Genomic DNA, 128,119 nt, shown 5'->3' with positions numbered 1-128,119 from the left:
ACAAACTGGAGTCTATTAGATAGATATGATACAAACCACTGCAGTGCAGTACCTGTAATACCTACAGCATGTTCTAATTGCTCTAATAGGATATCATGTACACTTTCTACAGAGGCACCATCGAGAACATCCTGTCGAGCTGCATCACTGTGTGGTTTGGAGCCTGCAATGCGTCCTGTCATAGAACCCTCCAACGCATAGTGAGGGCTGCAGAGAGGATCATTGGTGTCTCTCTCCCCTCCCTCCAGGACATTTACAGCACCCGTCTCACTAAAAAAGCCCTTTGCATAGCGGCTGATCCCACGCACCCAATGCAAAGCTTCTTCAAGCTGCTGCCGTCAGGGAGGAGACTGCGGAGTCTCCAGGCCAGGACCAGCAGACTGAAGGACAGCTTCATCCATCGGGCTGTCAGGAAGCTTAACTCCCTCCCGATTCTGCCCCCTCTCCCCTCTTCTCCTCCATGGTCTCACTGAACTCTGTCACACACACACACACACACACACACACACACACACACACACACACACACACACACACACACACACACACACACACTCTGACTCACTCACTGGCCTGCACCAGTTACCAGTCACTTTGTGGAGCATTGGACTGCCATTACCTCATAAGACTTTGTTGTTACACTATCTCTTACCGTACACTACTAAATCTCCATTTGCACTATTTGCCTATTTGCACTACTCTGCCTGGTTTACACTCAGTGTCATTTACCCTTACCTGAATATTGTATATTGTATATTGCATAGCTTTCTTGTTAAATTGTATTGTATTTATTTAAATTTTTACTTTTTAATTTATTTTATTTGCATTTTTTAATCACTCTCTTATATTTAAATGTTCATTTGCTATTTCATCTAGGGTTTGAGAGTAACGAAATTTCTATTCTCTGTATGTCCTGTACATGTGGCAGAATTGACAAATAAAGTTGACTTTGACTTTGACTTTGATATTATGGTCGACAGTATCGAACGCTGCACTAAGGTCTAGCAGGACAAGCACAGAGATGAGTCCACTGTCAGAGGCCATAAGAAGATCATTTGTAACCTTCACTAAAGCTGTTTCTGTGCTGTGATGAGCTCTGAAACCTGACTGAAACTCTTCAAATAAGCCTCTGCAGATGATCTGTTAGCTGTTTGACAACTACTCTTTCAAGGATGTTTGAGAGATTGTCACGGTCTGCGGAGGCAGACCGGGCGGAAATGTGTGTGGTGGACCCAGGAGCGAACACAAGCGAGGATGCAGGAGTGGAGTTAAACAAAAGCGAGCCTTTTATTCTGGCTGATGAAAGGAACAAAACAGAGTGAGGGCAGCATAAGAGTAATAGTTCAAACAGAAACCTAAACTGGACATAAACTAAGGAAAAGCTATGGCTGGAGATACGGAACACAGGGGGTGGTAACACAGACGACGCGACACAGACTACATGAAACACAGAGACTAAATACACAAGAGGGATGATCAGGGGAAGTGGCCACACATGGGAACACAGCTGACACAGATAAACATAACAAGACATGGCAGGAGTAAACAACACTGACGGGAGACTGTCAAAGTAAAACAGGAAGTACACAGGTGCAAACAGGAGGAGAGAGAGAGCGCGGGCATAGTGGGCTGGGGAAACATGGAATGAAACAAGGAGGGGAGATGAGGGCTCACAGATACATAGCGGGGCACACAGGGGATAAAAGTCACAAGGGGAAGTCAAATAAGGAACAACACAACAGGACAACTTAGGAAACATGGCCTAAATAAGGAACGAAATACAAAAATATAAGAAACTAAGAATACTGGGCCCACATGGCCCAGGACCATGACAGAGATATGTTGAGAGGTTGATCATAATTAAGATTGAAGCATTAACTAATGGTAGCCCTCCTTTGAGCAGTCTTGTTGGGATCTAAAAGACACATGATGATGATTAATCCATGCACAAACAGGGACTTAGAAGAGACACACCTCACAGTGGGAAGAAAAATAATTAGACAAATGAACAGGTTCGTGTAGCCAACCACTTCATGGTTTAGTTCCTGTCATTCCCTATTGTTTCCACTTTGTTATAATACCACTGCCAACAGTTGACAGTGGAATATTAAGGAATGTGGAAATTTCAAGACTGGACTTGCACAGGTGGCATCCTATCCTGGTACCACTCTGAGAACGACCCATTCCTTCACAATTGTTTGTAGAAGCAGTCTGCATCCGTAGGTTGTTGATTTTACACATCTGTGGCTAAAGAAGAGATTGGAACACCTGAATCCCACAATTTGGATGGTTGGGTAAACCATGTAATTTACCTCCAGTTCACTGCCTTTGTCTACTCTTCATTGTTGTACTGTCTAAAGAACAATCTTAAAAAAATCTAATTAATAGAATGTAGCAACCTAAGCTTATTTAATAGAGAATTTAATTGTTTTTGCCATTAATTCGATTGACAGAAACTCTGCTTTAAGGTTCCCTAACTTAACCATTTCTAATCTGATCCAACATCAGTTTTCACTGATAAGTAATTGGTTTCCTACATCTTTTACTCAGTTACTGTTAACCCTCTCAGGCTCAAATTAAGTTTTTTGTTGCTAATGCACAACCAAGTCCTGCAGTGGTACTTCTGAGTAAAAAAAACCCTCATAAAATATGTACGTGGGGTAATCAGGGTGTTAGTTTTTAACTGTTGCAAATCAGCATTGGATCTTGCCCTGATCTGGTCTGAATCCATGATGTATCTGTCCCATCAGACATGGTTTCCTGATTCCTTACAGAGCCTTTGATTCCTTTGGACAGATTCAACTCTGGCTGACCCACCGAGACCAATTTTGATCATTTAAGTAGAAAATATGATTAATATTTTCATACCTATGAATTTGTCAGACACATGTTGTCTGTCTGAACTACAGTGTTTAAGATATATAAATAAATGTATCCATCCTGCTGCACTGACATCCGAACAGAATATCTTCTTGGTGCCTCCTGGGTGAGGTGTTCTGGGCTTGTCCTGCGCACCTCCAGCACAGGTGGCCTTTGATGGTATTTATATTTATTTATGGTTCAGAACTACAACTTACTAAGTAGTACTAATGTAGTCTTTGTCTTGGTAGTAATGCAAGGGGTTTATTATTCAAAGTGTGAAACACAATTTTTATAAACTTACACAAACACCTATAAAGTGTTTATATAGTTTTATACAAAAAAGTTACCAAGGGCAATTGAAATATAGTTTTCTGTGAAAAACAGTTGTTCTCATACTTTAAACAACTACAAATCTTTCTTCTCCTTACTGTTTCCTCACTTATGCTGTGCTGCTCTGTCAATATTTCATAAACCTGTTATGCAAGTACTGGAGGCGTGTCAGCTATGGAGCTATAAGTATTGAGTTCAACAGAAACATTGACATTCATCGCTCTCACCTCTGCCGGGGCAATACTTCAATAAAATATGGCTTTATTTCCACAAGGTAAGCTCTACCTGTGTATAGTTAATATCCCAAACTGAGATTCTGAGATGTTGAGCTATTGATTTCTGGCATGGTATATTGTTTTGGTGCAATCTGTGTTGCAGAGGCTGACTTGAGGATTGTGCTGATTGGAAAAACTGGCGTGGGAAAAAGTGCTGTTGGAAACACCATCTTGGGAGAAAAATATTTCTTTTCTTCTCCCAGTTCAGAGTCAGTGACTGAATCTTGTGAACAACACGTGAAGACGTTTAGTAACAGGGTAGTTAGTGTGGTAGACACACCTGGCATTCTGGACACGGGAAAATCCGCAGAAATCATCAAAAAAGAAATTGTGAGATGTGTTGAAATCTCCTGTCCAGGTCCTCACGTGTTCCTGCTGGTCCTTCAAGTCGGTCGATTCACCAAAGAAGAAAAAAACTCTGTGGAAGCCCTGCAGGAGCTGTTTGGGCCACAGGCTAATCATTACATGATTGTGTTGTTCACCCGTGGTGGTGATCTTGGAGACATGACAATAGAAGAGTATGTAAATAAAGGCCACCAAGGTCTCAAAGACATTATCCTAAGATGTGGAAAAAGGTTCCATGTCTTTGATAACCTAAGCAGTGACAGAAAGCAAGTGGTGGAGCTAATTGGAAAGATTGATCGCATGGTGGCTGAGAACAGGTGCACGTACTACACAGATGAGATGTTTAAAGAGGTGGAAGCTGCACGGAAAATGGGAATGCGAGTCGCTCAGTACAGGTTCCTTGCTCCACTGCACCAGAGCATTTTACGTTTTCATTCCATTCTTGCAAGAGATTAAATCAATGTGATAAACTGTCTAAACACAATCAGCATAATGGAAACAAGACAGCCTGTGTACCCATATGTGAACATATGAAATATATTAAAAATCTCTGATGCACACTTTGTGTAGATAATTGTGTAGCATTAATTTGCTTTAATTTATCAGAACAAATATAAAATAAAAACACATCTTTCAGTGTGTCCTTGGATGTCAGTAGGGTTTAATAATAAAAGTTTAATAATACAAGTTTTGGACCTAACACTAATTATTAGATAAAAGTACTTCTTGTATCCATTCTAAATGTAGTCTATATGTCCGAACTCAAATCTATTGTGTATATTATCTATCTATCTATCTATCTATCTATCTATCTATCTATCTATCTATCTATCTATCTATCTATCTATCTATCTATCTATCTATCTATCTATCTATCTATCTATCTATCTATCTATCTATCTATCTATCTATCTATCTATCTATATAGATATGATGTATGTATCATATAATTTTTTCATAGAATGTTCATCCCAATGTGGCTTTAAAAAGTTGTTCAGTGTTCTTTTTGTCTAGTAAATGAAAGTCAAATTAAATAAATATCTATACCTAACAGTCTAATTTGTTGTGTTTTTGTTATTATTGAAAAATAGACTCTGCACAGGTCAATTTTATGTGTTCTCTTTAAAAAAAAAGTGTTTTTTTTTTCATTTTTTATGTATTTCAAATATTAAGTTACTCGTGTTGAATTAAAACCAACCTGAGCTATTATAAATCTCATACATGTTCATGTAATGCTACTGTTTTCTACAAAAACTCGTACAATAAATGTTATTCTCTTGATGAGTGCTAAGAAGTTACTCTTTGGATTGCTGACCAAAGTACAAAATAAATTTTCTGTCTGACCTTATGCAACACAAGATTGAAAAACAAATGGTAGGGATGGGACACTCGATACTGACATTTTGATGCCGTGTCGAGCTTCTGTAGTGTAGAATTTTCTAAACACTGCTGTGGTTAGAAACACCAGGGAAATTATTATGACATTCTAAAGGTTTTCGTGCACTTAACCTCAGTTTTAACAGGTGGTGTATCTGCTGCCATTATCCGCTGGGAGGCACCAGGATTCCCTTTTTTTTTTTTTTGACACTACGGCTTCTATTAATTACACATGCATTTGTAAAAGAAAATACCCCATCTCTAACTATTCTTTTGTGGATTTGGGAGACCAACATAGACAGTCCTATCACATAAGATAAAGTAAACCTTTATTAGTCCCATAAAGACTGGAATCCAAAGGGTAATTTAAAAAATATGGTGTGATGGCCCACTCCACCCTGCCTTCCTTTTGTCCTGTTTGTGTGTTTTGTCTGCAGTCATTAGAGGGGTGGAGTTCCCATTTACAATAAATGAAACTGACATTACCTGGGCCAGTGTTTTTTAAAAGCCTTCAGAGCTCAGTTGCTGGTGGGCACTGTCCCATGAGACACCCTGTTGGACTTTGGTTGCCTTTAGCAACATAATGCATACACCATTCTTACGCACGCACTCCCCTAAACCACTGACTGTACAGACTACACACCATGGTTGGTGTAAGGTTTCTTTTCTTTTTGTTTTATTTACATAAGATGAAATAGTTTTTGAACACCATTCCTATGCATCTCTGAGGTTTTGTCATGGCCGTGTGGACCGATTTGTGATAATGGTCGTATTTGAATGATTACTGTCATACTGATGAGAGAAAGCGTGAGACAGAGACTGCTGGAATTAACTCTATCAGCAGAGAGAGAGAGCGGTACACTCACTGTAAATTCATTAAAATATTTCATAAAAGCTGCCTCTGCTTCAATGAGAAAGCAAAACAGAACAAGTTTTCAGGTCTGCCTCTACTCTACTTTTTTCTACTTTCAACAGAAAATCAAGTGACTTTATCCTCACTCTAACCCTGAGTCACACACTGTCCTGCCATAAGGAATATATTCACACTGCCAAATGCATGTTTTTCTATCCATCCATCCATTCGCTACCACTTATCCTTTTCAGGGTCGCGGGGGGAGCTGGAGCCTATCCCAGCTGTCATAGGGCGAGAGGCAGGGTACACCCTGGACAGGTCGCCAGTCTGTCGCAGGGCCAACACACAGGGACAGACAACCATTCACACTCACATTCATTCGCACATTCACACCTAGTGGCAATTTGAATTATCCAATTAACCTATCCCCACAAGCTGCATGTCTTTGGACGGTGGTTCCGGAGTACCCGGAGGGAACCCACGCAAACACGGGGAGAACATGCAAACTCCACACAGAAAGACCCCGGCCTGATGGTGGAATTGAACTCAGGACCTTCTTGCTGTGCGGCAACAGTGCTAACCACCGTGCCACCGTGCTGCCCGCATGTTTTTCTAGAAGTAGATCACCTGTAATTAATAAAAGCATGTTTTTCTAGCTTTTATTAATTACAGGTGATCTACTTCTTATGACAGAGGAATTTTTTCTATTCCTTTTTTATTACCACTGATGTTTCTGGTGACAATATCTCAAAACAGCTGTGTAGTTAATACAGTAAACACAGCAGTCTTGTTCAAAGAGGGATCATTTTGCTGAATAACACTGTTATTCTTTACCAACACAGTTTTTCTGTGAAAAAGGTGTGTTCACCCAGAGGCAGGAACCCGTGATCAATGTTGGTCAAGTTATTTGAAAAAAGTAATCAGTAACTAATTACTGATTACTTCCCTAAAAAAGTAATCCAGTTACTTTACTGATTACTTATTTTCAAAAGTAATTATTTACTTAGTTACTTAGTTACTTTTTAAAAACACGATTTACAGCCTGAATAGGTAATAAAGTGATAGATCTTTCAGCCCAATTCTACTTTTTCTGCATAATCCATCATACAAAATGTAATCAAATGGAAAAGTCTCTTTTTAAAATGTGTTTTATTAGTTTTAGTCTTTTAACTTTATGCATCAAGAAAAAAATTTAATTATATGCAACATTCTCTGACTGGAAGAAATTTGTTTAATATTTAAACCTATTTTCTGCACATTCCAGCACATAAAATATTTTTTTTTTGTGTTTACACTCAGTCTTTCAAATAGATGCAAGTAAAACACAGCAGAAAATAAATAAAGTCAAAGACTAGCGGTCCTTTTGCTCTATTTTCACCTGTAAAGCAGGAGTAGGATAGGCGGAAGTTTACACTGGTGAAGGTGTGCCGCAGCGGTAGTGGAAGAATCCGCGAGTTTCTCTGTGAATTTCCCATTACGTCACAGCGTTCCTACGGGAAAGTAACGGTAATCTAATTACTGTTTTTGCAATAGTAATCCCTTACTTTACTCATTACTTGGATAAGTCCTATCCATGAATATAAACACAAACAAAAGAGTAAAAGAGACAAGAGAGGAGAGAGGAAAACAGAAAAAATCAAAACCTGGAGCAGACAGCCAAGAAGTACTGAGGGACTATTAGTTTGTCAGTTAGTCAGAGTAGTTTTTGGTAATAACATCAATGAATAAAAATAAATGTGGATTGTAGTATTTCTTAGAGAACAGGTTTGCTTGTTTTTATTTCTTTTTGTTCCCTGTCTGTTTGTATGAAGTTGTTCTCTGGGCTGATGGTCAGTTATTCAGAGAATTTTATTTCATTACAAATAATGTATTTACATCAATGTCATTCCAATCCAGAACCCCAATTTCTAAGTTTCTCATTGGCTTGACAGCATAGCTATCTGCTGGATGAGGCCATCTAAACTTCACCAAGGTTTAGGTTAAAGGTGAGGACAGATGTTACTCAGGAGAAATTGCTATTCAGTCAAAGTCTTATTGTCTTGGAAAGAAAACTGTTCAGCCTTAGAGTGACAACTACTGGACTAGAGAACCCAATAACAGCACCTGCCCCACTGAAATAAATCACTGAGGTGCTTTTTAAACGGTTAACCTCTTAGCATTTCATTTTATATTAGCTAATATGCTGGTAGGTAATGTGCTCTAAGCTAACTTTGCTCAAAGCAATCTCAATTTCTAAATAAAAATGCAAAAAAGGCAGTTACTCACATCATTTCATATAAGTATGATTTTTGCTGAAATTGTAACTCCACGAATGAAGAAAATTTGGAAAGAAAGTTTACAGTACCTACAAAGCAAACCCAGTGCAATGGTTTCTGTGTGAGAACAGATAGTGAAATTTGAGAATTTAAAGAAAAACAACAACAACAAAAACACGTTCTCGTTGTTCCTGTTGTTTGATGATGCCTTCTCCATAAGCGGATGGATCCTGTTTGGATGGCCAGAAAGTGGGGCGGATCTGCTGATCAGATCTGTCCTGGAGTGTGTTGCTTTCTGGATAGTATCTAAGAGTTACTGGGGCTCAAACTCCAGAAAAATTTGAAATTTGAGCCCAAGTCTCGTCAGGCAGTTATCAATATCATTTTTTATTTCTATAGCACATATACTAACATAAAAACAAAACAAAATAAACAAAACAAACATAAAACAAGTCTGATGGGAATCAAACTGAACTTGAATTAAAAGCCAACATAAAAAAGTGAGTTTTAATACTCAGTTTGAAAGACTGAATGGACTCTGAAGTACAAATATCAACTGGCAAGTTATTCCAGAGTCTAGGCGCTTTATCTGTGAAGGCCCCATCTCTTCTATGCTTCAATCAAGACCTTCAATCTAGACCTAAAAAGCATCTGGCTAGACGATCTCAGTGCTCTTTTGCGGTTGTGTTGAGGAGTTTGCTTAAATAACTGTGTGCTATACCATTTAAAACTTTGAAAGTAAGTAAAAGAAGCCCCACGTCCCCGGTACCGGGGGCAAAAAGGAGGAGATCACGTTTAATCGGTTATAACATGGGGTGAGAAATATAAGTCCAGACATATGTGGTATCCACAGAAACCTCTGAATCTTAGCTAAAATGTCATATAAACCATTTCTACAACCACCAAACACATCGAAAACAAGCCATGATTAAACGAGCAGTTATGTAAATGCGCAGAAGACCGCCAAACAAACAAAACCGAACCGGAAATTCTCCAGACTTCATGTAACCGGCTAAAGATAGGCTTGTTAGCTTCCAGAGCTATCACTGACTCCACACACCAAGTTTCACCACGATCAGACCAAAATTCACTGAATGAGCCGCAAAAGAAGACCACAAAAACACATAGCGGCGCAAATGCGCTAAGACAGAGATTGGCTTACCGTCCCGATTTCCTCCATTATTTTTTCCGGTAGCCTGTAGCCACATGATTATCAGAAGTTACCACGCCTACCTAGCTGCATCAGAGCTGTTTTCCATCAACAACCTCCATTTTAGACCCACCTACAGACTTGTGACTGGACAGACGCCACATGCAGCAAATTTGGGCCACCATGGATTTTGGCATTGCAACGTCTGATTGGTTGAAGTGACGTGAACGTGGCATCATTATTTTAATTCTATTGTCTCCAAAATGTTGATTCTGTTCATCTGGACGTGGCGTTTTGTGGGAGAAACGTTTCGTCACTCATCCAAGTGACTTCTTCAGTCTCAGCTGACTGCAGGTTTCCCCAAGATTGAGGACTGTGAAGCTGAATTAGAGGCAGTGATGCAGCGGAGGGTGGCTTCCAGTTCCTGGTTGAGCCTCTCAGTTTGTCCATTTGTTTGCGGGTGATAATCTGAGTTTAGGCAAGGTTTTGCTCCAAGAGCTGTATAAAAAACATTTTCCACACCTGCGACGTGAATTGGGGAACCCTGTCAGACACAATCTTGGGAGGTATTTGGCTGGGCGGCGTGGGTTTGATTTATTACGGGCGCAGATTGAGCATGCGGCCACATACTCCTTGACAACTTTATCTATTGAGTACCACCAGAAATACCTTTTAATGAGAGAGCTGGTCCTCCAAACTCCTGGATGACAAGCAAATCTGCCTTTGTGAGCCCAATCAATCACCTTAGATCATAGGTGTCAAACTCTGGCCCGCGGGCCAAATTTGGCAGTCTAATTACATTTGGCCCACGAAGCCATGCCAAATTACTATTACAGCTGGCCTACTGGTATTATACAGCTAATGTATATATCGTTTAGTATTAAGCTTTGCTTGTTCCATATTCAGTTTTTCAGCAAAACTTGTTTGAGTCCATAAGAAAAGATTTATTCTTATATCTGGAGGAAGATTTTTTTTTTCAATAAATATTAATGTTAGCCCGCGACTTTGTTCCAGTTTTGAATTTTGGCCCGCTGTGTATTTGAGTTTGACACCCCTGCCTTAGATCGAGCAACTCCCAAGCCCCAACGTTATAATTTCTCTCTTCTGGGCAGAAGCGGCGCGAAAAAAAAAGGCGCAGGGTTGAAGCTTTCCGGCCGGGTCAGAGCGCTGGGACAACACCGCCCCCACCCCAACATCTGATGCATCCACCTCAACTACGAACTGTTTACTGAGATCAGGATGGATTAACACTGGCGCAGACGTGAATAGTTCTTTCAGCTTAGAAAAGGCAGCATCAGTCTCCTGACTCCAGATGAAGGGAAGTTTAGAAGATGTAAGGCAGGTAAGGGGAGTGGCTTTTTGACTCTAATTTCTTATAAAGTGGCGATAGAAATTGGCAAAGCCCAGAAAACGTTGTAAGAGTTTTCGCGATGTTGGAACGGGCCACTCGACAACTGCTTTAACCTTAGCTAGGTCAGTCCTGGGTCACCTGTCCCCTTGCGAGGATGTAACCCAGGAACGACACGGAAGGAGAGCTCACATTTCTCAGCTTTGACGAATAATTTGTTCTACAGCAGCCACTGGACCACAGCCTGGACATGTACTCTGTGTTCCTCAAGATTCTTAGAGAAAACCAGGATGTCATCGAGATATACAAAGACAAAATGGTCCAAAAAATCTCAGGTCCTCCAAGGTATGGAGTCCAGGTACACACCGGCTCACTTCTAGTGGCTGCTTGTGCTGCTGTTATATTCATTCAGATTAGATAGGAACTGGGTATAGAAATATCGGAATCAATGTGGGACAAGTGCTTTTCAGAAATTCATTCCTGCTCTGTTAACATCAATGTCAGACATCAATTAATATAATTTAAAGTTTTCCATTGGCTACATCACTCCAAGTCTCAACTACACAGAATTTATCCATCGACTTCCTCCATATGTGACAGATGTAAAATCTCAGATAGCATTCTGGCTCATGCTTTTTGGCATTGTCCCTCATTGACTAATTTCTCATCCAGAATATTTGATTAATACTCTAAAGCTTATAGAATCTTCTTCCCACCCAATCCAGAAATAGTAGTTTTTGGCTGCGTATGTTCCAGAACTATTTCTGCAACTACGAGGGTGCCAGTTGATCTCGGAATGATGGTTGCGAAAAGACTTATTCTAAAGGAATGGAAGTCCACTGTTCCTCCCTCCTTCAATGTCTGGCTCAACAACATGCAATCAGTCATACAAACTGAAAATATTCGATACCTAGAAACTTCTGCAGCAAATGTTTTCTCAAAATCCTAGACCCCATTTTTTAATTACCTTGGGAAAGGTTGATTCTGGATACTGGTAGTTCTTATTATTACTGTGCTACTTCCTATCTTCTTAAGACTTAAGATGATCTTAAGTGATCGATTGCTACCTTTAAGGTGGAAAAAGTTAAAGGCTCAAACTGTTTTTCAACAGTAGGGCAGATCTAGGTCTAACACTGCCGGTGAATGTGGAGGCTTTAAAGAGGAGATTTTTTTCAATTAAGTGTTTCAAAACATTTTCAGAAAGTGTAGAAGAAGCCTCCATAGGAACAGTGGAACAGGGGTTGATCACAGAGTTAAAAATAAACATTTAAAAAGAACTTGTGACTGTTGGTAGAAATTACACTGGACAGAAAATCAGATTTTGAGAGTTTTCTGTCTCAGCACCTCCAAATCTGAGGCCATGGTCCTCAGTCGGAAAAAGGTGGCGTGCCCACTACATGACCCTGCCCCAAGTGGAGGAGTTTAAGTATCTCGGGTTCTTGTTCACGAGTGATGGGAGAAGGGAGCGGGAGATCGACAGACGGATTGGTGCACCGGCTGCAGTGATGCAGACTGAGGATAAATTAACACGAGTCACCAGCCTCAGAAATCACAAGTTGACAGCACCTCAGATTAGACCCCCAATAATTAGCACACATAATAACAGCAGCAGACACAGCTCTGCAATAATTGTTCAGAGGAGACTGCAAGAAGCCTTTATGATCAGATAGCTGCTAAGAAACCACTACTAAGGAAAAGCAACAAGCTGAAGGGATTTGTTTGGGTCAAGAAACAACAAGAAGGAAAGTGATGGAGTTCTCTACCAGATGGCCTGGCCTTCACAGTCGCCCATGGTTTGGGATGAGATGGACTGCAGAGTGCAGGCGAAAAGGACCAACAATTGCTCAGCATCTTTGGGAATTCCTTCAAGACTGTTGGAAAACCTTTTCAGGTGATTGCCTCATGAAGCTCATCAAGAGTTATTTCACACTTTAATGTTTACTATATAATTCCATATGTTTTCATTCATAGTTTTGATGCCTTCAGTAAGAATTTACAATGTAAATAGACATGAAGATAAAGAAAAGACATTAACTGAGAAGCTGTGTCCAAACTTTTGACCCATAACATATATACATAAACTAATTCCCCCGTCAACACTGAGATCTTGTTCCTGGGATCTACTGGAGCCACTCGCCAAGCTTGGGACTCACTGCACTGAGTGCTTCGATTATCTCTGGAACCTCAGTTAACTTCAACTTCCACATTTTCTTGAGTTCTTCTTTCAGCTCTTCTTTCAGCCCTTGGTACTTCCTGAAGTTGCTGTCATTTGGTACAGCTACATCTATCACTACTACCATCTTCCTCAGCTTGTCTACCACTACTATGTCAGGTTGGTAAGCCATCACTAGTTTGTCTGTTTGTATCTCACAGAATTTTGGCTTGATTATTCTCGACCACCCTAGGGGACGTGTCCTAATTTTGCTTCAGGACTTCCATGCCAGATGCTCCTGGAACAGATGTTCCTGTATGGTATGCCAGCAACTTGGTTATGGCGTCCCAAGTATTACCTGCCTGCTAGCATCTTGCACCCTGCTATTATGTGTTGGATTATCTCAGGGGCATCACAACCTGCACCTGAGGGTCTTGCATAGTGTGGTAGACCCCTGTATCTATGTATCTTGTACTTAGAGCTTGTTGCTGTGCTACCTATCCATCCAGCTTCATCCATCCACTGGTAGGATTTCTGGATGTAAGCCACTTCCTCTGTCTGCGGGTGGTATATACCATGCAGGAGCATATCCTTCCATTACGCTTCCTCCTCTTGTTCTTGTTCTTGAAAACTTCTTCTATGAAACTTAGCTGCACAGCTGTGGAATGTTCATTAGTTTCCAAGAGACGTGAGGAGTGAGGGGTACTTCACCAAAGTCTGACCTGCAAACAACTATATTAAACTGTAACTTGTCCATCCCGAAAACTTGATTCTGTTCATCTGGACGTAGCGTTTTCAGTGGTAGAAATGTTTCATTACCAACCTTATAAACAGTACATTTGCATAATAACTGAAACCAGCACACTGAATGAACAATGGGCTGGGAGGTCAGTTCCTTGATCATTAATATGCAAATTGATATGAACATTGATCAACGACCACTGATCAAAGACCACTGATCAATGGCCATGAGTACTGTTCTCACAGCATTTTACGTAAATGTAACTTCTCTACTCTGATAGTACAAAATAATAAAATATTACTTATTAATTCTGTTATCTATGAAAAGAGGGGAAACATCCCTCTGATATATTTGTAAAGTCCCTTCACTGAATCAGAGATTCTCCTCACAAGATTTGGTAAAACATATTCAAAGTAAAAAACAAAACAAAACAAAGCAACTCTGAAGTGAAACAGTGGCAATAACACATGAACATCAGCTGAAATCAAACAATTAGTTTTGCTGATTAAAACATTCACACAGAACTTTGTGCTTTTCTCCCACATCTACTCTGATCAATGTATTAAATAATCAAATATTAGTTTTAGTTTTTATTATTAAATATTAGTTATTTATTTAGAAATTACTAATATTAGGGTTTTTATTATTAGTTTTTATCTATTAAAATAAGGTGATTTTGATATGTTATTAAAGTCTCTTTTTTTAAATCAGAGACTACCCTCACAAGATTTGGTGAAACATATTTAAAGTAAAAAAACCAAACAAACCCACAACCAACTCTGAATCGAAACAGTGGATTCTGGAACAAAGAACAACATGAGCATCGTCTGAAATCAAAAAGTTAGTTTTGCTGATTTAAACATTCACACAGAACTTTGTGCTTTTCTCCATCACAAGATTTGAATGACTGAATGAAAACATTTAGGGTGTAACCCACAGGTGTTACAGGTATTTTCACATCACTGTCCAACTTTCTGTTATATGTGTTTCAGTCCCATGAGAACATGTTTTTTATGATGTGGGTGATAGGAGAGCAGGGTTGGGTCAAATGTTAATCTGAATAATCAGAGATCACTGTCTAGTAACAGGGTCATTATGTCCAACAAAAACAAAGAAATTCTTCTCCAATGAAAAGCGAAAGCTGCTGTCCCAGATTCTTTTCTGCATAGTGATCTAACTGGATTGGCAGGTTTTCTGAATCTCTACAAGATTAACTCACATAATCTGAACCAAACAAAACAATAATTCACATGAAACATACAATGCACATAAAATATTTACTTGATCTTTTGTAATATTAAACTTTCTTGTTTGAATGTAGAAGGAGAACGTGGACAGTTTCAGCAGTGTCTCTGTAATCTTTACCTCAATACGTCACTTTGAAAAGAGCAAAGGGCTAGAGGTTGTAAACTCTGCGTTTTGGGTATTCTGATGCTGTTCCCAGTGTTGTGTTGTGTGTGTGTGTCTGTTTTTTAAAAATATATGTTGTAATTTGTTATGAGAAGTGAGTTATGTTTCTAGTTCTTAGTCTTTTGGTAATTTAGTCAGTTCCTTTTTGTGTGCAGGTTGTTGTCGTCTCACCCATGTGTGTCCTTCCCAGTGTCACCAGTCTAACATGTCTCCCTATGGATGTCAAGTTCAGTTTTGCTGTTTCTGACTGTCTCTGCATTTGTCACTGTTTCCATTCCTCAGTGTTGGTGATTTACTGTGTTTTGTGACAGTCATTGTTTTATGTGATTTGTGTTCAGTGTTGCTGTCTCTGTCTCGTTATGTCTACTTTACTCCTGCTGTGTTCCATGTGTCTACACCCTCGAGTGTATATCTTGTGCCTGTCTCCCTTTGTGCTTTTTCAGAGTGTATTGTTCTTTTCCAGTCTTTGTTTATCTGCTGATGTCTAGTTGATTGATGAGCCATTAAAGGTTAAACCTCCTGCTGCCAATGTGTCTGCAATTGTGGGTCCTCCTTCACCACACCCTGACAGATGGAGTGTACACTGAAAGCTCAGTAGTGTTGTCATTTTCAGTTTTTGTGTGTGACCTGACAGCACTGATGTTGTTTTGAAGTTTGTTGAACTTCATTTGCATATTTGGTTTGGTTTGGAAATTTGAGAATATGATGACGTGATTCCAGAAATGTTTTTTCTTGAAAAGAGAAAACTATAGGTCAAGTTCTCTGGCTTGCATCAAAAGTATTAGAACAAATTCTTCTGGATAGACTTTAACAGGACATGAAAACTACTGACAAAAATAAACAACAAAGATTTCTGCACATATATTCTGAATGACCTTGTTTCCACGTCTGACAAAGAAAATGTGACTTTGTTCATCCGAGTTTCAAAAAGGTGAGATATTGTCACCTGTTCCGTTTCAGTTTGTACATGGATGATCTTTCTAAGTCACGAGTACTGGTTATATGATAGACGAGAGTCTTATTGATATTTTGATAGATGCTGAAATTTCAGTTATTCGATTGCGTCATAGTGCTGGCTCACAACAGCTGTTCACAGAGTAAGTGCTTCAGTTGAGGATTTTTTCTCTTCTTCTGTGTGGGAGATGAAGAGGTAAATTTTGTGAATGCAGGTGGATATTGAGGACATGCGATCTCTGTGGTGATGATGTTGAGAATGTGCAGAGTTTGTGTTGTAAGTACAACCAGATATCCTTGCCTGTAATTTTACATCTGCTCAGATTATGTTAAAATAGCTGTTTTTAGAGACTACTGTACTCCATTATTTACTGCACACCCGTGGTGTATATTTAGTAAAGCAAAAAAAGAACACTTCAGGGTGCATGTCACCCTGACCTTGATCAAGCCTCCAAGGTGGAAAAGGACATGCCAAATGTTTGTGATGCATAAAGTTCCTACCTTCCACTCTCTGCTGATAAGATTTTAATCAATGAATGGATTCAGATGGAGTCATAATGGCCTTGATTGGACCAACTTTAAGTGACACAAGATATTTCACCTGCTTCTGGAAACAGTGGAATAAAAGCTCATTTAATTGTTGCGTTTTGGTTTATTTTGTGTTATTACAGAGGTGATGATGTTGTGGGTGTTATTGTTCTTATGTTTTTAGAATTTAGATTAAAATAAAAGCATGTCTCTTAACATTTATAAATAACTGCATTAAACTTTCCCACATCTACTCTGATTAACATACTAAATAATCAAATATTAGTTTTAGATTTTATTAGTAATTATTAGTTATTTATTTAGCAATTACCAATATTAGGGTTTTTATTATTAGTTTTTTTTTTATTAGTTATCTTTCAAAATAGGGTGACATCACTTCCAAAACAAAACAAAGCAACTCTGAAGTGAAACAGTGGCAGTAACACATGAACATCAGCTGAAATCAAACAATTAGTTTTGCTGATTAAAACATTCACACAGAACTTTGTGCTTTTCTCCCACATCTACTCTGATCAATGTATTAAATAATCAAATATTAGTTTTAGTTTTTATTATTAAATATTAGTTATTTATTTAGAAATTACTAATATTAGGGTTTTTATTATTAGTTTTTATCTATTAAAATAAGGTGATTTTGATATGTTATTAAAGTCTCTTTTTTTTTAAATCAGAGACTACCCTCACAAGATTTGGTGAAACATATTTAAAGTAAAAAAACCAAACAAACCCACAACCAACTCTGAATCAAACAGTGGATTCTGGAACAAAGAACAACATGAGCATCATGTGAAATCAAAAAGTTAGTTTTACAGAAAAAATTATTCACACATAACTTTGTGCTTTTCTCCATCACAACAGTTGACTGACATAATATTTCTTGACAGCAGCCCTTCCTCAGTGCTTGTGGTTCATTGTTAGCTCATTAACACGAGTGAATGAAAACATTTTGGGTGTAACCCACAGGTCTTACAGGTATTTTCACATCACTGTCAAACTTTCTGTTATATTTGTTTGAATTTCATGCAGGCATGTTTGTTTCTCTCTAAGAAGCTGACGACTCTCACGAGATAGTTTATGATGTGGTGATAGAAGAGCAGGGCTGGGTCAACTGTTAAAATAGCAGAGCAGACCTGACTGAGGTCAATTGCACACAATAAGTTGGTTGTTTTAGTAGCCTCTTGTGTCTAACAAAAACATTAAAATTCTTCTGTAATGAAAAGGGAATGTAATAAAAAGTGAAAGCTGTCTCAGTTTTCTTCCAGTGATCTAACCACTATCGAACCTTGTTATTATTTATTAATATTTATATTTATTCATATCTTAAAATTCTCAATTGAACAAAACCACAAAAATGGATAAACGAGAACATCGGCACTCACAGGTGTATATAAAATACTTTAACTCTTCCTGGAAAAGCAAATGGACGCTGACACATTTCAGCATGTGGCTTCCCTCCATGTTTCTGATACACATGTGAGAGTAACTGCTGAGAAAGCACCACCATGACCTAGTTTATTGTGAACACAGGTGATTGCAATCATCAGTCTATCAACAATAATCAAAGTACATGATGCCTAGTTTTGTGCACTTAAGTACATGCATCCAACAACAGCTGCACATAAATATATCTAAATCAAGAGAAAAGAAGGAGAGAAAACAGGTAGACATGAAATAAAAAAAAGTCAACACATATGGGAGACACCGGTGGCAAACTGTATCTTGGAGTATTAAATTATGAATTATTGTCTTTTTTTTTCACTGATTATCCTTATGTGCTGCAGCGAACCAATAACTCTTGTTGCTATGTGTCTTCAACTATTGAACATTTAGATTTTTACACGTTTAGCTTTTTGGAAATATGACATGCTGTATTTCATGTTTGGTATTATTCATATTCCTCTCTTTGAATGAGTTTCAGCAGTCAGTAACCACCTGTCTTCTATAGTGTTATTTTTGTGCCTCTATTCTGAGCGCATATAAAAAAAATTGCAAGTGCAAATATACACACACTATAACAGCCCAGAATGTGGCTAAATCCAGCGGAGTGGTTTAGTTTAAACTATATAAAAAACAACAATGGTCTTGAAAAACTATATATTTAAAATAAAAAAATTAAACATACTAAGCCAAAGAAGATATAGCTATATTCTGGACCATGTTTCTGGAATGCAGTAGCTAGCAAGCTGATTGAAGACTGTAACAGCCAATCAGAGTTTTTGCATCCAGGTCTGTGATTGGTTGGTTTTGTGGCACACTTATAACCGTACAAGAGTTGAGCATGCGCGGTGCAGAGATGTTGAGAGCAAGAGCGAGAGCGACACACTCAAACTCAAACACTGTGTCACACTACCCAGTATTGTGACAGTATATGGATAATAGCAAACACTCAAATACATTTCTTGCATGCAGCAATGAATTTTGTTTGCTCAAAATAATTTTCTTCTCAACATGCAACATTTGCACTTGCAAAATTTTTTGGCGTGCGCTTAGAATACAGGCACAAAAATAATGCCATAGTCTTGAATGCTCAATAAACGTCTTGTACACCTGATAAAAAATGTCTGACTATAGGGGACTGCTTGTAATAACTTCTAATGCTACTCTTGTGATCAGAAAGCCTAGTTCTTGCTCACTTTGTATGATGATTGCTCTTCGGTCTCCTTTAGTAATAATGACACTTAAAATAATAGTATTATTTTAATAAATGAATTTGCCTGTTCTATAACTCTGGAGGCCAGGATCACTGAATTGGAGACCCAGCACTGTACCCTTGAAAAACTCGTAGCTAGCCAGGTTCCTGTAGTCAGTGTATCAAAGGTAGCGTAGTCCCCTGGGAGGTTGTGCTGAGAAGCTGGAAAAGCAGGATTGCTGGGTGACAGTAGGAGGGGGTGTTTTTCCCCACTCTGCGACACACCGAGTGGGGAATTTGAGGTCACAAAAATTAATATTGAATAGGTGTGTAACTTTGCCAAAACAATGTTGGAGTTTTCTCTGGTTCCTCCCCAATCAGACCAGGAGTGACATGTTTTGCTAAATGTTCTCATTTCTCTTCTTCTTAAATATCTGGCTGTCTGAGTGGTGTCCCAAAAAGACTTTAAAGATAGTTGGGACACTTTCTGTTAGGAGAGAATGCATCCATTACACTTTAGATGGACCAGCTGTCATTACAAGAAATTTGTTCAATTTTATTACAACTCTCCAAACATGACTATCCAGACATGAGAACTGTTTGGACTGAATGTACACATGTACTTTTGTTTTACTGTAATTGCTTTGGAAAACACTAACACGATTAAAAAGGCGGTTAAGGTTAGGCATAAGGTTATGGTTGATTGGGATTAAGGTTAGGATTAGGGCTGTAATACAGGGCTGGAACATGTGTTACCACCGGGAGCGTCAATCTATTGGATTCCATCCACAACCCGCGATGTCTCATACTGAAAGCGGGAACGCGGAAGGTTACCTTTTGCGTTACTGAGGAAGGCCTCGGGACTTATCAAATCGTCAGTATATTAGACTGTAACTGTAACAGCCAATCAGAGTTTTTGCATCCAGGTCTGTGATTGGTTGGTTTTGTGGTACACTTATAACGGTACAAGAGTTGAGCATACATCGGAATGAGAACGGGCTCAAATAAAATTCAATTGGATTGAATCCTGGACCAAAGAACAATGAGACACTTTGTTTCTTAGTTTATTGAAGTAGTTTGTTCCAGTTTACAAAGGTTAATAAGCTTTCAGTACCTCATTTAACAGAAGTTCATAATAAACCATAAAAGATCATTTATCTTGTCTCGTCTGTCTGTTAATTCTTATCTAGTCTATTAAAGAAAAAAAACTGTATTGCATCATCTACCTCTTCATGATACTCACTCACTCAATGGTCTATCTTTACGTAAAAGAAAAAAACAATTTCTGAGCACTCATAGCTATAAGTTCTTCTGTATTGTGTTTACCACCTTCATTAGTTTTTCAACCTGATCAGGACCTGATTTGTTGTTCTCAAAGAGAACACACCTGTTTCCACACTTTTCAACCATTTTCTTCAGATCAGGTTGGCAAGAATGAAGAAAATCCTCCAAGCCCATTCCCGCCTGCCGCAAGTCGTTTCCTCGGGTGAACAGGATGATTGTTCGTCCTCTAACTTCCCTCCCAAAAGCTTTTTCTAACTTTTCCATGATGTCTCTCTCATCATCTGTAAATCTGCTCACATGCATCACAAGTACATACACACATGGTCCTGACTCACAGAGTTGTTTGCACCTTTTCACATGTTTGCCCCTAACTGATGGAGCAATGTCATCATCAAACATATCTGGGGTATCAATCACATTTAGGTCTACACCACTGATCTCAGTTTGTACATTCTGGCAATTTGTGGTGACGGCCGTTGAACTGGGTCTAGAAACAAAGTGTTTCTGTCCAAGGATGGTGTTCCCACTGGCACTCTTTCCAGTCCCAGCCATTCCCAAAAGAACAAGGTTCACTGTGGTGCCAGTGTGTCGTCCTGCATAAATGTATACCAATAATAATGTAAGTGAAAGTGAAAAAAAGAATGTGGTTAAAATGAGTGAATCTTTGTTGCTGTGTTTTTCATTAAGTGCTCTTTGCTTCAACCATCATGAGAAAAATGCTGATTGACTGAATAACCCGTTAGTATGTTCTTTATATAGTACTTAAAAGTGATTGTGGTTTACCTGTCTTTGCCTCGTCAGTGTGCGGTCTTGTTATACATTGTAATCCACGGTCCCAACTACAAGTTAGTAATAGAAGAAATACGAATTAATCAATAAGCTGCTTGTTGTTCCATTAAAAATTATTACTATAATAGTTTGCAAACATTTCAGAGTTTTTTCTATAAGCTACATTTATAAAATATTTCATAGCATACATGTACCCATATAAAGACATTACGTTCACAACTTGATTTACATGCTAAAGCTAAATCAAAAGTGCTCAACTTTAGCTTTACCTCAGTGCCGCCGGTTGTCTGTCTTTAGTGTCGTTGCTTCTGAATATGCTGAAAAAGCTTCCCATGATGCAGGATTTGAACGAATAACCTGTGGGTTCAAATGTCAGTGCCAGCACAACTCTGAACTCTTCCTTTTTGTTTAAGTATCCTTATTTAACAACTTAGTATATCTCAGTTGTTTTCAGATGATTCACATAAATCTTAAATAAAAGTTAACAAATGTCTATTAAGAAATTTATCATGACAGATGTAAAAATAGCCTTTCTCTGATACTCTTTAAGAAATCAGAGCCCTTTTTTCTCATTACTTAGATTTTTTTTATTGCTACAAAGCAAATACATGTACAAGCACAACTTACATTAAGTGGAAGTTGTTCGGTCTGTTGAAGCAAAACTCTGTGTGACTCTGTCTAAAGCCTGCAGACTGCTGTTCTCCGACTGTATAATACTGGAGGAGGCGTGTCATCTGTTGAGCTATAAAAAGCAAGTTGTGGCAGAGCAGTTTTAGCATTCATCTCTCACCTGTGCAGTGACAACAGTGAAAAAAATGGCTTTAATTCCAGCAGGTAAGACTTATTATTAATCATTGTTTTTTTAATTATTTTCCTAAAGTGTGAAAACTTCTCAGTTTCACTTTGGTTCTTGTAAAACTCCTGTGTACCTGGGTTAAATCAAATTAGTCAATTGTGTTTCAGGTCCTGATTTGAGGATTGTGATGATTGGAAAAACTGGTGTGGGCAAGAGTGCTGTTGGGAACACCATCCTGGGATGTGAGCATTTCAGATCTTGTCCTTTATCTGCATCAGTGACTGAGTTCTGTCAAAAAGCTTGGACACAGTGGGGGAAAAGAATAGTTAGTGTTGTAGACACACCAGGGATCCTGGACACTTCAAAATCAGATGAGTTCATCAAAAGAGAAATTGTGAAATGTGTTGAAATCTCCTCTCCCGGTCCTCACGTGTTCCTGTTGGTCATCCAAATCGGCCGATTCACAAGAGAAGAAAAAAACTCAGTGGAAGCCCTGCAGGAGCTGTTTGGCCCCGAGGCAAACAAGTACATGATTGTGCTCTTCACCCGAGGTGGTGATCTTGGAGGCATAACCATAGAGCAGTATGTACGTGATGCTGAGCCAGGGCTTAAACGCATCATCCAAAGCTGTGGAAACAGGTACCACGTCTTTGACAACACCAGCAGCGACAGAAGGCAGGTGGTGGAGCTCATCAAGAAGATCGACAAAATGATGGAAGTAAATAGAAACACGCACTACACAGATGCCATGTTTAAAGAGGTGGAGGAAGCACGCAAAAAGGGAGTAACACTGCAGCAGTATAGGTTCACTGAGTCGTTGTGTAAACGTATCAAACTCTTTCGCATCATTCTGGGGAAAGATTAAAGTGTTGTGGTTAATTGTAATTATTCTATTCTGAATAGGACAGCTTTTGTTTTACCTACACGAAATATACAGTTTGTTCATGATCACACACAGAGTATAGATAGCTGTGTAGGATCAATATACGTTGATTTCCCATAAAGAAATAACACAATAAAATATTATTGATTATGTGAGTTTATCTTTTGATGTTAAAGAAGAAAGTATTTATAAGTGAAATAATGATCATGTAAGCTGTCTATCAAAGCATTTATTTTCTCTCTTGCATCTATTCTGATTTGTATATGTGAATGAAATTATGGTGGTTATGTGTGAGTTTAATTGTACACTAATTTAATCTATTGAACAATTTAGGGGACAACGGTTAAATTTAGTCAAGTACATATTTTATATAACTGGGAACTGTGGATAGTTTTGTCTTTTAAAGAATGATGACTTCGGTTTATAAGGAGTCTTTATGTTGGGTCTGTTCTGCTCTGGCTGTTTGTATTAAAACATATTGTGAAAATTTCCCTTTATGCTCATTATTGTTTGACAATTATTCGTGTAAAGCTTCTAGCCTAATAAAAACTAATAATCACACCACGTTCACCAGTTATTTGTGATTCTAAGATGACAATGTCAGAACCAAACGTTCAAGCACTTCATTCATTATTATTTTTGCCTGTTTGAATGAGAGAAAATTAGATGACATGTATCAACAGGTTTCTAGGTATCCATCTATAAAGATTATTGGTTCTCACTTATTATGATTTAACTGGTTTGATATTAATCATAGTGACTTACAATTATATATATTACCTTTTTCTTTTACTGTTCTACTGACATATTTAGTTAATTTCCTTTAAATTATTTTGACTATTTAGTTGATTTGCTTTATTACTTCAGGTTTGACTTCAGATTTCCACGTCTGTCCTTACAAGAGTGGGAAAACATGTTCATATTAAAAGAACATGTAAATAATATTTAAACACTTCTGTTGTGAAACAGCAGACTCAAACACTTAAATACTGAACCATGTTTTGCAGAAAGACAGATGCATCAGCTGAACAACAACAGTTTTAATACCTTTAATACGTTCAACCATCTTTAATATTTCTGGTTATCAGCACAAGCAGGTTAAAATATTCTCTATGGAAACAGGTATTACCGGTATTTCAACATCACTATACAACTTCCGGTCATGACAGCAGAGGTGTTCCCTCTGAGAATCCTGGCTCTGCGAAGACATTCCTTTGTTCTTTTAAGAGTTTAAGAGTTGGATGCACAAGGTTACATTTATTTAGGATTATTTCTAATCTGCACAGGGTCAAAGTGTGAGGGTTCCCCAGTCCTCCCTAGGGATGGGTATCGTTTAGGTTTTATCCGATACCGGTGCCAAATCGGTACTTTTGAAACGGTGCCGGTGCTCAAACGGTGCTCAAACCGGTGCTTAAAGAATGGAGAACGCAAAATTGGTCCAAAAACCTCTCATATTCAGCTGGTTTTTGTAAAAAGATAACAATGTTAGCCTTTTCTGCAGCTATGGGGCATATATGGTATCACTCTTGGCTGGAAGCAGTGCTTAATCAATGGAAAAAACACAAACTTTGTCCTAAACCTCTCATGTTTAGCTGTTTTCCACTTTTTCTTTGGTCATTTTAGCCTTTTTGGCCAGGGTGAAGGGAGTATCTGCCATCAAACAAGAAGACAGCTGCATGTAGCTATGATGATGTTTGCTAGTTCACCTTACATGCATTAATGTAATAGCGTGGTTAGCCTACTCAACGTAAATTACACGCGAACAACATTAAGCTACTCACGCAGAGAAGAACGGCTGCTGCTGCATCATCATTTCTGCTACACTGGCAGGGCTAGGGGCCAGGACTCTCCTCTTCGTGTTTTTGGGGGATGTTGCTAACTCCGGGTCTGATAACAGGCAACCCACCCGCAGTAGATGTGCTCGGTGTGAGGTCTCGCAGCAAGCTATCAAATACGGCGCATTTCTCGGCTTTTAAAAAAAACGCTATGCGTCGCCAGGTGTTTCATCAGATTCGAGGTGTTACCTCCTTTGACAGTATCACAGTATCAGCTTAAAGCACTTGTTGCAGGCTGCTGAGTTTGCATATTTTGCTGTGAAGTACAGCCAGACTTTTGACCGCTTCGCCTTGGACATTTTTAATCTGTAGCTCTGCTCTAAAAAAACGTACGTACCTGGACCCGCCTACTATCCTCGGAAACGTAAAATGATTGGCTAGAAGTGTATCACAGCTCAGGGAAAAAAAGCACCGAAATAAAGCACCGAAATGTGCGCTGCTTTTCGGTCTGGTTACTACCGTTTATGTCAGAACCGGTGCCATCATGGCACCGGACACCGGTACCCATCCCTAGTCCTCCCTGTGTGCTGTCAGCGCCTCTCTCCCTCGCTCTGTCATTCTTTGGTTGTTTTGATGTCTACTTCATAGGCAGGGCTAATTCCAGCTCCCTACAAATCACTCCCTTGAGTGATCGCTACCACTTCTTGGCAGTCACTCCTCACTGGATCGTCGACCTACCACGTTAGTTAAGCCCCAGCCCCTCGGGTATTTACTGCTTACCATGTTTCCCTGTGTGATGGTGTTCTCCGGTGTTCCATCCTAGGTGTTTGGTGAAAGTGTGTCCACAGGTTTATATTGTGATGTGGATGTGTGGACCTCCCCGTTTGTTTCCTAATCAGGCCCCCTCCTGTTAGGTGTACATTCCCCTAAGTCTTGTGTTTGGTGTTAGGAAATTTGAATAAACCTGTTGAACTTTTGGAAAAGTCCCGCTTCCGAATCTTGCTAGCTTGCATTGGATGTGACAGAACAACCCAGCCACACATCAAGGACTCAGGCTCTGACCCTGTACGCCTCTCCACCTAGGAGGCGCAGCTCAGCAGGCATGAACAATTATTCTGCCTCTTCTCTGGCAAACAGGACTCCATGGTTCTAAAAATTGCAGATATGCTCAAGCAATCTCTAACTCCATCTAATGCCAACATTTCACCTCAACAGCTACCAGCAGAACCCTGACCATCCTGCACTGAGAGAGGACTGTGCCAACTCCTGATGAGTTAGAGAAAAGTACAGGTTTTGTCACTCAGTGCTCACTAGTTTTTCAACAACAACCCTGGACGTATAAAACAGATGGCTCCAAAATAGCCATTTTGTTCAGTTGCTCCAGGGCCAGACGCTAAAGTGGGTCAATGCTTTTTTGAGATCAAACTTTGAGGTCAATGAACAGGTTCGATGGTGCTGCTCAGTCGTCAATGTTCGATGACTGAGCAGGTGAAAAACAGTCTTTAAAATCTGGAGAGCTGGAAATAATAGGCTCAGAAATGATAACAGTCTGGGATTGAGACTCCACAGAAACCTTAACAGTCTCTGTGCACAAAGTCTCATGAGTCTTTGGGGGCAGCTTACTAAACTCAGCAGTCCAGCAAACTCAGGAGGTGCCAAAACATAATATTCTCTCCCGGAGTTAGCTGACTGGACAGCATGAGCAACAGTCTCAGCATTTGAACAGGAAAAGTGCTCTCGTGATTCACCACTGTGTGCTGCTCTGTAATCTTGGGAACGGGCTGTGAAGAGGAGTGGCGGCGGCGAGGGTGCTGTTTCCTCCTGGATGAAGGAATTGGAAATGGTGGAGAAATGGAGACCTGCTTCACATCCTCTGATCACATAGCCGTCAGGAAGGAGGCCGGCGAATGGGCAGGTGAACGAGGTCCCAGCGGGTGTGTGGAGGGAGAGGAATTCTGAGACACCGGCGCAGAAACTCTGTCCTGTTGTAGCGACCGCTGATTAAGCTGCTTCTGTTGCATCGGCGTGGAGAGAGAGAGAGACCAAGTAAAATTGCCCTGACGTGCTCCCCCCCACGCAGCTATGGTCCTGACAAGAATGGTGTTTGTGGCAAATTGCTGAATCTGGGGGTTGATTTTCACTATTGCTTCCAACGCTCTCAGTTCCTCAGACATAACCTGCAAGCTATCAGACTGGGGGATGCCATCCAGCAATTTAACCAACCTCTCCATCTCAGCCTCAAACTCCAAAGCGGAGCAGTCTGCGGGGTCCATCTTCTGGTCGTGACCTTCTGTCATGTGTTATGTGCAGGCAGGAACCAAAGTGCAGACACTCGGAGGCAAAACGTGAACTCAAAAGATCTTTATTGCTGAACATAAAATAACTAAGTGAAAATATCAATAAACTAAACAGGCAGGCTGGCAAACGGAACACACAGTGTGGGATGAGAGCAAACATGAGGGTAGATCACAGCACAGACAAAGGAAAACACAGGGCTTAAATACACAGAGGGAGCAATCAGGGAATAGGAGACAGGAGGGAAACATGTGGAACAAGGGCTAACAAGACAAGAGAAGCAAAACCAGTTACATTAACATGAGACACAGAATTTCAAAGTAAAACAGGAAACATAACACAGAGACGTGGACTTGACAAGGGGATAGAGCTGACAGTGGAGACGGAATAACCAGAGAACAAAGAGACCGAAACCAGAAGACAGAATTCTAAGAAACCCAAAGACTAGAAAGGATAAATAATGGCAAAATCAAAGTTCGATAATAATGTAAACTCACTTGCATCTTACATAGGTGCGCTTATTCTTTGCTACGGTACTTTACTGTTCCAGTGAAACAAGAAGATTTCTTTTTAAAGTACATTTTTGTCCATCTTGTGATCTCATTTGCCATATTCTCTTAATACCTTAGAGCTATTTCAAGGGGGAAGAATGCTAGATACAATTTTTAAATCAGGTTGTGATCTTAAAGTCAATCTCACAGCACTGATTTTAGAGCAATGTGCACCAGTCGTAATGTCAGTTAGAATTCCAAACTGTCCTTTCTCCAGTATTGGTTATGGTGAAATGTAAGTTGTTCTTTTGTGTGGTTGCACACTGCCCATGACAGCGTCGCTTAGTAAACTGTACAGCAGAAGTTTCAATTCACTTTTATCTATACATCACCAAATTACAACAACAGCCAGCTGGTAGTGAGACTGTTAGTCACACACGGTGGACAGAAAGTAATTTTTGAATTTAGAAAAAATAAAATGACTCAATTATCATTTATGGTTTTATTTATTATTACACCTTTTTTCCAGTCTTCTTACAACTATGACAAAGTGTGTATGGACTGTATGGGGGACCGTATCTTAACTATTAAGCTCACCATTTTAACATGATGTGTACATTACTTCGATAATATAAGCATGACAAGGAGTTTATGAGTTATCTTATATAACACCTGTTTTTCTTTTCTCAAAAAAAAAAGACAGAAAACTTCACAATATGTTCTTTTCGTTATATATGTTATATTTTTCTAAATAATGTTGAGGCAATTGGATTGCTCAAATGAAAACATTTGATCTCTTATGTGTTTTTGTCATGTTGTTCAAAATTCAGATGATGACAGAACAGGAAGCCACAAAGCAACCATATTTTTCTCAAGTTTAACTCAACTTAATATTATTTGTATGGCCGTATTGCAACAACAATCTGCTACTTAATGTTTCTATATGTATTGTGCATTTCATAGGAATTATTGTTTCATGATTTGGTTTACTCTGCATTTGGTTCAGATGATGTGAGTTAAAGTTGTAGACATCCAGAAAAACTCTACTATGGTCAGGTGACTATAAAGGAAGTTGTCACGGTTCTGGGTCTTTGAGACCCAGTATTTTGAGTTCTTGTAAGTTTAGATTATGGTTTATGTTCTAAGTCCTTGGTTGTACTGTTTTAATTATTGTCATTTCCCTAAACAACTTATTCAGATCGGCTCTGCTATTTTAACAGTTGACCCAACCCTGCTCTCCTATCACCATATGAGAAGATTATCTCGTGAGTCTTCTTAGAGAGAAACAAACATGCTGGCATGAGACTGAAACAAATATAACAGAAAGTTGGACAGTGATGTGATGATTCTAATGTTTGGACAGTAGACGTTATCTCGTGAGAGTCAAACAACCAACTCAATGTGTGCATTTGATCTCAGTCAGGTCGGCTCTTATCTTTCTACAGCTGACCCAACCCTGGTCTCCTATCACCAACATCTCGTCTCATGTTGCCATGAGACTGAAAGAAATATCACAAAAGGTTGGATAGTGTTGTGAAAATACCTGTAAGACCTGTGGGTTACACCCAAAATGTTTTCATTCACTCGTGTTAATGAGCTAACAATGAACCACAATTACTGAGGAAGGGCTGCTGTCAAGAAATATTTCTGTCAGTCAAATGTTCGGTCAAACCAATGTTGTGATGGAGAAAAGCACAAAGTTCTGTGTGAATGTTTTAATCAGCAAAACTAATTGTTTGATTTCAGCTGATGCGCATGTGTTGCTGCCACTGTTTCACTTCAGAGTTGGCTGTGGAAGGTTTTTTTTTGGGTTTTTTTAACTTAGGACAACCTGGGACAACAGCTTTCACTTTTCATTAGAAAAGCATTTCTTTGTTTTTGTTGGACATAATAAGCCTGTCACTAAACAACTTATTCAGATCGGCTCTGCTATTTTAACAGTTGACCCAACCCTGCTCTCCTATCACCATATGAGAAGATTATCTCGTGAGTCTTCTTAGAGAGAAACAAACATGCTGGCATGAGACTGAAACAAATATAACAGAAAGTTGGACAGTGATGTGATCATTCTGTTTGGACAGAAGACGTTATCTCGTGAGAGTCAAACAACCAACTCAATGTGTGCATTTGATCTCAGTCAGGTCGGCTCTTATCTTTCTACAGCTGACCCAACCCTGGTCTCCTATCACCAACATCTCGTCTCATGTTGCCATGAGACTGAAAGAAATATCACAAAAGGTTGGATAGTGTTGTGAAAATACCTGTAAGACCTGTGGGTTACACTCAAAATGTTTTCATTCACTCTTGTGTTGAGAAGCTAACAATGAACTGCAAATATTCAGGACGGTCTGTAAAGTAACACTTTTGTCAATGAAATGCTTTGATGGAGAAAAGCAAAAAGTTCTGTTCAGTTGATGTTCACGCTGTCCTTTGTTTCACTTTTCTGTGTTTCTAAGACAGTTTTCTCTTAATGTTTGTTATGTTTGTTCTTCATTGTTGTGTTTATGTGTTTTTACCCACCTCCATGTGGACAGAAATACAACTCAAAGTAAGGAATTGGTGCTACAAACTCATTGTGCTCCTCCACCTAATAAGACACAGATTTAACTCACTAATATGGTTGTTATGAAATGACTTCCAACTTTCCTCTTTGGCAGCTTTTGCAGAATTATGATGTGAAAGCACTTTAGGTTTAAAGGTGATACATACATGAATGAACTTGATGAAATTAAATTCAGCTGACATTTTTCTTTTATTCTTTAAGTCAACAGTTTCTTCTGATGGGAGGCCGTGCTGTCATGCCCCAGGTTAAGAAGTGTGATATTCTGATGTTATTATAGTCTAAAAGTATTTTCTCTGACATAGAAATAAACCTAAACAGTGTGTTTTCCCTGAAGATTCATAGATTTGGTTTTCCTTGTCTTCTGATTGGAGTTATTTTTGTAACTCCAATCAGAAGTTAAATAAAACCGCCTTTAGTTCACCTCTCTTGTTTCTTCAGTCCACCTCTGCCTGTCAAACAGCTGGCATTCACACCCAGCAACACTGTGAAGAATCTTTGAGTCATTATTGACCACAATATGTTCTTCAGTTCACATATGAGTTAATGCTCCATTTGAACAATATCTCTAATATTAGAAACATCCTGAAAAACTAGCTCATCCAGCTAAGCCCCAAATGGCTTTCTGAGCTTCCTGCTTGAAAATTACATGCTCAAAATGAATGGAGTGTTTCTCTGCAATTACAAACTCTGTGTAAACAATCCTGAAATCAAAATAAAGATAACACTTGAGATTTCATCAGTGGTGTAAAGATTTCAGCAGATGTTACTGTGTCAAAGTTACTGAGTCTAGAACACAGAAAAACTAAGTAGATTTTTTTCATCGCCTAATATATTTATTTATTTAGCATATAACCCTTTTAAAAACATGCTTTAGTTCACCTTTTAATCAAAAATTCTGTAATCAACACATAAACATCATCTGTGCAAAGATTTATGTTTCTAAAGTCAAACAGTCAAATTACAGCACATTTAATAAATAAATATTTAGGCATTGTCCAGCCATGTACAATTTCAGCACACTGGGCATCATATATGAGTTGCATTTTTTTAGGTGTTAAACAGCAGAAATTATTTAACTTCATTAACATGTCTAAAAAAGCTTGTTTTTTGAATATAAGAATTAGCCACAGCTGGCCCTTTCTGCCCTGCGCACGGAGCCTTTAAATGGCCTCTGGAGCTTTAAACTCTGAGGGGCTGTAACTTTGGCTACAATTTGCATGATTGACACCTCTTTTTAATCATTTGAGCCAATAGAATCACAGTTTATAAGGCTGCGGAAACAAGCAATCGGCTGAGACTGAAGAAGTCACTTAGATGAGTGATGAAACATTTCTCCCACCGAAAACACTACGTCCAGATGAACAGAATCAACTTTTTGGAGCTACACTATGTTCTTTCCTTTTGATTTTTTTTGTTTTTATATTTAAAGATTTTTTGGCGATTTTTGGCTTCTGTTTTTGTTGGTTTGGGAGCAGATACAGGGGTTAGGGCTAACAGCAGCTGCTGTGCTGTTAGAAAAATTCAGGAAGAATCTCATTTTAAGTCCTCTTAGTACAAGTCAAGTAAAGCAAAACATCTTTTACATTATAAATCACTCCTTGTACTTTAGTGTTCACTTTTATTATTGAGTACTGTGTGGTAATACATAGAAAACTTCGCTTCAACCATTAAGTTCACTTCAGAAAAAAACAATCAGGAGCATTAATCCAGTTTCATTTAGAGACCACACAAACATTTTACTTTGGAAGTAAACCATCTTGAAGTTGATGGACCTCTTATAATATAAAACTACATGAATTATATATAAAGCCAGATATAATATGTTACCAGGACATGTACAGGGGATGTTTTTGATAGAGAGGGAAAGTTAAAGCTGAAGACTGTTAATGCACAAACAATAGTTAAACATTTTATCTTATTTGTGGAGTAAAACTTTTGAACAGTTTTACAGTGAACCTACATAAATGTTCAGGAATTATTCAGTATAAAAAACATTTCTGAAACTCCTTTTGGAAGCATATGTTAATGACTTCCAGGATTCCAGGGGACCAGCTCCACTCGCTCCTCACAGCGAATTCCTTCCTCGCACACACATCCAAGCCAAACAGCCAACACTCTATAAAAACTAAAACTGATTTTTACACCTAAAAATATTGAGTAGATTGGAAACCAGTCAAATCTGTTCAATATACTTGATCAATTGAATAACTAAAGCTTAAACATATAAAGTTGAAATGAATAATAGTTGTTACACCAACATGAAAAAACTGAGTAAATAACACTGACATGCTTGGTCATTGTAACTGAAATATAGATGGTCTGTTAATCCAAAATCATTTTCCATTTACGTAATATGACCATCACCAGTAGGCCACCGAGACTGTCGGTGCTGGGGCTGGAACCGGCAACCTTCTGATTACAAGACGAACTGCCAACTCTTGAGCCACAATCGCCCCCTAACATTGAAGGATAAATGGCAAACCAGGAGAGCAAACACAAAAGCTCAGAGTATTTAAAAAAACAAAATGAACAAAACAATGAAAAAGGCTCATGGTACAATAAATAATATTTGAATAATTAATGATTTTAGTACAAGATACTGATGAGTATAGATACATATTTCTCAAATATTTTGATTCAATCTTAAACAAAAATATTAAGTACACGCAAAGAAGGTATTCTGTGAACCACATACTGAATTTCCTGTCTGAGATAAATGTAAATACATACCTTAATTTAACAAAAACACATACGTTAACATTTTAGACATTTATTTCAACTTCTCACACTCAAATAATTACTAAAAGGACATTCATAGATTTTTATCACGCTCATCTAACTTATATTTATAGTGATATTTACTAAGCCTCTGAATTATTTTTTAGAGTGAATACACACGCTCAGGGGTCCAGGGATCAGGATATAAAACTGGTCCGGGGAATCTATACACAGAAACGAATGTTACTTCAAGGCAAAGGCGGGAGCTCAACATGAGGTTCGCCCAGGCAGTGTGACAGGAGAAAGAGTGAGCAAGAGAGAGAAACCAATATGAGAACCAATATAACATATGAGATCACATGTACACCTGACTTTGACATATTCTGTGATGACATACAGGAACTATTTTGTAAGAATGGATTTTCACCAGAAAATGTGGGAAAGCAAATAGAAGATTTGAGCAAGAAAACTGGAAAACCAAGAGAAGAGTTCACAGTCGTGCTGCCACTGACACATGAACCCTCAGATTACTGTTTCAAGTCCTGCACCATCCAGCAGCTTTTCAGTGAACTGGACAAACTGGCTAAACACAGACGACCTGAGTCAACAGATAACAGGTTAAACTGAAAGTAGAGACTGACTGATTGTCAGAGTTAACTTCATGGAAACCAGATTTAAAGCACATTCTTTTTAACAGTTTATAATGTTACTCTGGAATATTTTGGAAATGTATTTTATAAGAAAAGTCTGACTTGTTTACTCAATTCTAGCAGCGGCCATGGATTACAAACTATGTCAAACATGCCAAAGACAGGTAAACCCCATCTTACACAGTATCAGTATCTTACTAATATATTAAAAGGTGAAGTGTTCAGTGAAGGTGGATTGTTTAACTGAAGTAGTAAGTTTTATATGACCTTTAATTCAGGTGGCAGTCATGGCAAAGATTCCTTCACTGACCCCAAGAAGTGTTTAAAAAGTAAGACCAGTGCTTTGCTGATGTGTTTGAACTTACAGAAAGCAAAATATTTTTTTTTTTTTTTTTTTTTTTTTTTTTTTTTTTAAATGACATCAGAAACAGCAGTATGCGACATTACGTGATGGCAGAGCTTCAGTTCATCCTTTGTCATTTTTTTTTTTTTTTTTTTTTTTTTCCTTTTTTTTTAATAAATAGGACAGGGGGAATGAATGAGAGAGAGAGGGGGAGAGAAAGAAAGAAAACCCAAGGGGAGAAGAGACGGTGAGAAGGGGGGGGAAGAGAGACAAAAAAAAAAAAAAAAAAAAAAAAAAAAAACACCTCCTGGGTCACCTGTATGGAGAAAAAACAAACAAACAAACAAACAAACAAACAAACAAACAGAGGAGACAGCAAACAACAAAGAGCAACATAATAATAGAGAAAACAAAGCACCATCACAATAAACTAGCTAGTCATAGATATCAGTATTTACTAAGTAATAAACGATATTGTGCAGCACGCAAGATAGACAGCGCACAGTGTGCTTTGAGGCAGCAGCCAAGAAAGCTTTAGTCCGCGTCTGTGAATACCCATGTGTGCATACCTGTGTGGATCAGCATGCTTGCATTCCAAAGGTTTCTCCATGTAATGATCTGCTAGGGAGTGTGGGGGGGCCACAGCCCCGTCCTCCAGGGTGTGAAGCGGGTATGGAGGAGATCAAAACTCCAGACATCCAGAGGCCCCCAGAACACAAGAGACCATGGAAGACCAACAGAGGGGCAGCCGCGCCACTGTTCCAGTAAGAGCTGAGGAGAGTCCCAGATGAGGGCTCACTCAGCAGCCGCGGAGCAGAAGCCAGGGGGGGTTGCAGTGACGCGCCCGTGAGCTCCGCCGGCCCCCAGCTGCGCCTGAGTGACCGAGCCCTAGGCCGAGAGGCCGGGGGCACCCCACCTCCAAAGGGGCCCGAGCGAGCCCCAGGCCCCAGGCCCCGACAAGCGGCCGCCAAGGAGTGAGCCGGTGTGTACCCGGACGCCCACCCCCAGACACAAAGAACCACCAACGCACCGATGTCTGAGGGGGTCCGCCACCGGCAGGGGAAGTGGTGGTGGGTGGAGATAGGCCTCCAAACCTTGGAGGGCCTGAGGTGTCCTCAGAGAGGTGGCGTCTGATACCCAACCTGACATATAGACACAGACATACAGGCACACACAGACACAAACATCCATTCCCACCCTCATGCTCTCATATGCACTCACTCCACACTCAACCAACGTGGAGACAGACATAAAGAGACGCTGTACACACAATCACACTCCCCAAGCGTACTCTACAAACCGGGTCTAGGTACCCTTGCCCCTGGAGGGGGGAATTGCACCCAGACCCAGGTGGTGTTACCCTTTTCCCTGCGGTGGGGAGAGGCAGACCACCCCGACTCCGCAGCAGCAGGGAGGCCCCACACCCCAGACCGCAGTCGGACGGCCAACTCCTCCTACTAGCCCTCCCGCTCCAGCAGGCCGCAGAGAATGGGGGTGGGAGAAGACTCCAAACCTCCCTCCACCCGCTCATTGTAGTGTTGATGCATATGTGTTCTAAGGTGCAATTAAAACCCAGGAGGGCATGGAGCTACCTGCCAAGGAGCAGCAGGTAAGCGCATAGTCCCTCCTGCTAACCCTCAATGACTAAGTGTATTTAAAATTGAGAGGTGGGCAACAACGTCAGGGGTGAAAGCAAAATATTGCAAGAAAGGTCTACTGATGCTAGCCAAGTTACTGTGGTTAAATGCAGCTTCACATTTATTTATTGTATAGCATAACAACTGATTACTATGTGGCGAGACGAGGTTGGGATATAAAGTAAATACTCTTCAGTTTTAAAGAACGACAACGCCACCCTGGGAATTTCACCCAGAGAATACTGGAAATGACACTAAATCACCAAAAAGGCACTTAGGTTCGCTATACTCAATCCAGAGACGAGGTTCAATAATAAACAAATTGACAATTTATTGGTAATTATTTAAAACACCGAATAAAAACATAATCATAAATATTCAAATACAAATATGCTTAAAAAGGTATTCAGAGCTGAGGCTTACCAGTGGAGGGGCAGGGATGCCACACACAACTAAAGAAAGAAAACACACCAAAACACAAGTGCAACACACTATCACACACTCACACTAATAAACTAGACAAGGCAGGTGTGTACACTCAAGGGATCCCACCACCAAGGCACCCTAGTCTCCTCCACGTCGGCACTCCGCATCTGAATAAAAGAAACAAAGAAAATGTTAATATATTACAACAAACTAATGTGTAGCACCGGGGGATAACCCAACTGCAGGACCACACTGGTGATCTACAGCTAGAAAAAGGGCCTCCCACCAGTGGTGTAACAAAAATCCAAACTACAAATCAAAAAGCAATAAAACAACATACAATCTGAATAAAACTCTAAAATCTGGAGCAAACGGAATCGCCGTACTGCTCCAACTTGCCGTCCACACGACGATAAGTTAACAGTCAATCAATATGCACGCCAGCTGACTCCGATAACCGGCATGCATATGGCCGTTGTCCACGCCGACGTCCACTGTAAAAGCTGACAGCAGCAGGGAAAGAAATCTCACAACGGGAACAGACGGTAAAAGCACAGCAAGGCAAAACAGCAGCACTTCAGTTCGCGTAGCTTGGCGCAAAACTAAGGTCCACACTTCCTGCGAAACATAATAAATAATTACTATAAAAGAACAATAGAAGGCAGAGAGCGTAACAAAAGTTAATTACGTACCAAGTAAGCCGTGTCATAGAACGTAAGCAGAATAGCTCAGGAGGCTTCTATAGCTACGACCAGCCACGATGGAGACTTCAGAGGAGTAACCCACAAATGATCTCTACCACACCGAGAGGAAGTCAGGTGACCAAAAAGGAGATCACAGGCAAGGGACCCAGAGACACTCAAATGGCCACTATTTATACCAGCGCCCCCTAATGGGCCAGGCTGAAAGTGGGTTGGACCGAGGGATAACATTCATCCTGCCACACTATCAAATCATTATTGCCATACATCAATACAGGAAACACACTGGTACCACAGTAAACCTCGTTCTACTGGGAATGGCTGGAACTGGAAAGAGTGCCAGTGGAAACACCATCCTCGGAGAGAAGAGCTTCATGTCTAAACCCAGTTCAAAGCCGGTCACCACAGGTGGCAGAAACTGAGATGAATGACTTACGTGTACGTGTGATTGATAGCCCTGACATCTTTGATGATGACATTGAAGCATCAGTTCGGGACAAACATGTAAAAAAGTGTAAACAGCTCTGTGAGTCAGAACCCTGTGTGTATGTACTCGTGATGCATGTGAGCAGATTTACAGATGGTGAGAGAGACATCATGGAAAAGTTAGAAAAAGCTTTTGGGAGAGAAGTTAAAGAAAAAACGATCGTTCTGTTCACAAGGGGAGACGACCTGCAGCAGGCAGGAGCTTGAAGGATTTCCTGCATTCCTGCCAACCTGGTCTGAGGGAAATAGTTGAAAAGTGTGGAAACAGGTGTGTTCTCTTTGAGAACAGCAGGTCAAGTTCACAGGAAGTGGAAAAGCTGATTGACACTGTGATCGGGCTGTTAGAATAACAGGCAATATAACCTCAGGTGTCAGAGTTATGTCTTATGGTTTGTCTCTGTGTAATCCTTAGTTGCTGTCTCCCTGGTCTGCTATATCCCCGTGTCCAGTCAGTGTCTGTCTGCCCTGGTCCCACATCTCTGTTCCCTCTGTTGCAGTGCCTGCATGTGAGTCTGTGTCTTTAGTTCAGTCTGTGTCATATTTCCTGTTTTATTTTGAAGGTCCTTGTCTGATGTTAATGTATCTGGTTTTGCTTCCCCTTGTCTCGTTAGGCCTGATTTGCCCCAGCTGTGTTTCCCTCCTGTTACCCATTCCCTGATTGTTCCCTCTGTGTATTTAAGCCCTGTGTTTCTTTGTGTCCGTGTCACAATCTACTCTCATCTTGCTGTGTAAATTTATTTTTGTACTTTTGGGTTTGTTACGTTTTTGCCATCCAGCAATAAAGCTGAGTTTTGGAAGTACACTTTTGCCTCAGAGCGTCTGCACTTTGGGTCCTCCTTACCACCACTCCTGTCTGCACACAGCCCTAACCTGACAAAATAAGCATTAACAATATATATTTAAATCTCAAAACTAGCTATGACAAAGAAACCTGGGTGCGCAGTCTGCACCTTGTTGATAGCATGAGACTGTTCTGCTAGTTCCAAGTTAACATTAGCATTTGGTGGAAGATATACTGCTATTACAAGTAGCGAGGAAAACTCTCTTGGTAGGTAGAAAGGGCGACACTTCACAATTAAAAAAAATCCACCTGGAGTTGAGCAGTGGCGACTCACTTCAGCAGAGTTCATGCACGATAGTTTGTTGAAACCACCACCCCGGCTCCTACCAGATAAGGAGCCTTTCTGTCGGCTTGATAGCATGCTAGCCCGGTTAGCTGGATAGCCGAGTCAGCAATGTCCGCATTCAGCCATGTTTCCGTGAGGATGTAAACACAATTCTTAAACTCACTCTGGGTCGAGTGCTGGAGCCACAGATAATCCATTTTACTGTCCAAGGAGCGAACGTTAGAGAGCAGGATGGATGGGAGTGCTGGTTGGAAAGGGTTAGCCTTTAGCCTAGTGCTAGCACCGGCATGCTTTACTCGCTTTTTTTACATGCGCAGCGCCAGCTGTGCCTCGGTGGGGGGTGGAGTTATTATATAACTCAGCAGCCGGCTGATGAAAAGTCCGGGAATCCGGCTGCGGTGAGGAGCGTCGCTTCTTTGACGATGCCAGGGCCGGCGCGTCAGGCTGAGGTTCCACCAGCTGGTTGGGCTGGAAAGCACCCTGGTTAGGAGAATAGAGGTGGAGAGTGTTAAGCAGAAAATCCGCCACAATCGGAAAAAGATGTCCGACACCCAGGGAAAACAAGTTAGCGTTCCCTGCAACCGCTTCTCCACAGCATGACATAAATCCTCCGCATGTGCTTCCAGCCACAGGTCACACAGACGATTTACTTTGTCTGTCACCTCCCTCCTGAACCTCTCCGAAAGTCTGCTCGGTCCATCTGGCGGGATCATTCTGCCACGGTCGGCGATGGCCAACCAGGGGGAAGTGAGGAATGAGGACCCAGGCGCGGAGCTCTGTGTGCTTAGCAGTGCGTTTATTTACAGTGGCATGGAAAAATAACAATAAATCCTCAGTGCGTTCCCGACTCCCGTTACGTGTCTTCTTCCCAGTGTCAGTGTCCCTTCTCCCCGCTCCTTGTGAAGTCTGAGCACCCTGTGCTGGCTGTCCTCTCGTCTCCCCACTTCTCCTGGGGAGATAACAAACAGGCAGCCGTAAGACACACACACAATGCGGAAGACCAATCATACTGACTGGCCGAGAGCCTAACGTGAAATCACACAATGATCCCACATCGGAGAGAGCTCCACCACACTCTCAAGTAGCTCCTCTGACGAGGCCTGATCAGCTGCAGGTGTGTCACAGACTTCAGGTGTGGCCAATCACCTGCCAGGGCCACACACACACCTACATACACACATATATCTACAAGCAGGGAGAACGAGGGACAGCAATAACAAAATACATATATTATCATATATGCATATTATCAAGTCCATAACTGCTCAGAGTCCCTGGGTCGCTTAGACCCAGGACCCTGACAAATCCCACTTAAAACCCACTTTTTAGCCTATGTGGTACCCACATGGTACCCACAAAAAACTTGAAAGATGGGGCCCGGGTGGGTTTCTGTGTACTTTGCCCAGTTGGGGCCCATTTAGTTCCCAGATTTTACCAATATTTAGCAAAAAAGTTTGGGAACCACTGCCTTACAATATAAATAAAACTGAATTGGATTGAATCCTGGAAAAGAACAACGGGACAAAAAAATCTTAGCTTTATTGAATTTGTTTTTCCAGTTTACAAAGGTTAACAAGCTTTCATTGCCTCATTTGACAAAACTCCATAGAAAACCATAAAAGGTCATTCTTCTCTTCTTGTCTGTATGGTAATTCATATGATTCAGTAAAAGGACTAGATGTTACAATCCCTGACAATGCATTGCTTTAAATGGAGAAAATTAAAAAACAACAACAAAAAACATCTTTTCCAAGCACTTTAAGTTATACATTATTCTGGTCTTTGAGTATTGTGTTTACCACCTTCATTAGTTTTTCAACCTGATCAGGACCTGATTTGTTGTTCTCAAAGAGAACACACCTGTTTCCACACTTTTCAACTATTTTCTTCAGATCAGGTTGGCAAGAATGAAGAAAATCCTCCAAGCCCATTCCCGCCTGCTGCAAGTCGTTTCCTCGGGTGAACAGGATGATTGTTCGTCCTCTAACTTCCCTCCCAAAAGCTTTTTCTAACTTTTCCATGATGTCTCTCTCATCATCTGTAAATCTGCTCACATGCATCACAAGTACATACACACATGGTCCTGATTCACAGAGTTGTTTGCACCTTTGCACATGTTTGCCCCTAACTGATGGAGCAATGTCATCATCAAACATATCTGGGGTATCAATCACATTTACGTCTACACCACTGATCTCAGTTTGTACATTCTGGCAATTTGTGGTGACCGGCTTTGAACTGGGTCTAGAAACAAAGTGTTTCTGTCCAAGGATGGTGTTCCCACTGGCACTCTTTCCAGTCCCAGCCATTCCCAAAAGAACAAGGTTCACTGTGGTGCCAGTGTGTCGTCCTGCATAGATGTATACCAATAGTAATGTAAGTGAAAACTTATTATGCTACATTAAAAAAGTAATCAATGTAATCTTGTACAGTACTATTAAAATACAAAAAGAATGCGGTTATCATTAGTGAATCTTTATTGCTGTGTTTTTCATTAAGTGCTCTTTGTTTGAGAAATCATCTAAACAATGCTGATTGACTGAGTAACCCACTAATATGTGCTTTATATAGTACTTAAAAGAGATTGTGGTTTACCTGTCTTTGCCTCATTAGTGTGCGGTCTTGATATACATTGTGATCCACGGTCCCAACTACAAGTTAGATATAGAAGAAATACAACTTCATCAGGAAGCTGCTTGTTGTTTCATTAAAAATTATTACTATAATAGTATGCAAACATTTCAGAGTGTCTCTATAAGCTACATTTATAAAATATTTCATAGTATACATTTACCCATGTAAAGACATTACGTTCACAACTTGATTTACATGCTAAAGCTAAATCAAAAGTGCTCAACTTTAGCTTTACCTCAGTGCCGCCGGTTGTCTGTCTTTAGTGTCGTTGCTTCTGAATATGCTGAAAAAGCTTCCCATGATGCAGGATTTGAACGAAAAACCTGTGGGTTCAAATGTCAGTGCCAGCACAACTCTGAACTCTTCCTTTTTGTTTAAGTATCCTTATTTAACAACTTAGTATATCTCAGTTGTTTTCAGATGATTCACATAAATCTTAAACCTGTTGTTAACAAAGGTCTCTTAAGATATTTATCATTACAAATGTTAAAATAACTTTTGTCTGAAATCAGAAAAATCAGAATCATTTTCTCTAAATACTGATTTTAAATTGTTTTTTTTTTATTGCTACAAAGCAAATACATGTAGAAGCACAACTTACATTAAGTGGAAGTTGTTCGGTCTGTTGAAGCATAACTCTGTGTGACACTGTCTAAAGCCTGCAGACTGCTGTTCTCTGACTGTATAATACTGGAGGAGGCGTGTCATCTGTTGAGCTATAAAAAGCAACTTGTGGCAGAGCAGTTTTAGCATTCATCTCTCACCTGTGCAGTGACAACAGTGAAGAGAAAACATGGCTTTAGTTCCAGCAGGTAAGACTTATTATTAATCATTGTGTCTTTAATTACTTTCCTTTGAAAAATGTCAAAACTTCTCAGTTTCACTTTGGTTCTTGTAAAACTCTTGTGTACATGGGTTAAATCGAGTTAGTGAATTGTGTTTCAGGTCCTGATTTGAGGATTGTGATGATTGGAAAAACTGGTGTGGGCAAGAGTGCTGTTGGGAACACCATCCTGGGATATGAGCGTTTCAGATCTTGTCCTTTATCTGCATCAGTGACTGAGTTCTGTCAAAAAGCTTGGGTACAGTGGGGGAAGAGAGTAATTAGTGTTGTAGACACACCAGGGATCCTGGACACTTCAAAATCAGATGAGTTCATCAAAAGTGAAATCGTCAAATGTGTTGAAGTTTCCTGTCCCGGTCCTCACGTGTTCCTGTTGGTCATCCAAATCGGCCGATTCACGAGAGAAGAAAAAAACTCAGTGGAAGCCCTGCAGGAGCTGTTTGGCCCCGAGGCAAACAAGTACATGATTGTGCTCTTCACCCGAGGTGGTGATCTTGGAAGCATAACCATAGAGCAGTATGTACGTGACGCTGAGCCAGGGCTTAAACGCATCATCCAAAGCTGTGGAAACAGGTACCACGTCTTTGACAACACCAGCAGAGACAGAAAGCAGTTGGTGGAGCTCATCAAAAAGATCGACAAAATGGTGTCAGTAAATAAGGGCACCCACTACACAGACGCCATGTTCAAAGAGGTGGAGGAAGCACGCAAAAAGGGAGTAACACTGCAGCAGTATAGGTTCACTGAGTCGTTGTGTAAACGTATCAAACTTTTTCGCATCATTCTGGGGAAAGATTAAAGTGTTGTGGTTAATTGTAATTATTTTATTCTGAATAGGACAGCTTTTGTTTTACCTACACGAAATATACAGTTTGTTCATGATGACACACGGTGTGTAGATAGTTTGTGTTGATTTCCCATGAAAAAAATAATAAAATAAAATATTATTGATTAAGTGAATTTGTCTTTTAAATTTGAAGAATAAAGTATGTGAAAGTTAAATAATGATCATATGATCATCATTGTTATATAATAATCATAATATAAGCGGTGCTCTTATAAGTATTGATTGTCTCTGTATCTATTCTAATTTGTATGTGAGCATCAAATCGTGGTGGTTATGTTTGAGCTGAAGTTTACAGTGTTTAAATTTTGTTGTAAATTTGGTAGAAACAAGATAAATTTAGTCAATTAAATATTTTATGCAAATGGGACTGTGAATCATTTTCTGATTTAAAGAATGGGGACTTCGGTTTCTAATGAGAAGTCTTTATTTTGGGTCTGTTCTGCTCTGGCTGTTTGTATTAAAACATAACAAAAATTTCCCTTTAGGCTCATTATTGTTTGACAATTATTCTTGTAATGCTTTTGGCCTAATAAAAACTAGCAATCACAGAACTTTCATCAGTTATTTGTTATCCTAAGATGACAATGTCAGAACCAAATGTTCAACCTCTTCATTCATTATTATTTTTTGCCTGTTTGAATGAGAGAATATTAGATGACATGTATCAACAGGTTTCTAGGTATCCATCTATGTACATAAAACCCCTCTAATATACTGCTTCCCAATCATTAGGATCAAGCTTTTTTTTTTTAATATTAATCGTAATGGCTTAATATTATTCATATTACTTTTTTCTTTTACTCTTCTACTAATAGTTTCTCAAACATTTACTGAACTTTCTTTAAGTTATTTTGGCTATTTAATTGATTTGCTTCATTACTTTTTCTTTGGATTTCAAAGTCTGTCCTCACAGGACTGGGAAAACATATTTAAAGACATATTAAAAGAACATGTAAATAATAGTTAAACACTTCTGTAGTGAAAATAGCAGACTCAAACACTTAACTACTGAACCATGTTTTGAAGAAAATGCAAAACATCAGCTGAAACGCAATAGCTTTAATACATTTAACCTTTAATCATCTTTAATATTTCTGGTTATCACAATAATGAGGTGAAAACATTCTCTGTAGAAACCCACCCAAGGTGTTACAGGTATTTCAACATCACTATCCAACTTTCTGTCATGATAACACGTGTTTCCTCTAGGAATCATCACTCTGGGAAGACATTCCTTTTATTTCTTTAAGAGTTGGATGCACAACTTAAAATGTATTTAGGATTATCTCTCATTTACACAGGGCACAAAGTGTAATGGTCCCTAAGTCCTTTGTGTACTCTCTCAGTGCCTCTCGCTCTGTCTCTCTCTGTCATTCTTTGTTTGTTTTGGTGTCTACATCATGGCCCGGACTCATCCCAGCTCCCTGCCCAGCACACCTAAGGATCATTGCCCACCTGTTACTAATGAATGATAGCTACCACTTCTTGGCAGTGGCTGACGGTCAGTCCTTGCTGGATTGTTGACCTGCCTCGTTAGTAAAGCCCCAGCCTCTTGGGTATTTGATTCCCTTCTTGTTTCTGGCTACTTACCGTTTTCCCCTGTGTGCCAGTCTTCCCGGTGTTCCATCGTAGGTGTGTTGTGAGAGAGTATCCAAATCTTTCCCAAGTGATTTTGATGTGTGGCCCTCCCCTTTCTTCCCGTCCTCCAGCCCCCTCCTGTTAGGTGTAACCCCTAAGTCTTGTGTTTGGTTATCAAACCGTGGCTTCTTCAGGTTTCACCTGCAGTGAGTTTAAGAGCACTCTTATTAAGCAAATGCCTCCCCCTGCTGGCTGATGAAGGTACAAACAGTTTAAAGGAAATTATCTTGTAACACACTTTCAAGTAAATTTAATTAATTTGATACCTCGTTAAAGGCCGTCTTGAAGCTAAAAATTGTTTCACTTTACTTTAAACAAGTTAAATAACCATGGGGACAAGTTATTATAGTTAATAAAGCAAACTAGAAACTGAAAATCTAAAAATAAAAGTGAGAATATAATAAGAGCAGACTAAAATCTAACTCACATTATTGCATAATTTCAAAACAAAGCAGGAACAGTAAATGTGTTTAGCTGTTTGGTTTCTGTCAGATTTGTTGAAACAGATTCAAACACAGATTAAAGACACTTTAATGTTTGTTTCCCTTTATTTAAACTCAGGCTAGGATGTTGAAATCACTGTCATCATTCAGCTGTCTTTACAAATGTGACGTTTGTGGATTTTTTAATCAGAAACATACAGGGAAATGTGTGCTTCCTGCCATAAATAACATGTGAGATCTGCAGTAAAAAAACAGTTTACAAATATTTTTAATTTTATATAACTGTTATGAATCAAATACAATTTGAATTTAATGCAAAATTTTTTTCAAAGAATTATATTCACCTGTCAGATTTGGTTCATTCCACACAGTCACAACAACTTAACAGAAGAACAAAGTGCAAAGTTTAAAAGCAAGAAGTCACTGTAAAATAACATAAGAAAGCATACAAAAGCATCACGGAATTTTAAAACAGCACTCATAAAACACACAGAATAAAAAAATAAAATAAAAATAAAAATATGCAGCTGCAATATTTCATGAAACGTTGAAACTGTATGATTTCAGAATCACAGGAAAATGTGTTCTTCACTCATCAAAGAAAGATAAAAAAAAAAAATAGACTTTAGCACCATTAAAGAATCACATTTTACAGACTTTTAAAGATACTTGCAAATATTTGAGGGGAGAAGTCTGAATGGGAAAGATAAAATACAGTCATGTCTCCTTTTTCATTGTCCTCTTACAGGAAGCGTGCTAATGCAATTTGTCTTTACGAACATTTTATAATGGAAAATCAACAAGGATGAGGTCCTTGAAATCATGCACTTGGAAAACCATTGTTTAAAATTTTAAGTATCTTCTATGAATTAATGTACAAGTGACAGGGTTAAACTCTGAAACTGGTCGTAATGTGCATTGTTTTTATTTACTTTTCCTATTCATTTTATTATATTCTTAGAAAACAAAACATAACTAAAAATAGATGCATCGCACAAAAGCATGTTTAAAATTCTAATTGAAGTAGTGACCACACATTTGTTTTTTTAAATCAATGTTAATGCCCAGTACTGTGTTCACACTGGCCAATTTGCCCTTTTTTATGTTATAGAAAAAGCCCTTTAACTTGCACAGCTACACTGTCAGTCAAAAGTCCTCACCTTCTCATTTCATGGTTTTTCTTTATTTTCATGATAAATTACATTGTAGAGTCTCACTGAAGGCATCAAAACTATGAATGAGCACATATGGAATTATGTAGTAAACACACAAAAGTTCCACAAACGAATCCTGACAAGACACCTGTGAAGTGAAACCATTTTAGGTGACTACATTATGAAGCTCATAGAAAGAAGGCCAAGGGTTTGCAGCAGTATCAACAAAGCAAAAGGTGGCTACTTTCAGGAATCTGAAATATTAGACACATTTAGAGAATTTTTTTCTTTGCTTTGCTACATGATTCTGTATATTTTGCTTAAAAATATCAGATGTCTTCAGTTTGTACCCACAATGTAGAAAGTAGTAAAACTAAAGAAACACCATTAAATGAGACTGTCAAAACTATTGACTGACAGTATATATTTAAAGTGTTTTATCAGATACTTTTAAGACCAACATACTGTTTTTGGATTTTTCCCAGCCCTTTCCCTGCTGACCCTATATATACACAAACATACAGGTAATTGCTTCACTTTCTCCCCACGAGTTCTGCAAAAACAAAGTCACAGAATATCTGTTCAGTTTAAACCGAGATGCCCGCAAAAAATTTTGTCAAGCTCACGGAGAAAGTTAATAAACTCTGAACTGGCAGCATCACCTTTATTCCTCACAGTGTCGATAACAAAACGAGCCTTTTCCCTTTTGTCTTGCTTCGCATCTGCTGCCTCCCTCTCTGCATCAGTTATCACCTTTTTCTCCAGCAGTTTGTCGATCAGGCTGCTGAGATTAGGTTCTGATATCCCTTCAATGAAGCAGCTTCGTGTGTTTAAAAGCCTCTCAGAAGGAGGATGATTCAAAGTTCCCACTGTAGGGGAGAAAAGACACAATTTTCTTTCCCAAACACAGGTGGAGCTGCTCTCATCTTTCAGACTGAGGTTAACATCTGTGAGGATTCTTCCTAAAGACACAAGGAATGTCGTAAAGTAACTGTCGTAGTACTCATCATCAAAATCAGCTTCTTTTGGTTGAACTTTAATCAGATCATCCTCAGGAACAGTGGACAGAGTGTAAACCTGCTTTGGATGCAGTTTGCAGTGAGGAGATGTATCTATGTACCTCTCATCTCCATTTAGTTTCCTCCTGGTGCGCTGTACATCACGGATCACGATGTTCCTTGGAAGCAACAACACACTGAGGATGGATCTGGGATCAGGATCAACTGGGGGTTTGTAGAAGAGCAGAACCAAAGCTTGGACTGGGTCGGGAGGAGAGTCTTTATCACTGACAATACCGTAACCAGAAAACCCTGTGAGGTTTATAACAACGTGACTTTCTGTTATCTTGTGAGGGGTAATAAACTCGATGCCCTCCTCCTTCACATGAGCGACCTGCAAGAACTGACCTCCACCTGTGGAGATGAGCTCACAGTGTGGGAGACAAAGCTGACACACAGACTGCTGCTGACATTTGATGTCAAACAGGGGTCCTGCAGGCTTCTTGTGGTGTTGGGCCAGCAGCCTCCTGTTCCAAGGGACAGTCCTGTAAACCACGTCTCCTTCTGCCTTCATTAAAAACACCAGGCCGGTCACACTGCACTGGTACAGGCCTGGACAGGAGCACTGGAACGTGTAGTTTTCATCATCAAAATCATCAGTGATAACTGGTGTAAACTCATTTAACAGCATATCAGGTGAGCTGTTTACTTGTGTAAAGTTGTTCTTTGCACGGGGTATTTTGCTCAGTGAGACCATGCTGTGAGAACAAGGCAAGAGGCAGGATCTGCTGGACAGCCCACTAGATCCAGATGTTCCTCGAAGTTTATAATCGTCTGGCATGGTTTCAGACTTCATAATACTGTGTGTCACGATTTCTTCACTCTCAGGACTTGCAGTGCTGCTACCTGCTGCTGATTCGTCAACAAAAGAGGTCACAGAGAGGGAGCAGGAAGGAGGATATTTAGAGTGGCTTGATTTTGTAACTCTTCTGATGTGATTAAATTTCAGCCTATCACATGGAGTGTTAGAAAGGAAGCTTCCTGTTATTTCTGTCTGTGTTTGCTTGTGTTTAACACGAGGAATTGACTGATCTTGATCAAACATCGGTTCTGAAAGTAAGTGTTTTGCCTTTTTTGTTTCACTTTCCTTGTGTTTACCATGAGGGAGTAAATCAGAGCCTGTTTTTTTTGTCTTTTTTCTTTTCTTTCCCTTCATTTCATACTGTTGTGGAACATCGTTTCTTGACAAATTAGTTAGTTCAGCCATTTCTCTTCTATTCCATGCTGGATTGTTAGACTGGTTGCTGTCATGTATCAGGGCCTTACAAGACTCACAAATGGCCAAACTGTTTTCTTTTCCTTTAGTGCTCTCACTCCCAGCCCAAGTTTTCCTCCTTACATTTGTGTTTAATGGTATATCCATTTTTCCTGTACCACTGTGTTTCATCTTGTCTCGGTTTTCACTGACTACTGTCAGAATTTCTCTCATGACCTTTTTGGCTCTTGTAGTTTTCACCTGCTGGAAACAGAATAAAAAACAAAAACAAAAAAATTACAATTAAAACCCTTATAAAATAATCAGTGCTCCATGATTTCAAATAGTCCCTTAGCGTGCATCTTAATATTACAATGGTAAATGTTTCATTAACTGTAATCTTAAAAGAAATACACATCAATCTAAATCTGACACAATACTACAACAATGTGACAGTTACAGCTGAAAGTCTGAATGGCATGTGCTGTCTTTACACTGCTTAAACTGCAAGCCTCATATGCATTCTTCAAAGAAAACTATGTACAGTGGGGCAAAAAAGTATTTAGTCAGCCACCGATTGTGCAAGTTCCCCCACCTAAAATGATGACAGAGGTCAGTAATTTGCACCAGAGGTACACTTCAACTGTGAGAGACAGAATGTGAAAAAAAAATCCATGAATTCACATGGTAGGATTTGTAAAGAATTTATCCGTAAATCAGGGTGGAAAATAAGTATTTGGTCACCTCAAACAAGGAAAATCTCTGGCTCTCACAGACCTGTAACGTCTTCTGTAAGAAGCTTTTCTGTCCCCCACTCGTTACCTGTATGAATGGCACCTGTTTGAACTCATCATCTGTATAAAAGACACCTGTCCACAGCCTCAAACAGTCAGACTCCAAACTCCGCCATGGCCAAGACCAAAGAGCTTTCGAAGGACTTTTTGAAAAGGAAGCTGCTGTAGATTTAAAGAAACACCTTAATTGAAGCAAAGGCAAAAAAATTGGAATGAATTTTATGTGACTGTAAAGCCAACAATAAGTGAAAATCCAAAAACGCCTCCAATCCTAATGATCTTCCCCCTCTCTCTGTGTGTGTGTGTGTGTGTCCTCACAGAAGGAAGGTCACGACAGGAGCTTTTTTCAATCAGTTTTTACAAGAAGTGTATCTCATACAATGGTATAAATGTATTATTTGCGATACTTTATAAATATGAACCTCTAAAGATTTTGAGTTCGTGCACATTGTGAATCAAGAATCTAAATATTTGTATCACAATGATTTCTATAAAAGCAATTTTGTTTATGGGGATAATGTGACAAATCTTTTGTGACCCTATTAATGATCAATGGTAATTAAAGAGGAACCCTGGCTCTGGACATTTTCATGACAAGTGACAGCGCAGACAACTACTAACGAGAGAACATGTTTTATCATCATAAACACGGTGATAAGACGCATCGTTAAAGCGTCACTTCAGTAATGTTGACTCATGTTTTTAATAATGACTTTAAAACACTAAACTCTAATTTCTGTGGTTATTTTAAGTTTACTGAATATAACATGTGGTAAGACGACGAGTTTTACTTCTCATGTTATGTGTATCTATTTATCATGTATGCTACTTTGCTCTGTGGACTGTAAAATGTTTCATTGTGTTCATGAAATAAACCAGACTTTCACTGTCTGCATCTTTTACTGTTTTTCTGCTTTTGTTCACTCCAAGTTTGACAAAACCTACAGATATCCAGAGTTAACTCACTAACAATGGGGAGCAGTCTCAGTGTATTTAGCTGCTTTTTCCCTGAACACAACCAACCGAGAGAAACGCCTGTAGGCCTCACTTTGGTAATTTTGAACGCTGAAGGAGATTTGTTCAATAGACACCTTATACTAGTGTTTCCTGCACTTAATCCATCACTACTATGTTCTATATAAATCCAGATTCCTTTTATAGTTTGCAGTGAAATTTGTTAAACCGTTGCTTAATGGGACAGAAGTACAAGTCACTCTTTACTAACACATTTGTAGATGAGTTTAATGCTGAACAACACAGCTAGCAGTCTCACACACTCTTTAGGTTATTCAAGTTTTGTGTGTGTAATGGTTTAGTCTATCAAACCTTACCCTTTTCTCCTCAGTATCACAACAGTATGACTCCCAAAGTACGGCTCAGTAAACAACCTATGACTCTAAAGCCAGAACAGAAAGATACAGTTGGAAGATGAATGATTGCGTTTTTATGATGTGTAGTAAAACGACCCCCTCTTCTTCTTCTCTGTGTTGTTCTTGTGTGTGTGTGTGTGTGTGTGTGTGTGTGTGTGTGTGTGTGTGTGTGTGTGTGTGTGTGTGTGTGTGTGCCTTAGAAGTCAAATAATACATTAGCCATACTTAAAAAAACATCTGAATTTCATTTAGAACTGAGATTCTAAGTTGTAAGGAGGAATCTTATGCACAGCCAGAAACATGTTTCCCCACTTTCACAATGCTGAGGTGCCAAATCCACAACCCCCAACAAATGGTTTATTACACGCAGGTGTGAAGGGCAAGCTTTACTTACACAGCCTCACACACAGTAGATTTTTAAAGTTTTTTTGGGTACAGTGGTTTAGCCACAGATGCAACATCCACTTTTGATAAAGATCACTCCACCTGTTTATTTCTTAAGAAATTAAGCATCTTTATTAAGCTCTTATTTATACATGTCTACACATTAATAGACACCGTGTGCTCTGAGACATTATAGTCTTCTACTTCTGCTTCCATCGGTTTGCATTTTAAACTCCCGGCCTTTCAGTTTGTTATGAACGACTTTATATCACAAAATGTTAGAAATATAAAGTGAACCATGCGACTTTTTTTTTTTTCTGTTTGATGGAAGGACTTAAGACACGAGTTATTTAAACAATTCTAAATGACAGTGTGATGGCCATAGTACTTTATGTGGGCCAAATGTGTTAAGGATAATGTTTATCAATGTAAAATTGCAAAGAACCTTTGAATAGATTATAACATTTTGTAAACAGTTACCTCAGAAGCTGTACTGTCAGCCTTATGTATGTAAGGTAAAACTATCCACAGTACTTCCACTTAAGTAACTAAACACATAAAGTCACCCTTACCAATAATCCACTGCTCCTTGAAAAAAAGTAGCACAAACAGACAACTGACTGAGCAATGATAAGTAGAGCTACCCGAGGCCGAGACTCAAGCAGAAGAAAATTAAAAGTTGTTGTTTTTGTGGCTCGAAAAATTAAAGAAAGTATGTTTAATAATTCAACAAGACCCGCACCTTCAACACATGTACATTCAAATTTTGGAACAGGCTCAACATTGCTGCTGTTCAATAGTTTTTATCCGTTTGAAAAAGTCATTTTACGGCTTTAATGTTTCCAGCTGATAAGGAGAATGAGTGCGTTTCAAATGTGCGTCCAAAGGCTTTAAACATCTGCTTAGTCTGTAACGACAGTATCAAACTACAGAGCATTGTTTTTACTAAAATTCAACATTTTCCAATGAAAATTTGGCTACTTTTTTTTTTTCTTTACTGTAACACGCACCTCAATGCCATTTTTAGGATATTCTTGGTGATCACATTATTTTTCATATTTATGCTTTTGGCACTGAGGGTATCTAATACGCATGTTGTCACTGTGTTTGTACTACCAGCTGTGAGGGCTCTGCTTTTGCTTTGAGCAGTCTGTTTTTATTTTGTCTCGTGAGTGTGTGTGTTTTTCAAACGAGATCCTCGTCAGTTTGATTTTGTTACCACAAACTTTGTGTGAAGTTCACAACAGAGGTAAAGAGATTTAAACACCCCAGTTTAAGGAGGCAGGCAGGGGTTGGACCACCTGCACAGGACAGGTGAAGCAGAGAGTGTCGGGGGGAGATGTGCAACAGAAGCAGAGGGAACATTTTACAAGATGATAAATGGCAGATTTAGGTGATTAAGGATTTGTTGACAAGATTAAAAGACACGTCCGTCAGAGTTCAACAACATTACAGTTTGATTAAATAAAAAAGTTTTTAGACTACACAAGGTTCATTTTCTCCTCTGATAGTAATCATATTAAACATGTCAAGAAAGAAAGAGTATAAAGAAAAATAGTAAATGTGTGTCTAATTAAACTCTTCCTGTGAGCCTTACATCATCCTTTAATATGTTTGGTGTTACAAACTTGAAGAAGCACGGAAAAGATCATCAGACATTAATCTAATCAGTTTGCAGCCTTCATTCATATTGAAAAGTTGAAATCTTCCCTGCTAGACCCAAGTGCAGCGTTTAACACCGTCGGCCAGAACATTTTATTACAGCTATTATTAAATGGAGAGTCCTCTTCACACACTGAGGTTAATTATGAAGCTCCACAGGCTTCTGTGCAAAGACCAGTTCTGTTTACATTATACGTGCTTTAGAAGACATAGCATACCACAGGTCAGCTCAGCAACATTTCGACTTTGGCTTGTTTTTTCTGGTTAACGTTAATTACGTAATTTAGAATTAAAGTTTAGTGTTTTTAGCATTTAGGATGGCCGTGGCGAGTAACTCAAGTGCTGGAAACATTTCATGAAACCTCATCAAAAGTTATCTGAGTTGGAAGGGTGGCTGTTAATAAGCCATTCTTAAGGAAGGAGAACAGAGAAAAATAAGGCTGAGGTGTGCCAAATTACACAAGAAATTGACTGGAAAAAGAAATCAGCTGTAATATGTCTTATGGAGTAATGAATCCAAATTTGAAATATGCATGGAAGAGGTCCGAAGAGAGATACAACAGTGAATGTCTATAGCCGTCTTTAACACAGCGTGGATACTCTACCGTGCTTTGAGGCTGGATTTCAGCCAGTGTTGTTGGAGCTCTTATCCAAATTAATCAAATTATGAATGTAGAAAAGTTCCACCAGATTTTGATCGACCATGTAATACCACGTAGTGTCTGATTGGCTTCAACTTCATTTTTCAGTACGACAATGATCACAAACATACTGCCAATGTAGTCAAAGTATGCCTGGATGAAACAACGCATCAGTCATGGATTGATCTCTCCAGGGTTCGAACCTCAAGATAATCGAAGCGGTGTGGGATCATCTTGACAGAAAACAAAACAAAAGGCAGCCAGCATCCAAAGAAGAGTCTCGGATGTCTTTCAAGAAGCCTGCAGAACTAAGAAATTACAAGAAAGCTTACCTATTAGAGTTTAAGCTGTGTTGAAGAATGAAAGGCAGCTTTAACTGGACAAAAGGGGAGAAAAAAATCCCACATTGACAGCTATCTCTGAGTGACGTGTCCCTGGCAGGCTGACTGTAATTTTCTGAACCATGGGTACAGTGGAGAATTATTAACAGGTAGGGATCTAGTTCTAAGGAAACTAATTATTGTAGACACAAAAGTCTTAAGATAGTAAGTTACATAAACAGCTGAAGTCCCACTACTATATTCAGAGTTTATCTATGCAAGCGTGTGTGTGTGTGTGTGCGTGTGTGTGTGTGTGTGTGTGTGTGTGTGTGTGCGTGAAACAAGATCGCCTGTCACGGCAATTATGGTTTGTTTTTTCAGTCTCTTGTAAAAAGGACTCTCAAAAGGAAAAGTAGTATTCACTAAGGGATATTTATTCAATTTTTTACACATACGGGGTAGGCAGCCTGTAGGTTACAAGTGGATAGAAAGTTCTTCTTTTCATCATAAGCTATGGTGTATCTTAAAGGTTTTTTTACTGCGTCTGTATTATAGGAAAATAAAATTACTATTGAAAGAAACGGTTCTCTACAGGAAGTCATCTCACTCCTCTTTGACCCGCGGTGTGTGTGTGTGTGTGTGTGTGAAACAAGATCGCCTGTCACGGCAATTATGGTTTGTTTTTCAGTCTCTCAAAAGGAAAAGTAGTATTCACTAAGGGATATTTATTCGTTTTTTACACGTAGGCAGCCTGTAGGTTACAAGCGGATAGAAAGTTCTTCTTTTCATCACAAGCTATGGTGTATCTTAAAGGTTTTTTACAGCGTCTGTATTATAGGAAAATAAAATACTATTGAAATCTCTACAGGAAGTCACTCTTTATTTCCATTACAAACGCCGGTGCAGCTTAAGAAAGTAAAATTACATCCGCTATTGTAAAAAAAAACAGAGAAAATTGTCATAATATTGAAACAGAATTCAGACTATGAGTTTGCGGAAAACTAGCTGCCGCTCTGTCTCTCTATACAGCACAGAATCAGCTGCTGCATCACCGCTGTGCTTAGGGAACATGACGCATCAGGTCTGAAAATGACTAGACACTTCCGGAGTATTTCCGGTAGGGTCATAAGGTCCGGATCGAGGCCTTCCATAGTAAATATGCTGTATTTGAATATGTCATATTCAAAGCCTTCTTCTTTGGGAGAGCAGATCTCATCGGACACAGGACCGCTGCTGGGCTGCAGAAGGACATCCATCTTGCGTCTGTGCCTTAGAAATTGTGACGGACTCCACCTCTCTGCTTTTTTATTCTCCTCCCCCGCTGCACTCCCTCCCTCTAAAAACTTTTTTTCCCAACAACAGATGGCGCTCTTCCGGAGGTTTCCCCCCTCCCTTCTCAGGATGCAATTCGACACGCTTTAGCAACAGATGGCGCGCTTCCGGGGTTCACCCCCCCTTCTCCGGATGCGATTCGTCACGCTCATTACACACTTCCGGGGGGGAGGGGGGGGAGGTCAAAAGGTCGTGATTAGGGCCATCAATCACTTCGGATTAAATTTTGTCATAAGCTGTATGGTATTAACTCTCTAATGTTGTATTATTGCTGCAAAAAAATCAAGTTTTAAACAAACAAGAGATGAATTCTGATTAATAGAAATCGAGCAATTGTTTCACAGTACTGTAAGTTATTTCTTTTAAGATCCAAAAGAATATTACAGAAAATAACACACATGCTTAAATTTTGTCCAAGCAGGAATGCATGATCAGCTTTTTTAAAATCAGAACTATGCAAGTTACTGAATTTGATTATTATTAATAAATTTCCATATTTTGTCACACTTAAACCATATCAACCACAACTGTCCATGGTCTTACCCGTCTGAGATCCTCACTGTTGACATAATTCAGGGTTATCACGACTGTGTCATCACCATCTGCTCTGACAAGCTCCTCTTCAGGATTCCATACAACCGTATCCGCTTCGTCTATGTGTGGAAAACGGAATTCCAAATCTTCTGGAAGTTTGTCCCGGGACTCTAGTTTGAAGGATTTGTTAGGAACTATACTGGTCAGATCAATAATTTCAGAGCAGTGGTCAGGGAAATCATGATCACTTGAGTCAGTCTGCTGCCGCTGTCCCACGACAGTGTTTTTAATGTCTGTTGGAGTTGAATGCATATGATGGGATTTTCCTGGACTTTGTGTTGTCACTGCCTCACAGAGTGATTTCAGTTTTTTTGGATTGTGTTCCATCTGGAAATTGTGAATCTGTGAACCAGAAAACAAACACAAGACACAAACGAAAATAATTCAATTATTTTTTCAGCAGCCAGTCATTTTGTACATGTTAATGAATACAAAGCTGTAAGTCTTTCACAGATGTATTAAATGTACCTTACCACACAAGTCAACAACAAATTCCTGGAATAATTTCATCCTACAGAAGTGCAAATATTCGTAGATGTACATAAAGCACTTGAATAAGACAACTCTTTATTGCAGTTACAGTCATACCTAGTACAATAGTACAACAAAATTAGAAAATGTCGCATGTCACCGAGCACTACTAAACACAACAAAATACAGTAACTTTAAAGTGATCATTATTTGTAATAATAACTTTCTTATTTTAACAAACCTGTTTGCCAGTGTCACTGTCAGATGAATCCCCATGTTCAAGTAGGTCTGGGACAAAATCATCTGTCTCACTGTCAAATCCAAGTAATGTCACCGGTGAATCTTCTTCAGTTATGCTGACAGAAAAATCCTCTTCAGACGAGGACTGAACTGTTAACGGTGTTTCATCTTTCGTGCAAATGTAAAATCTCAGGAGCTTCAATTTGGTTTGTTCATAAAGTTTGCCAACAGTGTCATCTAAAGCAATCGGATTTCTTTTAAAATCACAGACATCAATGACAAAGTCTTCAACTCTCCCTTTTGGCGAGTACCCATCTGGAAAAAACAGGTCCTTTCCCATTTCCAAAATCTTAGCTACAGTTGTAGTTTTTTCCACAGTTGCATGTCTTGTTCCTCCACCATTTCTGGTTCTCACTTGACGGTATTCATTACTGCTTAAATGAAGCCATCCGATTTCTATTTTTCTGCAGGTCTTCTCTCCTGCAGTATTTCTCTGTCTTGCCATCCCTTCACTTTGCTTGTGGAACACACCTGATGAACCACACAGCACTCCTTTGGTTTTTGATCTTACTTTCCGTGCCGCAATTTTATCTCTTAGGTTCTGCAGAAGAGTCTCTTTATCTGTGCTGTACTTAGTTTGTTGACAGAAGGACTGGACAGCTACTCTGTCACCATATGTCCTTATGTATTTTGCCATTTGTCCATCAGTCATGACGGACAGCACCGCCTTATCCACCTGCAGACATAAAACATTAGAGAAATGCTATTAATATACTTTTATTCTAGGAAGCCACACTAGCACACATGGAACACTAACTGTATTAGAATAGAGTTCTTAATCACTGTTCATGATCATTATCAAAAGTTACTCTGTCAACTTCTGTCTTATTACTTTACTGTTGCTGTGTTAGTATTAGTATAGTAATAGTAGTAGATATATATATACTACGTTACTAAAAAATATTTTGCTAGTAAGGTATAAGTAAGGTAAGTTCCACCAAGTATTTTGTGCCATGGTGTCCATGTTACCATGGTAATGGCACAGCCAGATAACAACATCCAAATTCATGGGCTGCAACCTCTTTTTTTAAAACTTTATTTATCACATTGTCCAAATTCATGGGCTGCATCCTCCTGAGGACGCTTTTGTAGACCGATTATGTCACAGCGATGCGCCGAAGGCTGTTCAAATTCGTAGACTCCTTTTTTTTAATTTGCACAGAAATGTACAACAATTATGGCAATCTCTACAAAGATTCTATTTTAAATTCGTAAACTCCTCCGAATGCAGCGGACAAATGCGTCCTCCTTTTCACATTTTTTTTTTTTTTAAATTATTGAACTTTATTAAGAAACAGTATACAGAACATGTATACAACCAGAACAAAATTAACATATGCCAGGGGGTGTAATACAAAGAATTACAAACATTCACTTTTCACCGAATTTGAAGGATGGGTCGGGTGTGTGCTTCGTGGCCCACCATATCCCAGAATTCAAAGTGCGGCCCAGCCAAACTCCAGTTTCCGGTAATGGCGGCCATTAATAAGTTTTAAAATGACCGTTATTAATCTTTCTGGGTCACAAAATAAACTTTTAGCACATTTCAGGGGAGAACGTGGGTGTATAAACTTGAAATATCTGCTCGGTTTATCAAGATATCGCATATTTGCAAAAGTGCTTCGACGTTTTCCTTGATGTCTGTTACCCACCGCTCGATAGGTAGCCGAGAGCTCAAGGGTCACTAAAGCCGCCGAGAACGGCGGCTTTTATTATTTTCAGATCACCACGGACTTTTGCTACTCAGGCTAAACGTAATATATAAAACACTTAGACAACCTAAAAATGTTAATGTTTGGCTTTTTTCAGTGTTTCATTTGTTCGTGAGTAAAACGGTTTGGCTGAGATTAAAGTTATTAGATTAAATTCGATAAAATAAAACTTTATTAATCCCCCGGGTGGGTTCCACCTTGGTTTTACACCGCTTAATCAACGTCAAACAGAAAACTGATTAAACAGAAGTGTGAGATGGTCGAGAATTTACTCCAGTGTCGTCTTATATTTTAGATAGAAAGGAGCAGACGGACAAGTTTATTAAACTCCACCGAGACAGCGGTGACACTAATCAGAAGGCTAGACCGTCCAATTTCCCCAGCCGTTTACTTCCGGCCTACCCAACCTTCTGAGGACCCGGCCCACGTAGACCACGAAGCCCGAGTCCTCGGGAGGATGCAGCCCATGAATTTGGACACGATTTGAAATTTCAAAACATATGTGCACTTAACGAGTTATGTTTAATGAACCTGAACATATTTACAAGAATTAACATTAAAGGCCTGCATATACGACCTCGGTTTTTCAACAAGTTACTCGCCTTTTGAACCGCGGTGTTTAATGCTTTGTTGTTTATACGTACTTTGTCTTGTTGCATGTGCATGATGTCATCGTGTGGGACCTCTCTTGACCGCAAGAAATGTTCTAAATCCTCCTCCATGTCCGCACCGTATGGAGCCCCGTACCGTAGCACCGCACCCTTCAACTGAAACGCTATCAAAAAGGAGCGGGATCTTTTGCGAGATCTCGCAAAAAAACTCGGGATCTCGCAAAAGTTTTGCGAGATCCCGAGTTTGTTTTGCGAGATCTCACAAAAGTCCGTCTTAATTTTTTTTTCTCCCATGTCCCCTGCGGGGCTCCGTAGAAGCATGATTCTCTCTTCAAATAAGAAACTGTTAAAAGTACGGAGCTTGTTCATTGATAAGATATCAGAACCTGTTGTCAGCAGTCTGATCGACAAACTGCTGGAGGTTTCTTCCTTTTAAAAGAGAGTTTTTCTTTGTCATTGTCGCCAAAGTGTTTGGGTCATTTGGTTGTTTTCACTGTATTATTGTAGAGTCTACAAAGCACATTGAGACAACTGCTGTTGTGATTTGGTGCTACGTAAATAAAAGTGAAATAAATTGAATACTTATCATAATGAATTAAATTTAATAGAAGACTCGCTTGAACTTTGTGTTGAATCCTTTGTTATCTTGGGAAGTCTCCTGTTTATTGAAGACATTGACTAACGTCCCAAACATATTCTACCAGTAGCGATCAGTGGCTGTTGATCAATGGTCGTGAGAATTTGCATCATTATGATAAGGGAACTGACCTCCCAGCCCTTTGTTCCTTCAGTGGGCTGGTTTCAGTCATTATGCAAATGTACTGTTTATAAGATTGGGGAAACCTGCAGTCAGCTGAGACTGAGGAAGTCACTTGGATGAGTGACAAAACGTTTCTCCCAATTAAAACTCTACATGCAGATAAACAGAATCAACTTTAGCGAGACTCAGATTTGGAGGCCCTGATTCTCATTTACGCTGCTTCACACTTAACTGCTAACTTGGCCTGGAACGCCTGGAAATTCTGTCCATAAAAGTTATGAACAGGATCGGTGACAAAGGGCGGAGACCATCACCTACCAGGAACAAGCGCCCTCCACAGGACCCCCTGTGGGACACGGTCGAATGCTTTCTCCAAGTCCACAAAACACATGTAGACTGGTTGGGCAAACTCCCATGCACCTTTAAGTATCCTTGAAAGGGTAAAGTGCTGGTCCAGTGTTCCTCCGGTATCCACGGTTCAATTAAGAGACACACTCTCCTTTTCGGCACATAGACTTTCCAAGGGAGGCTGAGGAGGGATATTCCTCTGTAGTTGGAAGGTTTGTGTAAAAATCAGAGTACAGCACTCTCTGATCTCACGTTGAGATGTTATCCTGGTTCTCAGCTTGTCCGTCTGTTTTTTGAGAGAGTGGACATTAGCTAACAAAAGGCTAGGCAGAGGTGGTCGTGTGGCTCTAGCCTTTAGTTTAGCATGTAGCCCGCTCCGCTTACCACTGTGGTGGCAGATTTCTTTTCTCATGTATTGAGCACATATTTTAACCATATCACTTTAGTATAGTAAGAGCAATCCTCATTCAAGGAACATGTTGGATCTATCTTGCAACAAAGTCAAAAAGTTGTACTTCCTCAGTTATCACAGTTTATGTGTCTACTTTGGATGAACCTTAGAATGAGGAGTTTGAGTGTATCAAGCAAAGCATGCACTGACACCACTTTCATCTTGAAAGACACAGCTCAGTCACAAAAAGAAAGAATGTTTGAATTATGCAGGTAAAATAATAAAATTGAGTTAGTTTATCCCAGCTTGGAGAGATTGTAAGTTTATTCTAGGTTGCACCGAAAGTCCAGGAGCTTGTCAGTTTATCCAAACTGGGCATGGTGTCTACATACATTTTACTCATCTCTGGGATCCTGAATCCTGGAAGACCGTGTCCCTGGTAGTTGGTGCATTTGTAAGTTGGACTTTAATTCTGATTTTCCTTTTTCAGATTAAACAAACACAAATAAAATAATAATAAAGCTTTCCATTTGGGCATGCAGCCTCTAACTCTCCCCATGCTGACTGTTGCAAAAGCACCAGTTTAACTAAGAATTTTATTTTGGTTTAACACATTTTTACACACACACATAAATGCACACACGCACAGACCTTGAAAAACAGTTGTCTAAAAAGTGGCATTTTTTGTCAAAAAAGTTGTTTTGTCCAAAAAACAAAACTCAACTGTAAGGTTAATTCAGCTGCTCAGTGGTTAGTGCTTCTATTGTGGTCAGAAGAGACATTATGTCTGTGGAGAACGGTAATAATGCTGGAGGTCAAGATCAGTAATGTCTTCTTTCCTTGAGTCATGTGCCTGGCTAAATTAATTCTTAATACTCATACTCACCCTTGTCATAGTTTAATTGACTCAGGAACAGAAAAGCATTGTATAGATCAGAGAACTTGACCTTCCCTTAATTTCTCTGAGAGAGCCATTGGAAGTCCACCTTAAACGGCACCAGACTCTCTGACATAACCCACTGTATGAAACCCATTTCATTCTCATTATCAGGCAACCATAGTGAAAAATTTGGTCCTTAATTTTCTGTGTGGGTCAGAGTGTGACCCCATAAACGACTTCCCTAAACCTGCTGGTCTGGAAGTCCAGCAGTTCATCTAAACAAAAGGCACTTAGACTTAAACAGATATAGATGTGTTTATCCTACCATGAAACAATAAGAGAAGGTACGACCTCTCCCATGCTCCCAGGATGTGGGTGTGAATGCCAGAACACTCTGGAATGCACACAAAGTCTTTCCAGACTATTAAGGATCAAACCTCTACCAACATGACATTGATTATAAAACTCTAAGGATATATGAGTAGATATTTCTAAGCATAAATGACAATCCAATAATATAAATCTAACAACACTCAGAGCTCAATCCATTTTAACTTGCAAGGGCAGCCAGTCAGGTCAGCATCTTGGAGATACAAACTCCCCACCTGACCCCAGCCAACATCAAATTCCAGCCTTCCTGCGCAGTCTTTTGTTCAGTGAACACACAAGCACCCCATTGTAAAACCCCTATGGTGTGTCATAAAAGTTAAAGGCACTGTGTATGCAACTGTGAGTGTATCTGTGCTTGTATACGTGACTTCCTGGTTACAACCGTTTAACAACGTCTCTAGTCATACTTTGGTAAATGATGATTTGTGGTGTATTTTTTTATTGATCACTCTCACACAAATATTTTACAGCAGTTCACAATAAGAAATAATAAAAGACAAAATCCAGCCACCAATTTCAGAAAAAAAGTTCAATTACAACTATAACCATCTCTGATTTAACGCTGAAAAAAGGATTAAAAAAGATTTGAAAACACAAAAGCAGCGCTAACTTTAAATGTATGCCCAATGAGATAAAATTATCTCAAGGTCTTGTTTATTCATATTTATATTCAAAAGAAATGATCCATTTTTTTGGTACGATTTTCAATGATACGTTCTACTGTTTTGACAAAGCGATTGCTAGGTTCATTAATTTTTCCACTTGACATGAATCTGACATGTTCTCAAAGAGGACACACCTGTTGCCACACTTTTGAATTATTTCCTTCAGAGCAGGTTGGCAGCGATGCAGAAAATCCTCCAGGCTCATTCGTGCGCGCTGCAAGTCATCACCTCGGGTGAACAGTATAACAGTTTTTTCTCTAACTTTGCTCCCAAAAGCTCTTTCTAATTTTTTTAGTATGTCTCTCTCACCATCTGTAAATCTGCTCGCATGCATCACAAGTACAAACACACAAGGTTTTGACTCGCAAAGCTGTTTGCACCTTTTTACATGTTTTTCTCTAACTGATGATGGCATTTCATCATCAAAGATGTCTGGAGTATCAATCACACGTACATGTACGCCATTTATTTCTCTTTGTTCCACCTGACATTCTCTGGTGACTGAAGATGAACTGGATGTGGACAGGAAAGCTTCCTTCCTAAGAATAGAGTTTGCACTTGCACTCTTTCCAGTGCCTGCCATTCCCACCAGAACAAGGTTCACATTGGTGATGGTGCACTTTCCTGCATTGTTGAAGAAGAAAAAGAACATATTATATACTGAAAATGAAAAATGTTATTCTTTTAATTGGTTTAAAAACATGCATGCACTGCTATGATCAGAATGTTCACAAAAACTTTAGCACAGATTTTTGTAATTAATACTTGTGCAAGTTTGAAAACATTTCCCACTTTTTGAAGTCATCATAGGGTCCTCGTAGGTGGTGTTGCTAAATCTGCCACCTGAATAGAAAGGCCAAATAAGAGAATTTGTAAGTATCCATTAAATCTTTCAGTTCTTTCTTAATTAATTAAACACCCTTGAGTGAACATTGGTTCTGTGTTGTCATACCGAGGAAAGATTGTGCCTTACCTTTCATATCCGTTTGATGTTGTGACCCAGGGTTGTAAGCAGGTCTGTAGTTTAGTAATAACAAGTGAATATGTATTACTTTACAAACCAAAACCTACCATTTGTACTAATGTACACTGTAAAATCACCTTAATGTTCTTATTATGAGAATATCAAATCCCAAATAATCAGTCAGTATACATTTCTGGTTTTTGAACCTTACCTCATATTTGTCTCATCTTTCATTTTCACCAGATCGTTCAGCTGAGTGAAAAACTGCAGCATGGTGTAGCATTTGAATGGGTAATCTGGAGTAGTTCTGTTCCCAGGCAGCACAACTATGAACTCATCTTTAGGTTTTCCAGTGACCTCCTTCAGATTTCCTATCTGCTGCCACACATGATCTAGTGAAAACTCATTCTCCACCATCAACACACACATGTCAGGGACCGGATTCTCCAGAAACAACTCTTTTATGGCATTATTTGTGTCTGATATACATGTGAACACAAACTTGTCATCTTGATAAATCTCTCGGTTTTTAAGAGCCCCTGTTTCAGAGAGCTTAATCGCGTCTTTCCCCAGGATGATGGTAATCAGGGATTTTTTCAGATAATCCACATTTCCCAGAAGAACAACTGAAATCTTGTCTGTGAACAAAAAAATAGAAAGAAATATTTTTCCTCTGATACTGTCATAAACCACAAACTTATGTAAACACATTTCTTAAACATTGACAGTGTGTGTGAGACACAAAATAAAAAAAATTAAAAAAAGATTATAAGAAAGACTTACTGTGAGACATGGCCCTCAATACAATGCAGAAATCTGGAAGAGACAAGCTGTGTGTATCTGCTGGCTGTGCTGCTCTCTGTCTGCATTATATAGAACTAAACCTGCCACGCCTCCCGTATGCAATATGCAAATGCTGCAGGTGTGTCAGCTTTGGATCTATAAATAAACACTAAGTTTCTCTTCATTTTTCCATTTCTCACCTGTGAAGAAACAACAGTTAGAGAAAGTATGGCTTCATTTTCACAAGGTAAGCAACAGATTTAATTTGTTCGGTATATAGTTAATTTCCTATTAAGTGAAAACTGATTTATTTACACACTGAGCTATTTAGATACTCTGACCAAAAAAAAGAAACTATATGTCTCACAATTTCTGTTGCAGGTCCTGATTTGAGAATTGTGATGATTGGAAAAACTGGTGTGGGCAAGAGTGCTGTCGGAAACACCATCCTGGGAGGAGAATATTTCAGATCTGAACCCAGTGCAGAGTCAGTTACTGCGACTTGTACAAAAGAAGTGATGCGGTGGGGTAATAGAGTAATTAGTGTAGTAGACACACCAGGGATCCTGGACACAGCAAAATCTCCAGAATTCATAAAAAGAGAAATTGTGAGATGTGTTGAAGTCTCCTGCCCAGGCCCCCATGTGTTCCTGCTGGTCATCCAAGTCGGTCGATTCACCAAAGAGGAGAAAAATGCTGTGGAAGCCCTGCAGGAGCTGTTTGGTCCACAGGCTAACCACTACATGATTGTGTTGTTCACACGTGGTCGTGAACTTGGAACCAAGACCATACAGCAGTATGTACGTGAATCCACACCAGATCTACAGCGAGTCATCCAAAGATGTGGAAACAGGTTTCACCGTTTCGAAAACCATAGCAGTGACAGACAGCAGGTGGTGGAGCTCATCAGGAAGATTGATAACATGGTGGAAGCAAACGGGGGCACATGCTACACAAATGAAATGTACAGAGAGGTCGAGGCTGCACAGACCAGTGGACATGGAGTATTTAATTATATATTCCTCGCTCTACTGCAGCAACGTATCATGGAGTTTCTTTACATTCTTGGGAGAGATTAGATTACTGTAGTAAATCATATAAACATTAGAATGCGTGTAGTTAAAACAGGACAGCATCTTTGCATCAAAATGTAACATCTGACAGAAAACATTTTATGTGTAGACAGCTGTGTAGCATTAATTCTCTTTGATTTTCCAGAAAAAAATCTAATGAAATGTCCTTGGGTGCTGATGAAGAAAAAAATGGTTTTAAAAATTGTAATAATGATCATAAGAAAGGTGTCGGTGCCATTAAGAAAATGTTTCTTGTACCTGCTTTAAATGCTGTAGTCGGCTTTTATTCATGGTGGTGTGATTCGTGTGAACAAAATTTTGTGGCCTTTAAGTTTCTTTGTTAATGAAATGTGTTTGCCTTAATGCTTGATTTTATCTCAAACATGAATATGAAATAAAAAACAATATATAGCTAATCATCAAATGTGAAAAGTTTTTTATTGCAAATTAAACAAAATAGCAAATAAAGATCTTGAAGATCTTGAAAATTATATCAGTATATTTCTAAATCCACGTTTTTAGATTCCACCAAATAATAAGAAAGAAAGAAAATATCACCCCAATACACTAGCAAAATTGTATAAATGGATAAAGCATAACAAACTGATCAGAAAGGATGTCACTTGTTATTTAATAAAAGATTGTCCCAGCAAATTTCACACACACACACACACACACACACACACACACACACACACACACACACACACACACACACACACACACACACACACACACACACCTCTATATATGTATATACACAGAGAAAAAACATTAAATCTGAAGATGTGGCCCAATGTTTGACTAGTACTGCTTGTATACAGTGTTGGGAAGGTTACTTTTAAAATGTACTGAATACATGATTACACACAAGCCATTACGTTACTCAATGAGAGAAATGTATTCTCAATACTTTGGATTACATAATATATTGTCATGGTTTTTACAACTGCATGAATGTACTATCACTTTGTAATTTATTACTACTGCTGAAGATTATTCGCCATAGCGAACAGAACTGTAAACACAACTCACTGCTTTACACCCAATTTCCAAATGATCAACACAATCCTAGAAAAACTATACACATTTATGGCTATTTTGCCAACTGTCTGGCACACTGTCACATGTGAAAACTTTTTTAGATAATTAGTTCACTTTGCAATCAGCCTGCACTGTACAATGGAGGGAGCAGGAAGAGTGAGAAGTAGAGGAGGCCGAGGAAGAGGACGTGGAGGTGAAGAAGTAGGACGAAGAGGACGACAAGGACAAGGACGAGCAAGAGGAGGACGAGGAGGGGGAGAAGAAGGGTAAGAAGAGTAAGAAATAGAATTGCTGATGACATCAGAGCTACAATAGTGGACCATGTAATCAACCATGGAGTGACCCTGAGGGAAGCTGGCCAACGGGTTCAGCCTAACTCGAGCCGCTACACTGTAGCAACCATCATAAGGACATTTGGAAATGAGAATCCGTTAGTACAGTCACTTTGCACTAAGATTTGTAGCACTGCTGTATGCCAATGAGAAACACAACAATACCATAGATGTAAAATTCCAGAAGATATTTTCCCCAGTGCCTTCGACTAGAGGACATTGTATGTGATGTAGAAAAAATTTGGTGGCTAGATCCAGAGAGACGACACGATGTAGACTGATTTCTTTTTTTTCCTCAGTGAAATTACTATTTCGTTTTGACTTGGAAATAAACACTTGTGTTTGTTTTGACGTTTTCATTACAAAATAGTGTAAATAATGGCCATAAATGTTTTGCTAGGAGTGTGTTGATCATTTGGGAATTGGGTGTAAAGCAGTGAGTTGTGTTTACAGTTCTGCAAAGAGAGTGCTGTGCAGTGGATTGTAGCTACAGGTTTGCAAAGTGTGTGTTACAAAATGGCAAACTGAGTGCAAAGCAGTGTTTGTGCTTTTAGTTTTGCAAACTCAGTGAGTGGTTTTGCTATAAGTATCAATAGTTTTAGAAATTGTGCTGTAAGAATCACAGTTAGGGTTTAAGCATTCAGAAAAAACTGTAATGTGATGGCTTGTGTTAACTGTTGGATACCAAAATACCATTTTTACAAAGGTGTGGAGAGTTAAGCAGGGTTATTCGCTTTTACAAGAAAACTACAATGTTTTGTTGATTGGGAGAAGAGTTTTCTTATTTGTGTGTAGAGTTTTGCAAAAATAGCCAATAGTTACAAAAAATGTGCTTAAGCCATCAGAAAAAAACTGTAATAAATAATGTGGGGTACAGGGACCATACAAATGCACTCTTTGTCAAAATGCAAGCTATTAAATTCCAAGACTTGGTGAAGCTTAAAACAGCGCAAATAATGTATAAAGTAAGAAATAAATTGCTTCCAAAAGAAATCTGTAAATTGTTCATAGAAAGAGACGGTGGGTATAACTTAAGAGGGAAATGGAATTTAAAAATACAAAGTGCTAGAACAACTTTAAGAACTATGTCAATCTCAATTGCAGGAGTTAAATTATGGAACAGTCTAACAGAAGAAATAAAAGACAGTCAAAACATAAAACAGTTTAAAGTAAAATATAAAAACCTAATTTTAAATAAGTATAAGAATGAAGAAAACGGGGTTAACCCAGGATGGTAATGTTGCTGGTAATGGTGTTGCGGTTCTTTTTTGGTTGGTTTTTTTGTTTTGTTTTGGTTTGGTTTGTTGTTTTTCCATAACTTGTGTATCTGCAAATATACACATTCTGTATTTTTCATATGAAAGAAACTATACTGTGGTGGGGCTTGCTAATTTCTTGTTTTTGATTTATGTATGTTATGTTTTGTTTTACTTCATATGTTTATATGTTTCATATGTTGTTAGTTTAATTTAAGACAAAAAAAAAATTAAATGAATGAGAGGTAAAACTTGAGGGGGTAGGGACAAATAAGTAAATACTTCTGCCTACTCCTTTTCAAACAAATAATGGAATGATATTTTGTAATGATTGTGAAGGCACATGTTTGAAATGTTTGAAATAAAAATGAACTGAACTGAACTGAACTGAACGTTGTGCCTCAGCACTGCAGCCAACATGTTGCAAAGACACAACTATTACTTTGAAGGTAAACTCTTCATTTCTGGTTTGTGTCACACTTTGCACAGTTTGACTGCAGCCCAGAGAGCAGTGTTTGTGGGCAGGTGCATGACGTCCATTCCAACTACAACTGCAGCAACATACTGGTGGTCAAAGCAATCACAAGGAGGACGGGCAATTAGGGGTGGGCGATATAAACGATATACGATAGAAACAATATAAATTTGGCCAACGATAGAGATTTTGACTATATCGCTCTATCGCGATAGCGCATGTTGATGATGTCATCAAGCGGCGCCTGTTTTGGTCGAAAGCATCGCAGTGGCTAAAACCATTATCATCTGCAAATTATGGCCGGCGACAGTCACAGCAAAGAGATGAAGCCCTTTTGAAATATGGGGAAAGCCAAAAACTGCGCTTCCTCCACTTCCGTAACATTGATTCATTAATGTTGAATTCTCTCACAGCTGCTCTATTCCCATGTTGTTGCAGTATATTAATAACTAACCTCGTATTGTGGATGAATAATCTCAGTTGTTCTCCTGACTGAAGTTTGGCCCGTGTACAGCATCCTGCTATGCGATTGCATTTGTCCCTGACCACCAGAATCCCTCACGTTAACTTTTAATGAGTGGAAAAAAAGTTGGCGTTCATCCTCCAGCTTCACTGTGCTAATGTTATGCTAACATAGCTGTGTCGCTAGCGATCACGTAGCACAACATTATATGTCAGGTAGTCAAACTTCAGTAACCCCTAAAACGTCACTGCTGTTTAGTTTCTGTCTTCATTTATGTTGGAAGTGATAGCAGAGCTGTACGTTTGAATTGTTTCAGAAATCTCTCAGTCAGAACATGGTATGAAATGTTTAGGTGTAAACTAGCGAGCTAACTTCCTGTTAACTTCTGTCTCTGTTAAATTTAATAAATTCTGTTTTCATGGATGCATCGATGTAAAACTTAATTGTTACACCTGATAAAGCAGCAACGCTGATGATTTAATTAAAGATGAAAGAATTTAGACCGTTTTTAACTCTCAGTGTTTGTTTGACTTTGGGACCTGAAGTTGACGGAGTTTTGGACCCAGATTACTTCGCGAAGCTCCTCACTACGGCAGCCATAATGCTCTGACAATCCATCAAGCTGTGCGGCTTACCAAAGTTGTACTAAAACATTTTTTTTAACAGATTTCTGCACGCAGAAATCGGTTTGAGGTCAGTAAGCACAACCAGAATTCATACATAAGGCACACTCTCGATTTTTGAGAAAATTAAAGGATTTTTAGTGTGGAAAATACGTTATACAGAAGAAAAGAATATATCGTGATATATATTATTACCGCACGTGCTTCAAATTATATCATATCATTATATGAATTTTAGGCCATATCGCCCAGCCCTACGGGGAATACACCTTTTTCCCTAGCAACCACTCATTGGTCACTGACTGGTCTCTAGGCCTGTGTGGTTGGGACCTTATTCATCTGATCCTATGGTCACATGTCAAGAATAATTAACATCACATGATGGGTGTCTGTAAAACTTCAATACAGGATTTCTGAGGAGAGTTTGGTGTGGCCTGTCATGGTTAATATGCTCGGCAGTTCCGCAGTAACCAAGCGCCTAGCCTCCATTTTTATTAGGATGATAGCCAAGTTGCCTCGTGTTCATCTGCTAAATTTCATCAGCTTTGCCTGAAATGTCATGTTTGTCTGAAGTAAATGGTGTAAATGTCTCTAAGATTGAGAGATATTTGGATCTTTAACAAGTCTGACAAAACAAACAGAAATTTAAATCGAAGATTTGAGGAAAATTGCTGATTTTATTTATTTGAAGTTCATTTGACGATCGTGTCTGAAGCTGCATACTCATATTGCCACAGATGGGGCTTTGTGTCGTTTTTGGACTCACAGGTGTTTTTTTACTTCTCTCTTTATTTTCAATAAATCAACCGAAAGAGAGAGGAAGACTCAAAGACAATGAAAGCATGAAACAAAATTAAGGTCAGCATCAGAGAGAGAGGAGAGAAAGAAAAAAAACAGTATTCAAAATTACAGAGCACGGCTGAGAAAACAGAGGAACAAAAGAGAAACAGAACAGAGGAAGAAAAAACAAAGAAACCAGGCCGACGCAGAAGAAAGGCTCAAACATCAGAGTGGCTTTATTAGTGTGTGCGAGTCTGTGTGTGTGAGTGTGTTTGCCTCTGGTAGAACCTGACAATACCCAGAGTGACACTTAGAAAGATCGACGCAGACTGATGAAGACAGCCTGCGAGGATCTGTGTGTGTCTGTGTGTGTGTGTGTGTGTGTGTGTCTGTGTGTGTGTCAGTGTGTGTCTGTGTGTGCGTCTGTGTGTGTCTGTGTGTGTGTCTGTGTGTGCGTCTGTGTGTGTGTGTGTGTGTGTGTCTGTGTGTGTGTCAGTGTGTGTCTGTGTGTGTGTCTGTGTGTGCGTCTGTGTGTGTCTGTGTGTGTGTGTGTGTGTCTGTCAGTGTGTGTGTCTGTGTGTGCGTCTGTGTGTGTCTGTGTGTGTGTCAGTGTGTGCGTCTGTGTGTGTGTGTCTGTGTGTGCGTCTGTGTGTGTGTCAGTGTGTGTCTGTGTGTGTGTCTGTGTGTGCGTCTGTGTGTGTCTGTGTGTGTGTCTGTGTGTGCGTCTGTGTGTGTGTGTGTGTGTGTCTGTGTGTGTCAGTGTGTGTCTGTGTGTGTGTCTGTGTGTGCGTCTGTGTGTGTCTGTGTGTGTGTGTGTGTGTCTGTCAGTGTGTGTGTCTGTGTGTGCGTCTGTGTGTGTCTGTGTGTGTGTCAGTGTGTGCGTCTGTGTGTGTGTGTCTGTGTGTGCGTCTGTGTGTGTCTGTGTGTGTGTCAGTGTGTGCGTCTGTGTGTGTGTGTCTGTGTGTGTGTCAGTGTGTGCGTCTGTGTGTGTGTGTGTGTCTGTGTGTGTGTCAGTGTGTGTGTCTGTGTGTGTGTCAGTGTGTGCGTCTGTGTGTGTCTGTGTGTGTGTCAGTGTGTGCGTCTGTGTGTGTGTGTGTCTGTGTGTGTGTCAGTGTGTGCGTCTGTGTGTGTGTGTGTCTGTGTGTGTGTGTGTGTGTGTCTGTGTGTGTGTGTGTCTGTGTGTGTGTCAGTGTGTGTGTCTGTGTGTGTGTCTGTGTGTGCGTCTGTGTGTGTGTGCGTCTGTGTGTGTCAGTGTGTGTGTCTGTGTGTGTGTCAGTGTGTGCGTCTGTGTGTGTCTGTGTGTGTGTCAGTGTGTGCGTCTGTGTGTGTGTGTGTCTGTGTGTGTGTCAGTGTGTGCGTCTGTGTGTGTGTGTGTCTGTGTGTGTGTGTGTGTGTGTCTGTGTGTGTGTGTGTCTGTGTGTGTGTCAGTGTGTGTGTCAGTGTGTGTGTCTGTGTGTGCGTCTGTGTGTGTGTGCGTCTGTGTGTGTCTGTGTGTGCGTCTGTGTGTGTCTGTGTGTGTCTGTGTGTGTGTGACCACTACTGTCCTCATCTTGTTTTCCTTGTTTGCCGGTGAAGCAAAATTGGACACAGTGGAACTTATATTTTGAGTGACACCGCTCATTATCAGCCAATCATCACGTCCTCTGCGAGGTGCGAAACATCCCGCTGAACACTGCCGTCTCATTGGGCCTTCAGCTGCCCATCAGCTGAGTTTCCAGCTTAATTATTATCTCCCGACTATGAATATACTGCGATGTCCACTTTAATAATTCCTAATGAAACAGAGAGCGGATGTAGCTGTTCTTGTGTTTGTACATTGGAATGTGCTTTCTAATGTCAGACTGCCTGTACGAGGGTAATGTGACACCATGTGACTTTCTATCAACATGTTTTAGAAACTATTTCTCCTGCTAAGATCTGACAAAATGTAACAAGTGCATTTCTTTGTTTCTTGTAAAAACTGACTTGTTAGCCATTTACTCTAATGTACCTACCTTTAAGTATTTGTAGATAAATAAAATTAGATTTTTATTCAAAATAAAATACATTGAAATTTAATTTAATTACTCAGGAATCACATCCTTAGTTGGGTTTCAGGATTTTTAGTCCTTCCAAATCAATCAGAAATCAGCTGGCTGATGAACTACGTGTTGTAATGATCAACAACATTTTAATTCAAGCCACCCCTTTGTTGAATTTGGTGGTAAATGTGGGACAATCGGTGTGATTTACCAGCCTGAAGGAGCGCAACACGCTGAGCCCCTCCACATCGGACAGGCCGAGCTCCATGAGGCTGAGGCAGACAATGATGCTGTCGAAGATGTTCCAGCCCGTCTGGAAGTAGTAGTATGGATCCAGAGCGATGATCTTCAACACCATCTCTGCTGTGAAGATGCCGGAGAACACCTGAAAGAGACACAGCAAGGAATGTAAGCTAGGTTTGGGACGTGGGGAGAGCGCTGCAACGCTGTTTTATGTTAGCATTCTTTAAACACACACATAATTTTCCGAGACTGTTTTTACAGCAGCACGCTCTGAATCACAAAACGGTATTCCTGTAAATGTTTATGTTAGCAGCAGATCGTAAATGCAGCAGCAAAGCCCTGTGTGTCCATATTATTTTGATTAAAGATGATTAAAAGGACCTAGAAGTGTTTCTGAAATATCACAGCCTCTGCCTGTGTCTGCAGGAAGTGAAAACATATTTAACATGGAGAACGATGACAGCGGCAGCAGCATGTGCTCATGCTGAAGCAGACGTCGAGACGAGAAGGTTTTTATATTTTGTCTTTCACTTTGCTGCCCCAGGATGAGAGAAATCGGGCTTATTTTGAACTGTCAATCATGCAAAGCTACTCTAACCAGTCCAAGAGGGAAAATATAAAGCTGGAAATGACCGGCTTAGACAGTCAGCCACCACCCATGGGAAAAATGCTTTTCACACAATTAGACGATACAAGAGCTACAAAGTAACAACACAATGTTCTTGTATTGAGAGTACACAAAAACTGAAACTAATTGTAACACTTCAAAGCGTTGGGGTTAGTAGTACTGAGAATACAAAGGAAGCTGAGTCACAAAAGTACACACAACACAAAGGAAAGAACGTGGACATGTGCAGGTAGAGACAGAGACAGTCAGGTGAGGACACACAACCACACAGAGATACAAGAACTAAATGAAGGGCAGAGTTAGCCAAAGGGTAGGACATTTCAGACCGGGTTAGGTTCACACACACACACACACACACACACACACACACACACACACACGCGCACACACACACACACGCACACACGCACACACACACACGCGCACACACACACACACACACACACACACACACACACACACACACACACACACACACGTCACCTCGTATAACTGCTGCTGAAGTACACAAGTTCTTTAAACACCAGCAGGATTTCAGCTGCTCCAGAATAAAAGGACGTTCCAGCACACTGACCTGCTATGCTAACTTTAGCATGTGTGTCAGTTAGCATGAAGTGTAGCATCTTTCAAACAGCTGAAAGATGAAGCTAGCACAGAACGTACCACGAATTGCAGTTCCTCTAATGTCCACTCGAGGCTGTCTCCAGCACTGAGTCAGTCCCCATACACTCCCAGGTTCAAATCTCGGCTTTACAGCAGAAGGAAGCACGTTTAGAGCCTGATACAAGTAACAGTGTCGGACTTTAAAGCTAATTCCCCTCTTTGCAACATCGCTGAGTGGTGTGAGTTTTTAGGCAGCAGTGATCTGAGGACTTGGTGACAGACCTGTGTGACAGACAGAGTCTCTCAGTGTTGATTTGGTGATTTTAGAAAGTCTAATAAGACTTTTTCTCAGCTGGCTGCTCCTCTGGTTTGATCTCTTAAGCCTCTCTGTCTGCCTCTCAGTGCAGACCTCAGCTCATCCAGGGTCTGCCTCGCTCTGCTGTACATCACACGTGTGTCTGTGTGTTTGCTACATTTAAAGTGTGGGTTTATTCCACTCTGTGTGTGTGTGTTCGTGTTTTGCAGCAGCTCCTCTCCCTGCTTGTTGTTCCAGACTGAGGGGATCCTCGATGTGACACAAGCTACGTGACACACGTGTGTATGTGTGCGTGCATGTGTGTTTTTCAGCCTGTGTGTGTTTCACAACCAGTTTGTATGAAAAATGTGTGCATGTACGTCTCCTAAAAAGTGAGTTTTCACTTCAGTTTTATTTCTGTGTTTGGGTGCTACAGAAAATCAGAGGCTCTGGGGTTACCTCTCTCTAAAATACTCACACACACACACACACACACACACCTCGATCCTCTTATATGGGCTCATTAACTCTGTAGTGCGTTGATTAGCTACTCAACAATCATGCTGTTATTATTACTGGCATCAGGAGAGCCTCTCTCTTGCTCTCGCTCGCTCGCTCGCTCGCACGCACGCACACACACACACACACACACACACACACACACACACACACACACACACAGGTAAAGTGTGTGTGTGTTTGATGTAATGATGAAGGAGGCTCTTTCAGAACCAAAGGGTGAAGAAATACATAGAATCAAAGATTAAGAGGAAATGAATCAGTCTGAAAAAAAGGTAAATTTAAACAAATTTAACAGAAGGAGAACAAGAAGAGGAGAAGGTGAGGAAGAGAAGAATAAGAAGGAGGCTAAAGAGGAGAAGTGAAAGAAAAAGGAAGAGAAGTGAAGAAGAAGACGAGAAATGGGGTAACGGAGAAGGAGAGGAAGAATAAAAGAAGAATGATGAGGAAGATAAAACTAAGAATAAAGGAAAAGAGAAAGGAGGAGGAGGGTCAGGATGTGGAGGACAAAGGACAAAGAGGCGGTTGCTGGTTTGAATCCTGCCTGAGTTTGCATGTTCTGTGGGTTCAGCAGTCACATTTATCAGCGCTCTGTTTTTAAAGAGTGTGTGTTACTGATCGGTGCACAGAGTGTAACGGTGTGCTGACATCAGGCGGAGTGACATTAATCAAGTTAGACACAGTTCAGCTGTCAAATGTCAGCAGCTGCCTTTGGGCTCCAGCTAAAAATCACATCACTTCTCAGAACGCTTTATTTTATTATGCAAGAAATATTTGGTAAACTCTCTGAACGCTGAGGCTCAGCGAACATCACTCGGATTTATTTTTATTATAAAAACACATGGACTGATTTTTTTCCCCCTGTTTTATTTCTAAAGTTTTTAAATGCAAGACAAAATGAACAGGAACACCATATGGAGTGCACCAACCACAGCAATACTTCATACAACTTTCAGAAATCATGGCAAAGTTCAAGCATGAAAAAAAAAACCTAAATTAAACCAGTAAACATATTACATTACATTGTACAAGTACATTTCTCCCATAAATCAGTCTATTGCACAGCCTCTTCACCTCACTGTGCAATACCTTTTGTGCAATACTTTTGTAAATAGTCAACAGTGCAATAGACCTCAATACTTGAAATGTGCAATTCACTTGTATTTTTATTTTTTAGTCCTATTTATTCTATTTATCCCCTTCGTATATTTTATTTATATTGTCTCTGTATTTATATATATGTGTGTGTAATATTCTGTAACTCTGTAACTTCTGTCGGTGCTGTGCTTTTTTGGAAATCGAATTTCCCAGAGGAACCCACCCGAGGGATTAATAAAGTTCTATCTATCTATCTATTAAAAAGAAATCAACAGATCACAGTTTTCCTTCCTTTCTATTATTTTAAGAGATACATATATGCATAGATTTGCTCTGAAAATTAGGACAATATTAATTTGCATATATTAGTTTTCATTTGTATCTCATTTGCTTCATTAGCATTTTGTTATTAAATTAATCATTGTACAATTTATTTAGGTTTTGGGGTGGGGAGTGGAGGGTTGTATTGAATACTGAAAATAGGCCAATGAGAATAAATATCAATAATACAGTTTAAAATTTAGGTTACTTTACAAACAGCTGTCCTGACATTGGCTGTGAACAAAACTCGCCAGTCAGGTAGCGAGTAATCCCGCCACAATAAAGTGCAGCGTAATAATGCTTTAGGTCTCCATAAAATATGAAGATTAGACAAATAAAACAAGTGGAAACCAACACAGAAATGATAAAGCTGCAGTTCCTCTGTTGTCCACTTGAGGCTCACTTCCACCTCACAGGCAGCTGGAGCTGTTTGCTAGGCTTCACCTCAGCTGAGTGGCCTTTTGGAGCATTTTTAATGACATCATGTGACCAATAATATGGCTCCTGCCAAACAGTCTGAGCTCCTGTACTTTGAATGATTGAGTGTCTGTGCATTTGAACTCTATAGTTTACTGATACGAACCACTAACCAAGCTTGGTAGCATTGCAGCAGCCAAATCACTAATTTGAGTGCGACATCATCAACAGTGGTTTGACTGCATTCATCTTTTTATACAAGTTCTGTGTGGAGGGTCTTAAAGGCAGACATGTCTCACCTGAACTTTTCAGAGCACACTTTAATCAGGTAAGTTACTTTGCTTCATCTCCTAATCCTAGCACTCTGCGATTTTACTCCAAATCAGAGGAGTTACGTTTAGCTTGCTTTTTAAAGTTAAAGGAGCTTGGAAAGAAAAGCGTCTGGACTTCTTTAAGTTGCTTGAAGACGTTTCACCTCTCATCCGAGAAGCTTCTTCAGTTCTAAGGTCCAATGGTGGAGAGTCCCAGATATAAACCTAGTGGCAGTTTCCCCCCACAGAGGGACAAAAGGACCCCCTGATGATCCTCTAATCGCCTGAGCCAAGGTGGGAAACTGGGCGTGGGTCCCAATCAGCCAGAGTTTCGGGTGTGTTCATTGTGAAACCTGGCCCCACCTTATCATGCGAATTCCTCGATGACCTGGATGACTGAGAATCTTCACAGACATCTTGCTTTTTAAAATTATACACGACTAACTGTCCACACTTTGTTGTGAAACAGGCGTTAGTCTGTGGGCCGAGATCTAGGTCTGAGATCCAGTTCAGCCAGCAGACTCGCTCGCTTCCTCACCAAACAGTTATGTCTGTGAGAACGAAGAGATGGCAAGTTTAAGGTCTAGACACTGTGTTCTCCACTGAGTGTGTGTGTCTGCGCGTGCTGATTCATTGACTGAGCAATGAAAAACTACTCGGGTCAGCAAGTAAGTGTGTGTGTGTGTGTGTGCGAATGCTGCTGGCTCCCAAACAGGGGTTGTCGACATCAGCACTCAGTAATAACAGTAACATCAGCAGAGAGAGGATGACACGGACTGTGTGAGTGTGTGCGCGAGACACACATGATTATTTTTGTCACAACCAGGCAGATGTAATGAGTAAGCAGCGGGACACACACACACACACACACACACACACACACACACACACACACACACACACACACACACACACACACACACACAGAGGCTTTGGTCAGAGACACCGTGTCCATGTGGATTTCCTGATGATAAATTGCTTGTTCAAGTCTAAAGCTCATCAGTTTTTAAAATGTTTTTCCTAAATTCTGTTTATACGCTAATTTTACTTTAAAACATTTTACATCCCTGAGTTTTTGGCTTCCCCATCACTGTCCTAGTGCCTGTTAGCAAGGGCAGGACTATGCTGACCAAATTAGATAGGTTACAGCAGAGGACTGTGTGTTATTGTGAGGAAACACCACAGAAGAAGCCTGTCACGCAACAAACACCTTTCATCAGAGCAAGGAAACGTCTCATTCTTCACCTACATGCTAACACGACGTCGGAAAAGAATTGGAAGAGTTACAGAGTTTGACTTTTTAGGTTTAAGACTCAAGACGTGAATGTTGTGGAGCAACATCAATGAATGACTTAATGGTAAGAAGCACTGAAAGAAGCGTGTCAAGTGAAATGATCCTCCTTTTATTCAGGAGTCTTTTGTTCATCAAGATGACCCCTGAATACACAGAACGCCCCAAAATCAGACAGCCCTCTATGAGCAAGCCCTTGGTGACAGTGGGAAAGAAAAACTCCCTTTTGACAGGAAGAAACCTCAGGCAGAACTAGGCTGCCATCTATTGCAACTGGTTGGAGGGTTAGGGAAGGAGACATGAAAAAAGACACAGTGTGGAAGAGAGCCAGAGATTAATATTGGCTAATTATGATTATATGATTAACTGTAGAGCGAATGATATTCATCCTGGAGATCCAAGACTTATAGACCTGTTCCGCAAGACTTTTCGATCACTCCATTGTTAGAGCAACTAAAAGTTCATATGCAATAATTTGCTTTATTTTGTAGTACACCTCCGTTATGTGACCTGCCTACTTTTCCATGCAGACACATAGAAAGCTAGAGGTGAGAAGACCAGCAGGAAAACCCTGTGAGCACCAATGACAACAGAGTCAGACAGCCTGAAGGGAAGAGCTGGGTTGGTGGCGGGTTGCAAAGTGGCTTGCAAATATAGAGCAATCAAAAGGGCAATCAAAAGAAATGTAAATGGGGTAGCCAGTTGCAAAATGCATGGGTCAGTTATATATATATCTCTACCTGTATATGTAAATATGATCTGCCCAGGGTTTTCTATTCTATTCTATTGACAGAGCTTAAGTTTTCAGTCTCACTGAACTCACTATGTTTGATTTATATTTCATAAATTCTGTGAAACTGCCACAACCCAAAGACTTTATATTAGCATGCTATATTAACATGCTATATTAGCATGCTATCATTTCCTAGTTAAACAGTGTTAACATAGCATTCAGCTGCTAGTCCCTCTCAGACTGACAACTCAATCCATCCATCTTCTTTCTCGTTGGAGCGTATCCTAGCTGTCATACTGTCATAGGTTGTGATTCAGGATACACTCAAAACCTTAAAATCAGATAAATGTTTTCAGATTTATTAAAATAAAAAACCAGACTTAATCTAAAATCCATCTAAAGTCCATACTGTGCTTCTATGATGAGAGACATTAAAGGTTAAGTATAATGAGGATGAGTTGTGCCCTTGATGCAGAGTGCTGCTCTGTGGATAAAAGCCTTCAGTGAATGTATGCATTCTATAGATCTTTGCACACATGGAAATATTGATAAGTGAAACCAGAGAGCGACGCTGAAGAGCACACGAGAAATAGCTACAAAAAGTGAAAACTGACATCGATTGTGTCAGCACAGAAATGACCTGAAATGATCCTTACATAACACACACACACACACACACACACAAAGAGACACACAGCAGAGGCTCTCCTGTCCGTCAGAAAGGCTAGCTAAATGCTATGTAAACATCTGTGAGGATTAGAGGTTTTAGCCTATAAAGAACTTAGCGACTCCACAGTGCAATCGGATCCCGTTGACACGACGCGGCGTTTATCTGAGACTTCAGCGCCTCTGAATTGAAATGGAGGAGCGCTTCAAACTGTTTACGTTGCAAAAGTATATAGCTGCATTAAACTGGAGGCAAGATGACAGCAACATTAGAGGGATATTATACAACAGCTCGTGCTTTTGACTCCTTGACGTTCCTTGGGGGTTTTGAAGCTGTCTGAACATGTGGGCATACACAGCTGACCAGCTTAACGTACACAACATCATTATATAAATCGAATCAATCACTTTGTTTCAAAACTATCGATCCATCAGCTCTGTCTGCTCAATCCTACAGAGAGAGGTGAGCTATCAAATACCATCCACTCTCACACCTATACACTTAGCACATAAGAGTAAGACTCTTCAAGAGTAACAGAGAGCGACTCTTCCAGCAAAAACCAGGGCAAAAGATGCCTTAAAGCAGCGGCCCCCCACCCCCGGGCCTCGGACCGGTACCGGGCCGCGAGAGTCTAGGCTCAGGTGTGAAATGTATGGTTTTCAGGATTTTTATTGGTTTTCAGCGTTATTTTGTTATCGTTTTTTTTCATTAACTTGGTTTTCCTGGGTCTTTTCACGTGTGTTATGAATAAATCTTATTTTTTCGGTACCGGTACTAGTTTTATTTTTGTTGTATTTATCCGTGACACCTTAAAGGCCGGTCCGTGAAAATATTGTCGGGCATAAACCCGTCCGTGGCGCAAAAAAGGTTGGAGACCGCTGCCTTAAAGGGTCATTTCATTGTTATTTTGCCATATTTTCTGCAGTCCAAATACACTCACCAGATAAATCATCAGAAGATCCATTCAAAGTTTTGGTGACTTTAAATTTTAAAAGCTTTTTTTGTCCCATAAATTATACAACTTCTTCAGATTAGTAAAGCTGCTCTATTAATGGGTAGAGATTAATAACATCTCCTGGCTTTGGACCAGCTTCTCCCCATTCTGTCTCACTGTATGGTTATAGTGAGCCAAGAAAATGAATACAGACAATTAAGTACGCCTTTGTTACAGTAACAAATATGTCTGTCAGCACACAGTTAAAGCTGCTGCGAGCCTGTTCTGAGCAAACACAATCAACTCATGCAGCTATTGATTGGGCCTCTGGAGGTTGTGACAGGACAGCTTCCATCTTTGGCATTTCAGAACTGTGCCATAGATTTCTATTTAGGATTCAGCGACATTTGCAATCCTTATATTGTGTCTGGTTAATCTAAAATTTAGAGTTAGAGCAGCTTATGAGTTTCACTTCTGTAGTTTGAACACAGTGAAAAGACAGCGTGAGCATTGGTGGCTGCGCAACCAATCAGAAGAAGCAATAAAGCAGTGCCGTATTTCTCTGCTGATTCGCCTCAGTTGAAACTGAAGATCATTTTGTTTACTTACTCTTTGAAGTGATTGGTTGTTTACAGAGGAAAATGAATGCTGGGGCATCATAGCATTACTAAAAGCATCTCTCATAATCCATGTGACTCTCCCACAGAGGCCCACCTTTGAGCCTGGCCCCACTGACTGAACCACTACTGCCGGCAGGCCAAAATCACTGTTTCTACTTAGAAACTGTATTACCATTTTCTGCCTGCAGCCTGAGCTGAGGAGACCTGACATCACTGGACGGAAACAAGTGTGTGTGTGTGTGTGTGTGTGTGTGTGTGTGTGTGTGTGTGTGTGTGTGTGTGTGTGTGTGTGTGTACAGGTGTGATTAGCACGCTGACTCTGGCTGAGGGCCTTTCACACCTCAGGTGAACCAATTACCATATTGCATCAACCTATCAGCTCCTGTCAGATAGTCGGGACACCTGCGGGCTCAAACACTGGAGTTAGTCACAGTGGTTTAAAGCTATCTGACCCGCATCTGTCAGCTCTAATACTGAAACCCACCTTGCCTTTTTTTTTTTTACAAAAGGAAAAAAACACAGACTTTTCTAGAAAGGCAATGAAATTAGTTTCTATTTTTCCTCTCTGAATCCTGAGGATTTGAAATTGTCCAAAAAGATTTGCTGTGGTTTCAAATGTCCGACGGGGGTTTCCCAAACCGTCACGCTCTTTGTCACTTTTGGAAAATGTCACAGTCTCTTCAACCCGCCCGAAGTTTGTTTCCACACCTGCTTGTAAACAACCAGTGAGGAGCTTCCTTCACTCTGCTCTTCCAAGACAAGTTTGCATGATGTGAGATTCACGAAACTGACTGAATCTCTCATTTCAGCGATTTAGAGATAACCTTGTGTTACAATACAAAGAGATAAAGTACATATCTCTGAAAATGTGGCAGGTAAAAGTCCTGACATTTTTCCCAGCATGAAACAGGATATTGGATGTGACATTATCAGGTTTCTTTACATACACCATGCTATTAGTTTATGGAAGACAACAATGGATAGGTAGGTAGTACATGACAAGACGCACTCAGCTAACTTAAGGCCTCAGACACACAGGAGAGACCTGCCAGCGACCGTTCAGCACCCACTGGGTTTTTCCTCACCAACTGTGAGTAGTTGCAGGAAAATACATGAAACAGCTAATCTGAAGGCATGCAGCCTTAAAATACTGGTCAGTGACCCTCTGGTAACTGTTGGCTAAGAAACTTGCTAGCTATTTACTTGCTAGGAATAAGTGTGTATTCCGGGACTAGTTGGCAACTGGTTACTGGCAGCTGCTAGCTTGAAACTGGCATGCTGATCCACTGGAAATATCCTTGCAGTTGCTTTGGTTGCTATCAGGTTGCTAGAGCCACCAGTAGTTTGCATGGAGGGCATCAACTTGTCTGCACCTGTCTGCTACACAAAAGATAGTGAAACTGTGAAAAGTGTGATGAAATCAGAAACAACATTCGCCTTCAAAGTAAAAGCTGCATCTTTTGAAATGTGTTGGTTGAAGCGATAAGGCACAACTTTTATTCTTAAGGTAAAGATTTTTCGTTTCCGGTTTGTACTGTATCGCACATTTTATGACAGCTCAGAGAATAAATGGGGAATGTTTACAGACAAGTCGGTGTCTTTCATGCAATCTACATGCAACCATGGTAACCACTCACCAGCCAGTTGGTAAAGACACAGCAGCAGTCAAATAGATAGCTAAACTATGATTAACAGCTGAAACTTGAAGCTAACACTGCAGATAAACACGTTGAGCTAAACAGTACAAAGAGTTGAAAGATGTAAAAGCTAAAATGAACTAAAATGACAGAACCTAAAGCATTTCTAGCAGTTAAATTATTAACAAATTACGGAGCCCCGCAGGGGACATGGGAGGAAAAAAAATTAAGATGGACTTTTGCGAGATCTCGCAAAACTAACTCGGGATCTCGCAAAAGTTTTAGCCGGGAGTGTGTTCATGAGGATGGTCTGTCTATGGAGGTATTATTTGAAAAACCTGGAAATTATTCTATTGGTCGTCTTTATGGATATATACTATGGTATCAGAACTCGTCATTAAGAATAAAGGTGAGGAAATTTGTAATTCAAATTTAAATCCATACTATTTGTTACAGAGCCCCGCAGGGGACATGGGAGAAAAAAAATTAAGACGGACTTTTGCGAGATCTCGCAAAACTAACTCGGGATCTCGCAAAAGTTTTAGCCGCATTCTTCCTCCTTCGACCTCCCGTTAGCTCGAAGCTAACGGGAGGTCGAGACCTACTACAGCTGGGAGGAACACTGCTTTCCCGGCACATCGTGCCTAGTAATTGTCCTATAACCAGGCCTGAAATATAATAGAAAGCGCTCAGTTCACAAAAGAGCTTCAGGGGTTACTCCTAGTAGGTTCTTGAAGGTTAAAGTGTGGATAACCTGTTAAAACTATTAGTTAAACATTAAGGAAACATTTAAATGAATAGCTGTTAAATGGAGGTTTAGACAACAGTGTGGGCTTCAGATCCAGTTTAATTGAGCTCAGACAAACACATTTAAACATGACAGGGCTGCAAATAATCATTTAATGTTGCTCAAGCAATTGGTTCACGATGTTTCATCTTTCATGAGCTGCGTTAATTACTTTTTCTGTCTTTTGAGTTACCTGTCTGCTGCTCCAGTCATTCCTGGTTTATTAAAAGAGGAGGCAGAGGGTGGGGCTTGCTATAAATAAACAGGCCTCAAGGGCAAAATAAACCATCTGCTATAAGCACAGGGGGAAATGGGGCTTCTTTATGGTCCCTGTGGTTTCCCCCTTTACCTTTATGGGGTTTCCCCATCTGTTATTTAGGTTCAGTTTGTGAGCCTTTGTTAAGCAGCAGTTTTTGAGCTGATTATTCTGCAAATATCTGATCTTGTTTGCTTCTGTATTCCTGTGATTGTTTTGGGTGAACAGTGCACCTGTGTCTATGTGTCTCTCACCCACATATCTCCACCAATAACCATGCTTTACTGCTTTCCCACCAAGCATCCACGCATTCATTCATCCATTGTTCCTACCAGGTTCCCGATGGTGAGCATGCCATTGAACTCATCAGTCATAGGGTAGTGCTCCATGGCCATGAAGAGCGTGTTGAGGACGATGCAGACGGTGATGGCGAGGTCCAGGAAGGGGTCCATCACCATGATCTTCACCAGCTGCTTCACCTTAAGCCACATAGGGCAGCACTCCCAAACCAGGTAATGGTGGGCAAACGTGTACCAGCAGGGGTGACACTTCTTATGGGATTCCTCCAGTTCTGCACAGGAAACAAAATGTGGTCAGGAGGTTTCCTTCTGCATAAACAAAGTTACACTGGTTAAGCTGGAAACGGAACAACTGAGAAGCTGGGAAAGGGATAAGTTACAAAGCTGATTGTGGAACAGACTAAAGGTGCAAAAATACTGGGCCCTGTGTATGATTTTCCAGGTGTAATGATGACTGAAACAGATGACAAATTAATACATAGCAAGCTTAAAAGACGAGATTTGGCTTAAAATTTGCTCAAATTATCTTTAAGATCAGCTGATCTGCTGGGATTGTTGCCGACTTTGACTCTGATCTAACATTTTGCTCGATTAAAACAAGAACAGAAGTGATTTAAGTCAAGAGATGATTCGGATACAGCAGGATGGAGGCAAGGTGAAAAGAATACCAATCAATGGATAAATGTGATTATTAATAGGAACAAAGACTGGTCTAAAAGGAATTTTGGATTGATAAATGTATCTGTTGTGTTACAATCTGAAGCTCTTTCTATATAAATACTTGTGGAGCAGAGGCTCAGACTGCATTACCTGTAGTTATGTTGGTCGATAACAACAACGATAACAGAAATACTTGTGCTGTGTGGCACAAAGCTTGATGGCAAACAGTCCTGAACACATGAACTAATTAATCAGAAGATCAGTAAAACAAACAGTGAAGGCATGTTATGAAAAAAAGCACTGGCGGATTTGCAGCCTTTTATTTAAAGTAAAAAAGCGTCTTGTTCAGTGACGGAGCCTCGAAGATGCCGACTGTGAAAAGTCACAGGGCTGGAGTACTCCTAAATGTTTACAAGGTGTCCTCTGGTGTCAGTGTGATGACCGACGGCATTATGGCAGCAGTGAGAGGAGTCGCACTCCCAAACTGTTCTTTGTAAAAGAGCCCTTATAGAGACATTTACATGAGCTGAGCGAGGATCGATAGATGCTCTCTTTGCACTTCTTCATCACCATTTCCGATTATGGCATCAGATAAAATTATCCAGGTCCTTCAAGGTTCATGAAAACCTTCTTCAGGACCAAAAGTTGTCTGAATGTTGGGAAATCTCCAAACTGATATATCAAACGTGAACGCTGTTATTGTTTCTCCATTTCACAGCTTTGAGCTACATTTACAGTTAACATGTGATCAGATTAGAAAATGATTTTCACACACAAAGAGTCATGGCTGAAAAATGAACCTCGTATTAAGTAAAAACTTTCCATATGGTATAACTTGTTTTAAGCAGCCAACTAAAGTTGAGCCAAACTTTCTGCAGTGAACCATCAGAAACTCCTCAGGTACGAGGTGGGGTGGCTGTAGTTCAGGAGGGTTGGTGGTTTGATCCCAGTTTTCATGCCAAATATCCTTGGACATGAAATATCCGTCTTACTCTCTGATGCATCCATTGGAGTATGAATGCGTATGAATGATATTTAGAAAGCACTCACCATATAGATAATAGTGCTTCTGTGAATGGGTGTGTATGGGGTGAATGTGGCATGTTGTATAGAGCGCTTTGAGTAGAAAAGCGCTCTATAAGAACCAGACCATTTACGAACGTCTCTGTTCCCCTTCATCACTGACATCATCTTCATGCAGTTTATTAAAATTATGCTGAACTGATTGTTTATTCTTTGAGCTGAGACACTTGGAGTGGGTGTAAAATTGATTGGGTTACAGTGTTTTAACAAAATTGTTTTTCAGTTGTGAAAATGCCCTATGACTACCTCCCGTGTAGGTTTCCCGACTATTACCAGACGTACTTTGAATATTTTGTAATTATGACAAAATCATAGCTGATGCAGAATGCAGAAGTAAATTGAAGCAAATATTTATAAAATTACAATTTATGTTTCGATTTATTTTAATATTTCTATTTTATTTTTGCACTTTTTCCCCCTCCATACAACCAAACGCCACCTGGTGATTGCTTAGTTAATCTGAACTGGTAAGAACATTTTGGATCGTAGTGCTGTTTTTATTTTTTTTAATCCAAAGAAGAGCTCAAGTTAAACCATGCAAAATAAATTCATAAAGCTTATTTTAAATTGAAGGAAAGTCTCCTGGGAAACAGATGATAATTTTAAAAATGACATGAATAAATCAAAGAGTGGAGCCGAGAAGGGACGGAGGGATGAAGGGTGTGCAGATGGATGCAGGGAGGACAGCAGTGGGATTTTGTAAGTAAGTATATGAGTAAGTATATGTATAAGTATAAGAATGAAGAAAACAGGGTTAACCCAGGACGGTGATGTTGCTGGTAATGGTGTTGTGGTTCTTTTTTGGTGTTAGTGGTTTGTTTGTTTTTCCATAACATGTGTATCTGCAAATTTACACATTCTGTATTTTTCAGATGAAAGAAACTATACTGTGGTGCGGTTTGCTTATTTCTTGTTTTTGATTTATGTATGTTTTGTTTTGTTTTGTTTTACTTTTGTTTCATATGTTGTTTGTTTAATTTAAGACTAAAAGAAAATTAAATGAATGAGAGGTAAAAAATTGAGGGGGTAGGGACAAATAAGTAAATACTTCTGCCTACTCCTTTTCAAACAAATATTGGAATGATATTTTGTAATGATTGTGAAGGCACATGTTTGAAATGTTTGAAATAAAAATGAACTGAACTGAAATATTGTAAAGAACATTATTATAATGAAATATTCTGATAAAATATGTGACATTTAACTTTTTAAAATGTTTTTAAAAAATGTAAATTTCCAATCAGCTGTTAATAACACTTCCTACTTCCTATCCCAGAAACGATAGTTCCTTATAGTGCAAACTATCATTTCTGGGATGCTTGGAACTGAAATCGCACTGCTGGAAATAGTTTATTTTGATGCACATCCTGTTTTCTTTGCAAGTTTGCATTGTAATATTTATTTTCATTTTTCCTGCAGTATATAAAAATTTGTGTATCTCAAAAATAAAATAAAATTATAAAGACACTCAAAATAAATTTCCTGTTGTTGTAAACTATTTTTTGCAACTTTTTGTAATTAAAGTTTTGAGGGATATTCCATTGAAATTTCTCTTACTAGAAATTTATGTTAAAAAAAACCCCAACTAATTTCAATTTTGTTGTAGTTTATTGTACATTTTTGAAATGTATATAATTACTACGGACTTAATACATACATATTATTACAATTTGGGCTATAATGGCTGTATTGATGTGAAGCAACTTGAAGTGGTCCCAAAAATGGCTCTACAACATGTATTTTTTTTTTTTTTTTTTTTTCCCCCTGTCCCATTTGGTTCTTTAGCCATCAGAATTGTTGTCTGAAGACCAACAAGGATACCCAATGGATTTACTTTGCCAAATGGATCATCGTGGCATTGCCGTATTGGTCCATTTGGTCGATCTTTGTTTTTATTATTTATTATATTTTATTTTCAGATGTTACAGACGGGACAGACATGAGTGAGAGATAGGAAAGGGAGAAAGAAAGAGGAAGGAAAGGAAAAACAGAAGGGGAGAGGGACAGTGAGAAAGGGGGGGAGAAAAAAAATAAAAAATCTCCTGGATCACCTGTTGAGAGAAGAATAGAAAACAAGCAAAAAAAGACAAAAACAACAAAAAACAAAGCAACATACTAAACACAACACCATCGCATTAATCTAGCTAAGTGTAAACAGCAGTAAATACTAAATATTCAATGTTGTTGTGCAGCACGCAGGACAGATGTGCTTCGAAGTAGCAGCCAAGAAAGGTGTAATTTAAGTCTACGAGCAGTGAACACCCATGTGTGCATACCTGTGTGGATCAGCGTGCTTGTATTCCAAAGGTTTCTCCATGTAACGATCTGCTAGGGAGTGTGGGGGGGCCACAGCCCCGTCCTCCAGGGTGTGAAGCGGGTATGGAGGAGATCAAAACTCCAGACATCCAGAGGCCCCCAGAACACAAGAGACCATGGAAGACCAACAGAGGGGCAGCCGCGCCACTGTCCCAGTAAGAGCTGAGGAGAGTCCCAGATGAGGGCTCACTCAGCAGCCGCGGAGCAGAAGCCAGGGGGAGTTGCAGTGACGCGCCCGTGAGCTCCGCCGGCAGCCAGCTGTGCCTGAGTGACCGAGCCCCAGGCCGAGAGGCCGGGGGCACCCCACCCCCGAAGGGGCCCGAGCGAGCCCCAGGCTCCAGGCCCCGATAAGCGGCCGCCAAGGAGTGAGCCGGTGTGTACCTGGACGCCCACCCCCAGACACAAAGAACCACCAACGCACCGACACCTGAGGGAGTCCACCACCGGCAGGGGAAGTGGTGGTGGGTGGAGATAGGCCTCCAAACCTTGGAGGGCCTGAGGTGTCCCCAGAGAGGTGGCGTCTGATACCCAACCTGACATATAGACACAGACATACAGGCACACACAGACACAAACATCCATTCCCCCCCTCATGCTCTCATATGCACTCCACACTCAACCAACGTGGAGACAGACATAAAGAGACGCTGTACACACGATCACACTCCCCAAGCGTACTCTACAAACCGGGTCTAGGTACCCTTGCTCCTGGAGGGGGGAACTGCACCCAGACCCAGGTGGTGTTACCCTTTTCCCTGCGGTGGGGAGAGGCAGACCACCCCGACTGAGTTTTTACCATTTCTTTTCCGTATGGGTGTACGTGCTTTGTAGTTCTAACGTGATTTGTCTCTAGGGGCCACCTTATATATTTATATATAAACATATATAAATAAAACAACTTCTATGCACAAAAGGAATTACTAATGTAAAAAAGAATTTTATATTGTTTTTAATAATAAATTAAAGCTAACAAAAAAAACCCTGTAGAGCCGGTTGGGAGCAGAAAGAGCCTTCTCTTTTTAGTGAGCGAAGCCGAAAGAGCCGGTTCTCTAAAAAAAGCCAGAAAGCCTATCACTATTACAAAGGAACGGTGATGTTGCTGTGGGACTTGAACAAACATGACAGAAAGTTGGATACTGATGTGGAAAAACCCGTATCACTTGCTCTATTCCACCCAAAATGTTTTCACTGACAGATGAGAAGAACAAACATTCAGGATGTTTTGCTGTGACGACAACATGTTTTTTAAAGAGGTGTCATGAGGACAACAAAAGGAATTTCTCTGTAGACATTTTAGTTAACACAACTGTCATTGTCTGTTTTCAGCTGATGATTATCTTGTTCTCTCGGACTGTTTCTGTTTCACTTCAGGATTATTTATAATAGACTGTGTTTATTTACCTTAAATAATGTTTAAACTACATACAATCTTTGTCTATAAACACAGCACCTACTTAAACTATGGACTCCAATCAGCAGATTTCAAATGTTGATAAAGAGTGATTACAGTATTTCTGAAACATTTAGGCACATTTACAGAGATTGTTTGTAAACATCTCAAAATTCTAAACACAAAGTAAAAAGAGTTACAATTTTTTTCAAACCCCCTCACATTTCTTGCAAAACAATACTCAAAAACACGTTTTCTCTTCTAAAAACTCACATTTGTTGCACAATTGTGTTTAATATCATCCTCGCTGTGGCACACGGTGGAGTGAAACACTGAAATGTGTCTAAATGTGCGAAAACTGCCAAACTCACTTTTTGTGGACAGCTGAAACCGCAGTTTACAACAACTTGTTAACAGGCGACCCACCCACGGCACAATGCTAATGCTAAGAAGAACGAACACCAAGTGACAGCGAGGTTCAAGTTCATTGCATCTCCAACACACATTTGCTGTTCTTAAAGGAAGTTTGAGACTTTCTCCTGCACTTACATTTGGATCAATTAAATCCATGACTATCACTCAGGCAGTAATGCCTGCACTGGAAACAAGCCATACTTAAAATATTCCAACACACCAAGCTTCTGTGGTTGAATGTAAAACAAATGTGTTCTTTGATATAGAGACTGCACATTTAGCTTAACAGTAAATACATTTTATATTGATTATATAAGTAATGTGGGGATAGGTTAATCGGAAACACTAAATTCCCCATAGGTGTGAATGTGGAAGTAAATGTGAGTGGAAATGGTTGCCCGTGTCTCTGTGTTAGCCCTGCGACACACTGGCAGCCTGTGCAGGGTGTACTCTGCCGCTCACCCTATGACAGCCTGGATGTGCTCCAGCACCCCTGAAAAGGATACGTGGAAGCGAATGGATGGATGAATGGATATAATTAATGCACCTTCAAAACAAATTTGTGGAAATCCTAAACTTAGTTTACGAATAATTAAATCTTTGTTTCATTGTAAGATCATAAAAATCGTGGTAACATAACAACACAATTGTTTGTTGTTCAGCAGAACAGTGTAAGTAGTAGTATGTAAAATGTGTTTATATAGCAAGATTCAGAGATTAAAATCACAAAGTGTTTCACAATAAAACCAGAAATATTAATACCAATATTATAAAACAACAACAATAAAGACATTAAAAGCTTGTTTGTATAAAAATGTCTTTTGCTGCTTTTTTGTCACGGCTGCCGGGGTGAGCTGTGTGGTGTTGGAGGAAAAGGACCCAACATGCAGGCAATAGACTGATGATATCAGTGACGTTTATTTACAAGTGGCGGAGTGACAGAACAGGCAATGAGTCATGACAAACAACTGAAGAAACCTAAACTGGGCAAATTAAGAGCAGACCTGAAAATAATGACGAAACAGGGTGAAGAGCAGAGAGACGCAGACCATAGAACCAAAACACCATGAAACGCAGACGAGCCAACAAGCAACGCAGACCGACACCCACTATACACACACACACACACACACACACACACACACACACACACACACACACACACACACACACACACACACACACACACACAAGGAGACCAGGTAATGAACACAGGTGGGAAGAACAGCTGATCCTAATACGCGAGACTACCGGAGGATACAAGCTGAACACAGTGACAACAGACACAGACCATCAAAATAAAACAGGAAATCCACAACACAAACTCAGTGACACAAACAGGGCACAAGGGGAGGACACAGGATACCAAAATCAGAATAAACTTGAACAGAAGACAATAATCATATTAGAATTAAAAAACGCTGTTTCAACGACCCAGCACCATGACATTTTTAACGGAATCAGTAGAATCTAGAAAGCATAAAGAAAGGCAATGGCAGAGACTTCCACAGCCTTGGGAACAGTACCTGAAAAGCCCGATCACTACGTGTTTTGAAACAAGTATGTGGGACAAATAGTTACCCCTGACCTGCAGACCTAAGTGCTCAGGATGAAGAACTAGGTTTCAACAGGTCAGAGCTTCACAATGCGGAGCTCTAAAAGTTACAACAATTTATTTTTAAATCCTAAAATTTACTGTCAACCAAAGAAGAGAAGCCAATACTGGAGTAACTGGTGACCTGTTGTTTGTGCCAGTTCAATGTCTTGCCGCAGCGTTCTGTACCGTCTGAAGGCGATCCCGTGCTGATTTGTTGAGACAAGTGAAAAGATCGCTACAATAATCCAAACAAGAAGAAATAAAAGCATGAATTATTATCTCAAGCTCTGCCTTAGACACCAGTAGTATGAGTTTAGAAATGTTGTTTAGAATGAGTCAAGAGACATTGAACTGTCAAATATATTACCTAATTTTCTAAGACTCGACTGAAATAAAGGGTCTGAAAATCTGAACCTGATTTCAGGGAGGTCTCAGGTTCAGCTTGTGGACTTTTATAACAGGCAGGTGCTGAGGAAGGCAACCTCTGTCTTGTTGTGTTCAGATCATCCTCTCTTTAATGATTTTCAACTGCTTCCATCAGGACGTCGTTATAAAGTGCCTGCAATGAAGACAGAGAGACATAGATTGTCTTTTGTACCTACTGCTATTATCTAAGGAGCTTGGAAAGAAAAGCGTCTGGACTTCTTTAAGTTGCTTGAAGACGTTTCACCTCTCATTCGAGAAGCTTCTTCAGTTCTAAGGGTCAATGGTGGGGAGTCCCAGATTTAAACCCAGTGGGAGTTTCCCCCCAAAGAGGGACAAAGGACCCCCTGATGATCCTCTACCTAATCACATGAGCCAAGGTGTGAAAGCGGGTGTGGGTCACAATCAGCCAGGGTTTTGGGTGAGCTCATTGTGAAACCTGGCCCCACCCTATCATGTGATTTCCTGAGGTCAGATGGCCCAGGATGTGAGTGGGCGTTAAGGATCTCAAAACTGGATTATAGATGGCAGAGAGTTGGTGTCGTAAACCCCCGCCTCTGTTCAAAGATGGTCGCTCACAGTGGACATAGATGGCTTCTTTCACTCCTCTTTCAAACCATCTGTCCTCTCTGTCCAAAATGTGAACATTGGCATCCTCAAAAGAGTGTCCTTTATCCTTTAGATGCAGACGAACTGCTGAGTCTTGTCCTGTGGAGGTGGCTCTTCTATGTTGTGCCATGCGCTTGTGGAGTGGCTGTTTGGTCTCTCCGATGTAGAGGTCTGGGCATTCCTCGCTGCACTGTACAGCATACACCACATTATTAAGTTTGTGTTTAGGAGTTTTGTCTTTCGGGTGAACCAGTTTCTGTCTGAGCGTGTTGCTCGGTCTGAAGTACACTGGGATGTCGTGTTTAGAGAAAACTCTCCTGAGTTTCTCTGATACACCGGAGAAACTCAGGAGAGTTTTCATCATTGACCAAAGCTTAATTTCTGAGAGCATGTGATCAGGAGCAATAATAAAGCAATCAGTTTCTGTTTTATCTGTATTTAACTGGATGAAAATGTCATTTGTCCCTCTTTGGGGGGTTACTCTCTCTTGGATGAGAGGTGAAACATCCTCAAGCAACTTAAAGAAGTCCAGACACTTTTCTTTCCAAGCTTCTTAGACTACGATGACCTGGATGACTGAGAACCTTCACAGACATATTTGATATTGATTCAACAACAGCTTCTCTAAAATTGCTGGGAACTCAGCCGGTATGGAGAGAAGTATTATTCATTGCCAGAATATAGGGGCCAATAGGGTCAAACAGTGTCCAGTATGTTGGCTGATAGAATTTTTTGCATTTGAAAATAAAAGTTGGCTGATTGTAACACCATTACAAGACGTGGTGTTAATTATTCTTTTTTAATTAAGCACAGTCAGAAACATCAAGTTATTCCTAATACTGTATACTTGCAATGAATAAATTGTCAGGACATAGTAATGATAAGTAAGTTTTACTCAGTTTTATGGAGGCAACAGGTTAGCATAGTTTCTTTGAGTTCTGGGAAATAATTAGATTTTACAGTTTAATAGGAATTAATTATGTTGTGAGAGTTCCCAGCTTCTTACAAAGGAACGGTGATGTTGCTGTGGGACTTGAACAAACATGACAGAAAGTTGGATACTGATGTGGAAAAACCCGTATCACTTGCTCTATTCCACCCAAAATGTTTTCACTGACAGATGAGAAGAACAAACATTCAGGATGTTTTGCTGTGACGACAACATGTTTTTTAAAGAGGTGTCATGAGGACAACAAAAGGAATTTCTCTGTAGACATTTTAGTTAACACAACTGTCATTGTCTGTTTTCAGCTGATGATTATCTTGTTCTCTCGGACTGTTTCTGTTTCACTTCAGGATTATTTATAATAGACTGTGTTTATTTACCTTAAATAATGTTTAAACTACATACAATCTTTGTCTATAAACACAGCACCTACTTAAACTATGGACTCCAATCAGCAGATTTCAAATGTTGATAAAGAGTGATTACAGTATTTCTGAAACATTTAGGCACATTTACAGAGATTGTTTGTAAACATCTCAAAATTCTAAACACAAAGTAAAAAGAGTTACAATTTTTTTCAAACCCCCTCACATTTCTTGCAAAACAATACTCAAAAACACGTTTTCTCTTCTAAAAACTCACATTTGTTGCACAATTGTGTTTAATATCATCCTCGCTGTGGCACACGGTGGAGTGAAACACTGAAATGTGTCTAAATGTGCGAAAACTGCCAAACTCACTTTTTGTGGACAGCTGAAACCGCAGTTTACAACAACTTGTTAACAGGCGACCCACCCACGGCACAATGCTAATGCTAAGAAGAACGAACACCAAGTGACAGCGAGGTTCAAGTTCATTGCATCTCCAACACACATTTGCTGTTCTTAAAGGAAGTTTGAGACTTTCTCCTGCACTTACATTTGGATCAATTAAATCCATGACTATCACTCAGGCAGTAATGCCTGCACTGGAAACAAGCCATACTTAAAATATTCCAACACACCAAGCTTCTGTGGTTGAATGTAAAACAAATGTGTTCTTTGATATAGAGACTGCACATTTAGCTTAACAGTAAATACATTTTATATTGATTATATAAGTAATGTGGGGATAGGTTAATCGGAAACACTAAATTCCCCATAGGTGTGAATGTGGAAGTAAATGTGAGTGGAAATGGTTGCCCGTGTCTCTGTGTTAGCCCTGCGACACACTGGCAGCCTGTGCAGGGTGTACTCTGCCGCTCACCCTATGACAGCCTGGATGTGCTCCAGCACCCCTGAAAAGGATACGTGGAAGCGAATGGATGGATGAATGGATATAATTAATGCACCTTCAAAACAAATTTGTGGAAATCCTAAACTTAGTTTACGAATAATTAAATCTTTGTTTCATTGTAAGATCATAAAAATCGTGGTAACATAACAACACAATTGTTTGTTGTTCAGCAGAACAGTGTAAGTAGTAGTATGTAAAATGTGTTTATATAGCAAGATTCAGAGATTAAAATCACAAAGTGTTTCACAATAAAACCAGAAATATTAATACCAATATTATAAAACAACAACAATAAAGACATTAAAAGCTTGTTTGTATAAAAATGTCTTTTGCTGCTTTTTTGTCACGGCTGCCGGGGTGAGCTGTGTGGTGTTGGAGGAAAAGGACCCAACATGCAGGCAATAGACTGATGATATCAGTGACGTTTATTTACAAGTGGCGGAGTGACAGAACAGGCAATGAGTCATGACAAACAACTGAAGAAACCTAAACTGGGCAAATTAAGAGCAGACCTGAAAATAATGACGAAACAGGGTGAAGAGCAGAGAGACGCAGACCATAGAACCAAAACACCATGAAACGCAGACGAGCCAACAAGCAACGCAGACCGACACCCACTATACACACACACACACACACACACACACACACACACACACACACAAGGAGACCAGGTAATGAACACAGGTGGGAAGAACAGCTGATCCTAATACGCGAGACTACCGGAGGATACAAGCTGAACACAGTGACAACAGACACAGACCATCAAAATAAAACAGGAAATCCACAACACAAACTCAGTGACACAAACAGGGCACAAGGGGAGGACACAGGATACCAAAATCAGAATAAACTTGAACAGAAGACAATAATCATATTAGACATAAAACGCTGTTTCAACGACCCAGCACCATGACATTTTTAACGGAATCAGTAGAATCTAGAAAGCATAAAGAAAGGCAATGGCAGAGACTTCCACAGCCTTGGGAACAGTACCTGAAAAGCCCGATCACTACGTGTTTTGAAACAAGTATGTGGGACAAATAGTTACCCCTGACCTGCAGACCTAAGTGCTCAGGATGAAGAACTAGGTTTCAACAGGTCAGAGCTTCACAATGCGGAGCTCTAAAAGTTACAACAATTTATTTTTAAATCCTAAAATTTACTGTCAACCAAAGAAGAGAAGCCAATACTGGAGTAACTGGTCACCTGTTGTTTGTGCCAGTTCAATGTCTTGCCGCAGCGTTCTGTACCGTCTGAAGGCGATCCCGTGCTGATTTGTTGAGACAAGTGAAAAGACCGCTACAATAATCCAAACAAGAAGAAATAAAAGCATGAATTATTATCTCAAGCTCTGCCTTAGACACCAGTAGTATGAGTTTAGAAATGTTGTTTAGAATGAGTCAAGAGACATTGAACTGTCAAATATATTACCTAATTTTCTAAGACTCGACTGAAATAAAGGGTCTGAAAATCTGAACCTGATTTCAGGGAGGTCTCAGGTTCAGCTTGTGGACTTTTATAACAGGCAGGTGCTGAGGAAGGCAACCTCTGTCTTGTTGTGTTCAGATCATCCTCTCTTTAATGATTTTCAACTGCTTCCATCAGGACGTCGTTATAAAGTGCCTGCAATGAAGACAGAGAGACATAGATTGTCTTTTGTACCTACTGCTATTATCTAAGGAGCTTGGAAAGAAAAGCGTCTGGACTTCTTTAAGTTGCTTGAAGACGTTTCACCTCTCATTCGAGAAGCTTCTTCAGTTCTAAGGGTCAATGGTGGGGAGTCCCAGATTTAAACCCAGTGGGAGTTTCCCCCCAAAGAGGGACAAAGGACCCCCTGATGATCCTCTACCTAATCACATGAGCCAAGGTGTGAAAGCGGGTGTGGGTCACAATCAGCCAGGGTTTTGGGTGAGCTCATTGTGAAACCTGGCCCCACCCTATCATGTGATTTCCTGAGGTCAGATGGCCCAGGATGTGAGTGGGCGTTAAGGCTCTCAAAACTGGATTATAGATGGCAGACAGTTGGTGTCGTAAACCCCCGCCTCTGTTCAAAGATGGTCGCTCACAGTGGACATAGATGCTTCTTTCACTCCTCTTTCAAACCATCTGTCCTCTCTGTCCAAAATGTGAACATTGGCATCCTCAAAAGAGTGTCCTTTATCCTTTAGATGCAGACGAACTGCTGAGTCTTGTCCTGTGGAGGTGGCTCTTCTATGTTGTGCCATGCGCTTGTGGAGTGGCTGTTTGGTCTCTCCGATGTAGAGGTCTGAGCATTCCTCGCTGCACTGTACAGCATACACCACATTGTTAAGTTTGTGTTTAGGAGTTTTGTCTTTCGGGTGAACCAGTTTCTGTCTGAGCGTGTTGCTCGGTCTGAAGTACACTGGGATGTCGTGTTTGGAGAAAACTCTCCTGAGTTTCTCTGATACACCGGAGAAACTCAGGAGAGTTTTCATCATTGACCAAAGCTTAATTTCTGAGAGCATGTGATCAGGAGCAATAATAAAGCAATCAGTTTCTGTTTTATCTGTATTTAACTGGATGAAAATGTCATTTGTCCCTCTTTGGGGGGTTACTCTCTCTTGGATGAGAGGTGAAACATCCTCAAGCAACTTAAAGAAGTCCAGACACTTTTCTTTCCAAGCTTCTTAGACTACGATGACCTGGATGACTGAGAACCTTCACAGACATATTTGATATTGATTCAACAACAGCTTCTCTAAAATTGCTGGGAACTCAGCCGGTATGGAGAGAAGTATTATTCATTGCCAGAATATAGGGGCCAATAGGGTCAAACAGTGTCCAGTATGTTGGCTGATAGAATTTTTTGCATTTGAAAATAAAAGTTGGCTGATTGTAACACCATTACAAGACGTGGTGTTAATTATTCTTTTTTTAATTAAGCACAGTCAGAAACATCAAGTTATTCCTAATACTGTATACTTGCAATGAATAAATTGTCAGGACATAGTAATGATAAGTAAGTTTTACTCAGTTTTATGGAGGCAACAGGTTAGCATAGTTTCTTTGAGTTCTGGGAAATAATTAGATTTTACAGTTTAATAGGAATTAATTATGTTGTGAGAGTTCCCAGCTTCTTACAAAGGAACGGTGATGTTGCTGTGGGACTTGAACAAACATGACAGAAAGTTGGATACTGATGTGGAAAAACCCGTATCACTTGCTCTATTCCACCCAAAATGTTTTCACTGACAGATGAGAAGAACAAACATTCAGGATGTTTTGCTGTGACGACAACATGTTTTTTAAAGAGGTGTCATGAGGACAACAAAAGGAATTTCTCTGTAGACATTTTAGTTAACACAACTGTCATTGTCTGTTTTCAGCTGATGATTATCTTGTTCTCTCAGACTGTTTCTGTTTCACTTCAGGATTATTTATAATAGACTGTGTTTATTTACCTTAAATAATGTTTAAACTACATACAATCTTTGTCTATAAACACAGCACCTACTTAAACTATGGACTCCAATCAGCAGATTTCAAATGTTGATAAAGAGTGATTACAGTATTTCTGAAACATTTAGGCACATTTACAGAGATTGTTTGTAAACATCTCAAAATTCTAAACACAAAGTAAAAAGAGTTACAATTTTTTTCAAACCCCCTCACATTTCTTGCAAAACAATACTCAAAAACACGTTTTCTCTTCTAAAAACTCACATTTGTTGCACAATTGTGTTTAATATCATCCTCGCTGTGGCACACGGTGGAGTGAAACACTGAAATGTGACTAAATGTGCGAAAACTGCCAAACTCACTTTTTGTGGACAGCTGAAACCGCAGTTTACAACAACTTGTTAACAGGCGACCCACCCACGGCACAATGCTAATGCTAAGAAGAACGAACACCAAGTGACAGCGAGGTTCAAGTTCATTGCATCTCCAACACACATTTGCTGTTCTTAAAGGAAGTTTGAGACTTTCTCCTGCACTTACATTTGGATCAATTAAATCCATGACTATCACTCAGGCAGTAATGCCTGCACTGGAAACAAGCCATACTTAAAATATTCCAACACACCAAGCTTCTGTGGTTGAATGTAAAACAAATGTGTTCTTTGATATAGAGACTGCACATTTAGCTTAACAGTAAATACATTTTATATTGATTATATAAGTAATGTGGGGATAGGTTAATCGGAAACACTAAATTCCCCATAGGTGTGAATGTGGAAGTAAATGTGAGTGGAAATGGTTGCCCGTGTCTCTGTGTTAGCCCTGCGACACACTGGCAGCCTGTGCAGGGTGTACTCTGCCGCTCACCCTATGACAGCCTGGATGTGCTCCAGCACCCCTGAAAAGGATACGTGGAAGCGAATGGATGGATGAATGGATATAATTAATGCACCTTCAAAACAAATTTGTGGAAATCCTAAACTTAGTTTACGAATAATTAAATCTTTGTTTCATTGTAAGATCATAAAAATCGTGGTAACATAACAACACAATTGTTTGTTGTTCAGCAGAACAGTGTAAGTAGTAGTATGTAAAATGTGTTTATATAGCAAGATTCAGAGATTAAAATCACAAAGTGTTTCACAATAAAACCAGAAATATTAATACCAATATTATAAAACAACAACAATAAAGACATTAAAAGCTTGTTTGTATAAAAATGTCTTTTGCTGCTTTTTTGTCACGGCTGCCGGGGTGAGCTGTGTGGTGTTGGAGGAAAAGGACCCAACATGCAGGCAATAGACTGATGATATCAGTGACGTTTATTTACAAGTGGCGGAGTGACAGAACAGGCAATGAGTCATGACAAACAACTGAAGAAACCTAAACTGGGCAAATTAAGAGCAGACCTGAAAATAATGACGAAACAGGGTGAAGAGCAGAGAGACGCAGACCATAGAACCAAAACACCATGAAACGCAGACGAGCCAACAAGCAACGCAGACCGACACCCACTATACACACACACACACACACACACACACACACACACACACACACACACACACACACACACACACACACACAAGGAGACCAGGTAATGAACACAGGTGGGAAGAACAGCTGATCCTAATACGCGAGACTACCGGAGGATACAAGCTGAACACAGTGACAACAGACACAGACCATCAAAATAAAACAGGAAATCCACAACACAAACTCAGTGACACAAACAGGGCACAAGGGGAGGACACAGGATACCAAAATCAGAATAAACTTGAACAGAAGACAATAATCATATTAGACATAAAACGCTGTTTCAACGACCCAGCACCATGACATTTTTAACGGAATCAGTAGAATCTAGAAAGCATAAAGAAAGGCAATGGCAGAGACTTCCACAGCCTTGGGAACAGTACCTGAAAAGCCCGATCACTACGTGTTTTGAAACAAGTATGTGGGACAAATAGTTACCCCTGACCTGCAGACCTAAGTGCTCAGGATGAAGAACTAGGTTTCAACAGGTCAGAGCTTCACAATGCGGAGCTCTAAAAGTTACAACAATTTATTTTTAAATCCTAAAATTTACTGTCAACCAAAGAAGAGAAGCCAATACTGGAGTAACTGGTGACCTGTTGTTTGTGCCAGTTCAATGTCTTGCCGCAGCGTTCTGTACCGTCTGAAGGCGATCCCGTGCTGATTTGTTGAGACAAGTGAAAAGACCGCTACAATAATCCAAACAAGAAGAAATAAAAGCATGAATTATTATCTCAAGCTCTGCCTTAGACACCAGTAGTATGAGTTTAGAAATGTTGTTTAGAATGAGTCAAGAGACATTGAACTGTCAAATATATTACCTAATTTTCTAAGACTCGACTGAAATAAAGGGTCTGAAAATCTGAACCTGATTTCAGGGAGGTCTCAGGTTCAGCTTGTGGACTTTTATAACAGGCAGGTGCTGAGGAAGGCAACCTCTGTCTTGTTGTGTTCAGATCATCCTCTCTTTAATGATTTTCAACTGCTTCCATCAGGACGTCGTTATAAAGTGCCTGCAATGAAGACAGAGAGACATAGATTGTCTTTTGTACCTACTGCTATTATCTAAGGAGCTTGGAAAGAAAAGCGTCTGGACTTCTTTAAGTTGCTTGAAGACGTTTCACCTCTCATTCGAGAAGCTTCTTCAGTTCTAAGGGTCAATGGTGGGGAGTCCCAGATTTAAACCCAGTGGGAGTTTCCCCCCAAAGAGGGACAAAGGACCCCCTGATGATCCTCTACCTAATCACATGAGCCAAGGTGTGAAAGCGGGTGTGGGTCACAATCAGCCAGGGTTTTGGGTGAGCTCATTGTGAAACCTGGCCCCACCCTATCATGTGATTTCCTGAGGTCAGATGGCCCAGGATGTGAGTGGGCGTTAAGGCTCTCAAAACTGGATTATAGATGGCAGACAGTTGGTGTCGTAAACCCCCGCCTCTGTTCAAAGATGGTCGCTCACAGTGGACATAGATGGCTTCTTTCACTCCTCTTTCAAACCATCTGTCCTCTCTGTCCAAAATGTGAACATTGGCATCCTCGAAAGAGTGTCCTTTATCCTTTAGATGCAGACGAACTGCTGAGTCTTGTCCTGTGGAGGTGGCTCTTCTATGTTGTGCCATGCGCTTGTGGAGTGGCTGTTTGGTCTCTCCGATGTAGAGGTCTGGGCATTCCTCGCTGCACTGTACAGCATACACCACATTATTAAGTTTGTGTTTAGGAGTTTTGTCTTTCGGGTGAACCAGTTTCTGTCTGAGCGTGTTGCTCGGTCTGAAGTACACTGGGATGTCGTGCTTGGAGAAAACTCTCCTGAGTTTCTCTGATACACCGGAGAAACTCAGGAGAGTTTTCATCATTGACCAAAGCTTAATTTCTGAGAGCATGTGATCAGGAGCAATAATAAAGCAATCAGTTTCTGTTTTATCTGTATTTAACTGGATGAAAATGTCATTTGTCCCTCTTTGGGGGGTTACTCTCTCTTGGATGAGAGGTGAAACATCCTCAAGCAACTTAAAGAAGTCCAGACACTTTTCTTTCCAAGCTTCTTAGACTACGATGACCTGGATGACTGAGAACCTTCACAGACATATTTGATATTGATTCAACAACAGCTTCTCTAAAATTGCTGGGAACTCAGCCGGTATGGAGAGAAGTATTATTCATTGCCAGAATATAGGGGCCAATAGGGTCAAACAGTGTCCAGTATGTTGGCTGATAGAATTTTTTGCATTTGAAAATAAAAGTTGGCTGATTGTAACACCATTACAAGACGTGGTGTTAATTATTCTTTTTTAATTAAGCACAGTCAGAAACATCAAGTTATTCCTAATACTGTATACTTGCAATGAATAAATTGTCAGGACATAGTAATGATAAGTAAGTTTTACTCAGTTTTATGGAGGCAACAGGTTAGCATAGTTTCTTTGAGTTCTGGGAAATAATTAGATTTTACAGTTTAATAGGAATTAATTATGTTGTGAGAGTTCCCAGCTTCTTACAAAGGAACGGTGATGTTGCTGTGGGACTTGAACAAACATGACAGAAAGTTGGATACTGATGTGGAAAAACCCGTATCACTTGCTCTATTCCACCCAAAATGTTTTCACTGACAGATGAGAAGAACAAACATTCAGGATGTTTTGCTGTGACGACAACATGTTTTTTAAAGAGGTGTCATGAGGACAACAAAAGGAATTTCTCTGTAGACATTTTAATTAACACAACTGTCATTGTCTGTTTTCAGCTGATGATTATCTTGTTCTCTCGGACTGTTTCTGTTTCACTTCAGGATTATTTATAATAGACTGTGTTTATTTACCTTAAATAATGTTTAAACTACATACAATCTTTGTCTATAAACACAGCACCTACTTAAACTATGGACTCCAATCAGCAGATTTCAAATGTTGATAAAGAGTGATTACAGTATTTCTGAAACATTTAGGCACATTTACAGAGATTGTTTGTAAACATCTCAAAATTCTAAACACAAAGTAAAAAGAGTTACAATTTTTTTCAAACCCCCTCACATTTCTTGCAAAACAATACTCAAAAACACGTTTTCTCTTCTAAAAACTCACATTTGTTGCACAATTGTGTTTAATATCATCCTCGCTGTGGCACACGGTGGAGTGAAACACTGAAATGTGTCTAAATGTGCGAAAACTGCCAAACTCACTTTTTGTGGACAGCTGAAACCGCAGTTTACAACAACTTGTTAACAGGCGACCCACCCACGGCACAATGCTAATGCTAAGAAGAACGAACACCAAGTGACAGCGAGGTTCAAGTTCATTGCATCTCCAACACACATTTGCTGTTCTTAAAGGAAGTTTGAGACTTTCTCCTGCACTTACATTTGGATCAATTAAATCCATGACTATCACTCAGGCAGTAATGCCTGCACTGGAAACAAGCCATACTTAAAATATTCCAACACACCAAGCTTCTGTGGTTGAATGTAAAACAAATGTGTTCTTTGATATAGAGACTGCACATTTAGCTTAACAGTAAATACATTTTATATTGATTATATAAGTAATGTGGGGATAGGTTAATCGGAAACACTAAATTCCCCATAGGTGTGAATGTGGAAGTAAATGTGAGTGGAAATGGTTGCCCGTGTCTCTGTGTTAGCCCTGCGACACACTGGCAGCCTGTGCAGGGTGTACTCTGCCGCTCACCCTATGACAGCCTGGATGTGCTCCAGCACCCCTGAAAAGGATACGTGGAAGCGAATGGATGGATGAATGGATATAATTAATGCACCTTCAAAACAAATTTGTGGAAATCCTAAACTTAGTTTACGAATAATTAAATCTTTGTTTCATTGTAAGATCATAAAAATCGTGGTAACATAACAACACAATTGTTTGTTGTTCAGCAGAACAGTGTAAGTAGTAGTATGTAAAATGTGTTTATATAGCAAGATTCAGAGATTAAAATCACAAAGTGTTTCACAATAAAACCAGAAATATTAATACCAATATTATAAAACAACAACAATAAAGACATTAAAAGCTTGTTTGTATAAAAATGTCTTTTGCTGCTTTTTTGTCACGGCTGCCGGGGTGAGCTGTGTGGTGTTGGAGGAAAAGGACCCAACATGCAGGCAATAGACTGATGATATCAGTGACGTTTATTTACAAGTGGCGGAGTGACAGAACAGGCAATGAGTCATGACAAACAACTGAAGAAACCTAAACTGGGCAAATTAAGAGATGATTATCTTGTTCTCTCGGACTGTTTCTGTTTCACTTCAGGATTATTTATAATAGACTGTGTTTATTTACCTTAAATAATGTTTAAACTACATACAATCTTTGTCTATAAACACAGCACCTACTTAAACTATGGACTCCAATCAGCTGATTCCAAATGAGTGATTAACAGTGATTACAGTATTTCTGAAACATTTAGACACATGTCCAGAGTATTTAAAAGTAGAATGCAGAAACTCACATTTGTGCTGCAGTTGTGTTTAATATCTGCCTCACTGTGGCAAGCTTTATGAATCACAAGAAAATTACACTGAAAGTCTATGATTAGCTTTGAAAATTGTGTTTAAATGTGCGAAAACTTCAAACTCTTTTTTGTTGACAGCTGAATTAATGACACAGTCACAATTTAGAAGAATACATGAAGCGGTCTCAATATCATAAAATGCTCACTTTTTTCCAGCTTAATTTAAAATAAAAATAAACTTTCCTTTTTCATTACATATGAGCTAATATATTTTAAACTTTTCAGGTTCACTTTAATGATTGTAATTTATAGCCCATAAAAATCAATTTAGGCACATGTGGCGGTCTTTTATAGTTGTAATTGTTTGTAAACATTTGAACCCACATCATTATTTGGTTTTGGATGATGCTTATGTTATTCTTTGCTCCACTTATACGTTGTGTTTTTAAATCACTCTTTTACTTCAGATTTGTCTAAATATTCTTTTTATGGACTCTGAATATGTTTTACCTGCTCTTGTGAGTCTTGAAAGTAAAACCCGAAGTAATAAACCAACCAGTGTTAGTTTGAAACAATGCCATGTAAGTGCTATCAGCTACATTATTTCCCACCTCCACAGGACAAGACTCAGCTGTCCATCTGCATCTAAAGGACAAAGGTCACTCTTTCGAGGATGCCAATGTTCACATTTTGGACAGAGAGTGATCGCTATTCTGGCTTGCAAATGGTGAAAACATGTCACAGTCTTAGCTGCAAATCAGAAATGTTGGTAAATTTAAAAAAGGAGTTTAAACTTCAGGTTTGGCATAGACACAGACTTTATTAATGCCACACTTGGGAAATTCACGTTACACATGATTTAGCTCACCTGCTAAATCCCCAGAGCAATAACCACATCAGCATCATTAGCCTGAGTGTTGATCGTCCAGGTGAGTGAGTGGAGTTGAGTGTGTGTGTGTGTGATCAGAGGTGAAGCTGCTAAGTCTCATCAACAACATCTATAGAAACAAACATCAACAACCAGGAAGAGTCTAAAAACACTGAATATGAAACAGACCATTTACCATACCCAACACTGAGCTCCTGCACAGTCAGATGGAGTGAAACATAATGTCCCAGTGGTGTTCTGTTGGATTTAGCAGGTGAGCGTTGTTGCCAGTCAAAACCTTTTTGGAAACTCTTTACAAGTATCAATGTAATTATTTGTTTTACAAACAAATGTATTGGTTTATATTTGGAAACCCGTTACATCAAATAAAACTTTCAGGAAAAGCATTGCAAGAATCAATCGCGTTATTTGTTTTACCCCGTTCAAATCTATTGGTTTCATTACGTCAAATGAAATAATTTTGGAACCTTTTGGGATTTACTTACCTGGATGATTAAGCACACATCAAGACATTATTTTATTAATATCTTAAAAATAATAGCAGCACAAATGTTTGACATCGATTTTCTTTGATTTGGGTAATGTGGGGGGGCTGGTTGACATTTTGACCTTTACATTTTCGTTCATATCTTTAATACAGAAGCAGCACAAACGACAATTTTAGCAGCAAAAACCAGTACAAACATAGCACAGTTGAATGATACCAGTTTTGTTTGATTCCATTAATGTGGGGGGGCTGGTTGACTTCTGATGACCTCCAGAATTTTTATTAATATCTTTAAAATGATAGGAGCACAAACAAAAACTTTTGCAGGACAAACGTTTGATACCACTTTTGTTGGATTTGAGGAAGGTGGGGGTGCCAACTTCACTCACATCTGATCACTCGATCTGAGAGCGCAAGCCAGCGGCAGTCAGAGCGCAAACAGGAAGCGGGTTTACGATCCTTTCAAAGTCAAAGACACCGTTATGAAAGTGAACCCAGGGCGGAAGTGCCTAAATTCATATTCACTAAATTGCAAAAACAGTCGGCTCAAAGCGCTTTATACTGTAAGATGTAGATTTTATCAATTTAAGATTTGAGAAACTGTTTTCTTCCAGCACATGAATATTAATTTAAACACAACAAACATCAGCACAATGCACAGTATAATGTAAGGTAAGACTGAAATATGTTTAATAAGTCAACAAAGTAGAAGCAGAGCCGAAAATGTCTTTGTAAATGCAATAAAATAATAAATAAATCAAGCAAAATAAAGACGGCATGACACTGAGTGGTTCGGTACAACAGTGCCATCCATCCATCTTCTTCCACTTATCTGGGTCCGCATCACTGTGGCCGCTGCACCAATCCGTCTGTCGAGCTCCCGCTCCCTTCTCCCGTCACTCGTGAACTAGACCCTGAGATACTTAAACTCCTCCACTTGGGGCAGGAACTCGTCCCTGACCCGGAGTGGGCAAGCCACCCTTTTCCAGCTGAGGACCATGGCCTCAGATTTGGGGGTGTTGATCCTCATTCCCGCTGCTTCACACTTGGCTGCAAACTGCTCCAGTGCGAGCTTGAGGCCATCCGTGAAAAGCAGAGATGAGATTCTGAGACCACCAAAGTGAAAGCCTTGCGCCACTTGGCTGCACCTCGAAATTCTGTCCATAAAATTTGTGAACAGAATCAGTGACAAAGGGCAGCCCTGGCGGAGCCCATCACCCACACGGAACGAGTCCAACTTACTGCCGGCTATGCGGACCAAGCTCTTGGAAAGGTTGTATGTGGATTGAATGGCCCGTAGCAATGATTTAAAAGGGTAAATGTAAAGATGTAAGCGCAGATTCTGTGATTGTCCTGCTTTTGGTTTGCTTTGTGCAGGATATCAAACCGTGGCTTCTTCAGGTTTCACCTGCAGTGAGCACTCTTATTAAGCAAATGCCTCCCCCTGCTGGCTGATGAAGGTACAAACAGTTTAAAGGAAATGATCTTGTAACACACTTTCAAGTAAATTTAATTAATTTGATACCTCGTTAAAGGCCGTCTTAAAGCTAAAAATTGTTTCACTTTACTTTAAACAAGTTAAATAACCATGGGGACAAGTTATTATAGTTAATAAAGCAAACTAGAAACTGAAAATCTAAAAATAAAAGTGAGAATATAATAAGAGCAGACTAAAATCTAACTCACATTATTGCATAATTTCAAAACCAGGAATTTAAAGGTAAATGTGTCTAGCTGTTTAGTTTCTGCCAGATTTGTAGAACAGATTCAAACACAGATTAAAGACACTTTAATGTTTGTTTCCCTTTATTTAAACTCAGACTAGGATTTTGAAATCACTGTCATTGCACAAAGTGCAAAGTTTAAAAGCAAGAAGTCACTGTAAAATAACATAAAAAAGCATACAAAAGCATCACGGAATTTTAAAACAGCACTCATAAAACACACAGAATAAAGAAAATATATGCAGCTGCAATATTGGAGGTTTCAGAATCACAGGAAAATGTGTTCTTCACTCATCGCAGAAAGATAAAAAAAAATGACTTTGGCACCATTAAAGAAACACATTTTACAGACTTTTAAAGATACTTGCAAAAAAAAAACCATTGTTTAAAATTTTAAGTATCTTATCTTCTATGAATTAATGTACAAGTGACAGGGTTAAACTCTGAAACTGGTCGTAATGTGCATTGTTTTTATTTACTTTTCCTATTCATTTTTTTATATTCTTAGAAAACAAAACATAACTAAAAATAGATGCATCGCACAAAAGCATGTTTAAAATTCTAATTGAAGTAGTAACCACACATTTGTTTTTTTAAATCAATGTTAATGCACAGTACTGTGTTCACACTGGCCAATTTGCCCTTTTTATGTTATAGAAATTTTGCTTAAAAATATCTGATGTCTTCAGTTTTTACCCACAATGTAGAAAGTAGTAAAACTAAAGAAATACCATTAAATGAGACTGTCAAAACTATTGACTGACAGTATATATTTAAAGTGTTTTATCAGATACTTTTAAGACCAACATACTGTTTTTGGATTTTTCCCAGCCCTTTCCCTGCTGACCCTATATATACACACACAAACCTACAGGTAATTGCTTCACTTTCTCCCCACGAGTTCTGCAAAAACAAAGTCACAGAATATCTGTTCAGTTTAAACCGAGATGCCCGCAAAAAATTTTGTCAAGCTCACGGAGAAAGTTAATAAACTCTGAACTGGCAGCATCACCTTTCTTCCTCACAGTGTCGATAACAAAACGAGCCTTTTCCCTTTTGTCTTGCTTCGCATCTGCTGCCTCCCTCTCTGCATCAGTTATCACCTTTTTCTCCAGCAGTTTGTCGATCAGGCTGTTGAGATTAGGTTCCGATATCCCTTCAATGAAGCAGCTTCGTGTGTTTAAAAGCCTCTCAGAAGGAGGATGATTCAAAGTTCCCACTGTAGGGGAGAAAAGACACAATTTTCTTTCCCAAACACAGGTGGAGCTGCTCTTGTCTTTCAGACTGAGGTTAACATCTGTGAGGATTCTTCCTAAAGACACAAGGAATGTCGTAAAGTAACTGTCGTAGTACTCATCATCAAAATCAGCTTCATTTGGTTCAACTGTAATCAGATCATCCTCAGGAACAGTGGACAGAGTGTAAACCTGCTTTGGATGCAGTTTGCAGTGAGGAGATGTATCTATGTACCTCTCATCCCCAATTAGTTTCCTCCTGGTGCGCTGTACATCACGGATCACGATGTTCCTTGGAAGCAACAACACACTGAGCTTAGAGCTGAGATCAGGCTCAACTGGGGGTTTGTAGAAGAGCAGAACCAAAGCTTGGACTGGTTCACAGGGAGAGTTTTCATCCCTGACTTCATAATACTGTGTGTCACGATTTCTTCACTCTCAGGACTTGCAGTGCTGCTACCTGCTGCTGATTCGTCAACAAAAGAGGTCACAGAAAAGGAGCAGGGAGGAGGATATTTAGAGTGACTTGATTTTGGATTTTGGAGCTGATTAAATTTCAGCCCATCACCTGGAGTGTTAGAAAGGAAGCTTCCTGTTATTTCTGTCTGTGTTTGCTTGTGTTTAACACGAGGAATTGACTGATCTTGATCAAACATCGGTTCTGAAAGTAAGTGTTTTGCCTTTTTTGTTTCACTTTCCTTGTGTTTACCATGAGGGAGTAAATCAGAGCCTGTTTTTGTCTTTTTTCTTTTCTTTCCCTTCATTTCATACTGTTGTGGAACATCGTTTCTTGACAAATTAGTTAGTTCAGCCATTTCTCTTCTATTCCATGCTGGATTGTTAGACTGGTTGCTGTCATGTATCAGGGCCTTACAAGACTCACAAATGGCCAAACTGTTTTCTTTTCCTTTAGTGCTCTCACTCCCAGCCCAAGTTTTCCTCCTTACATTTGTGTTTAATGGTATATCCATTTTTCCTGTACCACTGTGTTTCATCTTGTCTCGGTTTTCACTGACTACTGTCAGAATTTCTCTCATGACCTTTTTGGCTCTTGTAGTTTTCACCTGCTGGAAACAGAATAAAAAACAAAAACAAAAAAATTACAATTAAAACCCTTATAAAATAATCAGTGCTCCATGATTTCAAATAGTCCCTTAGCGTGCATCTTAATATTACAGTGGTAAATGTTTCATTAACTGTAATCTTAAAAGAAATACACATCAATCTAAATCTGACACAATACTACAGCAATGTGACAGTTACAGCTGAAAGTCTGAATGGCATGTGCTGTCTTTACACTGCTTAAACTGCAAGCCTCATATGCATTCTTCAAAGAAAACTATCTAACTGGTTCTTGTATTTCCACAGCACAAGCCAGTTGTCAGTTTTTAAATGCAGATTTCCTCTGGTGATGACCTGTTTATGTGAATGAAGAGGAACAGTTTTGCTGTTAAATTTTCCTTTTGTGTTTGTATATTAGTTTCAAGCTGTTTATTTAGCATAAAATATATTTGTACATTTGTATTTTAAGGTGCATTTTGGCATATACCGTATTTTCACGACCATAAGGCGCACTTAAAAGTCTTAGATTTTCTTCAAAAAGTGCGGCGCGCCCTATAGCGCAGTGCGCCCTGTGTGTTGTAAGGAGGACGTAGTAGAGAACACCATGAGAACGTTAAAGGGTGAAGTGTGGGCGTTGATCGTATATACCGGGACAATCGCACATACCTGTATAAAAGGACAGGTATGGGCATTATGCAGGACATCGTTGTTTTAACAACCCTGAAAATGGCAAAGAGACACGCTTATGAAGCACAGTTTAAACTGAAGGCCATCAGCTACGCGGAGGAACATGGAAATCGAGCAGCGGCGAGAGAATTTAAGATTAACGAATCGATGGTTCGCAAATGGAGGAAGCTGGAAAACAAGCTCCGGCAGGTCAAGAAAACGCAGCTGAGTTTCCGCGGACATAAGGCGAGGTGGCCCGAGTTGGAGGAAAGACTCGAGCGGTGGATCATCGAGCAAAGAGCGAGCGGGAGAAGCGTTTCGACGGTCACCATTCGGCTAAAAGCAGTTTCACTAGCTGAAGAGATGAACATTGAACATTTCCAAGGAGGTCCGTCTTGGTGCTTTCGTTTTATGAAACGGTGCCATTTTTCCATCCGGACCAGGACTACGATAGCGCAGCAACTTCCAGCGGATTATAAGCTGGCCATCTTCCGCTCCTACTGCAGCAAACACATCGGCGACAAAAACATCCAGCCCAGCCACATCACAAACATGGACGAGGTCCCGCTCACTTTTGACATCCCGGTGAGTCACACTGTGGAGAAGAAGGGGACCAGCACGGTAGCGATACGCACAACGGGGTATGAAAAGTCTTCTTTTACTGTTGTGCTTGGCTGCCATGCTAATGGACAGAAACTGCCGCCTATGGTGATTTTTAAGCGAAAGACTTTGCCTAAAGAGAAGTTTCCAGCAGGAATCATCATTAAGGCAAATGAAAAGGGCTGGATGGATGAGGAAATGATGAAAGACTGGCTGAGGGAGGTGTATGTAAGGAGACCAGGTGGTTTTTTCCACGCATCACCATCGCTGTTGATCTGTGACTCTATGCGTGCCCATCTCACAGCCGATGTGAAAAAACTTGTGAAGCAAATGAACTGTGAGCTTGCTGTCATTCCGGGAGGCCTGACAAAGGAACTCCAGCCGCTGGACATCGGTGTGAATCGCCTGTTCAAAGTAAGGCTGCGAGCGGCCTGGGAGCGATGGATGACCGATGGAGACCACAGTTTCACCAAGAGTGGAAGGCAGCGCCGGGCGAGTTACGCCACAATTTGCCAATGGATTGTAGATGCTTGGGCTAACATGTCTGCTGGCACTGTTGTTCGAGCTTTCGCAAAAGCCGGCATCGTTTCCGAGGAGCCGCACGGCACGGAAAGTGACTCTGACAGTGAAGACAGTGAACCTGGCATGTTTGATGGAGATTTAGCGCAGCTGTTCAATTCAGACACAGAGGATGAGGACTTCGATGGGTTTGATTGATGATAAAAATGTGAGTACCAAACTTTGTTTTGCTCCTGCTTTATTTTTAAATACGCACACTTGTATGCTTGTGTGTTGTTGATGATGACGATTATTGGTAATAAAAATGTGAGTACCAAACTCAGTTTTGCTCCTGCTTTATTTTTAAATATGCACACTTGTATGCTTGTGTGTTGTTGATGATGACAATTACCGGCAATAGAAATCTGAGTAAGGTACCGAATTCAGGTTTGCTCCCGCTTTATTTTTAAATACGCACACGGTACTTGTATGCGCCCTATGATCCAGTGCGCCTTATGTGTGTGTTAAATACAGTAAGGGCACACATAACTGAGACTGCGCCTTTTAGCACAGTGCGTCTTATGGTCGTGAAAATACGGTATTTTTGAGAAATACTATAAAAGTCAGAGAAACCTTCAAAACTCTAGCATGACAGATATTAAACTTACATGGAGAAAAATCTGTACTGTAGCTATTTCAAGGACTGGGCGATATGACTCAAAATTCATATCTCAATATTCTTAAGCTGGATGGTGATTAGGGCTGCCACAAACGATTATTTTGATGGTCGACTAGTCACCGATTATTTTTGCGATTAGTCGACTAATCAGATTTGCACCAGCATGCATCTGATCTTATATAACTATCATTAGCTTACAGCTAATGCTAAGCTAAGTCAAAGGAGCTTGCAAAGAAAAGCGTCTGGACTTCTTTAAGTTGCTTGAAGACGTTTCACCTCTCATCCGAGAAGCTTCTTCAGTTCTAAGGTCAAATGGTGGAGAGTCCCAGATATAAACCTAGTGGGAGTGACCCCCCACAGAGGGACAAAAGGACCCCCTGATGATCCTCTAATCGCCTGAGCCAAGGTGTGAAACTGGGTGTGGGTCCCAATCAGCCAGAGTTTCGGGTGTGTTCATTGTGAAACCTGGCCCCACCTTGTCATGCGAATTCCTGAGGTCACATGGCCCAGGATGGGAGTGGGCGTTAAGGCGTCTGGGAAGGGATCTCAAAACTGGATTATAGATGGCAGACATCCCAGTGTATTTCAGACCCAGCAACACGCTCAGACAGAAACTGGTTCACCCGAAAGACAAAACGCCAAAACACAAACTTAACAACGTGGTGTATGCTGTACAGTGCAGCGAGGAATGCCCAGACCTCTACATTGGAGAGACCAAACAGCCACTTCACAAGCGCATGGCACAACACAGAAGAGCCACCTCCACAGGACAAGACTCAGCAGTCCATCTGCATCTTAAGGATAAAGGACACTCTTTTGAGGATGCCAATGTTCACATTTTGGACAGAGAGGACAGATGGTTTGAAAGAGGAGTGAAAGAAGCCATCTATGTCCACTGTGAGCGACCATCTTTGAACAGAGGCGGGGGTTTACGACACCAACTCTCTGCTATCTATAATCCAGTTTTGAGATCCCTTCCCAGACGCCTTAACGCCCACTCACATCCTGGGCCATCTGACCTCAGGAATTCGCATGACAAGGTGGGGCCAGGTTTCACAATGAACTCACACGAAACTCTGGCTGATTGGGACCCACACCCAATTTCACACCTTGGCTCAGGTGATTAGAGGATCATAAGGGGGTCCTTTTGTCCCTCTGTGGGGGGTCACTCCCACTAGGTTTATATCTGGGACTCTCCACCATTTGACCTTAGAACTGAAGAAGCTTCTCGGATGAGAGGTGAAACATCTTCAAGTAACTTAAAGAAGTCCAGACGCTTTTCTTTGCAAGCTCCTTTGACTACGATGACCTGGATGACTGAGAACCTTCACAGACATAATGCTAAGCTAAGCGTGGCAGCCCTAATTGAGATATATATCATATATCGCCATGTATTTTTAAAGCCATGAAGTAAGAATAAAAAAAGAGAGTTCGAAGTCAAAGCTGTGTCCCAGATCTCACACAGGCACTTCTATTAACATTCAGCATAGATGTACATGAAAAAATTACTCAAAAATAAATTATCAGCATGTATTAAATAATAATGCTCCATAAATAAAATAAAACAATGTTGTTTTTGTGCATAACAAAAATCTCAAAATGTAAACTAAAAACACGCTGAACATAATAACAAAGACAGATTTCGCAGCTGTTCTGCGCAGGGCCCCGGTGCGTGGGACTGGACGGCGTCAACACGTTAACAAGCCATCAACGCTTTAACGACGCAGTCCAGCCCCACGTACGGAGCGATCCGCAGTAACTTGTTAACGGAGATTTGCCGCGTTAATGCAGTTATGGCGTTAATGTCATTTTAATAAGATTACCGCTTGTAAAGATGTATTTTAAAAAGGAAAACATTAGGGTCAGATTTACCAACAGCACAGGGCTTTTTCTTGTAGCTAAAGCTGCTGGATTTACTGATGAGACTTGGTGTTTGTGGCTGAAAGTTTGAACTGGAGTATTATTGCAGCTGTCCTTATTGCATACGAATTCGAGGAGAATATCTAAAAGAATCATGAAAATGTGAATTACAATGTCTGTGGCACACAACTTACTGCAAATTGCCTAAAATCCAACACTGAAAATGCACTGGTTCTCATATAGTGCTTCTCTCGCCACCTGGACACTAAGCACTTTATACAACTAGTGCCATTCACAAATTCATACAAGCACTTTTTTCTATAAGTGTGCTTTCTAACATTCAGGAACTTTGATTTGGTATCTTGCCCAAGGATACTTGGCATGCAGACTGAAGCAGCCAGGAGTAAGACTGGGCCATATCATACCGTTCACGGTAATACCGATACAATGTTGGGCAACGATAAGAAAATGAAATATGGCGATAGAATATGGGTAAAACGCGCATGCGCAGTGCGCACATGGCAGAAAAAGCATGGCGGCGACGGAGAATGAGAAGGGCGAAGGCGTATCGCTGAATGAAACGGATGAACCAAACTGGTTTGGAAAAATGCTGCAACTTCAGTGGTGTGGAACTGATTTGGCTTTCGTCCGTCAGATACACAACAAAGTACACACCATAAAATCCTTTGATTTTTCTGAAAGTCGACAGAGCCCCTTATAATCCCGTGTGCCTTATGTATGAACTCTGGTTGTGTTTACTGACCTTGAAACGATTTTATGTGCACGGCGCTTGAAAATCTGTAAAATGTTTCAGTACGACTTTGCTAAAGTACGAAGCTGCACCGCTTGATGGATTGTTGGAGCATTACGGCTGTCGTAGGCGGAGCCTCGCGGAGTGATACGTACTGTGCTTCACCATAATATTACCGTACTGTGTGTGTATAACCTCTTTAAGTTTTGTGGATATTATACATGGTTATGCTGAGGATATGTCGGCCAGTTTCCACTGGAAATGCCTTTTGGTTAAACTGTCAGCAAGGAATTTGCATTTGCACCGTTACATTTTTATATAACTTTAATGCACATAAAAACAGCTGCTTAAGTGAAAAGTGAAAATACATTAATAGGGGTTTTTTTTGCACCAATAAAGTTGTGGAGTTGTAACGTATTTTGTCTCGCGTCGCAAATTTTCAAATATATATATAGTGATAAATATTTTTGGCCATATTGCCCTGCTCTACGCAGGAGCAACCATCATCCTAATAGGTAGATGACCTACAGTCGGCCTCAAAGGTGTAAAGTTGGTTGTACAACAAAGGGGCTGTGAAAAATGACTGACCAAAGGTCCCACAGCTACAGGCTTATCCTCGGTTCACTGCAATGAACAAAAACAAACAAACATTAAATCACAAAAAATAGAATAGAACAGCATAGACTCTGCCATCATATTTCTTCTTTCCATGTGTCCGCTACTTTGAAACGCTTGGGCCGCTCTGCCCGCCACGGTTTCAAACTGGTCATGTGACTGCATGGCCACATCTCATTGGTAAAAAAGTTACGGAAAACTCCACTGACGTCATGTTATCTAATGTTAAACTAATTTTTTTTAAAGTAACGAGTCGAATTTTGCAAATGTAGCGGAGTAAAAGTACCGTTTCTTCTTCATAAATGTACTCAAGTAAAAGTAAAAAGTATCGTGCAAAAAAGGTACTTAAAAAGTACTTTTTTTTTCAAAAACGTACTCAAGTAAATGTAACGGAGTAAATATAGCTCGTTACTACCCACCTCTGCTTCGGTTTATAAGGAAGTGAATCATTCGCAGGATTTGTGGAGTGTTTTGATGGTGACAGATAGCAAACTACTGATCACTGATCATCATGTTATGGAGCCAGCGAGGAAGAGAGGAGGTTCTGTTGTGTGGGAGTATTTTGAGTAGATTTTGGTCAATTTTAGTTGGGTTTTCCAGCTTTGTGTTCTTGTTGTTTGTTTTTGCTTTGTGCGTGTTTATTTTATCTGAAAACGGGAAAACTTAAAATGTCATAATTTTTTCATAATATAAATATCATCAAATATCTTTAGAAAAACTTCCATTTGACTCGTTACATTTAATGTTAAAATATATATATTTTATTTTTCAATTAATCTTAAAATGTTAGTCTGCCAAATGTGCAGCAATTTAATGTATTTATTCTCTTTAGCTGATAGTTTGTGGGGCCCAGGTAGACTGTATAACTGCATCTCTACCAGTTTCTCTGCACTCCAGCCTCTTCTGTTCCACGTGAAGGGATTTTCCTTAATGCAGGAGAAATTATCTCCACGAAAAGGACAACCCGTTCTCACTCCCGACGTGTAAAATACTGACGATTTGGCTTGGAGACAATCATGGATGATACCTCCCACCCACTCCATGATGTGCTCGCTAGCCATAGGAGCGCGTTCAGTGAGAGACTGAGATGACCAAAAAGCACCACTGAACCACACAGGAAATCATTCCTGTGTCCATCTCCCTGTAAAACTCCTCCATCTAACACACTGTGAACACTGCAATAGTTAGACCATTTTTACACACGCTCTTTTCTACTCTGTAATGTTCCTGTCTATTTTCTTGATATTTATTTATAATCACATCTGTCACATCTTTGGGTACCTTTTATTATTTGGTGATTTGTAAATATTGTCCTATTCCTTATGTCTTAACATGTTGTATTGCTAAATAGTGTGATCTGTTTTTGTTAATGTTACTGTACTGGAGCAACTTTAACCCATATAATTTCCCCAGGGATTAATAATGTCTTCTCATTCTGATTCTGACTGCCCAGCCTGGCTGCTTTGGTGTGAAGAAACCTGAGTATCTCGCAGGTCAAATCTAATCAGTCACACTTGTCATTTCAGCTCCCCTCTTGATCGTGTCACTTGTTAACACTTGTTTAAGAAGCCTGGACTGCAGACTCCAAGGGAAGAAATTGCTTAAAAAAGGCTAGAGAAACCAATCAGAGCTATTTGGGGGAATAAAGATTAATACTCAGATTTATACCTCTAACGTTTCACAAAGAGTTAACAAGTGAATGTCCACAGTTTACACTTTATTTGCAGATCTTGTTAAAGCAGTTTGGCAGGAACAAAGCAAAAAGGGAAAATAAGAACAATCAAATAACATCAATTCTACTTATTTAATTAACCCACTCTAACCTAATGCTGATTTTGTTCTTATATTTGGGGGGATAAGGTTGGTGGTGACATAAACGCTTACAGCACTGAACATGTGTTCCACCTCTGTGTTAATGGAAGTAATCAGGCTTCCTTGATAGAGCCCACACTTTCTTAAATTTATAATTCATGGGGAAAATTGAAAGTCTCTAGAAGCTGCAAGCTACCCATCAAATAATGGAAGTCCAAAGCTTTCTCCGAATTATGATTCAACACTGTGATGATAATGACGATGATGAGCAGAAATAGAGGGAAAATCCAAGTCCACAATCATGCCTTTCTTTCAAAAGCACCAGATTAATGCAACCACAGAATACTATCACATGTTGCACTATACAAACGCACTGTCCTCACAGTTCTGGTCAATTACACATGTCACTGGAAAATGCATGAAAATTATTGGAACTTGCTAATAGGACCAAAACTAATAAATTCTCCATTGTTTGGAAGATTGACTTTATCACCATGTTTTCTTCCTTCAAACCGTCCTTGAACCGTCTGGCAGTTACCCTTAACAAACACGACACTTGACAACAAACCAACATAACTACAGCACAAAATACACATTTAACAATGTAATCATTTCATATTATGTCAAGTACTAACTCACAGGGGTCGTCTAATTATTGAGGTTTCTCTATCATTTTAGGGAATTTACCTTAAAATTTAAAGACAACTGTTGTGATTTGGAGCTATAAAACTGTATTGAATTATACATGCCTGCACTCTAGAGGACACCTACAAAATATAATATGTGTAAAAATGTAAAGCTAAAATAGATAATTATATACTAATTATACTTTTTAAATTGCATGGTTCATTGGTATAGATACATTTACATATTCATCAATTCTCCAAAAAAAGCCACTAATTTCACCATGAATTATGGAAATGTCATTGTAAGTACTGTATACACTGAATCCCACCGGTTCTACATCTATGAACAGCTAAACTTAAACATGTTACGTTCATCTTCACCTCGCAAAAAATCCACAAATGCACGAGCCAGGAAAAGTACAGACCCAATGGGAAGAAGGGTTGAAACAACTCATTATGTTAAATTGGTTCCCATCATTTGTTATATTGAAGAAATCTGAAGTGAAGTGTGATTTACTGTCTGCTCAAATGCAGCAACATTTACATGGATGCTTCAGACCAACCCAAGATGTTCACAGAGTAAGAGGTCAAGCTCACTGAGAAACTCAATCATCTGTGAACTGGCAGCTTCACCTTTCTTCCTCACAGTGTCGATAACACAACGAGCTCTGTTGCTTCTGTTTTGCATGGCGTCTGCTTCCTCCCTCTCAGCATCAGTTATCACCTTTTTCTCCAGCAGTCTGTCCAGCAGACTGTTGAGAACAGGTGGTGATATCCCATCGATGAAGCAGCTCCGTACATTTAACAGCCTCTCATTGGGAGAGAGACTAAAAGGCATTTGCCCACAGAACGATTTTACTCTAGAAGGCAAAAGATAAACTTGTCTTTGCCACATGCTGGTGGAACTGATGCTGTCTCTAATAAATAACTGAATATTGTTCATGTTTCTTTCCAAAATCACCTGGAAGGATGGGAAGTAGTTGTCATAGGACTCTTCATCAAATTCGGCCTCTATTGGCTGAACTAGAACTGAGTCATCTTCAGGAACAGTGGACAGAGTGTAAACCTGCTTTGGATGCAGTTTACAGTGAGGAGATGTATCTATGTACCTCTCATCTCCAACTAGTTTCTTCCTGGTGTGCAGCACATCTCTCAGAGCAACATTTTTAGGCAACAACAGCACGCTGAGGAAGGATGTGAGATCAGGATCAACTGGAGGTTTGTAGAAGAGCAGAACCAACGCCCGGACTGGGTCACAGGGAGAGTTTTCATCCCTGACATTACCGTAACCAGAAAACCCTGTGATGTTTATAACAACATGAGTTTCTGTTATCTGGTGAGGGGTGATAAACTCGATGCCCTCCTCCTTCACATGAGCGACCTGCAAGAACTGACCTCCACCTGTAGAGATGAGCTCACAGTGTGGGAGACAAAGCTGACACACAGACTGCTGCTGACATTTGATGTCAAACAGGGGTCCTGCAGGCTTCTTGTGGTGTTGGGCCAGCAGCCTCCTGTTCCAAGGGACAGTCCTGTAAACCACGTCTCCTTCTGCCTTCATGACAAACACCAGGCCGGTCACACTGCACTGGTACAGGCCTGGACAGGAGCACTGGAACGTGTAGGTTTCATGATCAGAGTCATCAGCGATGGCAGGTGAAAACTCCTTTAACTTCATGTCAGGTGAGCTTGCTGCTTGTGTTGAGTTGTTCTTTGGTATTTTGTTCAGTGAAGGAACGCTGTAGCAATCTGTGGAGGAGAGCTGGAGATCAGAATTATATGGCAGAGTTGTGGTACGTAGGATGTCTTCAGTTATGACAGGTGGATCTGCTTTTCCTGGTTTGTCTTCTGTCCATGAAACTGAAACTCTGCTTGTATCTTCTTCTAGTATTTCTTCTTGGCTGCATTCAGCTGAACAAGCAACAGTTGGGATATTGGACTGGGAGCAAGAAGGAAATGTGGAAAAATCATATCTTTTACTGCCATTAGTGCACAAAGCAGAGTCCTGTAAGGTGGAGAAGCTGTGATACAGCAGTAAAGTAGTACTGTATTGCTGCATCTTTATGCTGCCTGGTTTCATCCAGGTGGATCGTGAGGAAATCCTTTGAAGGCAACACAAATCAGGGGACGAAAAAGTAGTGGAGGTGGAGTCGCCTTTAACTGATGCAGAAGAAAAAAACAAGTGTGTGTAAAGATGCCTAACAGGAGAAACAGAAGAAAAGGTAGTGGAGGTGGAGTCTGGAGTCTTTAGCTCAGGCAACTGTAATTGATTTAGAACAATTCTGTCATTCGTGGAACAAGCAGAATCCTGTGAGGTGCAGAGACTGTGACACAACAAGGGTAAAGGTTTCCTGTCTTGTTCCACAGTTGTGCTGCTGGGTTTTGCTGAGGTTGACTGTGGGGGGAAAGGATCAAACTTTGGAAGAGTACAGAGTGAAGAGTTAATGAAGGTGGAAGCTGGAGTTTGTTCAGTTTTACGTGATGATAGAAACGGTGCATTGTGCCGCCTTGACATACAAAAGTTTGGATTATGAATTGAATTGATTATGGTTGGTATATTTAGCTTGAGAAACTGTCTGTAAAAGGTAGAGATAGTGGTGAAAAGCTTGAGCACTCTAACAGTAGATGTGTCAGAGGTCTCATTTCTCTCATTTTCTGTTTCTTTGTGGCTTTTTAGATCCATCTCTGTCCTTTGGTGAGTCTGAGCTTTCTTTGAATGCATTTCTTGTCTTGTTTCCGTGTTTCATCTTTAACTGTAATACTGCTTTTTCTTCATTGCTTGATTTGCACTTCAGTGGTCTTCATCAGCTGAGACTGGAAATCAAGAAACAATTGTCATCAGTGATCAGTAGATGCATTATCGCTTGATATCTGATTTCAGATAACACAAGGTTTACATTTTTAAAAAGACATTGTTTTCAAATTTGACCTTGAGTAAGTTTTGTGCGTTTTTAAATGTCATAATTTTATTGCACAGTTCTTTTGACTGTGATGATGCTTCTGTCTTTTCCACGGACTTTCAAAAAACAGCTATGCTTTATGGTTTAAAAGGTCCAAGTAACTCAACATTTTTTATCATGCATTAGAATAAATGACATGATATTGTATACTTTAATTAAATTTTTGATATTTTTGATTTTTATTCTTCCTTCTCCATGCAAATCCAGATGTTAAAGCTATCATGTTTCTGGATAGTGCTGCCCCTTAATAATCCTCTTCATTCTTATTCCTCTCATTCTCATTTTCTTCATTCATCGGCTTCTCAGGTTTCTCTCTGTCTTCTCACCACCCTCTCTTCACTTGTTAGTTCCTTTATTAACCGAACCTCCCTGAGTCGATCTCTCCCTCCTCTCAGAAGGCTGGTATCTTTCTACTGCCTAACTTAGGTTTTCTTTCTGCTTTGGTTTTTGGATGTCTTGTAGTTTTTTTTTAATTTCATTTACATGTGGGTTATAGGTTAGAACTTTTGTCCTCTTTCTTCTCAATTTTATACTTTATAGGGGAGACCGGGGATAGTTGTAACATTTTTGACATTTCTGTCTGTAATTTGGAGCTCGTTTAAGGTAGTGGATTCAAAATGTAATGCAAAGTATTTACATGTCTCGGCTATTAAATAGTGCAGCTATTTTCTCTGCAGCACAATTCCCCATTGCATGGTATGGTCTCAAACACGAAGAGTGAAATGTTACAATTAACCCCATAGTCTGGGTTAGTTGTAACACATCCTGGGGTGAAATGTAACACAATGAAATAAGGGTACTGACAAAACATTAACGTGTAATCTTTGTTTATTCAACACATGAATGCACTTACATCCATTCATGTAGCTGTGTGTGTGTGTGTGTGACAGAATGCAGAAATCTAGCTTTTGAACATATTCCAACCCCCCAAAAAAGACAAATTATGGAATTTTCTGCAACTGAATATTTCATTAATTTTGGTTGGTCTTCCTTGAGTTTGGCCTCATTGGCTCAGTGGGCATTATAACCTACAACTCTTGCACCAATTTTGAACATAACAATGAAGCTGAAAAAATGTAGTTGTTCACCAGCATCGCAATTCCATTACTTTTTATCATGGCTTACCTTGGTGTGGTTTGCAAAGTGCTTCAGAAAGATGAGGAAATCTGTTTCGTGCACCCATCCTGATTTATTTCCACTACCAGTACTTCCTACTGGTCCATCTATGACACAGTGGTCTGCATAATGTATGTGTGGGAACAAACAGTGGAGGAATTGTGTTGCCAATGGCATTAACCGCATATACAAAAGCGACCAGTGAACCTCTCTCTGCTGATGTCGTTGCCCCAACGTGTTTAATATAAGTTAAAGTAATAGTGTGGTAAGTTTTAACATCTGCATTATTGTTACAACTAACCCAGACTGTTGCTGTTACAACTGACCCAGACTCCTATAGCCACGAACTAGCTAACATTACAGCCAACGGCTAAAACATTAGCACTAAAGACCTACACAGAATATATCCCCACAGACATACAAATAACACAATTTAGGTTTGATGAGTTTAACTGCAAAGCAGATAATGCTATTAGAAATTGAAATAAAGTAGAAAAACTTACTTTTTGGCATACAAATTACTTTTTTTCATGTTAAATTGTCTGTGTTTGACAAAATGTGCTGATTTTTCACATGTGATAGCAGAACTGAGTTGGGCATGCACAGGATGAGTCGCATCATTTGAAACTTAGCCCTGATTGGAGAAATTAGAAGTGTTACAACTGACCCACGTTACAACTATCCCCGGTCTCCCCTACTCAATGTGTGAATCCAGTATCATTCATATATTAATAAAATTACTTTTTTGTGTTTTTATGCATGAATCTACAAGTTTCTGTTTTTCTGCAGGTATTTCTAAAAGCGAACATTAACTTGTAACACTCGGACATTCAGGGTGATGACTCAGAGAAGTGTTACAGCCCGCACCCAAAGCTTCACTGCACTCAAACCTTTGTGCCAGCTGTTGCAGCAAACACCGCAGTGATGGCCGCAACATCCGCCCAGCATATCGTGCCTCACTTGCTCTCTTTCAGCGGGCAACTCGCAGTTGTTTTGCAAAACTTCAAAGAAAGCGAGCGCTGAGAAGTAGTGGATTGTGTGCAATGAATTAAAGAAATGAATAGCGTGACGAAAGTGTGCTTGTAGTCGACCCGCAAGTGAATATGAGGGTAGCACTTCTACACGTATCTACAAAAATGCTGCTTTTTAGGGAACGGATTAGCGGCATTTCAATTTTCTTCAGTTGGGAAAATTAATTTGAAATACGAATAATTTGAGTTATGAGCTCCGTCACGGAACAAATTAAACTCATAAGTCAAGGCACCACAACACAATGCAAACGCTTTGCAGGGATGTTACCCAAGACTGAGACGTCTCCGTCAACTATGAGTTATTTCTTAGCCTCCTTAATCTGTCCCTATAAATACCACCCATATTAAAATAATCAGAAATGCTGAAACTAATAAATATTAAACGAATAATAAATGAAAATAAACTCACCAACTGAAACTAGACTGAAAATAAAACTTCAGTAATAACAAAAATATGCAAAGCTCAATTATGTCCTTGTCCAGTGTGATCTCTCTGTTGACGTTCAGACTTCAACTTATTATGTTTTTAAAGTGAATTACTGACTAAGTTTGATTGACCACAACACGGATAATGCAGATTACTTCTGAAAGTCAGCACTGATACCTTTTATATCTCTTCATTATAAACTCCTGTCTGTCATCAGTATCGTCTTGCATGCGGAAAGTGTCCGTAACTTCCTTATTGCCATTAAAACATTGCCATTAAAACAGGAAGCTGTCAGTAACTTCCTGTTGTATTGTCAGTGTCAGCGATGCCAATGATGAGCACTTCTGGAGAAACGAGCAGACAGTTCACTTGTTAAGTTAAAAGAATTCACAGGAGCCAAACATTTTGTCAGTCTAATAGTTTAACCACTTTGTTGTTAAATTTAGCGCTCGTCTTATTTAGCACCCCAACAACACAAATACTAACACAAACAGGAAATACTCCTGTGCTGTTTTTTCTAGCACTGAATACAAACCTGAGCCGTCATTTGTAAAATACAAAGTATGAACATGTATTTAAGTTGAACTTGTGTTTTAATCCTGCAGCTTCAGCTGCAATCAACCTCCTATGTTGTTCAATTCAGACATTTTAATATATTCAATTATTTTATTTTTTATTTTATTTTTCAATTTACTGGTTATTTTATTAAAGTATTTATTTTAATATTATTTTAATTTGATTATTGGTTACTATTATGCAAGAAAAGTAGTGTAAACTTAATTAGTAAAAACAAATATGCATCCATTTCGTTTTATTTCGATAACAACAACAACCTTAGTTCTCAAACACGAGAAGACTTAATGAGTGTTGTGGGTTTGGACTAATAAAATAAGTGTAGGGAGTTGAAGAGAGTCTGTAACCATAACTCTAGAAAAGTTATTTTGTTTTTGCATATTTAAAATTATATTTTATTTGTAGCCCTGGTTTAGATAATATTTAATGCTGATGTACCGGAAAAATTTTCCAACACTGAATATTCGAATGTAGATTCTGGCTCCTGGTGCATCAGTAAAAACTTGCGAATACTCAGTCAAACACACGTCAGTTAATTAAGACAGCTCAGATGTATAATTATATTCAAGCATTATGCAAGGATGTAAAATTATAAACAGCTTTGGGGAAGTTAAAACAGGCTGTAAAGTGTTTTTAACAGACTGACATTTCACCTTTCCTCAGACAGTCGCAGTGCTCCCGATCAGGCCAGAGTCTCATTGTCTGTTTTCATTTTTATTGGTGTTCGTGACGATCGGCTCCCGGAGTGTCAGACACGCCCTCTGTTTAGGTGTGCTCACGAAACCTGAAGCTATCAGAGAAATTATATCAATTATCAATGAGAGGTTTCTTATTTCAATCCACTGAGCATATATCTTTAGTCTTTTTATTTGTTTATTCATTTTTTTATATAAAAAGTGCATGTGGTGTATATGTTCTCTAGAGGGCGGCCTTGTATCAAGACAGGATTCAGAACTTTTTAAAATCCTCATTCGTTCTCATCATTTACAACAATAAGACTCTGATGTTCTCCAGCAGGTTTATGTTTCACATTTTTAATTTCAAAGAGATTATTATACCTTCAGGCTTGTTAAAAATGAGTCTGGAGGACCAGTAGCGGTTTTAGATACGGGGCGGCATCACGGGCATCGGCAAAAAAAAAAAATTGCTCGTACTCATGCTGCCCCGACATCAGCCAGCGCATATTGGGAATGGCACAAGCACCCATTGGTTTTCTATCGCCCATTTGCTGGGAGTAAGGGCGCCCTCCGTTTGCGAGGTGCGCCTGCTGCTTGCGGCACAGGGAGGAGAGGGCGGGGCGGCGGGGGAGTCTCTGACCGGATGGAGCAGCATCTAATAACCAACTCGCAAAATAAAACAAAATAAAAATAAACCAACAAACACGAAAACACCAGACATCATGATACAGACTTATAATTTGCACCGATGTTTTTCCTCGGTGCGCCTGCGCTGCTGAAGTCAAAGTAAACTTTATTGTCATCTCCGCTACAGTCCAGAGAGACGAGACGACGAGGCTCCAGTTACAGCAGTGCAAGTAAACAAACAATAAATATAAGAAGAGTAAGAAAATAAATTTAGAAAAGTATTGGCTGTGACCGACAAGCTTCTGGCTGTGAGACCAGAACTCACACATGTTTATTCAGACAAAGTGTTTGTCAGAAAGAGCCAATCAGAAGAAAGATGTCTTTAAGCAAACGGCTTAAGGGGGGTGGGGGGTGTCCTGCAGCAACAATAAATGTGTGATATAAGAAATTGAGAGGAAATTGTCAAAGATCATGTGTCTTTGAGTTATTCAGTGTCCTACTCATTTTTTAATGAAAAAAAAGTGTAAAAATATTATAATATCATATAACATCTGTAGGACTCTGCACAGCATGGAGGCTGCATCACATGAAAAACCTGACAGGAACAAATGTTTACAATATAAAAGCAGAAAGGTCAGTGAGAGAGCAGTTACTTACAAAGGTATCACCTGTTAATAGTTTTATTATTTAATTATTGAATTTAATTGAATCTATGCAATAAATATATTGTCTTTATATCACCTAGAGATAGCTTATCTCTCTCTCTCATTTATTTTTTTTAATTTCCGGTAAATGATTCACTCTCACCTGTGTTTTCACACATTTAATCTAATATTGTTATTGTTAGTCCTGGTTTAGGATACAGATGGCACGATACCACTTTTTTATGTCCGATACCGATATCATAAATTTGGATATCTGCCGATACCGATATGAATCCGATATAGTGTTTTTTAATCAATAAAACGTTTTTTTTAATATCTTGCTACATTTTGTATAAGTTTATATTCAAGTTTAAATAAACAACAACACTAAAGCTATTCTGTTATACCTGTATGTAAAAAATACACTGCACCCAAAATATTTCGTAGTTCAGCAATACTGATCAATCTAATAAACTTGAACTTGCTCCATCCTTCCTATTCTGGTATTTTAAAGAGTACTTAGCAGAAATATTAAGCAACCTAACTAATAGGGTTGCAAACTCCCAGCAAAACAAAATAGGGAACCACCCTCCACCTCATGATGCTTAATCGATGTAATCAAATTTAATTTGATGCAGGGGGGGAAATGCACAGAAATAAATTAGTTTTCAAGAATAATTAAATAGATTCAACATCTTTCTTCAACAGAACTGCAGACTGCACAGATGGTATCTTCCCAAAGGAAAAAGTATTATAGCTTACTAGGGTATATTAGACTTAACAGTTACTATATACAGTAATGGACTTCTATACATTTTACATCAGATTAAAACTTTGGGTGTAAGATTCAGATAATTATTTATTAAAAGCTCGACATTTTAAATGAGAATAAGAAAGAAAAGTGTGTCTTTGTGCCCCCTTTTCCCAGTTAATGCCCTATCGGCCCCCCTGGCTAAACTTTGCTAGATCCGCCCCTGCACAGTTACCAGCGTCAGCTATGTAGAAAAAGATCCTGGTGTAGAAAGTAATATTAAATAAATTCTAACAACAGCTTATCAAGCTTAAACGTGCTGCTGTTGTTCAGCCGCTGGTTTCCTCTTTCTGGTGCAAAGTGGGCAAAAAACAAAGAAGATAGACAGACTCACGACACAAAAGCCGATCAGCTGATCATTTAAGCAGTTTCATGATTGAAGTAGCAGCAGGAGAGGGAGGGAGAAGAGGCAGTCGCTCCATATATTGGTTGTTAAGCTTAACATGGGAATGCTTTACAAACATTCAGAGATGAACTTACACACTTGCTTTACTTCTCTCTGGGATCACTTCCTCGGAGATGAAATGCTGGTTTGGTAGCGAGGTTTCAAATGCACACAGCCGCTCTATCATGTAATGCACACTGCTGCAAGTGCTACAGTTATGAGCCGAGTTATGCCGTGTAGCAAGTTTTGTGAGGTGCTTTTTTGATATTTAATGGATTGGATTACATTTTTTATTTCTCGCTGATATCCGATCCAGTAATTTGGGTCAGTATCGGACCGATACCCATACGTAATATCGGATCGGTCCATCTCTAGTTTAGGACTACAGCTGAAAAACTGTGACTACATTTTCGAAGGGATGTTTTGGCGCATCAGTAAAAACATCAGTATGGAAACATCAGGTTTTACAAATCCACGATCAAGACACACGAAGCAGGCGATGTCCGACCTGCTTTTCAGCTTCGCTCCTGACCTGGACAGAGCCACAGTGTCAACTTTCATTTTTACACCGGTGCGTGACAATCAGCGCCCGAAATCTCTCTGAATGTTCGAAAAATGTTCGGCGGGGCCGACCTGTACACGTCACCAGTATCTCACCCTTTTAGTTTAATTCGATTTATTGTTTTTTGCTTTTTGTTTAATAAACTTTCAAATCTCATTTAAATCCATTGTAAACTATTTTGCTTCTAACAAAGGAACATGCTGCTTTCAAAAAGCATAGATTAGAAGTGGGCAGAGATTTATAGTTAAAGAAAGTTTAAGAAAAAATAATGTATAAAAACAAACGCTGAGCTGTCTGACCGCTCCGGTAATTATGTAACAACAAATGCAGTTCCTGCTTTCTTGTTTTTCACTTTTTCCAGGATTTTGATTAAATTAACCTAAATTAATCCAAAATGTCTTGGAAAGCTCAAATAAACTGATGCACACACAGTCTTTCTGAGTTTTATTCTAAACTGTTATTAACTGAATATTTCAGACATTTTCTGGTCCAAATGATTGGACCCAGCACTAATCTCTTTAGAGCCATGAGTTCAGAGAGAGATACTCCCATACAGCTTATGACAAAATTTGATCCGATTTGATTGATGACCCTAATCATGACCTTTTGACCTCCCCCCTCCCCCCCGGAAGTGTGTAATTTGATCCCCTAAGCGTGACGAATTGCATCCGGAGAAGGGAGGGGGGAAACCCCCGGAAGCGCGCCACCTGTTGTTGGAAAAAAAAGAAAAAAGTTTTTAGAGGGAGGGAGGGTCTGCAGCATGGGAGGGGAATAAAAGCAGAGCGGTGATGCAGCAGTTGATTCAGTGATGTATAGAGACAGAGCGGCAGTTAGTTTTCCACAAACTCATAGTTTGAATTCTGTTTCAATATTATGTCAATTTTCTCTGTATTTCTTTTTTTTTTACAATAGATGTAATTTTACTTTCTTAAGCTGCACCGGCGTTTGTAATGGGAATAAAGAGTGACTTCCTATTGCCTGTAGAGAACCGTTTCTTTCAATAGTATTTTATTTTCCTATAATACAGATGCAGTAAAAAACCTTTAAGATGATCAGCCTAGCAACAAATTGCATTTTTAGGCTACACCATAGCTTGTGATGAAAAGAAGAACTTTCTATCCGCTTGTAACCTACAGGCTGCCTACCCCGTATGTGTAAAAAAAAAAATGAATAAATATCCCTTAGTGAATACTTTTCTTTGAATACTACTTTTCCTTTTGAGAGTCCTTTTTACAAGGGACTGAAAAAACAAACCATAATTGCCGTGACAGGCGATCTTGTTTCACACACACACACACACACACACACACACACACACACACACACACACACACACACACACACACACCGCGGGTCAAGGAGGAATGAGACAGCAGATATCAGTTTTTTCTCAATGCTTATAACCTATAACGCGTCCCCCCCCCCCAAAAAAAAAATATTATTATTATTAAAACATCTATATGAGGTAGGTTTTGCGCAGCCTGCTCCTTGGTAGAGTTTTTTTCTTCATTACTTTTACAATGGGTTTTCTCAATAGACAGAAAATGATGACGCTGAGGAGTCAAC

The 128,119-nt window shown here is 39.8% G+C and overlaps 12 protein-coding genes and 1 pseudogene across 12 annotated transcripts; 5 read left to right on the top strand and 8 right to left on the bottom strand.

Moving 5' to 3' along the window:
• The first annotated feature begins 3,416 nt into the window (after positions 1 to 3,416).
• On the top strand, positions 3,417 to 4,619 carry LOC146567697 (GTPase IMAP family member 7-like). Its single transcript, XM_085285990.1, has 2 exons — positions 3,417 to 3,466; positions 3,571 to 4,619. The coding sequence occupies exons 1-2, from the start codon at positions 3,448 to 3,450 to the stop codon at positions 4,266 to 4,268; spliced, it is 717 nt and encodes a 238-aa protein (XP_085142116.1). The 5' UTR covers positions 3,417 to 3,447; the 3' UTR covers positions 4,269 to 4,619.
• Positions 4,620 to 20,326: 15,707 nt separating this feature from the next.
• On the bottom strand, positions 20,327 to 22,030 carry LOC146567696 (GTPase IMAP family member 7-like). The gene is made up of 4 exons (XM_085285989.1): positions 21,932 to 22,030; positions 21,574 to 21,661; positions 21,299 to 21,354; positions 20,327 to 21,108 (listed from the first exon to the last, which is right to left on the bottom strand). The coding sequence occupies exons 2-4, from the start codon at positions 21,636 to 21,638 to the stop codon at positions 20,531 to 20,533; spliced, it is 699 nt and encodes a 232-aa protein (XP_085142115.1). The 5' UTR covers positions 21,639 to 21,661; positions 21,932 to 22,030; the 3' UTR covers positions 20,327 to 20,530.
• Positions 22,031 to 22,095: 65 nt separating this feature from the next.
• Positions 22,096 to 23,470, top strand: LOC146567695 (GTPase IMAP family member 7-like). Its single transcript, XM_085285988.1, has 2 exons — positions 22,096 to 22,138; positions 22,268 to 23,470. The coding sequence occupies exons 1-2, from the start codon at positions 22,120 to 22,122 to the stop codon at positions 22,963 to 22,965; spliced, it is 717 nt and encodes a 238-aa protein (XP_085142114.1). The 5' UTR covers positions 22,096 to 22,119; the 3' UTR covers positions 22,966 to 23,470.
• A 13,303-nt stretch (positions 23,471 to 36,773) lies between these two features.
• On the top strand, positions 36,774 to 37,610 carry LOC146567694 (GTPase IMAP family member 7-like; annotated as a pseudogene).
• Positions 37,611 to 39,776: 2,166 nt separating this feature from the next.
• On the bottom strand, positions 39,777 to 44,195 carry LOC146567692 (GTPase IMAP family member 7-like). The gene is made up of 5 exons (XM_085287691.1): positions 44,111 to 44,195; positions 41,431 to 41,593; positions 41,065 to 41,152; positions 40,791 to 40,846; positions 39,777 to 40,545 (listed from the first exon to the last, which is right to left on the bottom strand). The coding sequence occupies exons 3-5, from the start codon at positions 41,127 to 41,129 to the stop codon at positions 39,959 to 39,961; spliced, it is 708 nt and encodes a 235-aa protein (XP_085143817.1). The 5' UTR covers positions 41,130 to 41,152; positions 41,431 to 41,593; positions 44,111 to 44,195; the 3' UTR covers positions 39,777 to 39,958.
• Positions 41,593 to 43,055, top strand: LOC146567693 (GTPase IMAP family member 7-like). The gene is made up of 2 exons (XM_085287690.1): positions 41,593 to 41,641; positions 41,775 to 43,055. Exons 1-2 carry the CDS (start codon positions 41,623 to 41,625, stop codon positions 42,470 to 42,472), a joined length of 717 nt encoding a protein of 238 aa, XP_085143816.1. The 5' UTR covers positions 41,593 to 41,622; the 3' UTR covers positions 42,473 to 43,055.
• Positions 44,196 to 46,110: 1,915 nt separating the features above from the next.
• Positions 46,111 to 48,419, bottom strand: LOC146567691 (uncharacterized). Its single transcript, XM_085287687.1, has one exon. It carries the CDS (start codon positions 48,240 to 48,242, stop codon positions 46,338 to 46,340), a length of 1,905 nt encoding a protein of 634 aa, XP_085143813.1. The 5' UTR covers positions 48,243 to 48,419; the 3' UTR covers positions 46,111 to 46,337.
• Positions 48,420 to 54,180: 5,761 nt separating this feature from the next.
• Positions 54,181 to 58,310, bottom strand: LOC146567690 (uncharacterized). Its single transcript, XM_085285869.1, has 4 exons — positions 58,233 to 58,310; positions 55,818 to 56,552; positions 55,055 to 55,447; positions 54,181 to 54,417 (listed from the first exon to the last, which is right to left on the bottom strand). Exons 1-4 carry the CDS (start codon positions 58,308 to 58,310, stop codon positions 54,181 to 54,183), a joined length of 1,443 nt encoding a protein of 480 aa, XP_085141995.1.
• Positions 58,311 to 61,390: 3,080 nt separating this feature from the next.
• LOC146567689 (GTPase IMAP family member 6-like) lies at positions 61,391 to 63,428 on the bottom strand. Its single transcript, XM_085287688.1, has 5 exons — positions 63,381 to 63,428; positions 62,809 to 63,235; positions 62,607 to 62,650; positions 62,426 to 62,476; positions 61,391 to 62,257 (listed from the first exon to the last, which is right to left on the bottom strand). The coding sequence occupies exons 1-5, from the start codon at positions 63,388 to 63,390 to the stop codon at positions 61,686 to 61,688; spliced, it is 1,104 nt and encodes a 367-aa protein (XP_085143814.1). The 5' UTR covers positions 63,391 to 63,428; the 3' UTR covers positions 61,391 to 61,685.
• A 155-nt stretch (positions 63,429 to 63,583) lies between these two features.
• LOC146567688 (GTPase IMAP family member 7-like) lies at positions 63,584 to 64,869 on the top strand. The gene is made up of 2 exons (XM_085287689.1): positions 63,584 to 63,627; positions 63,762 to 64,869. Exons 1-2 carry the CDS (start codon positions 63,609 to 63,611, stop codon positions 64,457 to 64,459), a joined length of 717 nt encoding a protein of 238 aa, XP_085143815.1. The 5' UTR covers positions 63,584 to 63,608; the 3' UTR covers positions 64,460 to 64,869.
• A 6,732-nt stretch (positions 64,870 to 71,601) lies between these two features.
• On the bottom strand, positions 71,602 to 84,339 carry LOC146567687 (sodium channel protein type 3 subunit alpha-like). Its single transcript, XM_085285868.1, has 3 exons — positions 84,252 to 84,339; positions 83,140 to 83,378; positions 71,602 to 71,832 (listed from the first exon to the last, which is right to left on the bottom strand). The coding sequence occupies exons 1-3, from the start codon at positions 84,337 to 84,339 to the stop codon at positions 71,602 to 71,604; spliced, it is 558 nt and encodes a 185-aa protein (XP_085141994.1).
• A 22,406-nt stretch (positions 84,340 to 106,745) lies between these two features.
• Positions 106,746 to 108,608, bottom strand: LOC146567686 (uncharacterized). The gene is made up of 2 exons (XM_085285866.1): positions 108,519 to 108,608; positions 106,746 to 107,985 (listed from the first exon to the last, which is right to left on the bottom strand). The coding sequence occupies exons 1-2, from the start codon at positions 108,606 to 108,608 to the stop codon at positions 107,269 to 107,271; spliced, it is 807 nt and encodes a 268-aa protein (XP_085141992.1). The 3' UTR covers positions 106,746 to 107,268.
• An 8,548-nt stretch (positions 108,609 to 117,156) lies between these two features.
• LOC146567685 (uncharacterized) lies at positions 117,157 to 122,499 on the bottom strand. Its single transcript, XM_085285987.1, has 2 exons — positions 122,452 to 122,499; positions 117,157 to 119,554 (listed from the first exon to the last, which is right to left on the bottom strand). Exon 2 carries the CDS (start codon positions 119,460 to 119,462, stop codon positions 117,294 to 117,296), a length of 2,169 nt encoding a protein of 722 aa, XP_085142113.1. The 5' UTR covers positions 119,463 to 119,554; positions 122,452 to 122,499; the 3' UTR covers positions 117,157 to 117,293.
• Between the last annotated feature and the right edge of the window lie 5,620 nt (positions 122,500 to 128,119).

This window comes from Mchenga conophoros, linkage group LG9 (genome assembly GCF_057382185.1).
Source record: "Mchenga conophoros isolate Kocher_MC1m ecotype Shallow Benthic linkage group LG9, M_conophoros_male_GT1.1, whole genome shotgun sequence".
NCBI classification, from domain to species: domain Eukaryota; kingdom Metazoa; phylum Chordata; class Actinopteri; order Cichliformes; family Cichlidae; genus Mchenga; species Mchenga conophoros.
The sequence above is the reverse complement of the archived record's forward strand: the minus strand, read 5'-3'. Positions and strand labels throughout refer to the sequence as shown.

Bases quoted from the DNA above. Each gene is read 5' to 3' on its own strand.
- LOC146567687 (XM_085285868.1), bottom strand. From the start codon at position 84,339: ATGGTGATGAAGAAGTGCAAAGAGAGCATCTATCGATCCTCGCTCAGC. The intron at 83,379-84,251 runs GTTTGGGAGTGC...TTTCCTGTGCAG, and splicing joins GGGCTCTTTTACAAAGAACA to AACTGGAGGAATCCCATAAG. The intron at 71,833-83,139 runs GTAGGAACAATG...TGTCTCTTTCAG, and splicing joins TGCTCACCATCGGGAACCTG to GTGTTCTCCGGCATCTTCAC.
- LOC146567686 (XM_085285866.1), bottom strand. From the start codon at position 108,608: ATGAGAGAAATTCTGACAGTAGTCAGTGAAAACCGAGACAAGATGAAA. The intron at 107,986-108,518 runs GTAAGGAGGAAA...CGTGACACACAG, and splicing joins ATATACCATTAAACACAAAT to TATTATGAAGTCAGGGATGA.
- LOC146567689 (XM_085287688.1), bottom strand. The intron at 62,651-62,808 runs GTAAGGTTCAAA...ACTAAACTACAG, and splicing joins AAAGATGAGACAAATATGAG to ACCTGCTTACAACCCTGGGT. The intron at 62,258-62,425 runs GTGGGAAATGTT...TCAACAATGCAG, and splicing joins CCCTATGATGACTTCAAAAA to GAAAGTGCACCATCACCAAT.
- LOC146567696 (XM_085285989.1), bottom strand. From the start codon at position 21,638: ATGGGAAGCTTTTTCAGCATATTCAGAAGCAACGACACTAAAGACAGA. The intron at 21,355-21,573 runs GTAAAGCTAAAG...ACTAACTTGTAG, and splicing joins AGACAACCGGCGGCACTGAG to TTGGGACCGTGGATTACAAT. The intron at 21,109-21,298 runs GTAAACCACAAT...ACATTTATGCAG, and splicing joins CACTGACGAGGCAAAGACAG to GACGACACACTGGCACCACA.
- LOC146567691 (XM_085287687.1), bottom strand. From the start codon at position 48,242: ATGAGAGAAATTCTGACAGTAGTCAGTGAAAACCGAGACAAGATGAAA.
- LOC146567692 (XM_085287691.1), bottom strand. From the start codon at position 41,129: ATGGGAAGCTTTTTCAGCATATTCAGAAGCAACGACACTAAAGACAGA. The intron at 40,847-41,064 runs GTAAAGCTAAAG...TCTAACTTGTAG, and splicing joins AGACAACCGGCGGCACTGAG to TTGGGACCGTGGATCACAAT. The intron at 40,546-40,790 runs GTAAACCACAAT...ACATCTATGCAG, and splicing joins CACTAATGAGGCAAAGACAG to GACGACACACTGGCACCACA.
- LOC146567690 (XM_085285869.1), bottom strand. From the start codon at position 58,310: ATGGAGGAGGATTTAGAACATTTCTTGCGGTCAAGAGAGGTCCCACAC. The intron at 55,448-55,817 runs GTTTGTTAAAAT...TCTGGTTCACAG, and splicing joins ACAGTGACACTGGCAAACAG to ATTCACAATTTCCAGATGGA. The intron at 54,418-55,054 runs GTAAGACCATGG...GTCCTTCTGCAG, and splicing joins ACAGTGAGGATCTCAGACGG to CCCAGCAGCGGTCCTGTGTC.
- LOC146567685 (XM_085285987.1), bottom strand. From the start codon at position 119,462: ATGCATTCAAAGAAAGCTCAGACTCACCAAAGGACAGAGATGGATCTA.